Source organism: Podarcis tiliguerta (genome assembly GCF_965153285.1).
Source record: "Podarcis tiliguerta genome assembly, chromosome: 13".
NCBI lineage: Eukaryota > Metazoa > Chordata > Lepidosauria > Squamata > Lacertidae > Podarcis > Podarcis tiliguerta.
In genome coordinates this window covers 20,895,516-21,037,059 of record NC_139546.1, presented here as the reverse complement: position 1 = coordinate 21,037,059, position 141,544 = coordinate 20,895,516, and the positions used below count along the sequence as shown (strand labels likewise).

The 141,544-nt window shown below is 44.7% G+C and overlaps 8 protein-coding genes and 2 long non-coding RNA genes across 19 annotated transcripts; 2 read left to right on the top strand and 8 right to left on the bottom strand.

Annotated features, from left to right (window-relative positions):
• Window positions 1-3,328: 3,328 nt before the first annotated feature.
• HOXB1 (homeobox B1) lies at window positions 3,329-7,984 on the bottom strand. Its single transcript, XM_083408767.1, has 2 exons — window positions 7,161-7,984; window positions 3,329-3,821 (listed from the first exon to the last, which is right to left on the bottom strand). The coding sequence occupies exons 1-2, from the start codon at window positions 7,855-7,857 to the stop codon at window positions 3,484-3,486; spliced, it is 1,035 nt and encodes a 344-aa protein (XP_083264893.1). The 5' UTR covers window positions 7,858-7,984; the 3' UTR covers window positions 3,329-3,483.
• Window positions 7,985-26,835: 18,851 nt separating this feature from the next.
• On the top strand, window positions 26,836-30,243 carry LOC310662050. Its single transcript, XR_014504229.1, has 2 exons — window positions 26,836-26,908; window positions 30,021-30,243. It is a non-coding gene; the product is annotated as an uncharacterized lncRNA (long non-coding RNA).
• Window positions 28,828-32,404, bottom strand: HOXB2 (homeobox B2). The gene is made up of 2 exons (XM_083408756.1): window positions 31,775-32,404; window positions 28,828-30,172 (listed from the first exon to the last, which is right to left on the bottom strand). The coding sequence occupies exons 1-2, from the start codon at window positions 32,163-32,165 to the stop codon at window positions 29,493-29,495; spliced, it is 1,071 nt and encodes a 356-aa protein (XP_083264882.1). The 5' UTR covers window positions 32,166-32,404; the 3' UTR covers window positions 28,828-29,492.
• Window positions 32,405-38,867: 6,463 nt separating this feature from the next.
• HOXB3 (homeobox B3) lies at window positions 38,868-124,424 on the bottom strand. 8 transcript variants are annotated; one of them, XM_083408418.1, is made up of 6 exons: window positions 123,871-124,424; window positions 80,868-81,149; window positions 61,582-61,632; window positions 55,706-55,768; window positions 48,761-49,367; window positions 38,868-43,069 (listed from the first exon to the last, which is right to left on the bottom strand). In XM_083408418.1, the coding sequence occupies exons 5-6, from the start codon at window positions 49,239-49,241 to the stop codon at window positions 42,297-42,299; spliced, it is 1,254 nt and encodes a 417-aa protein (XP_083264544.1). In that variant the 5' UTR covers window positions 49,242-49,367; window positions 55,706-55,768; window positions 61,582-61,632; window positions 80,868-81,149; window positions 123,871-124,424; the 3' UTR covers window positions 38,868-42,296. The 8 variants fall into 8 exon arrangements, with proteins under 8 accessions (XP_083264544.1, XP_083264541.1, XP_083264543.1 ...); XM_083408415.1 differs by lacking the exon at window positions 55,706-55,768; XM_083408417.1 differs by lacking the exons at window positions 55,706-55,768; window positions 123,871-124,424 and adding an exon at window positions 105,767-105,880.
• Window positions 83,265-87,458, bottom strand: HOXB4 (homeobox B4). The gene is made up of 2 exons (XM_083408449.1): window positions 86,861-87,458; window positions 83,265-85,026 (listed from the first exon to the last, which is right to left on the bottom strand). Exons 1-2 carry the CDS (start codon window positions 87,279-87,281, stop codon window positions 84,686-84,688), a joined length of 762 nt encoding a protein of 253 aa, XP_083264575.1. The 5' UTR covers window positions 87,282-87,458; the 3' UTR covers window positions 83,265-84,685.
• Window positions 106,097-123,869, top strand: LOC310661895. The gene is made up of 2 exons (XR_014504152.1): window positions 106,097-106,263; window positions 123,302-123,869. It is a non-coding gene; the product is annotated as an uncharacterized lncRNA (long non-coding RNA).
• Window positions 107,102-112,927, bottom strand: HOXB5 (homeobox B5). Its single transcript, XM_083408434.1, has 2 exons — window positions 109,751-112,927; window positions 107,102-108,347 (listed from the first exon to the last, which is right to left on the bottom strand). The coding sequence occupies exons 1-2, from the start codon at window positions 110,397-110,399 to the stop codon at window positions 108,100-108,102; spliced, it is 897 nt and encodes a 298-aa protein (XP_083264560.1). The 5' UTR covers window positions 110,400-112,927; the 3' UTR covers window positions 107,102-108,099.
• Window positions 113,728-117,805, bottom strand: HOXB6 (homeobox B6). 2 transcript variants are annotated; one of them, XM_083408451.1, is made up of 3 exons: window positions 117,721-117,805; window positions 116,242-116,379; window positions 113,728-114,028 (listed from the first exon to the last, which is right to left on the bottom strand). In XM_083408451.1, the coding sequence occupies exons 1-3, from the start codon at window positions 117,788-117,790 to the stop codon at window positions 113,769-113,771; spliced, it is 468 nt and encodes a 155-aa protein (XP_083264577.1). In that variant the 5' UTR covers window positions 117,791-117,805; the 3' UTR covers window positions 113,728-113,768. The 2 variants fall into 2 exon arrangements, with proteins under 2 accessions (XP_083264577.1, XP_083264576.1); XM_083408450.1 differs by lacking the exon at window positions 117,721-117,805 and having other exon boundaries at window positions 116,242-117,275.
• Window positions 124,425-127,180: 2,756 nt separating the features above from the next.
• Window positions 127,181-133,498, bottom strand: HOXB7 (homeobox B7). The gene is made up of 2 exons (XM_083408461.1): window positions 132,974-133,498; window positions 127,181-128,389 (listed from the first exon to the last, which is right to left on the bottom strand). The coding sequence occupies exons 1-2, from the start codon at window positions 133,371-133,373 to the stop codon at window positions 128,136-128,138; spliced, it is 654 nt and encodes a 217-aa protein (XP_083264587.1). The 5' UTR covers window positions 133,374-133,498; the 3' UTR covers window positions 127,181-128,135.
• A 2,013-nt stretch (window positions 133,499-135,511) lies between these two features.
• Window positions 135,512-139,862, bottom strand: HOXB8 (homeobox B8). Of its 2 annotated transcripts, none has more exons than XM_083409125.1 (3): window positions 138,035-139,862; window positions 136,694-137,094; window positions 135,512-135,559 (listed from the first exon to the last, which is right to left on the bottom strand). In XM_083409125.1, exons 1-2 carry the CDS (start codon window positions 138,459-138,461, stop codon window positions 136,787-136,789), a joined length of 735 nt encoding a protein of 244 aa, XP_083265251.1. In that variant the 5' UTR covers window positions 138,462-139,862; the 3' UTR covers window positions 135,512-135,559; window positions 136,694-136,786. The 2 variants fall into 2 exon arrangements, with proteins under 2 accessions (XP_083265251.1, XP_083265252.1); XM_083409126.1 differs by having other exon boundaries at window positions 136,694-137,091; window positions 138,035-139,860.
• Window positions 139,863-141,544: the final 1,682 nt, after the last annotated feature.

Genomic DNA, 141,544 nt, shown 5'->3' with positions numbered 1-141,544 from the left:
ACTGAGAGAAACTGAAACGGAAAGAAAGGTTGCCCATCCCTACTGCCAGGATGACCGTTATTTTGACTTGAAATACTAGCCTGCCTAATCCCAGCTTTGTGCATGCAAGTAAAGCTTTCCCTGAGTCTACAGATGTTCTCCAAGGTCCTTGTATACTACTATCCCATAAGTCATAGCCCAGGGAGAGATAGAGGGAGGGAGGGAGAGAACTAATAAGGCTGCATTCCTTAAGTCACTTACTAGAGGGTAAATCCCATTAAATTCAGTGGGACTTAAAAAGGTAAAGGGACCCCTGACCATTAGGTCCAGTCGTGGCCAACTCTAGGGTTGCGGCGCTCATCTCGCTTTATTGGCCAAGGGAGCCGGAGTACAGCTTCCGGGTCATGTGGCCACCATGACTAAGCCGCTTCTGGCAAGCCAGAGCAGCACACAGAAACGCCGTTTACCTTCCCGCTAGAGTGGTACCTATTTATCTACTTGCACTTTGACATGCTTTCAAACTGCTAGGTTGGCAGGAGCAGGGACCAAACAACGGGAGCTCACCCATCACAGGGATTCGAACCGCCGACCTTCTGATCAGCAAGTCCTAGGCTCTGTGGTTTAACCCACAGCACCACCCGCATCCCTTCAGTGGGACTTATTTCATGGTAAATGTGAAAAGAGTTGGGTTGTTTGTAGGAGGGAAGGAGGGAGGAGAAGATTCAGTTCCTTCCCAAATTCTCAAACTTTTGATGTTTCTTGTAGGATTCCTCATATCTAATGGTCAAATCAGAACCTCTTTGCATTTTGAAGTCAAAGAAAGAGGGCCTGCTGCTCTTGCCAAGCTCCCATTCATAGCAACAGGCAAATGCACAGGAAGTTGTCCACCCCCACCTCCAAATTTAGTCAGATATGCTTAATCCTGGGTGCATTGGCTGAAGGGTAAGTGGCGCTGTGGGTTAAACCACAGAGCCTAGGACTTGCCGATCAGCAGGTCGGCGGTTCGAATCCCCGCGATGTGGTGAGCTCCTGTTGCTCAGTCCCTGCTCCTAGCAGTTCAAAAGCACGTCAAAGTGCAAGTAGATAAATAGGTACTGCTCTGGTGGGAAGGTAAACGGTGTTTCCGTCTGCTGCTCTGGTTCACCAGAAGCGGCTTAGTCATGCTGGCCACATGACCCGGAAGCTGTACCCCTTGGCCAGTAAAGCGAGATGAGCGCCGCAAGCCCAGAGTCAGCCACGACTGGAAGTAATGGTCAGGGGTCCCTTTACCTTTACCTAAGACCTGTCCACCAAAAGAATTTACTTTCCTAATACAGTGGTACCTCAGGTTAAGTACTTAATTCGTTCCGGAGGTCCGTTCTTAACCTGAAACTGTTCTTAACATGAAGCACTACTTTAGCTAATGGCGCCTCCTGCTGCTGCTGCGCCGCCGGAGCCCGATTTCTGTTCTTATCCTGAAGCAAAGTTCTTAACCTGAAGCACTATTTCAGGGTTAGCGGAGTGTGTAACCTGAAGCGTATGTAACCTGAGGTACCACTGTAAGCACATTTAAAGTTCAGGGTGTTTCCTGGTTTCCAAGGGATTTAAGCACACAGCAAATCCCCAGATGTTGAGCACATCCTCTTTTGACACTTATGTACTGCTTTATGCTGCTAAAGGCTGGCTGTATCTAAGCTATTTGGCTCTCCTGTCAGCTGGAAGAGATGATAGCCAAGTTCGATAAATCCTCTAGCCAAGTTCTAAAAATCCTCTATGAAAATTACAAAGTGTAAGTCTATGGATTTTGGGGTTTTGCTCTCCCGCTGCCTAAACCCTATGGCTCACAGAAGGAAGGAAGGCTTCTCTGCCTGATGCAGAATTCTAGGAGGCTCCTAGAATGGCATATTTCTAGTACCAACCTTAGTTGGTTCAATACCCCCTTTCTGCCTGTTTTGTTATAGCCTAAAACACAATAAAAAATAAAATTTAAAAAATCTTAGCGAAAAGATGAGTCATTCATCAGGCTAGTGAATTAATACGATGCTGAGGCACATTCCCACGAACATATTAAACATCATAATCACTATGGTCATTAAAACTTTGGTGCTGACATCAAAGACAAATAAAAACAGAGCTATTAATAAGTAGCTATCTGCTGTCTTGCTTCCCTTTTAGCAAATGCTGCATTCACACGGTCAGAAAGCCTCTTCGCGAAACTACAGTTGGTGCGTGAAAGGAATTCCATGTAGCCAAACTATTTCGGGCTATCAGCAGGCAGAGGCCCTGTTCTCTTCTAGTGCAACATTGGAGATGAATGGGAGAATTGCTTCTCCAAGGCCTCCGGCGTTGTAACTGGGCTGCGAGAGAGCGTGTGTTTTATTCCGTCCTATATAAAATGTCCACACTTTTTTTAATTACAAAAATTGTTCGCGCGTAAAGAACAGTCAGAAACAAGCGAGCAGACGAACGCGCAAATATGACCCTCGTTTTATCCATTGGAAAAGTAAGATCCACACCTTGCGTCCCCAAGTCAAAAACGGAAACACTCAAATCTTGCTGAAAGTGCGGTTCCTAATTTTGGGAAAGGAAGGTGGGGAAACGGCTGTCCCTGAGATATAGTCGTCTTGATGAACTAGGCATTCAAAGAGACAGGCACACTTCGGGCAGCTCCTGGTCTTGGGCGAGGTCCTATCACATAACGGAGAGGGGAAGAGTAAGGGCTACCCTTAGGAATCGCTCATCTCCAGTTCTTGGTATCTCTGCTAGGGGGTGCGGGGAGAAAGGAAAAATACATAGCTGGCGATGGGTTCCTCCGCATTGCCAAGGAAGGAGGAGTGTGAGATTTGCGGTCCTGCTCCGTGGATGTTTCGGGCAGCAAAGGAACACGCGTGTACCTGTCATGAAGGTTTGTCAGAGCAGGCTGGCGCGGGAAAAGCTGCAAACCAGCCTCAGTCAGTAACTCTTGATGGTACGAGCCCATAACCGATTCTGCGTAGATAGCACCGCTCCCGAGGGCGCCAACTTGAATAAAATATGGGGGGCGGGGGCAGGTAAGCCCCGCCCCGCATAATCGATCACATGACGTAGTGCGCGCACACTGTTTGAATGGCAATGCCCATCAACTTGGGGGGAGGCACAAATATTGGCTCCTATGACCCCTCCCCACCAGAAAAAAATCATACCCAAGGAGAGAAAGTATATGCGGGCGTCATTTGGAAGCTGATCTGTAGGTGTGTTTCTGAACACACGGTTCTTTGTTTCTGAACACGCGGTTCTTGTTCGTGTGCACCTACAATCTAGGCGTCCGTGTGCACAGATGCCCGCGTTTAGGCATACACGTGCCTGCGCGGTGGCTTCCTCGAAGGACGTGTGATGCTTGCGCTTGACGATCGAGGTTTAAGGCAGCCTGCGCATTGGCCTGGCGTTTCTGTTCAAGGAGGAGCTATTTCATTAAAGGGGGGGCCTGTGGGTGGGGAGGATATTCCAGTGCGGATGGGGGTGGGAGGACCTCGCGTGTCTCCCCCTTTAAGAGGACACGGAACTGGGCGAAGCGTCGGGCGTGGGGGACCTGCTGGATCTGTCCGAGGCCGGCTCGCTGGCTTCCTTGGCCGAGCCGCTGAGGGAGGCGGGGGCTCCGGCCAGACCCTCCTTCTCCCTCTTCTTCTGCTTCATCCTTCTGTTTTGGAACCAGATCTTCACCTGGGTCTCGTTGAGCTCCAGCGTGGCCGCGATCTCCACCCGCCTGGCTCGGGTCAGGTACTTGCTGAAGTGGAATTCCTTCTCCAGCTCCGTCAGCTGCTTGGTGGTGAAGTTGGTCCGGATGGTGCTGGCGTGGACGGCCAAGCCGTAGTCGGAAACGGTCGCTGTTCAGAGCCACAAGGCCAAAGCAAGGGGGAGAGGAAGCCATGCGTTAGAATTGCAGCCCCCTCGGGTCTAAAATCAGAAGCACATACACGCCCACCCACGGGGGAGCTTTGGATTATTCCCCCGTTTCCACACCACCTGCAGGGTCTGTGGGAACAGGTCTGTGGCTATCAAGCAGTCAGGGATAGGTGCACTCTGCAGATGCTCAAAGGCAGTCTTTTCTTCAGGAACATTCTAGGAGTATGGCCACTGAGGGTCCTTTTTACTCCTGGTGTGAGGGCTCCTACTCTTTCGCCCCAATCTAGGATCGTAGAAGATTGTGTTGTGACAATTGGGGCCCACGATGACACTTTTGCATTATTCGCCATTGCCCTTTAAAACAACTTTACCGCCCCCCCCCACCTTTAACAGTTTCTGTTTATTTACTTCTTATTTTTTGTACACCGCCTTTCATCCACAACCGCTCCCAAGGCGGCTTACAAGAGAAACACATCAAATCAGTTGGCCGCTGTTTGTATATTATTAATGGAATATTCGTTCTCCTATACTGCCCTTCTCCTGCAGGAGCCTATGGCGGCTAACAATACTATTGCTTATTATTATTTGTAGTTTTAAGGCATCTTAGTTTTAATAGTTTTATCTTGATACTCTAATACCATGCCATCCGTTCTGCTGCCAAAATTGCAATTCCAACGCTCGAGAAAGAAGGCAGAAAGAAGTGCAGGCTACTTGCACAAGTACCAAAAGCGCACACTAACCTTTTGCGCAAAACCTGCACACACACCATTCTCATAATGGTTCAAAGGCACCGAATGTTGAGTAGAAAAAAAAACCTGACAACTGGAGTGGAGAGGCTGGAACAGGACAGGAGGACAGAGAAACGCAGAGAGAGATAAAGGGCAGAAAGAACCATCTCATTGTCTAGATAGGTCACTTCCTGGTTCACACAGAGAAGCTATTTTTCAATGTCTCCAGGAAGGTGGGGAACTCTGCACGTAGGCATTAGTGGAGAAAATAATTTAATTTTTTTAAAATTATACACACACACCCCAAGAAAAAACCCTAAAAGGAGAGAAAAACCTCAAATACAGCCAAATGAGGACTGGGTATGTTCAGTGGGTACGGGGATACTGGCTTTGGGAGATAAGGAAGGACATCGAAGGAAAGAGAGAGGAATAGAATGACGGGAACTCTGAACAAGAAACACTTAATGGTGCAACATTTTGTTGCAGGGACCCACTTGCAAGTTTTAGGTTACAAGTGTGTGCGTTGCCTTGGCAAACAGGTAATTCTCCCACTGGATTTATTTCGGATAAACGTATCAACCGAACTACTGCTTCACGTGGTCCGTAAAGTTAAACAGGATCCGGGGCTAAACTCTGGTGAACTCAGCTGTTAACTCTGACCCAGCCTGATAAGAAAACTCTCCCAATAAACATTCCAGCCAATGCTTAATTGCTAGGAAAAGACACGCCGGGAAATTGTGACACCATCTTCTACATCCCGGGTGTGAGAAGACTGTGGTTAGTGACGAGGGGGGCATACTCTGCACCTGCTCAGGGGCACTCTCTACGCTTCTAACTGCACTGCTCCAAGCCAAGCGTCAGAAACAAATGCTCGGGTTGACTCTGAAGCCCTGTACCGGGTATCTTTATCCGACCCTCTATCCATTCTTTGCCTCTATGCCGGTCCTGCTTCCCAGTCCCCCAAACGTACTGGTCTTTTCCTTAATTTAATTTTTGTCCCTACTTCTGCTTGCAAATTCCTCTGATTTCCCCCAGTCAGATCTACTGGGGTGGTTGTAAGAGTTGTTCATTTCTTTTTAAACCAGCTGAATAAACTGAAAAATAAAAAAAATTCCTTCCAGGAGCACCTTAGAGACCAACTAAGTTTGTTATTGGTATGAGCTTTCGTGTGCATGCACACTTCTTCAGATACTTCTTCATATACTTTTCGCGTGCATGCCCACAAAAGCTCTTACCAACAACAAACTTAGTTGGTCTCTAAGGTGCTACTGGAAGGAATTTTTTCTTTTTTGCTTCGACTGCGGCAGACCAACACGGCTTCCTACCTGTAACTTGACAGATAACAAACAGCGAGGAACTTTGGGGGCTATTCAGGCGACATTCTCCTGCGTGAGCGCCATTCGTTTGGAATGGTTGCTGCTCACAGGCATCAAGGACTACTCCTCCAAGAGAAGGCGCCTCCCTACCCTCCAAGGAATCAAAGACTCGGCCACCCCAACCTCAGAGGATGCTGCCCATCAGAAAAACCCAGCGCTGGGCTGAGCCTCCATAGAGCCAGGACTGCTCTAGCTGGTACTATGCCTGACATGCACCCAATGGACACTTCCCAGTTCCTACATTTAGAGGGGATGGGTCTCGCGGGCTTTGCGCGTGCCCGGACTGACTACAGCAGTAGGAAAGTTGTCTTCAGGATGCCATGCCCACCACTAGACTCCTCTACCCTTGTGGATGAATGGTGTGAGGCAGTCCTGATTTTCACTGGCAGAGGCTTGGTGGAGCAGCATTTAGCGGTAACCTTGTTGCTGCTGCTGCTGCAGCGGCCAATTGCAGGTGTGAAGAAGCAGCCACAGGACCACCATTCTCGACTCGGCTCAGACATGCCTTTATAACACGCGCGTGGGGGAGGGGGAAACACTGATTCTCTTCTCGTGGGCATGGACCAAAGAGTGAAAGTGCCGCGGAATGTTAGAAGAGCTCGTTGCGCGCGTGCGCATGCGTGCCTCTACATGCTGGGTGAAACCCCAACCAAATGAACTGGTGTCACGTTTTCTGAGTGCTGTGAAAGAGCCCTGAGAGGCAATGTCCGTCTGAAAAGCGGCATACACATATCACATAATGAATGAAACAAGCCTGCCTGCCCCATAACCAGATGGGGAGGTGATCCCTGGGAAGGAAAGATCCCGTCCTTTTCTCCACTAGATCCCATTCTGCAGCTTGAACCTCCGTCCGCCTCTCAGGGCCTAAAGCTAACGCTGGCCTTCTCTCTCCCCTCTGGCAACTTTGGAAACAGAGGCAGATTGTACCATCCGTTTCCTTTCCACCCACGCCCTCTGTTCTACATACTCACTTAACCCATTATGGTTTTTGCGTTCTGGCCAGAGATGGGAAAGTTGGTGATGGCAGGGCCTAAGAGTATTGTTTTTCTGGACCAGATCCTGCCTCCATGTGACTCCACAAGTCACGTGCTCTTGGGATGCTCTGGAGTAAGGCACGACGGAGACAACAACCACCTTCCAGTGGAGGGGGGAAATATGGAAACCAGCCTCTGCTAGCCTCCCCTCGTCTTGTAAAAGGGAACCGAGGGGGCTTTACCTGTTTTGGGAGGGTTCCTTTTCACTTTCATCCATTCAAAGGTCTGGGTGGTGGCCGTGCCGGTGGTGGCAGCCATGGGGCATGGCTGGCCCGAGCAAGCCCGCGGGTCTTTGTTCTCTTGTAAGGGCGGGGAAAGGTTGCCAAAAGCCCCTTGCAAATAGCCACCCTGCTCAGGTCCATAGAGGTGGGGCTGGAACTGGCCCGGGGTGGCACAGAAACCGTCAGGTAAGCTTCCGAGGCTGGAAGAAGAGGAAGACGAGGAAGAAGGAGCCACGCTGGCAGGGTAGGCCGAGGGCTGGAAGTAGCCTCCATCCGTCTCCTGGGGGCCGAGGAAGAACTGCTGGTTGGCGAAGCTTGGGCTGCAGTTGGGGACTGCGGAATATCCTGTACCCGGTGGCTGGGATGACCCCGCGAAGGAGATGCCAAGGCCAGGAGGGTTGGGAGGAAGAGGAGGAGGGTAGCTGGAGTTCTGCTGCTGGTGGTGCTGCTGCTGCTGGTGGTGGTGGTGGGCGTTGAGCCCAGCAGCGCCCACCCCCGTCGTCCCGAAGCGTCCCTCTTGATGATAGCTGTCACAGGAAGGAGAGGTACCTGAGCAAGATGGGAAGGAAGTTGTCCCTTGGTCGAGATGCTGGTAGTCCTTGGGCGCGTAGGCGCTCGTCCCACGGTTACAAATTGCATAGTCTAAGAAGAAGTTCATTCTAGGTATTGTTCCTTTGCCAATGATGGAAGAGGGTCAGCCTGTTTTACGGGGATCCCTTCTGCCCTACAACCTTTAGATAGTATGTCAAAAGTTAACTAGGAAAAAGAGAGAGGGAGAGAGGGGGAGAGAGCGAAGCCTTCCCATCTACGGATCTCCAGCCCTGGAGCCCCCCATACCCCCACCCCTCCTTCCCAAAGCCTTCAGGGTGGGGGTGGGGGTGGGATGGAAAGGTGGGGGTGGGGTGAAGGGTGGAAGAGGGGGTCTGGACCACGTGGTCGCCATCAAGCCCAATGAACAAATGCCTCCTGAAGTTTGTCAGATATCTACCATCATCCATCAAGTCCTTGACATTTGCATGACAAAGGAACTTCAATCAAACTTTTCCCCATCGATCTGATTAAAAACACGGATACGTCAAAAGGTCCCCCCCTCCTCAAAGACTTCGGAAGAGAAGGGAGGTGGGGGCAAGGAAGTGACAGAAAGGGGTTGGGGATAGGAAGGGGGGAAAGTTAGGACTATTCAAGTTCTGTTCTGTGAGTTAAAAAGACACACACACCTTCCAGCTCATAAGACGGTAAAAATAATTAGAACTTTTCTTCCTAGCTGGGGGAGAGAGAGAGCGCGCTTTACCCCCCATATCAGCTACAATAGGCTCACGTATCCCGTAAAACAGAGGGAGGGGGGAATGGGGAGAGGTAGGGAAGGCTTCTTTATGAAGGAAAATGTTCTTTTTCCTCATTTAAAAAAAATTAATCACCCAAAAGATACTTAAACGTTTATGGAGTTTGCTTAAAGTGCTTTTTGCTTTCCCTTAAAAAACAACAACACAAACTAAATCCAAATAGCTCTGCTTTGCACATCGCCTTTGTGTCTGGAAGCAGTGTGCTAAAGAGCAATTTAATTCAATCAACATTCTAATGAGTTGTGAAATAAAGTTAGAAACACAATTGTGTTTTGTTGGAGGGGGGAAAACGCAAATGAAATTGAAATTCGATCTACCCTATCCATCTACCCGTTATTTATGTTATCTGGCTATCCATCCATTTATTCCCATCCTTAGGCCCTCCCCACCCTTCACCCCTCCGCTTTCTACATTTCATAAAAAGCAGCTATATTACCAGTTGGGCTTGCTGTCACTGGAGTTTGATTTAGCTACTGTTGCGGGGGTGGGATGTTTTTAATCGCTGCTGCGGATCATTCTTAAAATCGAAACATACAAGCGAACGACTCCCAATAAGACCACTTTACTCCAGTCACACTTTTACTAAGACTGGCAAATTCTAGAACAGAAGAACAGGCAATGTTGAAAGGAGGCGGTTTCTCATATGATTTAGAGTGCAAACAGCTAAAATAGGCGTTGGGTTCTTGAATGCTTCTTCAGAGGGGTTGCTTTCGTTTCGTTTGGAGTAGGGGCTCAGAGTCTCTCTCTTCCTCTCCTCTTTTTCCCCTCCCGAGCAAATGTTGCTGAGAGCCACCAAACTTCGCTGCTCTCCTCCAAAGCCAGCCCTGTAGGTGAACTTTTGGCCTGCTCTAAACCTCTGGTGCTCTCCTCGTGGGCTGAACTACCAGTAAATATCCTGACAAGTAACAAATGACCGTGGGCGTCAGCTTGGAGGTTACTCTTGTCTTCCATGTGCTAACAAGTAAATAAATGTTGCTTGCCTGGGCTTCCCATTCTATTAGGCGTGGAGTGGTTTGCAGTCTCTTCCTCCTTTGTCAATTTACACATGGCCTAGGGAAAGAGGCAATCCCATGGAAGGGAAAGTTCGTAATCATCCATTTATGGACTCTCGAAAGTAGCCGAATGGTCCTTTAATGACGCATCAAACAGAACCCCGAAGAAGGGAAGCGGGCGACTGAAAGGAGAAGTGTCCACAAAGGCTTTAGGAATTGATAGCAATATCTCGTGCTGAAAGGGTGGGGTGGGGTGAATTATAGAGTCCCCACCGCACCCCCACATTTATGGAGTTGCTCTCATCAGATCGGAGGAGCCTCATACGCTGTCTTTATGGGGTATATATTTAATGGGTTCCATACTACAGAAAAGGGGAAGGAGGGGTGGGGAAGTACAGAATTGCTGGAGTTATATTCGAGTGATTTTGGGAAGATAGAAAAGAAAGGGTGAGTCAAAGAGGAACAAAGACAACTAAGGGCGGATCTACTATGGAACTAATGAAGCTTAAGCTTCGGGACACCAGAAGCTAATTTAGTCCACATTGCTTCAAATAATTGGGTCCAGTAGACCCAATTTGAGTCGCAATTTGTATATAACATTTCCCTAATTTTCATCCCCCTTCCCATAACTCAAAAGCTATAAGGCACAGGATTTTTTTTATTCACACCAGTGACTTTGACATGTGATGTAACTCAGTACAGCAATTTCATTCAAAATCTGAGATGTAGTAGTTAATTTTTGTAAAAACGTTGTGGTGATCTGTCATGGAACAACTCCACTGAAGAAGGTAACAGTGGTTACCCAGACCTTGCTGCTGGTTGTGAAGGGGCCCCCATAACTGTTCGAGCTTCAAGACCCCAAGGGTGGAGGTCTGTCACTGAAGCCAAGAAATAAAAAGGAAAGAGGGAAAAATAAAAAATAAAAAACGACTTAAAAGAAGGAAGGGAAAGTTATGTTGTTTGCAAATACACACACACAAGTACTTAACACTTACATTAAATTATTAAGGCTATAATCCCAATCCCACTTGGAATAAACCCCATTGAATTCAGTTGTTGTTGATACTTTTTGAGTAGACATGACTAGTTTTGCAACACTTAGCCGGCTGTAACCCTATAATTGCCATCCTGTTCACCTGACTGGAAGCCAGAGCCCATTTTGGCATCTTGAGGACTAGGACTGTTTGACACGTGTTTCCCGCATCCACGTTTTATTTTTTTTAGATGGACGCCTTTACAAAACCTTGAAACCATGATGACCCTTTGAGTCAGTGATATACGCCACGCTCTCATCAAACTTTGGAGGCCTGCGATCCTAACCTGTGAATCCCGGCAGGTGCTGGACTCTCTCCCTAGGTTAGGTCTGCGGGGTCATCAGAATGCGATTACTTGGGTGTTCTTACATGACATTCTACGGGCTGAACTTTCTCCCGAAGAAATTACTATGGTGACCCAGTTTTGTGTGTGTGTGTGTGTGTGTGTGTGTAACTACCGGTAATAGAGTTTTTTTAAAACTTTTTTTTTTAAAAAACCAAAAGCCATTCCTCCCTTGGAAAGTATGGCTAACTTCAGGTCTCAGCTTGTCATTTTCTTAGTTCCGGTGTTCGGCTTGTTAAATGCGGGATTAATTTGCCTGGTTAAGAGACATCAAATTGTGGTCACGGAAAGACTACTAAATAACTCTTCCGGCTTAAAGCCCAAATAAAACCCCGAGGCCATTTATCAAGTCCTATCAGTGCTTCTGAATTTGAGGGTATGGCGGAGAAAGGAAGAGCCAAAAGTGTTATAGGTATCCTGCCTTCGGAAATATTCGCGTATTGGGTTTTTGTTTTGTTTTAGCAACTGTGGGAGAGACAGGTCCAAGATTATGGTGACGCGCACGATGATGATTACTAATACAGTGGTACCTCGGGTTACATACGCTTCAGGTTACAGACTCCGCTAACCCAGAAATAGTACCTCGGGTTAAGAACTTTGCTTCAGGATGAGAACAGAAATCGCGATGTGACAGCAGGAGGCCCCATTAGCTAAAGTGGTGCTTCAGGTTAAGAACAGTTTCAGGTTAAGAATGGACCTCCGGAACGAATTAAGTACTTAACCCGAGGTACCACTGTAATACTAATAATGTTGTTGTTTTTTAAGCTACCAGGAGTATGGGGCTGAAAAATTCTTCCAAATAAAGCAAGGAATAAGAAACTAGAGGGGAAACAAATAGGACACAAATAGGCATCACGTGGTCTAAATAAGCATTAGGGGCATCTATAACAATAATGTCTTTTTTTTAAAAAAAAAAGATTAAAACAACCAAGTTTCCCCCCCTGAAAACCTAACCAAAAAGCGAGTAGGATACACATGGAAAGAGAAACTGGAGAACTGGAATGAAAGCAAACAGGACGCAAATATGCATCGTATGATTTAAATAAGCATTCGGAGCGTGGTTCGCTTAATGAAACATCCAAGGAACTTCTCATATGGCATAGCAGCAGCGCGCTATGAAAACCTCAAATCCTCCTATCTGCATGGCCGCGAGCTTCCCTCAACGAGCCCTTCCTCTCTGCTTTAAAATCACAGCTAGCTAGCTGGCTGGCTTGTTTAAGTTTGCTGTGTCTCCAGCCGCTTACGACTTCCCACCACCGTTTCGTTCCACTTTATTGCTATGGCGAAGGGCTAGCTGTCTGCCTACGGAAAACTCAATAGACCGGCTTGTTGCAAGCCAGTTTAAAAGTGGCTAGATTTAAAACTGCAACAACTAGTTGTTGGGCTTTCCCAGTGTAGATGATACTGCCTGGGGGGAAAGGTGTGTCGAGAAAGGTCTTTCCTTAAGTGCGCTTGGGGGTCCCAACAGGAGGAATGAGCTGCTTGAGGGTCTTCTGCTTCTTTACATTTCCCTTTGGAACTCCACGGCCGCTGGCCATCTGCTCCCGACTGGGAGTGACTTACAGGAGGACGTCTTTCATTCCTATCACACACACACACACACACACACACACACACACACACACACACAGCCCTCCCCGTCCCCATCCTCTGGAGCCTTGCGGCAGATCTGTGCCACAGCAGAGCGAAAGGGAGATGTCTGGTAGCTGCTCCGGGGAAGATATAAAAACAAGAAGGAGCTCTCCTCCAAAGGCATACATACATCTAATGGGAACCACGGTGAAGTTAACATGCCCATTCCGCGCGCGCACCCGTAACTGGCAAGGACATTCTCCAGCAAGAAGAATAAAATGGATAAAATGCCTATTCTATAGAACCAGGTTCTCAATGTAAAAGAGGGAGGGGAATCTAAAATTAAAGCCTTTGAGTTTTCAGATCTCATTTCTGAAATCCAACGGTGGGAGTGGGGGGGGGCATTGTACTCTTCAAACACTAAATCAGAAGTTAACTCATTTTAAGACATTCATGCTATCATAGAATTACAGATTCATAGAATTGTTGAGTTGGAAGGGACCCTGAGGATCATCTAGTCCAACCTCCTGCAATGCAGGAAATATGTCGCTCTACTATATCAATCTGCCACATTTGCGCTTTGCTACTCCTGTCTTAAGAAAAACACTAAAAGAAGAGAGTAAGAACCTCCACAACCTAGAACAGTGGAAATAAATAAATAAATAAATACATACATACATACATACTATATCTTTGAACATTGGCAAAAAGACCTTTGTTAGAAGAATCTGATAACCTCCCCCCCCCCCCCACTTCTAAATTTGTTTCAGTTCTAAAAAGGCAAAGAACTTGGTGGTTTGTTAGGGCCAATAGAACAAGCTGGTTTTTTTCATATCTGTTTTTCCCATCACATATTTACGACACACACACACAGACGCAGCCTTTGTACTTGCAGGGAACTCTGGGCAACTTTTCCTGACCATTAAAGAGAGAGGAGGAGGAGGGAGAGCAAGACATGTATTTTCTCATCCCAAAGACAGCCCATGGCAGAGACAGTGTGAACAATGCATTCCTGTTTCACTACAGCAGCGCTGCTTCTAAAGCGAGATGTGTTGCTGGAGCTGACGTTTGCTTGAGAGCCACACCCTGCAGGTGATGATGAAGTAGTAGTAGTTTTTGCCTTAGGAAGCTCACAACAGATTACATTTGTTTGCCTAAAGGTGTCATTGGTTTTGTTTTTCGGTTTTGTTCTGTTTTAAAATCTGGCAACCTTGCATCCCAGATGGTAGCCAGCCTGTAATTTCTTGGCAGAGTTAGTATTTTGCACATCTACAGAAGCATTTTCTTCTTTGGGTGTGGCCGTAGCTCATCTGTGGAGCTACAGGGTGCTTGCTTTGCATACACAAGGTGCCAGGTTCAACATCTCTAGGTGAGAGTGTGGAAAGCTCCATAAGAATGTAAGAAGAGCCTGCTGAATCAGGCCAATGACCAGTGCTATTTTTCTAGAAAAAGAGGTGTCAGAACTCACAATGAACGCCTCCTTCATTCCCTTATAATGGCAATGACGTCCACCTGAGAGGTAGCAGAAATGAGTTCCAGTGAGTTCTGGCTGGGGGCAAAAGAAAAGCCCCTGCCAAAGATCCATCTAGTGCTAGTCCAACATCCTGTCCTCACAACGGCTAACCATATGCCTATGGGAAGCCTGCAAGCAAGACATGAGCTCAAGAACACACTGTCTACTTGCATTTCCAGCAACTGGCATTCAGAGGCCTATTGCCTCCGACAGTAGAAGGAAAACACAGCCATCATGGCTAGTAGTCAGTGGCAGTCTTGTCCTCCAGTCTGAGAAATGATACAGAGCTGCAGCCAGTCACTGCAGAAATTGTAGAAAATGCTTAATTATCTGTTTTGGTCTAAGGCATGGGTAGGCAAACTAAGGCCCGGGGGCCAGATCCAGCCCAATCGCTTTCTAAATCCAGCCCGTGGACTGTCCGGGATTCAGCATGAATAGAATGTGTGCTTTTATTTAAAATGCATCTCTCGGTTATTTGTGGGGCATAGGAATTCATTCATTCCCCCTCAAAAGTAAATATAGTCTGGCCCCCCACAAGGTCTGAGGGACAGTGGACCGGCCCCCTGCTGAAAAAGTTTGCTGACCCCTGGTCTAAGGCAGCTTTTGGTGTGCCTAAGTGCTTTCTGTGTTCCTTGTGTGAATCCTGGCATTCCACTGAGGGGAGGCTGGCTCTGGCCTTTCCCTTTGCACTTGTCTACGACTGTTAACTTTTGGCTGCTTGGGGCCATGGCGCTATTTGCCTCCTCAAGATGGAAGCAGTGTTTTCAGAGTTGCTTCCTCCACTGAACTCACTGCAGAGAAAAGCACGTGGAAGACCCACACAAAATTAACTATTCACTAAAGCCTTTATTAGGGACAACCAAATAGTCACCAAAAAATGTGGCAAGCTTTTGAGTTCTCCAGAACTCTTCATCGGGCAATATGTTATACAAATTATCAGGTGGTGGTATGGGGAAAACAAAAAGAAAGAATGAGAAATTGGGTGAGTGTGTAGACTCAGTTCTAGGACGGAGATTGTAAACTGTATAAAAATCCCACCCCTACTCCAGGTGCTACTAATACCAGGTTACTCACCTAGAATTCTGGGATAAAGAAGCAATAGCTACTTTCCTTGTGGCTGGTGAGAATAAAGTCTGGCTTATAGGCTAGATCTGTCCCATGCCTTAAATGAAATGCACAGGTCCCTAGGCAGGCAAAGAGGAGAGAAAATATTGTCTGAAGAGTTATGGAGAACCTGAAAGCTTGCCAGATTTCTGTGACTTTTTGGATGGTCCCCCCAAAAGGTATCACAGAACTTTGGGCGTTGAGGGTTTCCTTCCCCTTATGGACCAGCACAGATACTTAGGGGGTTTTTTTGTGCCAGATGAAATGGTAAGTGACATAGCCCTGTCCAGGCAGTATGAAATGCTCACAATTAGGTCTATACTTCCTCATAGGGCTAGTGGTCATTTTCTGACTCAATTAATGTTACCCCTAGTTTTCAAATCCTCTGTGTGCCTGTGGGCAACCAAGCTATCAAGTTCTTTCTCCAATATGCTGGATAGTCCGTAGGGCTGCAGTTTAGTCAGTAGTTAATCAACTTGAGGTCATTACCATATTTCAGTCAGGGAGAGTAAATTGTATTTGGTTAGGCTGAGAGTCAAAGGCACATGTTTAAAGACTCCTGGTTATGTTTTGTAACTGTAATAAAGGATAAGAAAGACACTATTAAGCATGGCCTTTCCATCTAAGAAGGAGTGGGAAATTTTATTCATCACTGCTCTCCTTTAAGTATCCTTGCAGTTCATTTGTGGCAACTTTTTAGTCCCTTGATATGTCCTGGATTCCAGGTTGCATTTGCCTCCCTCAGCACCCTTGTTGTTGTTGTTTAGTTGTTTAGTCGTGTCCGACTCTTCGTGACCCCATGGACCAGAGCACGCCAGGCACTCCTGTCTTCCACAGCCTCCCACAGCTTGGTCAAACTCATGTTATAGCTTCGAGAACACTGTACAACCATCTAGTCCTTTGTCGTCCCCTTCTCCTTGTGCCCTCCATCTTTCCCAATATCAGATTCTTTTCCAGGGAGTCTTCTCTTCTCATGAGGTAGCCAAAGTATTGGAGCCTCAGCTTCAGGATCTGTCCTTCCAGTGAGCACTCAGGGCTGATTTCTTTCAGAATGAAGAGGTTTGATCTTCTTGCAGTCCATGAGTCTCCTCCAGCACCATAATTCAAAAGCATCAATTATTCGGTAATCAACCTTCTTTATGGTGCAGCTCTCACTTCCATACATCACTACTGGGAAAACCATAGCTTTAACTATACGGACTTTTGTCGGCAAGGTGATGTCTCTGCTTGTTAAGATGTTGTCTAGGTTTGTCATTGCTTTTCTCCCAAGAAGCAGGCGTCTTTTAATTTTGTGACTGCTGTCACCATCTGCAGTGATCATGGATCCCAAGAAAGTAAAATCTCTCACTGCCTCCATTTCTTTCCCTTCTATTTGCCAGGAGGTGATGGGCCCAGTGGCCATGATCTTGGTTTTTTTGATGTTGAGCTTCAGACCATATTTTGTGCTCTCCTCTTTCACCCTTATTAAAAGGTTCTTTAATTCCTCCTCACTTTCTGCCATCAAGGTTGTGTCATCTGCATATCTGAGGTTGTTGATATTTCTTCGGCAATCTTAATTCAGCACACTTAGCACTTACTTAAAGACAATGGGATATGGGTGTTGGTCTAGGACTTCAGAATCAATGGGAACCATGCTCTGGCCTCTGCTACCACCCAGGACACCAAGGGCTACTACTGGGAGGCTGCACCCCCTGCCTGCCAGAAAGATCATCATGGCAAAAGGGAAGATCAGCCTGGTCCCATCCATCAATCAGAGAAATAGCAGTTGCAGGGAACTTGCCTGAAAGAACACTCTGCTGCCAATTCTGGCTTCCCAGGACTGCAGCCCTAAAGAGAGGCACACTCTAGCCTCATCCATCTGTCAAGGAAGGAGAAGCAATTCCAATGCTTCCTTCCTTCTTTCCTGCTCATTCCTTTTTCCCTTTGTATCATGCCTATTAAACTGCAAGCCTGCAGAACAGCCTTTACCAAAGGTTTCATGGGCTTTGAAGACACTCGAACTCAGGATGCAAGTGAGAAACGTGCTAAGAGGAAGACACGCTTGGCAAATCCACACCGTGATCAACTTCTGCCCAGAAACCAATGCCCCCACTGTGGAAGGACGTGTGGATCCAGAATTGACCTCCACAGTCATTGTTAAAACCGTGTTAATGGAAGACAGTCTTACTCGGCTACGAGTGATTGCCAAAGAAGAATTTTAATATATGTAGAGTGCTTAGCATGTTTTAGTTGCTTTATGTTCGTTATTATTGCAGTACAGAATGATCAATAATAATATTTGTTATCACTATTGTTTGGGATGCTGTTATTAAGCAAAGTGCCCATCTGTTTGACGGTCTACATCATGGAAGGTGGGGTATTGGATTTTGTTTGTTTGTTGCACTTCTGTTCTACCATTTTCCTCCAAGGAGCTCAAGGTGGCATACTTGGTTCTTCACCTCTTCATTTCATCCCCACAGTAACCCTGTGAGGTAGGTTGGGCTGAGAGGCGGTGACTGGCTCGGTGTCTCCCACTTCATGCAGTGATACAGTCTCCATTGCCACAGGGCCAACATGGACAGAGCAGAGTGTGTCTGCCCCCTTGCTCACTCTTTACAAGCATCAAAGCCTGAAGCAAGGGGAAGGAAATGCCTCCCTGGGGAGTATGAAGAGGCGCATAACCCCCACTGCCTCTTGGTCATGCCTCGCCCTTCCAAAGCATGCTCAGTGCTCAGAAAGGGCTGTAAAGCCAAGGAAATGGCTTCAGAAACTAGGTTTGATATTTATTTAGACATATAATTCTCATGTCCCTTTTCGTGTCTGCTTTGCCACCCCAGAGCACCACTGCACATTTCAGTACAGCTCTTTAGCAAAAAGACACAGGGTAGCTGCGACACAGTTGGTGTCTCCCTTGTTTTATATTTCCTCCAGTCTTCCAAATTAGCAATTTTCTTTTTGGCTAGTGTACGCGAGAAAATCTTGAAGGTTCCAAACAACAAAATAATAATGGGATCCCATCAGGGTACTGCAATTAAAAGAGATGGTGTATTCCATCAAGTATCAGGGTGTTGTTCTTTTTTTTTCTTGCTTCCTAAAAATATTTAATTAGACATTAGCCTTTAATTATATTTACTGCTTCATTTTCACTTGTGTATTTAGAGAGGCGATAGTGTCACTAATTATTCTTATCCCCTAAAGCACAACCGATAAAAGCCTCCCTCTTAATACTCACTTTGACTTGATGAGGCTCCTTTCCTCCCTCCCCAATTTTATTGCAAAGAAAAGCAATCAGAGGGGATTTTAAAATATATATTAGCGGTGTAGAACTCTGGAACGGTCTCCCTAGAAAAGTTGGGGGAGCAAAGAATCTCACCGGGTTCAATACATTTAGGAAGATTATCTTGTAATACCTCAACTAGAGCTTCAGTAGTGGGGCCCTGAGAGCTGGGAGGAATTTCCCCACATATAATCTTGAGCAGCAGCTCCTCCTTCTCCTCCTCCCCCTCCTCCCACCCCTTTGAGCATCAAAGATTGCTACCACTAAAGACAGGGTGGTGCATGGCATGAATTTGCACCCCATGAAGAATTCCCTTGGCAAACCTCAATTCATGGGTAGTCTTCATTGGCACAGTATTTCAAGGGTGGCATACTGATGACTTTTGGGCAGTGCCCCCTACCCTTTCCAGAACCTACTTGTGGTTTGGCACTCTACTGTGTTTGCTGGTTGACCCTTGCAACAGGACATCCTTTACCGGACATCTGATGAAGCTGTCTGTGGTCCATTAAGGGTTCTGCCGTAATAAATTTGTTTATTATAAAACTTATATCCTGCCCTTCCTCCCAGATGAATGTGTTAGGGCTGTCGCCAGCTAAGCCATACTATGAATAAACCCATTAAAATCAATTAAGTCAGTCATGTCAATTGATTCCAATAGGTGTAGTCTGAGTTATATCTAGCCCTTAGGCTGCAGTGCTACCCGCTCCCTGACCCACACACCCCACACACTAGCACCTTGCAATAAGACTCTTGGTTGATTTTGTCCTAACAGACTAATATACCGGTAGCTACCCATCTGGGAAAGCCAGGCCCTCCTCTTGCTGCAACAACACTATCCATGCCATAGGTCCTTAAATATATAGTTGATCCATTGAAACATTCCTGCTTTGTGGTATGCATGAATGAGCTGGCCTCTGAACAGGTATTAAAGCATATGACTTAACAAGGATCCAGACATCCCTGGTGTAACTAACCAATGGGAATTTTGGAAAGCGATATTGCAGGGGGTTACGCCTCATGCATCTGCTCTTATGAGGAAAGGTTGCAGCATTTGAAACTTTTTCGTTTAGAGGAAAGACAACTTAGAGGAGACATGATGGAAGTTTGTAAAATTATGCATGGCATGGAGAAAGTGGATAGAATAGAGGTTTTTTTTCTCACACTCTCCTAGCACTAGAATTTAATGGACATTCAATGAATCTGAATGCTGAAAGATTCAAGACAGATAAGAAGAAAGTACTTCTTCACACGGCTCATAGTTAAACTGTGGGACTTACTCTCACCAGAGGCAGAGGTGGCCACCAAATTGGATAGCTTTTAAAAAAGGATGGACAAATTCACAGAGGATATGGCTATCCATGATTGCTATCCACATGGCTATGTTCTGCCTCCATGATCAGAGGCCGTGGTACTTCTGAATACCAGTTCTGGAAACCACAGGAGGGGAGAGTGCTCTTGTGCTTAGTTTCTGCCTGAGGGTTTCCCAAAGGTATCTGCCACTATGAGAACAGGGTTTTGGGCTAGATGGGCCTCTTCCAGCAGGCTCGTCTTATGTTCTTACATTCTTTGAGTCTACTCATGTCTGGCTTCATCAATTCATATGTTCTAGGAGTCTCTTCCTGTACCACAAATGTACATGCCATCTATTCATTGACTTTCCTGTTTGTGTGTAACTGTTCCCCCCACCCCGGGTTTGTTTTGCCTATGTGGCTGTATCACTCACCTCACAGAGTGTTTGTTGTGGGGGAGGAAGGGAAAGGAGAATGTTAGCTGCTTTGAGACTCCTTAAAGGGAGTGAAAGGCGGGATATCAAATCCAAACTCTTCTTCTCTTCTTCTTCATTGTATGTTTCGAGGTGGAGAACCTTAAACCTCACATTGGAGCTTAATGTGGCCCTCCAAGCCTCTCTACCTGCCCCCCAGGACTCCTTACAGACCACACACCCTCTCTAGACACACATCTTGAGTGGTTTCTTCCCTGGCTGGAATTTGTTGTACAGCAGTACCTCAGGTTAAGTACTCAATTCGTTCTGGAGGTCTGTTCTTAACCTGAAACTGTTCTTAACCTGAAGCACCACTTTAGCTAATGGGGCCTCCTGCTGCCGCCGCGCTGCTGGAGCATGATTTCTGTTCTCATCCTGAAGCAAAGTTCTTAACTCAAAGTACTATTTCTGGGTTAGCAGAGTGTGTAACCTGAAGCGTATGTAACCTGAAGCGTATGTAACCCGAGGTACCACTGTATAGTGCCTATTGCTTCCCTGGATGGAGGGTTCAAAGATTGTGGGAGTGTAGAAATTTACACTCAATGGTCCATCCACTTTGGCCTCTGGCCCCACCCAGCAGCACTATTTTAACCTCAGAAGATTGCCCAGGTGGGAATGCGTCCCTCAGGGTTGAACAGGTTTCCCATTCTGGTGTGTGTGTGTGTGTGTGTAATATCATTAGGGCATTCAAGTGGCACCATGGCTAGCATATCCATAGTCTAGATCAGGACAAGGTAAATATTGCTTTGGTGTCTTTATACTACATTAACTTGCCTTGTTTGTATATTTGCAGTTAATAAGCTCTCATCTCATGGAGAGGGCAACCATCAGATGCTTAATTTATGCTCTGCAGTTGCTGAGAGCATCAGGCCAGGGCTTTCGAAACGCGTTTCCTCTGGCATTTGACATTTTGAAGGAAGTAAAAAATGGGCTAAACAAATGGTGAAATCTTTCAGTCATTCAATAATTTAGATTTTATTGAATGTGTTCCCTTCTCTCCTCTGACACTTTGGTCTTGCTAATTAGGACAAATAAGAAGGGTTTGCTGTGAGCAAGGATAATAACCGGCGAGGCCCCCCATTTATTAAGTCACTTTCTGTGGGTGGAGAATTGATTGGTGGCTGTGAGTGGCATGCTGCCTAGACCTGCAGCGACTTGGAGGAGTCATTATGATCCGCAGAAGGGCCCTAGCTAGAGATTTGTATTGATAAGGTGTCAGTTGTTTTGCATTGGTCCTCCTAGAGAATTAACCCCTCTCACTTTCTCTCTCCACCCAGTGCTGAATTATCACCTCCTCAATATGCTCTGAGTTCACGCATAGTATGAACCAACACCAGGAGATCCAGGAACTCCCAAATAAGGGATTGCAGTCTTAGTGCAGTCTGAATGGCATTCTCAGAATCAAAGTGAACCTGGTCATTTTGAGTGGCAACCTACGCCAGGCAGAAAAGGCTTTCATTGTAGAGATGTTGGTAGAACAAGTCCTCTATTTGCAGCCATCAGTTTTATGGCCTTGCTATGCCAATGATGGTTTTCAGTTAAGTGCAGAAAACTAGGGAAAGGCACCTTTTGCTACCAATTCTTCCTGCACATCTAAGAAGATTAGTGAGTCAATGAGAACCAAAGCTACAAAACATAGTATTTCAGGGGGTGTGCAACTACATTCAGAACAGGTTGTAAACTCCAAACCTGTGTCAGCCAATCCGTCTACCAGCAGTACAGTACTACCTCTGTTTTGTTTTACGTTTCAGCTTGCTCACCACCCAGTCCTTCATAGCTACCAAACAGCAGCTTAGCCTTTTAACTGCCTCCCTAGGAGCAGATGAAAATGAGAAATAAGTTTCAGTTAACCTGGGGAGAGAGGTTGGGAATGCTACACGCCAAGGCTATAATGTATTCTTCCAATGGCAAGAACACATTCTAACAGTTAAAATGCAATGTATCGCTGATTCCATGAAGGCTAGAAACTTTATAGATCTAGAAGCTACTGTAGATATCTAGGAGAGAGAGTGTGTGTGTGTACCTTTAAGACTCTGTCTTGTTAGTCACTGTAACAAATACATGGTTTTCATTATTAACAGCATCCTTCCAGTATCTAGAGCAAACTTGTCCAAATTACTGTTTGGTGCTTTAAAAATCTCTCCACTTTTATGTATATATACTCAGTCCAATGAAACAAACATCACAGTCCCTCAATGTTATGAATAGAATGGGAGGTGGTATGAATGAGAATCCAGGTATCGAGAATGGAGAAGCAGCAGTGGGCATTTGGGTTATTCAGAACACTATGATTGCTAGGTGCCTTTACATATTTATTTTTATGTATTTATTATTTTCTTACATGCGTATCCCACCTTTCTTCCACCATGGAACCCAAGGGGGTTCCCAGGCAATCACCCATCCAGGCGCTGATCATGCTCCGTTCTCCTTAGCTTCAGCAAGATGGCGACCTCCTGAGACTTCACACCATCCTGAGGAACCATATGCCTCAGGTCTTTATTCATTCAACTCCATTTTGCCAGGGCTGAGCAGCCCCAGAATCTTTATTGTTGAATCAAATACAATAAATTCCCTTGCACACCTGAGACTGAAGGAAGACTTTCCAGGTCATGTCAACCAGGAGAACTTAAGCCCTGTCTCACAAGAAATCACCACTGACTCTGCTCTACAATGTAGGCCAGCCTCCCCCAACATGGTACCCTCCATATGTAGTTGCGTGGATGCCAGCTCCCAGCATCTCTGACCATTGGCCATGTTGGCTGGAGCCAGCGGGACCTGTTCTTCAAAGCAGCTGGAGAACACCAAGTTGGCAAAGCCTGATTTAGGCAAACTGCACACAAATGGTGTAAAAAGTCCTGCTCTTTTAAAGAAAAGCACCATTTGGATGCTGTGGTTTTGATCAGAGAAGTGTTTTGGAAAGGGAGTGCTTATTTCTTTCCCTGCTGGCCATTTTCCCATTCAAAACCACCCCCCTGCAGCTGCCAACAGATGGGTGTTTACCCTTGCATCTTAACCATGTTATTTAGCTTAACAATGAATCTGGCATGGACTTAATAGAAATGATCTTCCTTGGCATCCTGCCTACTTTTTTAATTTTTTTGCATTTCTTGCACTGCAATAAATGTGTTTCTCTTTTGAGTACCACTCATCTCTTCCCCAGGAAATTCCCTCCTGGGGTTGGCCACGTCCAAAGCACCAAGGAAAGCTATTCATTATCCACAATTTTATTTAATATTACTGGCTTCTGGAATATGCTCAAGTATGGCATGAGAAATGCCAGACACTGTCCATAAATGAGTCATTTATTCCTGTGTGTCTGTGGCCTTGCAAATGGAAAGAGAAGGCTGTATACCTTTTTTAGCCCCTTAGCCTCCATTTACAGTTTTGCAGAACTCTGGAATTCGTAGCCCACCTATCCTTAGCCCCAGATATACTGTGGGAAATTCACCCAAGCCGGCCACAGTGACAAATATTCTAGCTTTACCACTGGCTAGAACTTAAGCCAATTTGATCATAGGTTCAAGGTTCTAGACTGCTTAATATCGAAAAATAGTGATTCTGACTCTTAAGGATGCCTCTGGATTCTTGTAAATACAAGCTAGCAAATACACCCTTCATATATTCAGAGACATGTCCCATGTGTTCAAAGGACTCAGCCTACTCAATGAAAAGAGCCTCCAAGGTTTAGACTTGCTGAACCATGTCCCCCTTGCATTCAGATTTACTTCTTTTGGTTGCCTTTGCTGAGTCGTTGGGGAGAGGCAATTTGTAGTTAGACAGTGGCCTTGTATCTCAATCAAATTTCCAGTGGATGGATGAATTTTGCTTTATGTTTGAGGCCTAATCTGCCTCCCTTCCCAATCAAATTAGTTGATGAGATGATTCTGCTGGGGTGGGGTGGGGGGAATGGTGATCTCCACTGTGTGCTCCACCTAATCTTAAGACCCAAGAGGGTCTGTAGGAAAGTGGGTGGTCTTCTAGATACTGTATTTGGGGCTTAAGTCATTTAAGTCTTTAAACACCAATGTGAGCATTACAATTACCTGTGGTGTCCATTCTCAGCGGTGCACTCAGGGAAGCACGTTGAGGCAGAGGCCCAGGACTCCACTTGGGAGAATGAGTAAGAAAACCCCCAGATGTGGCAGGGGCGGCTTACCATATACCACATTTTGAAATAAGGAGATACACATTATCATCTAAAGTGAGGGTAGACAATGTCGTGCTCCCCCCCCCCCCCGCATCTGTTTTCGTACTACAACTCCCATAATCCTTGATCATTGGTCATGCTGTCTGTGGTCAATGGGAGTTGTAGCCCCACAACATTTAGAAGGCTACAGGTTTCCCATGCCTAATGTACATGGTTCCGCCCTCCAGATTTCTCTTCAACACACACATTTTTCATGAGGGTTTGGCTTAATCCCTTAATCTGCATCCACAGACGTAACCATCCATATTTAAGAACACAGAATTTAAAAAGCATCTGTTCATATTCATCTCATCCATTGCTACTGTTTTCTCTCTCCACCCCACCCCCACTTCCTGTTTAAATGGTAAGTACCACCCTGGGAGCAGTCAGCTGTTGTTGTTTTCCTTACAAAATGCTATAAATCTCCATTAATGTGTTTGAGTTGGAAACTTAAATGTGTTCTGCACATGCTCAGAGGCATATGTTTCTTTATTGCTTTAACAGTTCTGAGGCTAAACTCTCTTGCACTGGAAGTAAATCTCACATTAAGCCCTTGATATAGTTGCCTTCCTAACCACTACAGATTGGTATAGACAGATAAGAGTCCTTAAAGGTTGCCAGGGATCAGGTTGAGCCAAAGTGATCAGAATGTACCACTGGGAACCGTTTGCGATGCCAGAGCTGAGGCGTGCAGCAGCACTTTTGAAGCACATCTCTCCCACAAAGAATTATTGAAACCATAAGTGGTTAGAGGTGCTGGGAATTGTAGCCCTTTAGGGGGTAAAACTATGGTTCCCATGATTCTTTGAAGGAATGTTATTTAAATGTGCCTTAAATGTAAGGTGGATGCAGACTCAGAGCAAAATTCTATTCCTGCTTACTCAGAAGTCCCAGTGGAGTCACATCTACACCATACATTTAAAGTATGTTTAAAGCACATGATTATTTGAGGGAAGCCATCTGCTTTTAATGTATGATGGGTGTAACCTAAGTTACATGGGGCTTCCCCCCAATTATTTTCTTCCAAAATAAATCACCCTGGACATTTTATTGAAGGGTGGTGTTAAAATGCATTAGATAGATACGTGTGCATACAAGGGGCCATAGCTGATGTGTTGCATGCAGAAGATTCCAGGTTCAATCCCTGTTATCTCCAGATAGGACTGAGGGAGACTCTTGTTTGAAACCTTGGACAGAGCCATAGCTGTGGAGGTGGGGGGGGGGGGGAAATAGCTGGGTCCCCCCACATGAAGCCTCCAGAGGGGTGTCACTGAGGCTCCCAGCCAATGTGTGTGTATACACAAATGCATGTGGAGGGATGCCAAACTGGGTTTTTTGACCAGGGTGAAATAAAGCCTAGTTTTGCCCCTGCCTTGGAGATCAGCTCCCAATCAGAACAGACAATATCAAACTAGATGGACCAATGGTCTGAGCTGCTTCCTATGTTTATCTAAATTCCTAGGCTCCGAATGTGCTGACACCCTATTTTTCCTTCCAACCATATGTCTGTTGCATCTGGCTCTGGTTGAGAGATCTTGAAGTTCTAGTAAATAAATAAGTAAAGTAGATCTGACAGGCCCGAAGTCTGCCCATCCTTAAGTCTAGGAGAAAAGTGAGGATGCAAGCATTGTGAAACCTTATGGAGAAAATCTTGGTGATGCAGCAGTGCAGCGCTGAGGGACTGGCCACTCTAGGACTTTCATGAAGCTGCTGCTTTATGGTAAAAACTTCAGAGGTATCTTAAAGGGCCATTTGTTGTCATTAGGCATAAGCAAAAGCAGAGAGAAAATTCTGCATGTGTGCTACTGAGTAACAACTGAAGGTAACTGAAATTGACATTTTATCATGAGATAGATACTCAGGCACTGTTAACTCCTGTAGTCACTCTCAGCCTATTATTTTATTGGTTTGTTTTCTTACATTAACCTCCAACTTTCCCTCCAGCAGATCTCAGAAGAGCATAGTTTGCACAACACCATTTTGTCCTCACACCAACCCTCTGCAGTAGGTTAGGCTTCTTCTGCCGCCTAAGGCGACTGCTTTACTCTGCCTAATGGCAGGGCCAGCCCTGCTGCAACCTCAACTGTTAAGCGAGAGGGTTTATTGAGGCAGTTTCTTAACCACAGGGGGAGAAACCTTAAAACAAATAAATGCATTCTCATTTATGAGAACATTTGAATATTTGTGCGAGGCTTTTTGCCCTGCTTTGCCAAGAAATTTCTCTTGAATAACATGCTGTCACACTGCATAGAGTGGAATTTTGCCTCAAAAGAAAGTCCCACTTCAGTGGGATTTACTCTCGTGTAGATGTGTAAATAGAAATGCAGCGCAAATTGTAAAGCAGATGCCTGCTTGACTACCTAGATACTTACAGAATAGATTTCAACTGGTTTTGGGGGGGGGGGGCGAATGAGCAGGAATGTGTGTTTGTTTATGTGGTTTTGATTCCGTAGTGTGGTTTCCAAAGTAAAATTCCTTGATCATATGTGTCTGCTGTGGGAGCGCGCTTGAAACAAAAAACAACAACACTGCCTACGTTTTATTTATTTTCTCACCGACGTGCAAGAAGACGCCTTCCTTGCAGCAGTTTCTCCTTCCACAAACGTGGGTCTTCTTCTTCTTATCCTATCCTTCGCCATACATTTTTATGGGGATGGAATTGGGGTGGGTGGCGGGAGGGGTGGGGAAGAGCGCACGAGAAATGAAACAGGGTTTATCTGCAGCGAAGGGGGAAACGTGTATCAGACCATCTTAGAACGTCGTTAATAAAAAAATAGTCCTTGGATGCAGAAGCCCATCATGATAATTGTCTAATCTTGCTGAATGAAATCTTACGAATGGAGGATTCGGAATCTCAAAAGCTCCCTGTCTTGTTCAGAATCACAACCAACATTCCATCCGCCCACTCTTCCAACCCCCCCCTCCCCCGCGTCACAACCTACCCCCGGAATAATAGAACAGTTTCTTCCATCTATAATGGCTGCCTGGTCGTCCTCACCGCACCCTCCCCCTGCCTCGACTTGTGTAGTCTTCGATTCCTGCGCCATTTTGAGCTCCTACTCCCCTCCCCCCTCACTCCGATCTCCTAGAGTCCAACAACGCTCTCCCCCCCCCCCGCCCTTCCTCTCCCGGATCTCAGTGTGTTACTTTGGCCCACAAATGCGACTTGAATGCCTCCCAAAATCCTGCCATGTTAGGGGAAATACCGGTGACTTAGCAGAGACGTAATATGATTTATTTGTGTATGTGTGTGTTAACATTGTGCATGTCACACTCACGGCCGGCGATCCCTCTTCTCTGACCGCTTGCCATTCGCAACCCAGCGAAGCTCGCCGCCTCCGCCGCCAACCCCGCCCCAAGCCACCCACTTTTAAGATGGGGTTTGCTTTAAAAAATAAAATAAAATTAGGGCTAAGAAATAAAGGTCCTTAGTAGTTGAAGAGCCATAGGCTCAACCAATCGTTAATTCCGAATCCAAAAGGCAGACAGAAGGAAAGAGATATTTTTTTAAATGTATCTTTAGGAAGGAAATAGATTTAATCTCGTGCAAAACCTCTGTTTGCTCTCGTGGCTTTTATTTCGTCTATGTACGTGGGGAGCTTGAATTAGTCGATTGAATAGCCTTCTCTGCATAGGAAATTTCCTGTTTTCACGTCTTAATTTTTTTCTCCGTTCCTCTCTGCGTGCCCCTAAGTTTGGAACATCCCTTTCATTGCTAAAAATCTGGAGAACAGACGCCTGATTCTCCTCTCGAGGTGACGTGTAAAAACCAATGCAAAGAGATTCTAAAATCTCTGCGCCCACCTATTGAATTATTTCTTCTCTCTCTTTCTCTCCTTCCCCTTATTCCGAGACATTGCGGATAAGGGGCTTTTTCTGTTCTTTTTTCTTTTTTTACAACGGAGGGGTGACCTAATTTAGCAAAAAAAGGGGGGACCTAGAAACTTTGGGCATTACTGATATTTTGTAATAATAATAATTGCAACAACAATAATAATCTTTTTGCTTGCAAATTGTGCCCCTTACTTTCCATTCCCTTTCTGGTTTATGCTGGGTCAGTTAAGTAGATGCTTTTAAAATAAAAATAGTCCTGCTCAGGGTGGCCCCCCCCCGCACCTCCCAAGAACAAATCATATATTAACACGCATCAACTGAAATATTTCCAAAGTGAGCTGTTTTGTTGGGTATTTTTTTAGCATTATAAATATTCTAAAGGATCTCTGCTGCGCATACTACATATTTTAAAATGTTAATAAAAAGAGAAAAGAACGTGATTTTTTAAAAGTCAGCAACAGCTTTTTAAGCCTTTGAAAATGTTTAAAACAGCTTTTTGAAAATGTTTAAAACAGCTTTTTAAGCCTTTGAAAATATTTATACTCCTCAGCGGCTATCGCCACTAATTCTTGTTATGTAAACGAAGGCTAATAGAAATAAAACCCCAAAGAATTTAAAGGGAGGAAAACGAAATACGGTCTCCTGCTTTTTTTTAAAAAAAAAGGTGAATGTAAAACAGGAATGCAGCGTTTAATACTATAAAGCCATTTATTTAATCTATGAAAATAATGTACAATAAATAATTTGCATTTTACTATTAAAGCATTTGAATAAATAATCTACCTCTAAAACATAAAAAGAAGGGACAAAACCTCCATCGCTCTTGTTCTTTTTAATTTTTTTCCTTCTTCCTATTTTGTTCTTTAAATTAATAAATCTAAACGTCTTGCTTTGTTTCCTGAGAAGTTCACTTTTTTAAGAAAAATGGACAGACATTTTCTTCTTGAGTCGAGGATTTCTAATGCAAGCTTTCTGGGAAAGGGTGAAATATCTAAAGATATTTAAAAGGCCAGACTTCATTTTTCTCCTTTGATAAATATCTCCTTAAGCGTGGCACCCCTTTATTCTTGTCCGAATAAAAATATATATACGAGATAGAAATACCTGAATTCAGTCAGAACATAGATTCCTTTAAAAGAAAGTGGCAGAAATATTTCTTAGGTTCGGGTCCACTAGAGACTCACAAACCTCTTTCGAAATAAATGCTTTTTCAATGGGGGGGGGCTGTGATCAGGCGTGGGGTGGGGGAGCGTACTTTCGGTTTCCATGGCATGGGGAGCTGTTGGCGTGTGCATGCCTGTGTATATTTATAGGGGCATATAACCCAAGGCAGATAAGGAATGTCGGAGGGTGTTTACTGGAAATTCAAATGTGGCAGATCGAGAGTACAAAGTGTGCTTGTAAAAAAGTCCAGATCTTCGACGGAGAAGCTGACAGGGCTGTCTAAGAACCCCTGGAAGCTGGGAGAAAGCCCTTCTGAGGTCTGTGGGCAGGAATCCACAGAGAAAATATTCAGGTCTGGTGGCAACAAAGGAGACTTCTGGCTTTCCAGGAAGGCATTGTCCAGGGAGGAAGAGGAAGAGGAGGAAGAGCGGGCGCCAGCTGTCCCATTTGGCTCTGCGTTGGGGGCGCTCTCCTCGGCGGGTGTCAGGTAGCCAGCGGGGGGCCTCGGCGGCTCTCTGCTGCTGCGGGCAGGGTAAGGACAAGGGATCTCCAGGACGTCTCCAAATGGAGAGCTGCCCTCCTCCTCTTCCTCCTCCTCCACCTCTTCGCTGCCTTGATCCAAGCTGGCGTCCCCCTCGGGGATTTCCTTATGCTGCGTTTGTCGCTTGTGCTTCATCCGTCGGTTTTGGAACCAGACCTTCACTTGTCTTTCCGTCAGGTCCAGCAAAGCCGCGATCTCCACCCGGCGGGGTCTGCAGAGGTACTTGTTGAAATGGAACTCCTTCTCCAGCTCCAGCAGCTGCGTGTTGGTGTAAGCCGTCCTCAGCCGTCGAGAGCCGCTGCCGCTGTTGTCTAACAAACCCTGGACGTCTTGGACGCAGAAAGAAGAAGAAGACAGTTTTAAAAATGAAAACGAGACGAAATAAAGCCATTAAAAATAATAGCTGGATGAAGAAGCGTTCCTCCTAAGTGGGGTCTGCCCACGTGCGCTTTTTTTTTTTAGATTGAGGCAAGGGCGTGCGTGGGAACCCCTTGGAAATTATAGGGAAATTTTACAAAGTTGTATGCATCTCAGTCAAAAGTCTTACACACACCCACACCCCTTACACATAAGTAACAGTGGAAACCAGCGCTGGGAAACTTCCTTAAGGTCCTACAAAGAACAGAGTGCGGGGGCAGGGCAGGGGGAGGGGGGGAGGGATGGTGCATTTTTGGAGGGAGGCTCAATGGGAAGAATTCCCCGCACGCTCACTCTGGGATGGAGAAATCAGTATTCAAGACACGCTTGTGGAAGTCTCCCTAAGACATCTTCAAGCCTCTCCTCCATCGATTGCAAGAGACGACGTCAGTTTCCTGCCTTCCGTCTTCCCCATCTACCCTCTTGCCTAGGAAGGGGACCTTTCATAATGGGATGGCCAAGCCTTCTTAGCGGGGAAAATAGGAAAGGGGAACACAAAAGGGGACGAGAGAGAGCGAAAGAACCGAGGGGATCTGTCTTTATCCACACAGCCCGGAAAACAGGGGATCCAAGGAGCTAAGACCGTGTTCCCCTCCCAACAACCTCGTTGCTTCTCTCCCAATGGAGTCCCAAGGATGTCCATCCCAACCACAAATCCAGGATGTATGCAGGTGGGGCGTGGGAGGGTGAGGACCCTGAAGGAAAGGAATGAGCTCCTTTCCTCCTAAGCTTGGTGGCTAGCTAGGGTGACCCCACCGCGATGCTGTCAGGGCATGGCTTGTAAAGCAGAGGTCCAGGCCCCCCGCTCCGCAGAAGGAGGCTTATCACATTTTGAGTGCCATCCACCCCAACTGTTAGACCATGTAGTCCAGAATTTACAATTTACGTAATTGCACCCTCTTGAGATCCTACGGGACTTAACCGAGTTGGTGGGACAGAAATGTTGAAATGGAAGACTCTCGCATCTGCAGGGTAAATTGACAGGGTGCCCTGCAAATTACCAATCTATGGAATAGGGGTGGTTTAAAAAGGACTATATTCCCCGCTCCTTTCCTCTGATGTCTTCTTTCCAACCATATTTCTTCTAATCTTGACATAAAAAACAGCTTATATAAAATATAACCCCTCTCCCCCCAAAAAGCGAATTATATTCTGTATTGTCCACCGTTTCCCACTGGAAGCCAGAGCATAAACAAGACGCCCAGAGGGCCAGAAATGAATACCAGTTCGGAGAGGCTGTGTGGATTTTTATTTTAACTTGTTCTAGAGATTTGCTAGAAGAGGATAAGAAAGAAATAGAGAGAAAGAGAAAGAGAGAGAGAATGATTCTCCCTGCTATTTCAATCATTTCTTCTGCTTGGAGTTGGTTTAGGATTAAGGGAGGCGAGAAGAGCATTGCCTCTGTTTCCCAGCAGCGAGCACATTTTAGATAGTAGGATTTTTGTCCTGTTCAGTCAACTCCGTCAGTCCCCCCCCCCCGACACCCCAATTTCCCCCCTTCGTCGTCTACAGACCTGCAGGAGAACCCGCGGCAGATCCGGGCAAAGAGGAGGAGGAGGAGGAAGGAGAAGCAGCAGCAGCAGCAGCAGGGACCTGGCTGGCTTTCTTGAAGGATTTCTTCTCCTTCATCCAGGGGAATTCTCCTGCCAGGGAAGGAGGCTGGAGCGCGGGTCTCTGGGCCTGCCCATGTCTTGGTCTCTTTTGGCTCCTTGGCGTAGGCTGGTTGCTGGATGAAGGATCCAAGCCGAGGAGGGCTTGTTCTAAAGGAGGAGGAATTAACGTCGGTGGTTCCTTGATTGATGAAGTTTGAAATGTCTCCAGGACAGCGGGAAGGGACGTCAGACACTCCGCTAGCGATGGCTGGCTGTTTATGAAGCCTATCTCCCTCTCAAATTCAAAATTCATGGCTTTTTCCAGGGGCCCAGTGCAAAAAAAGGGAGGGGGAAAGAGGGGGGGGGACGCGGGTGGATGGGAGGGGAAGGAACGGTTGATCTTAAAGGCCCTTCCAATATTTTATATCGCTTTAGTATTAGTATTATTTGCAGTCTCCTCCCCCTCCCTCCCCCGTTTTTTTAATTTTAAAAAATCTTATATTGCTGATAATACAGGCGTATGGGGACCTTGCTCTATTAAACTGACGAGCAGGGATAAATTGCAGCCAATCCTGGTCATGTGACCTGGCTCGCCCAATAGCAGGGCCAGCCCGGTTGAAAACAGAAAGTATTTTTATTTAATAGCTAATAATAATAACAATAATAACAACAATAAAAATAAAAATAATGAGAATAAAAATAATGGCAGCTTACCTATCCTTGGGAGAATGCCTCTGATTTTCCCCTTTTGCCAACAAATGCTAAAGTGAGTGTTAAGGAAGATATTGCTAAAGGGCTGAGGAGGCAACTGTGGGGTTGATGGTGGTGGTTGTTACAGTTTGCCTTATTGCCTCGTCTCTGTCTGGTTGATTGAATCGTTGATTTTAGTTCAGTCCAGGGGGGAGGAATTAGAAAAGAAGAGACAGACACCAGGGATGAAGTAAAAATCACCCAGGTAGAAGCCGAAAACTTATAATTTACAACCAGCCCAGCACTGAAACCCAAGGAAAGAAAAACGAGTGGATTAGCAAACTCGAATCTGTTTGGATTTGCATATATATATATATATATCACATTATAAACACTGCTGGAGAATATCAGGTTAGTGTGAAAGGATGTTGGAAAGACTTATTTCTAGAAGCTGTCCTCTTCTAAAACCTATGAGATCAGTTGGGATTGAATAGGCGATAGTGGAAACAGTTGTTAATGAGTTTATTAGTCCAAAGTTTTCTTTAAAAGTAGGGGGGGGAACCTAATGTATCTCCCCACCTTGGCTGAGTTATATGCACCCAGAGACCATAAACTCAAGGAGTTAATTTTTTTAAAAAAAAGTTAATAATATATAATGTCCTTTTTTTAAAAAAAGAAAGTTCCACGCAAACTGTGAGAGTAAAAGAGCAGAGAGTGAGGGGGAGAGAAAGAAACGATCAATCTTTCTCCACCAAAGACTTCTGACAGCCCGGGCTTCGCTAACGTCCTAAAGAATTTGGACGTTCATCAGAATTCCTAAGTGAAGATTTATTCATAGATTTGGGCCTGCTTGGTAAAGGTACAAAATCAGAAAGTTTTGAGTCTGGAGGGGGGGAAAGTTGAAAGAGTGAGAAAGAGATAAAAACGAATCAAAAGGGAATTCTGAGAACCTTAGAATGTTTCTTTGAGATTGTTTATTCAAGCTACATTTATCCCCTTCCACAGACTTTCTAGAAAGTAAGGCTAGGAAACTACACTGAGGAGTGAAGAAAAGCTTGGCAACTTTTGTCCGCTCAAACATCTGTGTGGGTGGCATTGTACAAAAACCCTAAATCTGGAGGAAATTGAGGTTAAGGAAATGTGAGAACACCCCCAAAATCTATGCATGCAGATTCATGAAGTGCTCTGAAATTTACTGTAGTACTACTATGAGTCCCAGTTCTATCTGTTTTTGTTACAAACATTTGAGAACTGTGTTATCTGCTGCAATCAAGAAAGGAACATTAAGAAGGTGCTGGAAAATATATGATTAAAAAAAAACATGTTTTGATGTGATTTGATTTGGTGGTCTTGCTGCTAGTAGTGGGAATATGGATGAAGCGCATTTTTTTGTTTCTGCTTTTCTCTCTGCCCATTCCTTGCAAGATTTTGTGTAAAATGTGTGCAGTCAGGCTCATCCTATCACAGTTCTGCTGCTAGTAAAATAGTATGTTCCTATCTGAAGCATGCTCAACCTTTCAGAGTAGTTTTATAACTTTTTTAATCCATAGTTCTCCCTAACACTCAAAGGAAGAGAATAATAGTGTTCTAATACATTTTACCAACATGTGTAAAACTTTGGAAAGATTCTATTCCTACCATAAGATTTTGTTCCATAATCTTAAAAAAGTGGAGAGCGCAGATGGTTTAAAATGGAGTGGACCACTTTTATTAGTTTACAAGGAGATTGGGGTGTGGTGAGAGAATATGGGGGAAACGGAGACAGGTTGTTTGAAATGCAATTACTTTTAAATGCTTGAGTTAAGCATACACAACCCACCACTGGAATTCTACTTTCTGTTCCATTTCCCAGGCCAAGAGCATCAGATTTCCACAGGAAATCCATCTGACTAATCAGATTTCACTTGGCTGCATTTGCACTGCCAATCCTTCAATGCTGTCAATTGCTGACATCAGTTAAATGCCCTGAATGCTTCGGTCCATATGGACTTCACCCACAGCATCACAGCGTCATGGGTTTTGTAGTCTTGCAGCTTTCTAAATGGACTGCAGACTACATGCACAAATGTTTCAGACATAGACATAAAGATGGATTGGTACCATGTGGTTAAAATACCACAAGCACTTGCCCTTTGCACGTGTCAGTTTTGTGAATGAGAACGAACATGGTTTGGATTGAAGGGTTTATTGTGAGGGTTTGTGTTTTAAGGAATGCACAAATATGGCAAGTGTAGTGATGACTTGGCTGCAAAAATTTATATACAGATGAGTACAGCGGATTCACTCAAAGCATTGCTTTTGGAATGGCAATTCTAGTGTGTGTCCCCCCTCACACACATATTATTGACTCTGTTTTAATAGTCAAGTTTTGAGGTGAATCCAGGCGTATTCTTTTTCAGTGGAACTCAGAATCCATCTGAAGAACATATCAGAAAAAAAATGTACAAGAGAGCATGTTTGGGAGGGGGTACTTCAAACTGCAGATGTATTGCTGTGACATGACCTTTCCTATGCATTCCCAAAAGCAGAGGCCTATTAGAACCTGGTGATAAATTAAACCTCAATTAAACTGGAGGTATGGGAACTTCATGTTGCAATCCTATACCACTGACCTGGGTATAAGCCACATTTAACTCATGGGACTTAGTTCTGAGTAGAAATATATAGGACTACACTGCTAAAGAGCTATTTCCAATGTATGTATGTTTTTAAGAGGCTTCCTGATTTGATGCATTCCCTAGTCAAGCATGCCTTGAGAACATGTGTCTCTCCCAAGCAAAAGACTTTTGAGAAACGAAAACAAACCTCATACTTACAGCGTATTAAAGCCAAATCAATATGATTTTAGTGGAATTCCCTTTATTTGGTGGTAGTAGCAGCACTACTACAAAACAAAAATGAGTGCTATTACTTCTTTAAATTTATTTATGGAGATAGTGTGCAAGGAACTGGGCCCTTTGGCTGGCATTACACAAACTTATTTTAAAACTATTTGAGGAAACCTTTTCACACAGGACTGAATAACAAAGATGCCAATATTTTGGCTCAGTTATATCATCCATAAAATCACATTCAGGGGAATGGGAGGAGGCGGCGGCATTACATTCTTGACTATTGTTGTTTGATCAGGTCCCAATCAAAGTTTCCACGCTCTTATGCTTTTAAATTATAGCATCAGATAATATTAAATTACTTATTGCATGGATGAACATAACCCAGCTACAGTCATGGACACAGGGGAAAGAGTGTTTCAGATTTTTTTTCTAACTAAACTGTTATTTATTATTGGTTCAAGGCTAAAATTATCAGTTGAAACTTAATATACGAAACCAAACATAAAACAAAATTAAAATAATCTTTCTTACAAAGCCCTCTGGCATGAAGTTCTTGCCTGCCCATGGATTCAGTCTACCCATTAACTAAATGTAGGGCTACAGACCAACAATGGTTGTATGGAAGGAGAATATTCATTACACATGTGTTGCAATCCACACCCTCCCTTTCTCTAAGGTGGTCCTATTAAAGTAGATAGAACTGCTTGGGGTTTTGTTAGTTGGTATTTGTAAACACAATGAAACTCACCTATGGCATACTACCACAGCAACTTACACCAGATAACCATGAACATAGAACAATATCCAATCATGTAGGAATCATTTCTCGACCCAGAAGCAATTACTCTAATGTAATCCTATAGACATCAGTGAATAGTTTAGACACTGCATCCAGAAATCTCCATGTCTGTGACCTGATTAATATACTTTGTACTCTGGGTCTAGTCTTAAACAGCATCTGTAACATGCACAATAAGGAGCAAACATGACAGCAGCCAGTGGTGAAGTGCTTTCCCCTATAAGGGATCCACGCATCTCCCATCACATATAACTATGCTTACCATGTGAGTTACCCTGTTGAGATGTAAAGCGAATGTTCCAGCAATTGGTGCTAATTCTACACATAAACCGGCCAACTAACATGGCAGGTGCATTTATGTGTGATGGAACACATGGCCAAGGATAGTCCTGTGGGGAAGGGCCATAGCACAGTGGCAGAGCATCTGCCTTGTATGCATAACCTCCCTGGTTCAATCCCCAGCAAATCCAGGTGGGGACATCTGACTGAAACCCTGGAGAGCCACTGCCACTCAATATAGACAATGCTGAGCTGGATGGAACAATGAGTTGACTCAGAATAAGGCAGGTTCCTTTGTACTTATGACCACCGTAGCATCTATTTTGACCGTAGGTAAAGCTGAACTATGCAAACAATTTGGTTCCTTCCCACAATGTCCCTTCCCACAAGGAGCTTACAGAAGTGGCTAGAAGTGCTGAAAAGGAGCCCTGGTGATAATCCAGTCCATATGATTCCAAATTACAGAAATGACCTCTGTATCTTAAAGTTAGGATACATGGAAAACATCTCACCACCGCAATAGCAACATATGGATCAGGGCTATGAGCATGACAGAAGGGACCATGGCTTAGTGGTAGGGGCTTCATATTCCTTCCATAATCCCTGACATTGTGAACTAACAGTATTTCAGATGGCAGAACTGGAAAAAGGCCTCTCACGAGGTTTGGAGAGGTGCTACCAGTCAGGAAGTCCGTACTGGGCTGGATAGTCTGTGAGTCAATGTGCATTATATATATCCTGGACAAACCTGGTACCACTTTGATAAAACAGGATATGAAAAATCCACAATATCCAATTTATGTCAATATCCAATTATTTCCTAGGGCAGGGATAAGGTACCTGTGGCCTTCCAAATGTTGTGGACTGATAGGAATTACCGTAGCATGTGTGATGGTCAGGGCTGATGGGAACAACATTAGGTGGACCACAAGTTCCCCATTATACCAGAGCAGCAAATGTCTATCACAGAAGCACCAAAATGGTCAGTACCATCTATTAGACCAGCAACCTCCTGTGCCTAAAGAATTTATCTGCACTTGGGTTTCTGGTATAAGTGTAACGCTGCATGGATAGGTCAACCCAAATCCTCAGCAACTGAAGGTCATAGGCCTTGAACAAGTCCCCCTAATTTCTGAAACCCACCACATTGTCCGAATTGCATTCCAGTTCCAAGTCTCCACATCACAAACCCAACTCCAGGGGTTCCAGAAATGAGCGTGCTTCCTCACTCCCCAACTGGGCAGAGTAGAGTCAGGAATCGATTCTCCTTCCTCTTATACAAAGGAAGCCTCCCTTAAGCAAATAGCAAAGGCTCATTCAAGGTGGGGAGGCAGAAAGAACGTGAGGGCACCAGGGGAGTGAGTGACTTTCCTTCTGTACAGCACCGAGCACAGTGTTTTGCATGGAATAAAGGAGGAGCGGTGGTGGTGGGAGCTGCCGGAGAAGGAGCAGCATCAGGGCTGGTCGTCGTAGCAGTAGGAGTAGGTAGCAGACCTTCTTCGCAGTCAGAGAATGGCGGAATCTCTTCCCAAGCCCTGTCCCGAGCTCTCTCTTCCACAAAGCTCTCATTTCGACCTGAATCGCTCTTACAGGCACATAAACGTGACGTTCTAATTTGACAGGCCGTTTACATTCGGTTTCCAACATCATAAAAGTTTTATGGAAACGCGCTGCTTGTAAAAATAAGTTTTCTTAAGGGTTGAGAGCATAAAATACAAATTAGCAGAGCCTTTATCTTATCTCTGTCGCTGTGGCACGTTCCCCTCCCCCCTCTCTTTCCACGGCTGCTGCAGCATCTGCCTTCAACTCCTTTCTTGTTTTATTTAGCGATTTAATTTCACGATAGGTCCCCCCCCCCGCACACACACATACACACACCCGCTCTTAATTTCAGCCAGATAGCCCCGTGTGTGCCTTTTGTTATGATTAATCATTTTCCTTTGTTTTCATTTTAGGCCCAATGGCTGTTTAGTCTGGACGGCACGTGATCGGACCTCTTTGTATCCACAAAAGATGAGGGGTAATTTTAATTGGCGTGAGACTATTTAGAACAAGATTTTCAAAGTGGAAGGGAAAACAGGGCGGGGGGGGGGGAGAGAGACAAGGCGGAGATCGGGGGAGCTGGAGAAGAAATGAACCCCCTAGCGATTAACTTTTTAAGTAAACACAATCATCTAAGAGAAAGTGCTCGGATTTTATAAGCTGTAAAAATAAAGCAGCGACAGTCATAACCTAAGGGAGAAGCGGGAGAGAAGGAAATAGATAAATGTCTTTCTCGTTAATGTCTGAAAAAATTAGAAATGAAACGTGTTGTTCTCTTTTCCACCCCCCTCCCCTATCTGACAGCTCCAAAGCTTTTTTTCTTCTTCTTCTTCTGCCTGTTTTCAAACCCGACCAATGGAACAAGAGCCAATTAAGAACAGAAAGTTTATTCAAGAATTGTTCAACAGACAACCCTTAAGGAAATAAATAAAGTTATCTACTGTAAAGAACAAAGAAAGATGTTTCAAAAAAGAGGAGGAGGGCGTGGTGGTGGAGGAGGAAGAGGAGAAAGGAAGGGTTTAGCTAGTTCTTCTAACTGAGGACTATACAATTACAGTCTGGCTCGGATTTCATGCCTCCAGTAGAACTAAACACATTATTTTAAGTACGAAGGTAACTACTGGCTTTTCCCTAAATTACAATAACTAAAAAAAGAAAGAGAAAAGGAAAAAACTGGTTGTACAATGACAAGGAAAAAACACCATATTCCTTTATAACAAGTAAATACTAAAAAAAAAAAAAAGTACATATTTTTCTTATAAATACATAAATGTTGGGGATAAATAATACAAAACCAACAAAAGGGAAAAAAATAGTTTAAAACTGGCTATAACCAATAAATATATAATATATATATATTTATATATATGAATGTTCACCGGAACACGCGCACACACCCCATTGAAAGACGTCTCCAATGGGTGTCCTTCAAAAAGTTGGTATATATACCCATTAAAATGTAAACTCTAAGTGCAAGAAGGATGCCAGGCCAAAGAGGAAGCGCCAGGAAACACGCCCCCTCCCCAAAGGGCCATTTCCTTCCGCTTCCGTTTGGAGGACATAACAGTTTCTGCTCAAATATACCCTGTTTTCACGTTCAAGAAAAGAGACGCAAAGGAACGCAAGACGCCTTAGAGGTGAGGCTCCCCCGACCCATAGCGAACCCCAAAGAAACGGGGGGAGGCCACCACTTCGCAAGGAAGTAAGGGAGGAAGTAAGGAAGGTCTCTCTATTTTTTTTTCTTCATCATGTCGCCCCCTTGTACATTTTGCACAAAAAAACCCTGTTTTCTTTTTCAAGCCCAGTTTTGCTGTATAAATTAGTTTGCAAAAGGGCACCTCGCTTTTCTCTCCCCCCCCTCCCCCAGCCCTTGGCGGAGGTAGTGGGGATTCAAGAAGAGGAGCATAGGTAGCTCTAAAGAATTGGCAAGGGTGGTGTTTTTAGATAATGGGGCTGTAGGGTGGGCGGAGGAAAGGGGTCAAGGGGGAGGAGAGCCAGCTTAGGAGGGAAAATTCAACAGTTTGTATGTGGTGGAGATGAGTAGGGACTGGAAGACTTCAGGAAGGCCGTTTCCCACTTAACGCCTTAGATTTTTTCTTTTCAAAGAAACCCTTTTGCGGTTAGCTGTGGATTGGGGGGCGGAAGCGACTTCTTTTAAGAAGCATTGGTGTATTCACGATCTACTACGACCACAATTTGTTGTGCATGTTGTATGCTTTCTTTTTTTTACCCTTAAATAAAAGGAAAGAAATTAAACTATCTGTTTCGTTTGATTCTTCCATTCCTCCCCGCCCCCGCAAAATAAATAAATAAAAATCAGCCCCATTTTTTTCTACATTCAAAATATTTGTGTCGAAACCCCAGGACCAAAATTAGTTGAAAATGCAAATTGAGAATGGATGTATTGACTTCAGGAATTGTCCATTTATTTGTCAGGTTTTGAAAAATGTATTGTAAGTGGGGGTTAAATTCACTGGTGAGCGCCCCCCCCCCGCAAGTTCATTGCTGAATGTCAACTGGCCTTGCTGTCTGATATCTATGTATCTAAATGTGTACCTGATTGTCTCTACAACACCTACTTAGTAGTCTAAGATTGTAGATAAATGCATTTCTCTCTCCCCCCATGGGTTTTTATTACAATTTGTGGTGCAATCCTACATACACCTACTCAGAATTCCCAGTGAATTCAATGAGATTTACTTCCAGGTCAGCATATACTGTATAAGAGAGCAGCCTAAATGGTGTTTAGGTCTGGGAAGAGTATTCTTATGGACACAACGCCAAAAAGGAGCAGAAAGTCTGTGAGTTCCATTTCCATGATCTGCAGCAGCATTCTGCCCCCATTGTGTCCATCAACTCCCAACGATTTCAATAAGTGTTATTGCCAAAGCAAACGCTTTGAGGACTGACATCTGTAGGATAATCTTGAGCAACCTATTTTAATCAGTTTCATCTGTATTAAAGGAAAGGAGCTACATCAATTTATACCAATAAATTATTCTGCCGGCTTTTTTATGGTCTGCCTAGGGCATATACACAAGGCCACACATTTTTCATTGGGAGTAACTGGCAGTGACAACATTTGGTATCGTCACTCCACCCACCCATGATCCTGAAAGGGGGAGGGGGAGGCGAGTTCTTTGCCACCCGGGGAGTTACACACCAAAGGGTGGTTTCAAGAGGTGGGCTTGGAGTCCTGGTTTTGTGGCATGCAGGACTCAGTCTTGGGGTTGCTCTGCCGGGGGGGGGGGGTGTTGTGGTGTGAAAGTTTGCTACTGTTGCTTGGCTACAAGCCTTATAAACACACACACACACAACCATAAATGCTCTAGCTTGGAAGTCTTGCTGGTCTCAGTGGAACGTCTTTCCAACTGAGGATGCTTAAAATGTAGATTTACTTGGGAGCAGTAAGAGTAATTCTACAGTAAAAGAACTAGGTTGGGTGAACTACACCACTTCAAACTGCATATGGGGAATTGCATTTTAAAATGCTCCCTCATTTAAGATAGATACACTCCCTGTATGTAGAAATCTAGCACGTCAGGAATATGTGCTAGTTCACTGCAGGCAGGGTTTTGTTTTAAACTTTTTTTGGGGGGGGGCAGGAGCATTTAATAAAAATGATCCACACCCGTCCCTGCAGTTTGAAAAGCTACTGTCCAGAACCCTGCCACCTCAGTCTACCCACTGAAGAAAGAAGATTCCTCCCTGAGAAACCTCGCTGAGTTCACAACATTCGATTTAAGTGATGGCCATCAGCTGGACTTAATTGAAACTAGGGTCCTTTAAGGCCCAGTCAAGGGATCTGCTCCCCCCCCCTTTCCCCCCTTTTTAACACGAGGGCTCACATTCGAAAGTTGCCAAGGACTTTGCGCTGTATGTGCAGAGTGCATTTTCTCCCACCCCCAGGAAACACAAGCCACTCCTCCACACACCCCAGTTCTGAGGATGGGATTGGCCGAAAGGTTCCCAAATCAAATGACGTGACCGGCAGGCGAGCTGCTTGCCCCTAGAAAGCCAACGCCCCCCCCCCCCCATCAACACCGACTCCCGCCTGCTCCTCTTGCAGGGTGTGGGGGACAATAGTAGGCTGGGGCAGAAGGATGGAAGAGGCAGGAGGTAACCCTTCCGATTTGCAGGGCGCATCTAAAGGGTTTCAACACAAATACTTTTTGTTTGTTTGTTCCTTTAAGATAGAGCGAGAGCTCACCAACACAACCAACAAACCGATCCACCCCACCCCCGCCACGTCCCAGTTGTCTGTTAACTCCCACCCCCCACCCGATCTGGCCCCTCCTCATCACAGATGGGTCAGTTTGGGCGCCTCTTGGATTCTACCCTGAGTCGAAGCGTGGTGGGTGGAAAGGTCTGTGTAAGTCGGGTGGGACTCGCAAGGTCCATGGTGCTGGTTGGAGCCCATTTGAGGGGGGCCCCCGTTGTACTCCATGCTGGCTGGCTGGTGATGCTGGAGGGGGTTCAGCCCGTAAAGCGACGGGGCGGAGTTGGGCATGGAGTCCACGTAGTTCCCGCCCACGTACACGGGGCTGCCTTGCATATTGGGGGGCCCGTATCCGCCTCCCCCGTTACCCTGTAAGACGTGCGGGTCGTACTCCGGCGGCGCCGTGTTGGCGTACTTCTGTTGGGTGGGGCAGCTTTTGATGGGGTTTTGGTAGGCAGTGGGCATGGCGTAGGCATTCTGGTGGGGTTTGCTGAAGGAGGGCGGAGACGGGGCGTCGTAGTTCGAGGTCATGGGGTGCAGGGCGCCCAGGAAGCCCGCCGAGGACTGCATGGCTTGCGGGGGGCTCCCCGTCGGGGATGGGCCCCCGGACGAAGAGCCCAAACCTTTCGACTTCTGATCCTTCTTGTACTTCATTCTCCGGTTCTGGAACCAGATCTTGATCTGCCTCTCGCTGAGGTTCAACAGGTTTGCCATCTCCACCCGTCGGGGCCGGCACAGGTATCGGTTGAAATGGAATTCCTTCTCCAGCTCGACGAGCTGGGCGCTGGTGTAGGCCGTGCGGGCTCTCTTGGAAGCCGAGCTGCCCGGAGGGCTTTTCTCGCCGCTGCAGCTTTCTGGAGAGGAGGTCGGGAAATGAAATCAGAGATAATTACTTACATGCAGAAAATTGAATGCACAGGCCTCTTAATAAATCCTCCAACAGGCGAGAAGACTTGCAGCCTCCCCTCCTCCTTCCATTTCCCCCACTCCATAATCATGTCATTTATTAAGAGTTCTGTTCTCCAAAGCTGCCCCCTCGCTTTATGAAAATTTGATCATGTCATGCAGAAAAGGAATCCGAGGCTATTTATTTGGGAGTCGATTATTTTGAAGCAGACCCTTTCAAAGGAAATTACGCCTGGCAAGTGGGCAGTGTTTGGAAAGCAAAATTAATCAGGCGCTCCTGTACACAGGCCTGCAGTGTCAGTGTCCTTGTTATTCTGCGTGATTTAAACAAGCCCACAAAAGCACATGCGCCCTTCTACATACGTGTGTAAGGCGCAAATGTCAGTAGATGCTTGCCAATGAGCTTCTCTATCTCTCTTACACACACACACACTGCTCAGTCTGGTGGGGCAGTGCAAGCTTTCTTTCACTGCAATGGAGGTCTGTGAACTGCCCGCTGGGTTGTGCTCCATGTGTTCCTACAACCAAAACTGGAATTTGGAACCTCTTTCCTACGCCAAACATTGGATAAATAACAGAGTGCTTCTGAGCATGAGCAGAGGGCCTTTTCCCATCACTAACTAAAACCAACATCAGAGATGGGGGGGGGGGGGTAAAAACTTTCAGGGGCAGGATTCATCCTTTTCATACAGACCAGAATCCCAATACATCTCCTTTTTAAAAGGCAAACGCATTCCCGGGAGGGGGGAGTTTTGCATCTGAGTCCAGTGCTGTGGATTGCAGCCTAGCTGAAGGAAGTAAAATCAAGTGTAAATCAGTGGAGCACAGGCCTAGTTCAATGTAGTGGTAGAGTCTTGATGTAATGCAATTACATCAAGTTTTGCAACTGCAGACTGCAGTTTGGAGTGCCGTTTATGATTAATTGCCTTCAAGGAAACACTACAGTGGTGCCTCGGGTTAAGAACTTAATTCATTCTGGAGGTCCGTTCTTAACCTGGAACTGTTCTTAACCTGAGGTACCACTTTAGCTGATGGGGCCTCCCACTGCCGCCGTGCTGTTGCCGCACGATTTCTGTTCTCATCCTGAGGCAAGGTTCTTAAACCGAGGTACTATTTCTGGGTTAGCAGGGTCTGTAACCTGAAGCGTCTGTAACCTGAAGCATCTGTAACCCGAGGTACCACTGTACAGGAAAAAAATGTGTTGCAGGTTCTAGCCCATTCTGCCCATTACTATGCTAGTTCTTGGCATGCATGAAGATTATTTAAGCAAGCAGTTGCAAAAAAATGTACAAAAATCACACATTTTCTGAAGTAGGGCAGTCCATTTTACTACCTCAGAAGTACCACCTCATTCTACTGCATGTGTACTTTTCAACTTTTTTGAGAGAGAACTGCATATAAGATAAATATACCCAAAGATGTCTGTTTCTGTTATTTATATGTGTGTGTGCCTGTACCTCTAAGATATATCTACATGTGTGTATTGTGGTTCATTTCTCATTTAGCAACTTATGTATTGACTACATGATGTTTGTGACATTCACAGGACTATAAATGTGGGATGCATTATTACTAGAGCAGTCAAGTACAACATTTCCCTGTTGCCTAGAATGAACTCACAGGGGAATATGGCTCCAGACAGGGAGGACTTCCTGTCATAACTGCTCTGGAGCTTCCTCTCCCTGTGTGTGACCAGGTAGATGGGTGTGACCCTAGCTGACCAGATAAAAGGGCTGGTCACAGAACCATCTCTCCCTTGGACTCTTACTTTCTTACTCTTGGATTCTCACTCTCCTGGCTCTTAGCCAGTGCATGACTCAAACGTCACATAGGATGTAGCCCACAAGAATAAAGACTGAGATGTAGCTCAGACTTCTTTTTACTGTAACCACAAGATAAAGTCTGCCTTCAGATTACTGCTGTGAACTGGATGTGAGTAAAACTTTATTCTTACTTTTAAAGAAGACTGTGTTGTGTTGTTATTATTTTAAGAGGGAAATAAAGGGGACACATACCAGAAACAAACCAGACTTGACAAGCCAGACTGGACTGCTTAATTAAAAGATTCTAACAAATCATCAACTGGCTTCTAATAAGTTGCAAAGGGAATGTGCTCTGCTGTTTACTCACTAGCATGATTGTAGTATCAAAACAATATAGCCTCTCCTACCTTCCTTAACATTCCCACAGTAAAGAATGCTAACCACTTTTTGAACATTGAGAAGAAATGTGGAAATGTAATATTTTAAGGGATATGTTTTATAAGTGGCAGAAAGATTCTTCTATCATTTACAGTGCTACCTTGGGTTACAGACGCTTCAGGTTACAGACTCCGCTGACTCAGAAATAGTACCTCGGGTTAAGAACTTTGCTTCAGCATGAGAACAGAAATCGTGCGGCGGCAGCAGGAGACCCCATTAGCTAAAGTGGTACCTCAGGTTAAGAACACTTTCAGGTTAAGAACGGACCTCCAGAACGAATTAAGTTCTTAACCTGAGGTACCACTGTACAGTAGAAGCTGGGAGAAATTTGTGTGTTCATCATCCAGTGATTGCAACATGGTGTATGAAACAATCTTTGTAGATCAGAAGCTGGGATTTCATATAATCTCATCAAAGGTATTTCCTTAAGAAATGCGTTTTCACATTCAGGAGTAAGGCATGCAGTGATGTGTTATCAACTGGTGTGCATGCATGTGGGAATCAGTGAAACTTCAAATGCACTGTGATTTTAAAGAAAGTGGGCTGGATCCACACAAAGTTAGTTGCACATAAAATGCAGTCCTAACCTTGTCCACTCAGAAGAAAATCCTATTGAATTAAATGGGGCTTACTCCCAGGTAAGTGGGGTTAGTATTGCAGTCTTAGTTCTCATTGAAATCAATGGGAGAAGGTACTCACAATTTACCAAGCTCTTACTGATTTCCATGAGAAATGGGGCATTTACTTAGAACTCCTGTGCGCTTGTCTGTTTCCAGGTAAGTGCATTTCACAGTCAGAAACATCACTTATTTGCTTTGGATTGTTCTGTTTATCATTGGCAACTTGTCTAAGGCAGATCAGCTTCAGAATGCTTGATATCTGCTTGTCTCCTTAAATGCTTTTTCCTTCCGCACAGATGATATAGGCAAATTTCGTCAGCCCCAGAGCCATAGTATAAGATTTACTCATGAATAAAAAGAGGTTGTGAGTTTGCAAACTATGTAACAACCAAAATAATATCGCTTCTATGTAGGCCCAAATTATACTTCAAATTGGCTGCAGCCTTAATTCAGGCAGTATTCCAGTTCTGTGCACTTTGTGCAATGGCAATACTTTGTTTTATACAAATGGTGCACACAAATTGCATGGTATACACTGCACACATTTCACTACTAGAGCATGTTATGCACAGGAACTTTGCATGGACAACTGGTTAAGATAGTCCAAGAAAATAAATCCTTTTCACTCAGGAAGAAGAGTCCTGGTGGACTGTGTAGTCCAGCATTCTCTTCTCACAGTTGTGGGATATCTAAAATAAGGCAGTCAAAACCAACAACTTCTGATTGCTAGAAAGGCACACACACAGGGGAAGTTGGATCTCAGAGTCTACAGGAAATTCTTCCTGTGAGAGCCACTCCCACTGTGTCTAGCCAGGTAAAGGGGCACAACCTTCTCTCTCTCTCTGATCTCTGCTATCTGATCTCTTCCCTTTGATGCTCCATCAGTGACTAGGGAAGTAAGACATGTGCTGAGTCTGAGTCACAGCTCAGACTCCAAGTCTAATCTAAACTATAATATATGTCTGTAGCTACATTTTAAGCCTGCCTCAAGACTGCTACTGTGAAACTGAATGAGTAAATCTATCTTTACTTATAAGAAGACTGTTTTGCATGTTTATTGTTTTAAGAAGAAGAAAGGGGGGAAATAACAGGAAATCCAGTCTGCAGTAAAGCGTACTGAATTACTTAAATTAAAATGCTAAAGCTAACTTCCTTATTTTTTGCTGACAAAGGGATGTACTCTGCCAAACTCACAAAGGATAATATCTAAGAAATAAATCCTCTTCTATTTTCCATACTCATCCCTACAGTGGCCAGTCAGATTCTTGTAGGGAACCCACAAGCAGGACAAATGAATCAATTCCCAAATAAGAGCCTTATCCTAAGTTTGCTTAGAAGTAGGTTCCACTGAAGTCACTCACACTTCTTTCCAAGTTAATATCCTTAGAATTCTGACATATATATCCTAAGGATGGCATCCAGAGTCATGCAGCTGTTTTGTCCTACATAAAACCTGCTGTCCTTAATACGTCTTTCATCAAAATATCAAGAGAGACAGGGAAAAAAGCCATTTTGCCTGAGTATGGTATAACACTAGCCTTTAGCACTGCAACAAATCAGTTACTTTCTGGCTGGTATTAGTGAGCATCCATGCTAAGCCAATGAGATATAAAATGGAGTACATCACACTTCTTGGGCTTTGATGAAAACACATTTTGTCAGGGATAAAAACCAGGCATTGAGCCAATGACAGCCAGACTTTGCAAGGGACCGAGAGTAGGAATGAGATGGCAGAGTCCTGAGGTGATGGAACAGACTGCAACACTTCAGCATGCAAGCCAGGGATCAGCCTTTAGGTCAACAACAACAACAACAACTCATTGCAAGGAAGAAAGGAAGGCTAGAACCTTTCTCCTCCACCTGCTTTTAATTTCTGGGCAGTTTTAAAAAAACAAGTGCAGAAAACTTTCCAAAATGTTCCTCCCACCTGTAGCCCAAAGTGGCATAACTCTATCTCACCACATCTCCCAGCTGCATATGTAGACTACCCTTGAGTTCAGCAACTGGCATCTATGTGAGCCAATTTCATCTGGCATAAAAGCAGAGTGCTTTTGACCACAGCCTGGTTATCACTGTCACTTGGGTCAGAAACTGTGTGTGGTGGTGGCAGTGGAACTAGCCCACACTGGCTTTAATATCCAGATGACCCTCAAAGCCATGACCTTCTTTGAGAGACTGGAGACCTAATGCAACTTTCTGAGCTATGGACGCATGTGAGCAAAGTAAGTCTCCCTTTCTTTGCACTTTTGCCTTCCTTGCACACTCCAGAAGCCCATTTCTCCTACCATCAACACCTTAATCTACTGCTCCTCCTATTGCCTGCCACCCTCACCCCATCCAGTCTAAGACTTCAGGCCACTCCCCACTTCTACATCAACTTCCTCCTTCCGGTTCAGGGTCTTTAGCAGGCCTAGCACCGCTTTTTGGAGCCACCAATGTCTTGGTCCTCCTCTAGGTCTTAACCTACCCCTGGCTCTTCATATGCCAAGCAAGGACCTTTGCATAATCCCTGCCTTGGCAGTGGCTCACAGTAACCCATCTGGAGCCTGCCATTATTATTATTATTGTTATTTTGTGGCTCTTTGTACAGCTGCAATTAGTTGACATGGACTCAGAGCCCCTCTCCTTCCAATGGGCCTTGCCCTTTGGGTTGCATGCATCAACATATCCTTTCAGCACCCCCACCCCCACCTCCCTCCAGATAGGAAGCTTTGGACTCTCGGCTCCTTCCCCGTCCAGCCTGGCCCCACTGTGCCCGTGCACCTGTGTGCGTGTGTGTCTTATGCACATTGGTGGTGGATATTCCAAAAGCAGATACCTGCGCTGGGGGAGCTGTTTTTCTGCTTGGAGTTTTGCCTCGACTCTTTCATCCAGGGGAAAATCTGTTTGGCGAGAGCGGCGTTACTAGAGCCCAGGCTGGCTTTGCTGGGGGCGCTTTTGACCCCCCCAGGCTGGCTGTGGTTATTGCTGCTGCCGCCCCCGTTGCTGCTGCTGCTGCTGCTGTTGCTGTTGGTGGCGGTGATAGGATTGGGGGGTGGCGAGACGGGCGGGGGCGGGTGGTGCTCCTGAGGCAGGCTGGGGCGCATGCAGCTCCCGTTCAGGTCTTTCGTTTTGGCCAGAGGGGAGGCGTTGCCGAGGGACTGGAGGGTGCAGGCCGGCCTCTGGTAGTCGTGGTTCTCCACGTGAGCCGCAGGCTGGAAGGGCTGCGGCGGAGGGCCCTCGTAGCCGAACCCATTGGCTCCCTGGTAGGAGTAGCCCCCGAAGAGCGTGGAGGTGTCGTAGTAGGTTGTTTTCTGCATCGCTGGGGCTCCCCGAGGTTCTCGCGCGCTGCTACCAGGCTCTGGCTGACCCCCTCATGGAAGGACATTGGCACCCCCAAGGTCACGTGGTGAGGAGGCCTTCCCCGGTGTCTTTTGCAAGCTGACCTGAAAGGTTAGAAAGGCACACACAATAATACGGCACGGCCTATGAATCCATCTTGGTCATTGAAAAGCCTCGTGACATGAATAGCTCGGGCTGCTGCGCGCGAGGGGAGCGGACAGCAGATGCTGCTTGGGCGCTCCTGGGCGCGCCTCTCGGCGAGCCCCTTCTCCCCTGGAGCAGCCTCGCCAACTATTCCAGGACAAAACACACAGAGAAGGGGAAAGGGGCTCCTCATGCCCGCTTGGATCGCTAAAACCGACCCCTGAGCAGTATTGTCCTTTTGTTCTTTCCAATTGGGTTGGTATTGTTCAAGAACCATTGCTGAGATAGGGATAGAAATCTTCCAACGGGGGGAGAGAGGATTTCTTATAGGCCATTCAATCTAACTCTCTAAGGTGTTTCACATAGGTGCCTGCCTGCATACATAACATTGTCAATATCCACACACACATTCATACAGGAAGAAGTCGACATAGTTCGCCGCCCGCACCCCCACTCGTAAGAAAGCAATAGAGTCTTGGCTTTCTCCACGCGAATCTCAAGCCCGTCAATTTCCGTGAGCGAAACCTCCAAAAAAGGGGCCCGAGCAGAAATAAAACCCAGCTGGGAAGTAAAAGTCCCATCGGGGCTGACTCCCAGATAAGCAAAGTACAAGTTAGAGATGTGAAGTCACTTGGTAGATCCATACTGGAAAGGTTTCTTCTGTACCGGTGGTATCATTTTTATATCTATCCACACACACAAACACATTGTATGCATGCAATTATCAAGTTCTTCTAAGCTGAATTCGTATTATAAATGAATATTCTCCTGATATGATTCCCACCCCAACAAGGCACCTCAGAAAAATAATATAAAGTGTACAAGTATAGATTGGGTAGTAGGATTTTTTAAAAATCACTGTTACCTTAAAATCGATCAGGATCCATGTTTTTAAACCAACATTTTAATGTTAAGCATAAAACTGAACTCAGCTTCTGACATTCCGCCAAATGGTCCACTTGCAGCATAAGGCTAGGCATGTTTACTCGGAAGTAAGTCCCAGTGTGCTCAAGGGGGCTTACTCCCAGGAAAGTGTAAATATAGGACTGCCGCGTTAGTGCGCTGAATTTAGAGAGATGGGATGGCTGGGAACATTGTCAGATTTAGAGACCTGTGCTGAATTCTTTGATGTTGGCGCTTTTGATACTGTTTTCCATGTTGTTTTTGCAACTCTCGTTACAGTTTGGAAACAGGCTATAGAATCTACCCTGCAAGCCCTTAACAAATCTGGTTCAGTTGCGACTCCCAAGGTGCTAGTCCGGTATATATATATATATATATATATATATATATATATATGAAACAGCTTCCTTCTATGGCTTCTCATCCTTTCTTTAAACAAAATAAAACACAACCCAGTTTTGCCACCAGGCCATTTGGTTCTCTTGATTTTCTTTCCCTTTAACTTTTATGTTTGGTTTGTCCTCCCTTTATTTAGGGGTGGGAGGGGGAAATTCCTCCCTCAAAAAGGAAAAAAAAAGCATGTATTCTTCTAAGGAAACATTAATTTTCTCCATGTTGGAAGGGCGCAAAAAGGCTAGAATTATTTAATGGGTCAAATAATAAATCAGTAGAGAAAGCACACGCACACACGGAAGGATGAAAAAGAGAGAATCCTGTTTCACTGTATTCTGTATTTCATTTCAAATGCCTTTTTTCCCAGTGAGCTACAATCTATTATACTCCCCTACAGAATGGAAAATAATACTGTAACCCAATATTGGTCAGTTCTGACCATAGGAACGCGCACACAACAGGAGCAGCCTTCCCCCCTGACTTCCCTACATCTATGCACTTCAAAACCTAAATATAATTCAGACCTCATACCCAACCACATGCCCCACCTCCTCCTCCACGAACCTCCTCCTCCTCCTCTTCAGTTTATGCCTGTATAAATTCTGCAGTTTGCAGAACAGCAACTCTAAAAGTCTATGTTGTGGTCCTTTCGTATGTTCCACGGTTTAGATACAACCGTTGCCTTCTAGAAGCAGGCTGTTAAAATATTTGCTATGTATTAACTGGAAAGAATGATAGAGCTGCTGTCTTATTTCAGCTGTTCCTTAGCAGACATAAACACTCGAGTACTCTCATGGCAATAGATTGATTAAAAATAAAGAAGAAACGCAATAATCATTAATTCGATATTAAAAGACTGGGTTCGCTGGAACTGACTAAGCGGTTCAGCCATAACGATAATTTTACTAGGCCTCGCTGGTTTGTTTTGGATTTCTTGGGACCTCTGGAAGGCCTATGAGAAGGTGGAGGCCAATGTCTTCTTCTTTTAAAGGAAGAATTAAACAGTGCATTAAAAATTAATTCCCATTCTACTCTTCTCGAAAAGGAATCCAAAGTGGTCTGAGCGTTCAGTAGCAAAGATTTTTTCGCCCCTTTTGTATCTCATCTTTCAACACGTCCCAAATGTCGGTCATTTATCTTAGTCGGAGACGGGTGGAATCGTAAATGATTTACTCCAAGGAATTGTTGCTGTAGTTGTTGGGATGTGCGTGTGTTTTAAAAAGCACCCCGAAATCTCCAACGGAATAATAAATAGGAATAGTGCATTGGAAATTAGACCTCGAAATGGTAACCGCAGAAGTTCCTTCTCTCGCTCTCGGAAGTTTCGTTTTTATTCTAGAAGAGGAACCTAGATTCTAAATAAAAGCCTCTCTTCTCGGGAACTTTTGCAAGAGAGATATTTATTTATTTTTCGCAATTTTTTTTTTTTTAAAAAAGAGTGAATCCAATAATCTAGAAGCTGGTTAAAGGGTTTGTGCCAAGAGCGAAGGGAAGGCCGTGGAGCATGGGAAAATATAGTATTAAAAGCTCCCTTTAACCTCCATGTTGGAAAAAGAATTCTAAAATTCGCAGTCCTACTCTGGTTATGGGAGAAAACCGGAGAGCCTTTCTCCTTAGGGTGTATTTCTCCATAGTAGGGCAAAGGCAATAAATAATAATAATAATAATAATAATAATAATAATAATAATAATAATAAAACTGGGGTTCCGGACAACTCTCCAGTTCACAGCAAATTGTTCACTACATTTAGAGCTTTCCCCCTTGAAAAATTAAAGGGGGGAAAATCTTCCACCACGTCAAAGAGAGAGAAAGAAAGCGTTCTAGATGAAAAGGCGAAGGAGAAAGGGGGAGGAAAATAGAAGGGGGAGAATAGCAAAAAGAGGGGGGAAAGGGGGGTAGAAAGAAGGGGAGGGAAGGAGGGGGGGAGAAGAAGAAGAGAGAGAGGGTGAGAGTGAGAGAGAGAGGAGAGAGAGAGAGACGCTGCGTGGAAGGAAGCTTAAAGCTTGTGAACTCTTCATGAACCGCGATGCGAGTCATACAGCTATAAATCATGGAGACACGGTCTCCGCCATTCACAAACTGATAGCCTATTTCGGTCCACCTTACCTTAGCCTCTGACGAGAGCAGCGCGGCGAGCAGACATAATATATTTTCGCAGCCAGCAAGCAACGCAATCAATAAGCGAGGAGAGCTCCCCCCATTCCTCTCCCGTGCTCGGTTTTTTTTTTTTTTTTAATGTTCAAGGAATATCTAGAGAGAGAAATCCGGTCATAACGCCAAAAGGAGGGGGGACATCTCTATAGGAGCTTACGGTGAGGGATGCTCGGGTCCTCTCTCTCTCTCTCGCCTCTCTCTCTCTCTCTCTCTTTCTCAATCCGTTTGGGGAGGAGTGCGGGGGGGGGGGGAAGGTGAGAAGAGGTAGGAACCACAAGATGCTAGACAGCCTTCCAAAGATGTATAGGGAATCCTTTGATTGTGGCTGCCCTATAGTCTTGGTACGCCCTGTTCACGGTTAACAATGGCCTCTGGCTTAACAGCAGAAGGCAAGAGAGAGGGAGAGAGAGGGGGAGAGAGAGAGAGAGAAAGAGAGAGAGAGAGAGAGAGAGACAGGGTACAGAGGAGGGGGAAACAGAAAGAATAGCTGACATGAAATCCTCGACAAGGAATGCTTAGACTGAGATTTAAATGACATAATAATAACATCTAGTTATTATTTTTGTTAAACCGGGCAATTTAAAACAAGAAAGCGCGGGAGGGGGAGGGGTTTGAGGGGGGATTCAGGAGAGAGAGATGTAGAGATTTCGTTTCTGGGGGCGGGGGGAACGGAGGGGTGGTTTTTTCCCCCCTTCTCCCTCCTGCTTTGGGAGGGCTTGGGCAAACGCCAAGGTTGCTTCCTGACGGCGTCAGGAGTGGAAAGGAAATATGCAAATAGAGAGGTGGCGGACAGAGGCCTAGCAGGATAGCAAAAGCTGTATTGATTCACGTGCTTCGCAATTAGGTGTCAAGTTATGCTAATAAATCTTTGGAACAGAGGCAGATTTTCTTTCTTTCTTTCTTTCTTTCTTTCTTTCTTTCTTTCTTTCTTTCTTTCTTTCTTTCTTTCTTTCTTTCTTTCTTTCTTTCTTTCTCTCCCCCCCCCCCCCGAATTTCCTTCAGCAGAGCAAGCGGGGGATAACTCTCTCAGACCTCCATTATACCCCACCCTGGCCAAAATGGATTGCATAACCCTCCGATATGACTTAATTATTATGACAAGCATATGCGGGGAGGGGGAGGGAGACGCGGCAAAAGAAAGCAGCATTTTAAAAACAACAAAACAAACAACAGCTCTTGAGAACATCTCCCTGAAAAGTTTTACAGACCTTCTGGGCGACATGAAAGGGAAAGTTTTAGAAAGTTTATATACTTAACCTGGTTGAGTGCTATTGGTTCCCTGAATGCTCACGTTGTGTATGCATTATGGGTTACATTCGAGCACGTCAGACTCGGAGCAGACCTGCTGAAATCTTCAATTAGTCCATTGATGTCAATAGGTCTACTCTGAGTATGGCTTAGTCAGATGCCACCCATAATGCAAGCGTTCACACATAGGGAGGAAGAAGAAAGACTGACTGATCTACATTTCCGGCACCTCTCACCGTGTTATGCTGAACATTTGGGATGCAAAGTTTCATTCAGTTTATTGGGATTTACTTGCAAGCGACTGTGATTGGGGCAGGAATGTGATAAGTTCACCTGACACAGGGAAGTTATTTAACATTAGATAGATGATAGATAGATAGATGGATAGATAGATGACGTCTCTTTAAGTCACTCAAGATTTATGACCCCCTTCCCTGCTCATAACACAAGGCGCTTTGCTTGCCAAGACAAAAACGTTTTCGCTCTGCTTTTGCTGCTGACCTGAAAGGGAGCTGTCGCTACAAACTGAGTGTGGGAGGAAGAAGTTGAGGTGTCTGCACATTTTTGGGTGCGTGCGTGCGAGGCAGAGGAAGAAGGGAAAAGGGGAGCTATTGTTATTCTCTCCCCCTCCTTCTTTTTGCACCTCTACCTTGAAGGGGGTAATTGCTGAATCAAGGGGAAACTGGCATTCAGAAAGGGAGTGGACTCTGGAATTAGCTCATTCCTTTCTTGGGATGTTCTGAGTGCTCCCCATCTTTGAGAATGGTTCTGTTTGGGAAAAACTTTTTCACTTAACTTTTCAGACCTAACTTGGTCTCTCATGCCTAAAATTGCAAGTGACTTTATCCACCCGGACAATGTTACCTTATTCCTGTCCACTTTGGCTTTTTTGTATGAGTTATGAAAAGAAATCCTAGATCTGCATGCGATGGTGGGCTATTTTCTGCTTTGGAAGACCATCCTGAGATTGGACGCTCAACTGAACCATGGTATTCAAGAAGAACTTCATTGGCAAAACACGTCCTGTGGAATTCTCCGGGTGGAACTTAGAAGTCTGCTGCTGGACAATAAGTAGTGCCTGCACGGATGGTAAACATAACTTTCAGAAGGGGCAAGCACTTTTATTGGCATAAACACTCCCTTTCTTTTCTTTTAAAAAACGAATTAGTAGCATTGTATTGAGTATGTTTTTTTGAATTTCCAGGTCTACTGTCCTTTTAGTCCTTCCAAGATTTAAGGCTGCAATCCCATGCGTATCTGGGAGTAAAATCCATTGAATTCAGTGTGGGTTACATCCGAGAAGGACTGCTGAAATCTAAACGCTAGGGAGTAAGTCCCATTGAACATACCAGGTCGTCCTTCTGACTTACATGCTGAGGACTACGATGCATGGAATAGAGGCTCAAAACAAGACCAGGGTAGAAAGCAAAACGATTAAGTGCAGAATGTAAAGTATCAAACTTTCTGTTAAAAAAAAGAGAGAGAGAGGCCTTGAATAAATCCTTAAGGTCTTTCTGAAACTGGTATGGCATAGGGGCTGCTGGCGGTGCACTTTAGGCGGGACCCACAATAGGTCAGGGGTGTTTTCTTAAAACTCACCAGTTCCTAGGCTGCTGGTCCTGAAGGTATAATGGAGAAGTACAATTTGAAAAAGGAGGGGACCTGTTTAAAAGAGAGAACAAGAGAAAGAGAGGGAGAGAGACACATACAGAGAGAGGGGAAAGGCGGGGGACGTGTTGGACCGTTTAGTAAAAGTATAGAACGTAAAAACAGACAAGTTTGGGACAGGAGGCGAATAAATCACTTTGGGTAAAAAATAGCCCCCTCCGTTCTATAATACCACTGTCCAAACACTCCTACCGCAGATTCGCCAACAGGACCCAGGTCTTTACCACCGTCGTTCGCTCACTTTAATAGTTGCCAGCTAACGTTTACATGTGTGTGCTGGGAGCCAACCGAAGTTAAAGATGATGCATGGACACAGAAGAGCCATACTTTAGGCGCGAAAGCACGCATTTAGGAGACATTTCGTTCCGAATATTTCCTTGCAGACTGGACTGAGAGAGGGTTGCCCGATTGCGGAGAGGGTGTTGTTAGCAAGAGGCTTTTGATGTTCTCTAAGGTTGTTAGGGTACGGTTTCCCGCGGTTGGGGTGGGTGGGTGGGGAGTTAATGGGTTTATTTTTTCCTGTTGGTGAACTTAATGTCTTTCGATTAAAATAACAGGAATAACCTAACCTGGGAGGAATATCCAGATCCATTTATTTTATTTCTTATATGCTTAGCACGTCGTGGTTTTTAAACTTTGGCAGTATATTCGCGAGGGGCGGGGTCCGAGAGAAGGGAGAAGCAGCCCCAGTTCATTTACCTGCAAGTAAGCCTCGCTTATTTTCAAACGAGTACGTGTGTACACAACACACACACACAGGTCCTTCTGAGTCTTTGAGTCTTTGCAATAGGGCATACACGAACCCAACGCATATAAACAGGGGCTATTGCTCTCAAGTTAAAGCCTGCCGGAGATCCCAACTTTAATCCCACCGAGGTCTAGTAAGATTCAGAAGGGTAGTCAGATGGTGTCTGGCGAACAAAATGGGCCGAAGGAGAAAGCGAATTCGCCAAACAATTAACCGAGGATTTGTGGAAGGCGAACTACTTTGAGATTTATCACTGAAGCTTGGGTAAGGTTTTGGTTTAGGGGGGAAAACGAGAGGGAGGGAGAGGGAGAGATCATTTAAAAATATTTTCGTTTGGGGAAACATTTCTTGGCTTTAATAACCCGGTTTTCCGTTCTGAATGCTAATATTATTAATCTGCAATAAAAACGTCCGCTAACCACACACCAACACTCCCCGAACGGTATCCCTGCATGTCACAGAACCTCTGGAATATAAATCACGCCCGGGAGGCCCCAGCTGCCCCCATCGCAATTCTGCGGCCTTTGGCAATAATTCCAGCTTCATTCCGCCTGCTTCTTGTTGTTCCTAGAGGCGCCCGCCCCTATGAACGGCCACCGAGCTGGCACCGGGCCACTTATACCACTTGCAATCATCGGTGTGCTATTTCTGGCTCTGAGTTTAAATTATTCGTTCTTTGCATCATAAATAAAGTTGTTGCTTTTTTGTTTGTTTTGTTTCATTGTGAAGTGTTTCTATGTGTGAGAAGTCTAGCAGATAATAATAATAATAATAATAATAATAATAATAATAATAATAATAATCTCACGCTTCTAGAACTCAGTGAATAAACCTAGTGGCAGCAAAATGAGGCCAAAGCAAATGAAGGCAGCTTACTAAAACGATTTCTGCTAACCTGCTACTGCTGCCCCAGTTCATTAACTACAGTTTGCACGTTCAGCTGCGAGTCATCCAGTTTTGCCTTAGTATGATGATAAGACAGTGAGTGGCATAAAATGCACGTGTGAAGTGGTCCTGAGCACCTTCAGGGAGATGTCATTCCCATCTTTTTAAATCTCGGCTGCTGGCTTTTGGAGGGCAGGGGTAGTGCGCCAGGGAGGTGGGTCACCAAGACAGCCCCATAAGTGGTGTTAGCCGTTGGATAGGGGGCAGAAGTGCAGCAAGTCTAAAAGACATAAAATCCTACAGGAAAGGGGAAAGTGCCTTCAGGAAGGATAAAACTTCCTCCCCCCACACCAAAATCCGTCTATTTTAATGGGGTAAAGTTTCTGCCCAGTACCCACCAAAAAGATGGAAAAGCAGCAAAAAGACAGAAACTCTCCCATTCTAGTGTTTGGTAGTGTTTTCTGGTCATCTTCATGTATTTTCTTAAACATAAGGTTTTCTATGTGGCCTGATGGCATTACTTAATACTGTTGTTATTTATTGCAGAAATACTGTTTTGTCTGTCCATCTGTCTATCCATCATCCATCCATCCATCCAACCATCCATTACGTTTTTATCTTCCCTTTCTGCTGTGGAAATCAAGGCTACCAGTAGTGGTAGCACATTATGGAATAGGGGCAGGTAACCTCAGACCTTAGGTGGCCCTCTAGATATCTTTACCTGGCCCTTGGGGCTCTCCCCAGGCCACAGCCATCTCTACAGCCCTGCCTGCCACCCTCCTCAAGTATTCTTGCCTGGCTGGAATGTATTATGGAACTCTGATAATGGCTCTTGCTTGCCTTGATGGAGGATGAATAAGGGTGAGTGAATGTGTGTAGAAATCAGACATCAACACAAAGGTAACATTTGCATTCATTGCTCCACCCACATTTGTCTCTGGCCCCTCCCAGTACTGGCATGTGGTCTCTGGTTGCCCAGAAGCCAGCGAAAGATGCGGACTGAAAAAGCTTCCCCAAAGCTGTTGTAGGACGGGAAATCTTTATATGGGTCCTTTTGTATAGAAATTCTCTACAAACCTTGTTTATTTTATTTAACACCAGTGATGCTTCACTGTAGCTATAGTTGTTTTTAATCTATCTATCCATGTAGTCATCTATGGAATGCATATTTGTGCTTATGGCTCTAAAACTTTGTATAAGTTATATAGACATAGAGCTTCCTGATGGAGGGTTGGGTAAAACCTGTTGTTTATGGCCCAACTATTAGGGAAAGCGAGGTAGCTGCCCCAGGCAGTTGATTTTGGGTGTCACAAAAGGGCATCACATTATTAGTCATGTTATATATTGTTATTGGGTTCTTTTTGTTAGTACTTTCACTGTCTGGGAGTTTTCTTCTTCTTCTTCTTTTTTACTTCAGCTGCCAAAATACCCTGACCAATCTTGGGCACCTGACGGAGGGAGGTGACTGCGGGAAGTAGTGCTGTTTGCTGTTACACTTCAGGCGGCAAAATATATTGAGCAAACCCTATTGTTCTGTCATAAGTGAACAGGGAAATGTTCCCGGAAGCCAGCAGTACTTACTACAATATTTATCTGTTTTTGTTTTTTTTGTTTTAGGGATTTGTATCCTAAGATGTCTTCCCTGGTTACATAGGAGCAGGTTGAAGAGAACTTAAGTTCTAAAGAACTTGGTTTGGGTGCAAGCGAAATTTACATCCAAATAAGTGTGCGATTAACATTCTCCCTCCTCCTCCTTAATCCTCTCATAGCCACACGTGCACGCAAACTCTACCCATGCGCCTACTCGGGATAAACCAGCATCTCTCTATCCGATTGTTTCCCTTGATGGATTGTAACTCTTTCTCCCCCACGACCTTTGGTTTAGAAGCCTAATAGCTCACCGGATTAATGGTCAATCAACGGAAGTAGTTTTAAATTGCCTCCAAAGTATAAAACATAAACAACAACACCAGCCAAAAGGGGGAAGGAAAGAGAGACGCCCCCCACAATCCCAGTCTGTTTTGTGCTCCACCCTCTTGGGGGGGCACTTTGTCTTGTGTAAGTGGTCCCTGGGTCTTGTTCTGCAGTTGGACTGGCTGGAGAGGGGAGGCGTGGGCGCACTTTACTAGTACGGGACAGTCCAGCACATATTTAAAAAGGAGGAAGATCAGAGAACCTGAGTAACTCTCCCCAAGCAGAAACGTGCATCTGGATTTCCATGGAAACTACCAGGGAACGTGTTTCGTATCAAATGCGAGGGCTTTCTTGTCTAAGCACAGGGACAACCTGACCACAAGCTGATTCTGAATGCTGTTTACTGCTAAGGCTGCAATCCTATGCGGTTACCTGAAAGTAAGAGCCACTGGACACCGTAGGACCTACTTCACATCATGAAGTGTTCGTGTGAGCGGGACCTTGAGATACTAGGCAGCTGACCTCTTGCATTGTCTTTCTTTCGAATTATGAAATAAAGGACTGAACCATACTTTCACGACGTGACCATTTTCAAATTTCTCTTTCTGTGTTTTCTTAAAATACTTACACCTCGCACCTTACTGTTCCGACCTGATTAACTTCACGCTGGCAAACTTATTAGGTTCTTGCTACCGAGTTTTATTACTTGGATCTATGTGTTCCGGGCGGAAAGGAGAAAAAATCGGGAAGGAGGAAAGGGAAGAATGGATGGCATTCAAGGAAGCTTTACTTAGAGTAGTCCCATTAAAAGTAATGGGCCTAACTTAGTCATATCCCTTAATTTTCATGGACGTACTCTGAGTAAAACTTAGTTGAGTAGCAACCAATCTTTTTTGCAGCTTCCATAGGCGACACCCTGCGGTCCCTCCTTCAGCAAGGGTGAAATTGACGAAGGAAATCACGACATCTCCGTTATTTCACTGAGCAGTTTAGCCTTTCTGGCTCACTTCTCCTCCTCCTCCTTCTCCTCCTCTCCCCCCCCCCCCCCGATTCAAATTTTCAGCGTTGTTATCTCTTCCTGGCCGGAGATAACCGTGGGAGCACGGAGAAGCACTTCCTGGTTTACTAGAAAGCTGCTCCGAGCTGGCCTGGAGGAGGCCCAGTTCCACACCCACGCTCGACCTCTTAATAGCAGCGTCCATTGGGAGAAAATAGCGCTTCCCTGGGAGCCCGTGTAGCGTTTTTGAAAACCTTACTTCCGCATAATTTCTGCAGAACTTCATTCGGGGCAGATAAAACTCGATTAGCTCCTCAGCAACGCTGCCATTTTAGTCGTGCTTACTAGGAAAGGCCAATTGAATTCAGTAGGACTTACTTCCACGTAAACATATTTAAGGCCTTGGCTATTTTCCCTATTTTTCCATTCTGAAGGAAATCAGCCCTGAGTGCTCACTGGAAGGACAGATCGTGAAGCTGAGGCTCCAATACTTTGGCCACCTCATGAGAAGAGAAGACTCCCTGGAAAAGACCCTGATGTTAGGAAAGATGGAGGGCACAAGGAGAAGGGGACGACAGAGGATGAGATGGTTGGATGGTGTTCTTGAAGCTACCAGCATGAGTTTGATCAAACTGCGGGAGGCAGTGGAAGACAGGGGTGCCTGGCGTGCTCTGGTCCATGGGGTCACGAAGAGTCGGACACGACTAAACGACTAAACAACAAAAAAATTTCCTAGCTGGGAAATTAAAGTGGATTGTGAGGTGGATGGGGACTAAAGTGAAGACTCCACCCCTCTTCATTGATTTACAGCGCAATCCTATGCATGTTTACTCCGGAGCAAATTCCCACTGATTTCAATAGTCCAAGGGAAGATTTGGACTAACAGAAGATAGTCTAAGGGAAGATTTGGACTAGGGGAAGATTGCAGCTTCAAGCAAATGATAAATGTAATGAAGACAGTTTGCTTGCTGGTGGAGCGGGTGGCGTCGTCAATAAGTTTCAGATAATCTCTCTTTTGGCATGAAAATACACTATTCAGAGTCATGCATGCAAAAAGGGAGAGGAAACGGGTGAGAAAACAGATTCCTATCCATGCGCATCACTTCTATCCTTCAGCCTTTTGGGCTTCTTTGGAGGTCAGTGGCCTGGAGAGCAGACCCTGATCTCAGCAGTAGAAGGCAGATTTCACCCCGTTAAAGAAAAGCGGGGGAGCCAAGCTATAATTCTCTCAGTTCACAACTTTTAAATTTAGAATCCACTTACTTCTGTCTGGGAAGAAAGATGACGATTGGATACCACAGAGCGAAATTGCGCCTACAAGAAAGGAGAAAGGAAAATATTTTCAGGCAAGGCGAAGGCTTCCCTTCTGAGGTTGCAGCTAGCTAGTCTTATATTGGAAACTTGCCAAATGGCAAAAAAAAAGGCAGGCGCAGGCAAATACCCGAGTTCTAGTCAAACTTTATGGAGCTGGAGTGTCCCCCCTCCCCTTTCCTTCACTTCGAGTTCCGTCATAACATCATAAAGTTCGAGAAGGGGGTGGGAGTTGAAATATATAACCACAACAAGCGGAGTCATCTACCATCACTAACTTTGGGCGGGGGAGCGGGAGGAGCGAAAAGAGGGACACAATCCTCCTTGGCATTTTGGTTCTGCTTCATACACAAGGAGGTACAGAGTGGCTTACTGTAGGGTAGCAGACATTGCTAAGAATCTGCTGTCAGAGACTGCGCAATTTGGGTGTTCTATGAAGCGCTCAGCACACTATTGGAGCTTGTAATTGCCCAGCAGCCGCGGTACTGGAAGGTGCCATGAATGGTAATAAACAGGTTTACATAATTAATAGGCAGGAAAAGACTGAAAGGGTAGGATGGAATGAGAGAGACAGGCAGAGAGAACAGATAAGCACTCTTCTCCTATACAGGGATAACCTATTGGTCTCTAGCCATTTACTCTAAAAGCAGCTCTTTGCGTTGAAGACACCATCTCAAACCAGTTTGAAGGTGACTATTTGCTATTTTTATCCCAAAGTAGTTTTTCCCTGCTTGCACCCCCGCCTCTATTTGGGGATGCTAGCCATCTCCATGGAGCTAAGTTGCAGTACAATTAGTGGGACTTGATTCCACGTAGAGGCGTGTAGGATTGGGAATGCCATTCTGTTGCGTTTTCTTCATCCACCCTTAGATATATTAGGTTTCACATATTAACCAGCCGTTTCCTTGTCCCGTTTCCTGCTTTGCTGAAACCCTCCAAGGCTCTTTGATCTATGGCATTCATCAGCATACCTAAAGGCTAATTGGGACTTAGGCATCCATAACAGACGGGCATAGAGCTGAAGCCTAGAGTTAATTTTTAATTGCAAGATGAAGAATTGTGAAAGCGGCCAATGTTTAACAGGCCCTCAAAAGCAGTATTGTGGGGCATGACTTAGAGCTTTGGTTTTAAGTCATTTCATGGGATGGGGACGTGCTTGCAGATCTACTTGTAAACGCAAGGACTTGACACATTCAAAAATGCGTTTTGGAAATCCGCAGTCATTATATTATAAACTATGGGCCAAATAGCCTTCTCTCTCTCGTTCGCTCTCCAATTCCCAAACAGGTAGGTAGCATGATGAATAGCTGATAGGGAACCAGCATCCTCGCTCTTTCTGAAGACAGACGTTTCCGATCTGGTGGGTTATCGGAGGCAAGTGGTTTGTTATTTGGTGCTGCATTCATTAAAATCTGACCACAGTCTAGATAGATCCTCAGTGCTGGAATGGATCCTTGCTGAAGTCCAAGAGGCTCCTTGTGGTTCTTTGGCACGTCGCTACCTAAACTGTCCTAATTAAGATAATTAAAATAACAACAGCACCCCAACATGATTCCCATAGAAGTTGCCCAGAGAATGTCAACTGAGTTTGTTTTCGAACTGGTGGAAAACAACATCTGAATTAAAGAAGCAGCCACTCCATTAATATCAATTTCCTTCAATGAAAACTTTGGTTCTTCATCAAGTTGATGATTTATGATAAAATCGATTAAATTAGGGTCACTTAAGGGCCTTGTGGTTTCCTCTTGGATTTCATCTGTCAACGCATCAAGCAGTTTTTTTTTAATCAAGTTTAGCTGGAGGCTAGTAAGGAAGATGATTCTGGAGCTGAGGAAATTTAATGCAAAGCAATTTTCAGGGAAGGGAGGCGCTCAGAGAGCAGAGTTCTTGCTCTCTTCCAATATGGCATTACTTTGCCGGAGGAAATATTAGACATTGGGGTGGTGTTTTGTTTGTTTTTAATAAAAAATAGTGTACGTTTATAGCTGGGGTATGGTCCCAGGAACTGAGTTATTAACATCGCCATCCTGAACTCAGAACATATTTGTACTGTCAGCAATAGTGGCTTTATCTATTTCACCCTCCCCCCTTTTATTTTTTTGGTGTGTAAGTTTGACTGTAACCTCTGCTTCCCGAAGACTCAGCAGAATGAAAAAGCCCTGGCTTCCTAACATAAGAAGAATTCTTATGTCAGATGCAATTGTAAGGAACAAGGAAAGAAGAAAGGAAGGACCAGTTTGATGGAAGAGTCCCTTCCCTCCTTTGGTCTAAGAGCATTAAAAACATTTAAAAAAACAAACAAAAAGAAGTAGAGCCATTCAAGTGTAAGAGAAATTTGCCCTTTATTTCTATAGAATGCGGACTGCATTCTTTACCATGAAACTCTGGAAAGAATCAAATAGTCCAAACAGTCCATGTTTACCTGGAAGAAACTGCCTTGAGTTCGGTTGGACTCACTCCTCTGTGCAATAGGATTGCAATCAGGTGGCCCGATTCTATGCATTGTTCCTCTGAGATAAACCCCACAGTGCAATCTTATATATGTCTACTCAGAAGCAAGTCCCACTGAGTTCAATGGAGGTTACTCCCTGTTTAGTGAGTATAGGATTGCAGCCTCATTGTGTTCGGTGGCGTTTGAGTCCAGGTTAAGGGTGCACCCCCAGATTTTGCAAAGGCCAAACAATGCGTGCATTGCTAAATATGATGGCGAGGACAAACAAGCTGGTAAGATGTCTCAGTCTCTGAAAGACTAAGGCGGTCCCCTACAAGGTAAAACCGCAAGCTTTGTTTTACGTTGCTGGTTCTGTGGAGACTTAACACTGCTTGCTTCACACACCGGTAAGATATTTGTTAACTACAACTCACAAACATAAAAGAAACGGGGGGGGGGGGAGAGAAAAGGGAAGGGATACAGATTTGGTCTTCTAGGAAAAGGCTGGTCGTGACAGGAGCCACCTCAAATAAACACAACTTTCTCAACACCATAAATCACATCTCTCTGTTTAACACCAGGCTTCCCCTCCCTTAAAGAAGCGTTTGTAGTTTTCCCTTTCAAACAACCCAGAGGCGTTAAACCTTTAACAAATGTGGCCTGGGAGGGGCGGCAAGCGCGGAGGGGGGACCTATTTGGTCCAAACATCAGGTTTGGAAGAAGCAACCTGCCTCCCCTTTATTTTATTTGCATTGGACTCCCAGTATCCAACCATTATCAGGAGATCATTAATATTATTTGTTTACTATATCCCAGCCTTTTCTGGTCAAGCTACAGGACTAGTTTCTGAGAGTGGTGGTGATGTTTTGGGGAGGGTGGGGGGCTGTGCTTCAAGCTAGAACTCCAGCGGACCAATGGACGCCTTCCCAAGCTTTGTCAGAGCTATTAATTAAATCTCAACGGCCCCCGGAATTTCCTATGCTAGGATCAGACGAAGTTGTATAGTGGTTTGGGATTTGTTTTGATCTGTCTTGTAATTTCTTTTATTATTATTATTATTATCATTATTTTTATTAATCCCTCTTACCTGCAGCGATTCTCAACCAAACGACTTCAGCAGGAAGATCGAAGGCGGCTCACGAGGTTGAGAGGAACTCGAAGGAAGCCAGTTTGGGAGAAGGAGACAGAGAGACAGAGAAGAACTACTTGACTGTAGCTCTGTAGATTTTGCTGCTAAGGTTTGTCTTGAGGCTTTTTGGGGGGGTCGGTTTTTCCACCGCAAGGAAGCTTTGATTTTTTTGATTATTTTTTTGAGGAACGGGGGCGGGGGGCCTCTCTTGGATTCCAACTTGACGGAAGGAAAAATACAATGGTTTCCGAGACACGGAGGGAGAGCAAAAATAATAATGAAATAAAGATATTCTGAAGCAAGACGAAGACACGGAATACTTTTTCATGGGACAACAATGCTCTCTCCCTCTGCCACCCCCCTCCACCTCCGAAAAGGAGGAGGAAAGCCTCTCTCGTTTCTAAGCAAGGCTGTTTCTCTTTATAAAGACTTAAAAATGTTGCAAGAGGGGGGATCCTACTGACTGACAAGAGGTGCCAGATAGAGAGGGACCAAATGGATTCTGGTTTTAAAAGACCAACAGGAATTGGCTGGTTCTCAACGTCAGGATACGAAATTGATTCCATATGTCCTCCCCCCCCCCCTTCTCTTCCTCAGCAGTCTCTCACGCGGGGAATAAAAAAGGATCGAAAAAGAGCAAAGGCTAACTGAGATATCTCTCTTTGTTAAAATAAAATAAAAATAAAATAAAAACCAAGAGGGTTCAAATAAAATGTTGTTACTGTTGGCTGTTTTAAATAGCAAATCGCTCCGGGTTTTATGCTTAAACACGGAAAGGTAAGGAGCTGAGAAAAGGTCATTGCGAATGGAAACGGCCTTGCATGACATTTTAACGTGGTCTTTAGCAAAATCTCCGTCTATCCACCCATGCATCTTTCCCCCTGTTCTTAGATCTTTGCCAAACGTGGCGTGCCTTCCTCCAGCTTTAATCCCATCCATTAATCTATTATATTTTTCGTATCCCCCCCCCGTTCCTTTTCTACAAGTAACCCAACTCAACCCTTGCTGGTGTCTTCACTTTTCACCCTTTCCATCATCCCTTGTTTTATCGTCTATATCCTAGATGTCTTCCTGTCCCGCTATTATGTGTGAATCTCCTTCCCTTTCTACCTGGCACCACGATCTGGCAAAGATTGGCCTGGAATGGCTGGCTTTTGCGCTGAAAGTCGTTTGAGATCGGTAGCCTTTGGGTGGTAGCAGAGCCAGGAACAAAGGAATAAATTCACGTGGAATCTGGAGGCGGCCTCCCCCTCCTCATCCCACGCTATCTACAGTTGCCTGCAGCTGGCGCTGGGTCCTGTCTGGAAACCAAGCGCTCAGGGACACTGGCCTTTTAACAAAGAACGAGCCCTTTTTGGTAAAGCTAGGTCGCTTTAGCCTTCGGTTTTTCCTGTGCTAGGGATTCCCACATCGCGTCCATTTTTGGAACCCATCCGGTGTGAACATGGTCCCTTTTTCATTCATGCCTGGCTGATCTGCCCTTTCAACATGTCTCCCGGAGTTTTCTGACCCCCTGGGAATAGCTAATAGCCGAAGTTTTTATTATTATTATTATTTGAAAAGAAATGCATCCCCACAATATGACATGAAATAACACTCTCCTTTTATAAAGGGCCAGTTCTACGCTTCAGAACGCCTGCACGGGTACGCGCTGGGGTTGTGCGCGCACATGTCTATCCAGTTTATGGTCTTGGAAATGCTTATTCGGAAGGGAGTCCCGTGTTGTTCAATGGATTGGCTTCGTCCTACGGCATGGGTTAGTATTGCAGCGTTTTAGCAAGCGTTTAAATTTGATAATTCCCAGCCAGACACCAACATTTTCTTACTATTTGCCTTTCTTCAACAAGGAAGCAGAGGGAGGTGAACGAAACCCTGATTCCAAGCGCTTGTGGTCCCTCTGAAAAAGTCTAGCAGTGGACGTATTTCCTCTCTTCCCTTCTCCACCCCGCCTCGTTTTGTTTTCAGGAATCCCTGCTGAAAGTGGGCACGTTGCAGGAGCAGCATTTTTTTAAACGTCTGTGACATTTTTATCTCCAGAGTTCTCGAAAATAAGATAAACGCCTGCGTTATTTTAACCAACTGTCCTTTTTTCTTTCAAATAGCAAATTCGTCGAGGAGACCCACATAACATTACCCGAAAGTAAATTCCATTGATTTCAATTTCCAGCAGTCCATTCCCCAAATGATTTCAGTGTGCACCCCAATTCTAATGTCTAGTGGAGGGAAATACAGGGGAAGTTCTCCTGCCAAATCTCATTGAAATGAATGGGAACCTTCATCTCAAGGAGAGGTGCTCAGGAGACCTTCCCAGTGGATTGTACACAGCATATTTTCGGGTTGCAGCCACTGCTCGAACTTGCCACCCCATTCACTGTTTTCTAACACCACAGCACCCCTAAATGCATAATGTAATCCAAAGTACACAAAATCTGTTCTGCTTATAACATGATAAATGTAATGACTCAATTATATATATATTTATCACGAAAGCATTATATGAGGCAAAGTAATCTGCCCTCCCCTCCAGTCCCTGAATCTGACGTTACTTGAAAATGTCTCACTGAAACGATTAGAATTCATTTATTTTCATTTCAGTGGAATTTGCGCAGGAGAACTTCTTGTTGGCTCACGCCCAATGAATTTATGAATGGTACATAGCTGTATACTGTTATATTCTGCCTTACACCGATGTTATTATATTCATTGCGCGGCAGTCTGCTCCACTTAAATGAATGGGGTTCGCTTGCATAGAGGGCTGTGTATATTCCAGATGTCAGATCTACTAGTTGGCCTAACTTTAGTCATGAAATTTATGTAGCCCTACTTGGATGTAAGGTCCTTTATGGATAGTAAATCAACACACACTCGACTCCATTGCGCTGAAAATAAAGTAGCCACTGCGCTCCAAAGTTAATCAATCTAGTGGCCCAATCCTAAACAGATTTACTTAGAAGTAAGTCCAGTGTTACATCCAGAATATACTCATATAGTTAACTAGCGGGGTATAAATGCATTTAAAATCGGGCTGCCCGGGTTGTTTCATTTAGTTTGGATTTGCTTGCTTAGCCGTCAGGGATACTGATTTGCAGAACGGGAACTTTATCGGTATGCTTTCGCGAGCTAGCGTGACTCTTCCCTTTTCTAGCTCGCGTTAGCAACATCCCCTCGTGGATACAAATAGCGTGAGAGTTTCCGGGGAGCTTTCAGCGTCATGAGTGAACTCCACCCTCCTCTCCTTTGTTCCCGCTCGCGCCTTTGGCATTGGAGAACCTGGTCTCTCCGCTATGCTGTAGGGCTTCCTCGTTCTGCTATGTGTGAGTCGGTCTGCTAGGGAGGTAGAATGGGGTTGTTACACAATGAGCCTCAGGGTTGGAAAATAAGGCCTTAAGGGACCCACCGTTCCAATATCCCTTTGACTTGACTTGATTAAAACCTCCAAGAATTAAATTTACGAGAACAGAGCCTTTCGCCTTAAAATTTTATAACCCTTTGTAAAAATGATCACTCGGGATAAACCGATTAGTGGTGCACGGAGACAGAATCTTTGGCAGTTCACAGCAAAGGAACCTTTTGCGTACAGTTTATTGGAGTGCACATTGCATTGGCAATGTATCGGTAATACAACATTCCCTCCACTAGCAGTATAATCCTAGGCATGTCTACTCGCGAGTAAGTCCAATGGGACTTATTCCCAGGTAAGGGTCTACAGGGTTGGTTGAAGCCTTATGCTATTCCAGAGAGGCAAGACATGTTAGTTGGAACAAAGAGTACCATAGCTATTCTAAGATAGCATATGTATCACAGCATTTTCGTGGACTGTACTCCACGGAAACTTTTGATATAACCAATGTGCTAGCTCAGGAGTAGGGAACGTCCAGATGTTGCTGGACTACAGTTCCCATCACCTCTGACCGTTGGCCACGCTGTCTGGGGCTGATGGGAGTTGGAGTCCCAACAACATCTGGAGGGCCACAGGTTCTCCAGCTAAAGCCTTTAAGGTGCCACAGGATTTTTTGAATGTTGTTTCCCCCCTTGAGGCAGTGAACGCTGGAAGTTCTCTCCTTGTTCCCCCCAGGTTGTCTGCCAGTTAGACTAGGCGTCATCGGATAGCAACCCGATTCTTCTAGAGTTCACTAAACCAGGATGAAGTTACCCACAGGAGTCAATGGCTTAAAAAATAAAGCGGAAGTGGAGTAGCCCTAACTAGCGAATATCTGTCTGTCTGTCTGTCTGGCTCTTCCTGAGAGCTCCTCCCTGTGGCCTCCAAGGTTCTCCCCTCTCATCCACACAACAACCCTATGAGGTAGGGAAGCTGAGAGGGAGACCGCTCAGTAGGCTTAAGTGGAGATTTGAACCCGGATCTGAGCTATTCTCATTCCGCTACTCTAACCACTACACCACACCAGCTGTTAGGGTGAAAACTGGTACTGGCGGGCGGGGGGGGGGTTGGTTAGTTGAGATTTCGATTTCAATTGACTGTTGTTGTTTCATTTATAATATATATCCGTAGTGTTGGTCCATGGTTTGGAAGATTGTGGGGGGGAAGGAGTGTTGCTGCAACTTACTTTGAGTTTAGGAGAACAGATGCATGCAGCATATAAAGAAAATGAAGGCTCATTCATCAGTTGATTTTAAAAATAGTGGGAACCGCGCATAAGGCTGAGATCCCAAGTAACGGTTACTGCACAAAAATGTAATCAGTACCAGTGAGAACTGTTTCTAGATAAAACAGACATATAATTTAGGAAACTGAGTTCTGGATTGGCAAAATCCAAGAGTGAGTTCGCCTTCATGGGTCCAACTGGAATTTAAAGGCGATGTGGAGCCAGAAATCATATAAAGCAAACTATACTTTTTCTATTTAAAAAACCAAAGCTTTCCCCTCTGTTAGCACTATTCACTTGGTTGATCAAGAAGGAAGTTCTCCTGTGGACTCCAGACCCATTCAAGAGGTCCCATTAGTTTTAATGGTGGCATTCAAGAGGTCTCCATTCGTTTCAATGGTGCTCGCTGAGCTTCGCGCTGGATTTCGCCGCCACAGATTTCTCTGTGGATAAAGCACTTGTGAGGGGAAATATAAGAAAGGAAACTCCCGTTTCGTGAATAGATTTGAATTCTGACGTGACGATGACAGGAAAAGAAACTTGCAACTAAGTAGCAGAAGCAATTTGGAAGTGTGTGGGGGAGGAATAATCAATATATTAGAGAGGGTTTGAAATATTATTTATCTCATTCCTACGTTTATCATCCCCAGCAATATTGCTAATCTTCTGAGATATTGGAGATCAACCGTGTTAATAAAGAAATATGCACAGAACACAAAACGAAAAGTGCAACGATTTTTTTTTTTTGCACATTCTGATACAGCTTGTAGAAAAGTACTCCGGCAGCAAAGTTATTATATTACCTCGATCGATGAATAGACCGATAATGAACACAAATGGGGAAATGTGTTATGATTTAATGAAGCTGGGTCTTCAGCAAATACAAAGATCTAGGCTAGGGGGAAACTGATGTGGTCTTCTTTGAGGAAGGGAAGCAACGGAGAGTGTGTAAGGTCGATGTGTAGGGGAGCATCGGAAGGAAACGAGGATACAATGGAAAGAAGGAAAGGAACAGAGAGGGAGAAGGATAGAGAAAGAAGTATACAACTGGTTTGAAGAATCACAACGAAAGAATAGAAAGGTAAAAGGAATGTCCGGACCACGACTAGTAGTGTTGCTGCGGCTGCTGTCGTCGTCCTTATATTATCTCACATTGTGTCAGGCGCTGGACGTTTTCAGCACCTCTCGCACATTCACTTATGACAAACACAGCTGTATCGAGTTTCTAGTTGGCACAGTCCAACGAGAAGCTCTCCAACCCCATTGAAACAAACAAGAGCTACGCCAGAGCCCCCATAGGACTCCTTCAGTGGATCGGGACCCTCTTCATTTGAAAGTAAAGTCCACCGAAATTTAGAAGGCATTCCTTAAAAAGCCAAAGAGTTGTATTCAGTGTTCATCCTACTCAGAGTAGAGACACTGCAATTAACAGCCAACGTCCGTCTGCTGATTTCAATAGGTCTGCTCTCAGTAGAACTTAGTTGCATACAACTCTATGTGCTTAGGGGTACCCTACTGCTGAAATCATTCCTATTTCCCTGGCGTGCGGAAGCCTTTTTGACACCACCACCATTTATGTTCCTGCGAGGTCCGGACCCAGAGTTTCCCCCGCAAGGACTTGGGAAGTTTGTGTCCAGGAAGGGTGAGAGGATGGGAGCGATCCTGTTTACCGCGCATTGCTTCCTCATCCCACCTCTCTAATCACAGCCACCAACATTCAAGAGCCCCTTTCAGAAGCAAAGAGGAGAGGAGGGCTTGGAGGCTGGGGGTTCCCCCTGCAGAACCCGTATCACGATGGAATCTGGGCCACGATGATTTAACAGGGGAGAGGGTATTAATAATGCCACGTCCATATGTTTAGGGTACAGTATTATGTGATTTTCTAAAAACAACTCGGATATATTCCCCCCTTTCTTTTCTCCTTCGTGTATTCCTCCCCAACTCACTCCCCCACTAAATCCTTCTAGTTTCCTTCCTTCCTTTTTTCCTTCCACCCATCCTGCCATCCTTCCATCTTTCCATCTTTCCTTCTATATGTGTTTGGATGGATGAAAACCATCCATCCAAACCCATATATACAAAGGAAAGGGAAGTGTCTCTTGATTAAAATCTCAAGGAAGGAAGGAAGGAAGGAAGGAAGGAAGGAAAGAAAGAAAGAAAGAAAGAAAGGGACTCTTGGCTTTCCCCCTGGGCTCTTCGAAGCCCCCTCCTTGTCGCCATTCATATTTAATGAAAATCACCGTGTTGGTCTAATTGCACTACATAAAGGTTTACACTAGCAGACAGGGTAAAATAGCAGCACTCGGGGCGGCGTTAGAAACTCCGCTGGTTAGCAAAGGAGACAACGGGTAGGGGGATCTTCCGCTAAGTATCCTGAGAGGTTTCCATCTTCCCTTGGACTTGCCTGTCAGCTCTGCGCGCTCCCTGCCTATTGCAAGTTGTGCTATTGTTTCTAACTGAGGAATCGCCCAGCCTGACTTTCACCTTCCAGCTCTTTGAAGCGCCTCACTTTCTCGATCCAGCTAGGACTGGGGGACTACCGATTCCTAGCCTGAGCTGGACATTCCCGCCCCCAACTTCTGAGACCTTTTGTATTTCACAAAGGGCAACCCTTGGCGCCCTTCGCCCCGAAGCTCTCCTTGCCTTACACGGCATCTTTAACCTCCAGCGCCTTCCCTTCCTCAACCAGCTGCCAAAGACTACCACGACCGGCTATTTCAAGAGCTGCACCATCCACTAGTGGCGAATTTTGCAGCCCCTGAATTTCTTGAGGACCTGCGGCTCTGCGCCCCCACCTCCCTCCACCCCGCCTCTTACAACCGAGTGTCACATTGCCTCCAAGCACAAAATAACACACACAAACCTCAATAGGTTAAGTGTAGCACAAAAGAATCAGGACGAAAAGAAATACATTGCAGCGGACTTTAGAGTTATCACTGCCATTGACTTTGCTTACATGCTAAATAAGACCGTGGCAACTTCAATGAAATGCCGTTTGATATACAAAATTACCAAGCGTTCCCCCCAGGAAATCTGTCTGCCTACTCATCCAGCCAGCCACCTTCTACTTTCCTGTGAGCTTACTAAGCCAGTTTATAAAGTGCCTCTGCTACCCATAAAGCCCGCTTTATGATGGGAACCCTGTCCTTATTATGGAATCCACAAAACGTGCTATTTGCTACCCACAATAGCACCCATCTCTAACGCGCAAGAAAGCGAAACAAAATTCAGAAGCAAGCCAAAATCCTTCAATAATAATAGCATTCCTGTTTCAGATAAGTACATAAGTAGACTTGCGGTGGGGGTAGAGGGGAGGCCCCCCCAAACCAGAGTTCCTGCTGGGTGTCCTATTGTTCTGTCATCATTGGGTATCTACCACAGGTTTGAGAAGTGACGCCTATTGTTCTACTGTAGCCTCAAATGAGAAACTTAAACAAAACAAAACACACAGAGAGCTCCTTTCACTCAACTCGAACCAATCGTCTCAACTGAGTGCGTTTCTTGGTACACTTCTGACACAGGCAAATTTAACATCTCAGACTGTCTTCCAATGTCCTTCGCTGAAGAGGTGACTATTCATTCATTTGTTTATTTTTAATCAACATGAACAAGACAATACGCCTATCGCCTGGATCTCCCACACGTGAAATATGGCTTTAGGCAATATCCACAGGGAAGTTCTCCGTCGTGTGCTCCGTTAAGGGGGAGCTGCGGAAGAGCACGGGCAAGAAAATCTCCCGGTGGATTGTGCCCTTCATTCTGGAACAAACACCTCACGAGCCAGTCACCTATACAAGAACTCTCCATATTTCCTATTGCTGCTTGGTTTTTGTTTTGTTTTGCTTTTTAAGGTTCTGGAAGAGAATCTTCCGGTCTCAAAAAACAAAAACCTGCTAGCCGCGACTCTGACGTTTTTCTGGTTCCAGGATTGCCCAAAATTTATACAAATCTCTCCTTAATTGGTAATCACAGATGCTTTAATTTAAGACCCCCAGCTATACAGTTTTCACATTAGGTTTTGATCAATTACAGTAAATCGTCTGAAATAATCAACTCTAGGGAGAGAGGGAGAGAGGGAGAGGGAGAGGGAGAGAGAGAGAGAGTTCTGAAAGATCACACATCATTTTCGTTTGAGAAATGATTTATCTCGGACGGTGCCATAAACAACACAACTCTCTCTCCCAAAGACGCACACACATACAATGGGAGAAGGTCTGTTGCTGCTGCTGCGGCTGACATGTTTATTGTAATAAATCAAGGGGGGGGGGGAGAAGGAGAGAGAGAGAGAGAGAGAGAGAGAGAGAGAGAGAGAGAAACGGTTTGAGGAGAGAAAAAGAGAAAAGTGTGTGTGTGTGTGAATATATATATATATATTTATATATATATGGAATGCCTGGATGGGTATAAATATACACACCACCACGGGGTGAAGAGAAATGGGAGAAAATGAAGATGGCTATTTGTCACATTTTACGACAATAACATTAATAACAAACAATAAATTTACATGGACATACAGACTGGGAGGCAAGACGGGATCTCCCGCTACTTACAATAAGTCCAGCCCTCGGCGTGGTTTCTTGCTTCCTGAGAAATGTTTTATTGCAGCCCTCTCTCACTCAGTCTCTCTCTCTCTCTCTCTCTCTCTCTCTCTCTCTCTCTCTCTCAGATACTCTTGCACACACACTCTCTTCCCCTCTTTCTCTCTCTCCCCCCCATAGGCTTATGAGAGAGAGAGTGTGTGTGTATGTGTATGTGTGTCTGTGCATGAGAGAGAGAGAGCGCTTTTTTTTTTAAGGACAGTTGAATTTCACGTCAGACACAAGGAGACCATGTCTGCGATTTTCCTGACGAATACATATCTATTCTGCAACCTCTGCATTAATTATTTAATGAATCACGTGACTTGGGCAGCGTGGGGTAGGGGGTTATCTTTCTCTTTCTCTCTGTTTCCTATGCACAATGAGGGCCGTTGTGACCTTCCGCTGGAACATCAGGACCGTGTGTGCTCATATATATATATATATATATATATATATATATATATACACATATACACACACACACAGAGAGAGAGAGAGCACATATGTCGCATCACACAAGCTCTCATGTTTTACACACACTCAGTCTTGTGCATGCATGTGTACATATTCAGTATATACACACACAAACACACTTAAATGTGTGTGGGGAGCATAACATTATGAAACCACGTGTTACAAACAAATATATATATATCCATATGTTTATGCAGTAGGAGCGATGCATGTACAGATATTATATCGGAGTGGGCAACTTTCTTCCATTCAGATTATTTAGAGAGATTACAGTTATTCTGTAAAATCTTGGGTATCGTCATCTTTCCAGGTGGATCCTTCCTTGCTTCCCTGTTCCCACCCCACCCCCACCCCCACCCCCGTTCTTCTGGCCCACCCATCCCATCTCCTTAGCCTTTTCAGTCTATTAAATTCACTTCCTACACCTTTCTTTATACATATATGGGACTACAGTAAACATGCTCAGGAGCTTGGGGGTTATTGGCTCTGTTTAGTGCAAAGGGCCCGAGGACCACCACCACAATGATAAGAATCATTCTAATAGAAACTGTGAGACAGATTTAGAGTTTAAGATGAGCTGCCGGGATGTTGGTGTTGGTGATGGAAGCGAAGAGCTATAGAGCCTCCTTTAATCTGAAGACGCTGGGTAAGGAACGCTCTGACTTGCACCAGACAATAAGAAAGCAAAGCATACTAGCACGCGCTTGTGCAAACGTATCCAAACCATCATCATTATTTTTTAACATGTGGGAAGTAAAAGGTGTGTGCAGCTATGGCGTTTGCAGAAAAGAGTGCTCGCGCGCACTTACTTTTTCAGGTAATAAAGAAACACCGGCACCCCTCCACTAAACAATAGAACTGATAAGGGCCTGTGAGGCAGCGTCTTAAACAGACGGTAACATCAAATCAAACAATGGCAGTGGTGGGATGGATGGAGGTGGTCGGGCTGGGCTAGGAGCTGAAAGCTTGCCTTTCTCTCAGAGAAAGAGAAGGAGAGAGAGAGAGATGCACATATTGATGGCACTTCGACAGCTGGGATCTCTTTCCTATTCTGAACGCTTTCGACAAGTATAAACCTCACATCAATTATGCGCAGGAGCAAAACATTTTAGATAGGAATAAATGAGAGACCGACAACATGTAATTCCAGGTCTTTCTGACTGTGGGGTTTGTAGAACAAAAGGATTGTGGTGGTTAGGTTTGTTCAGACCCTAGTAACAGATGCAGCGTTAACTGCATGAAACCGGTGATACGGATGCAAAGCTTTTCTTTTTTTAGAAGGAGAAAAAAGAAGCCAGGTGTGTTGTGTGTGTGTGTGTGTAAAAATAATAATCAAATCCAAAAATGCAGAATTCTCAGCACGGCTAATGTTTCCCACCCCCAACTCTTAATCGCAGTATTCTGGGGTGGAAGCGTAACGGCAGAAAACAAACGCGGTTCGATCCCAAACGCCTTTGCTTAGAAGTAAAAGCTGCGATCTTCCAGGACAAATCAGTCGGGACCCTTTTGCCAAGCGAATCAATGGGTTTGTTCGATGGGAACATTGCGAGTCATTCTGACTTTCGTTCGAACATGCTTCCAAGAAAGGGCTCGTTGGTTTTGCTCTAACATAACTCCCCAGCAAATCCCGCTGGTTTTTCAGTTGCATCCCATTCTAAATACTGGGAAGAAATCCCGCTGCCGTCAGTGTGGCCTGCTATCGTAGAAGAAAGGGGTTGGGGAGAAATCTTAAAATGGTTCGAAGGCAGCAAGGCGATACAAGGGAAAGAAGAGGGGTTGACTGCAAGTGTTCACTGCCGTGAAGAGACCTTGCTGAATAATAGTAAAAAAGTTGGGATTTTTTGGCCCACTTAAACAACTGATTTAAAAAAAAAAAAATTACAGAGGAGCGAAAAATGGAGAGAGAGCCAGAATAAGATTTCGATTTTTTTAAACCTCGCGGATTGCTCGGAGACATTAAAAGAGAGGCAAAGAGATATTTATAAAAATATATAGTTCTTAAGAAGAAGAAAAGGGAGCAGAAAAGAAAACATGTCTATAATCCTTGGGTTGCAAAGGAAACAAAAATCCGTCTGCTTCCCCCTCCTTCCCTCCCCCCCTTTTTTTGTTAAAAAGAACAACTTTGATTTAAAAAGATGTTTCTGTCTTCTATAGTTCAAAGGAAAGGAAGCGCCTCTCCTCGCCCTGGTAGGTGCGAGAAACCGAGCGGGGTTTTTCTTTCTCTCTCTCAAGATAAAATGAACGTTTATATAGTGGGAAAGGCAGATTGATTTACGAATTTAAACACGCCGGTTTTATTGGGGATCATAAATCTGCCAGGGTGCTACCGATCAAACTGAGAAAGCTCCCAAACTCCGCTCCCCTGGCCAGCTAAGATCCACGCCTCTTTCTCTGTCATTGAAAGGGACGTTTCCAAAGGGAAAGGTAGCAGGGTTGTAACACAGATCCGGTTTATGGGTGGGTGTTTGCGCCCGCGCGCGCGCAACTTGTGTGTAGACAAAGGAACACACGGAGAGAAGAAAAGGGAGATAAGGAGATAAAGACAGGGTTTATATGTACATGCACTGATAATAGTGGAAATAATACGAAGAAATAACCATGTGTAGAATAAAGAAGGGGGGGGGGAGAGTCTCAGAGCATGTGCAGACTGCCTTGGCCTCGCCACTAAATAAATAAAGCACAATCTCAGCCTATCTTCGACTAGGGAAGGCCTCCTTTTAAAGGAGGATACAGGGCAGTCAGTAGGCGCAGTTGCTTTCAGACCACACAACTGCAGGTGGCGTTTTCACACGTGCACTGCTGTTCGCGTTTGTTGTTAAATACAAATCTATGTTGCGCCAGTACAAAGAAGATGAGCCACGAGAAAGAAGCAGATCCCTACATACATACTGTACATACAAACAAATGCCATGTTCTATATCTCACAGTAGACCTTCTGCCCCTAAGCTCTCCTTATGCAGTTGTCTAACACCAATAGTTCTTCCTTTTAAAATCCACCAAAATAATATATTACAAAATATATAACTAGTCTGGGATGGGGAGCTCAGGAAATAGCTGGCCACCTTACGCTATTAGGATGGAGACTGACACCTTAGCACCTATACTGCTTTGCATATGGAAACCTGGGACCTCTATGGTGAGATCTTGCTACAACAGCCACCACCCAGCACCCTTGGTGGTTGATATTTAGATAACAGTCCAACTGCACAACCAAAAGTAAACATTTTGCAAAGGGTGACAGAGATCTCCTTCTGGTGAGCCTGGACAGAGGGGTCCACAAACCACTTAGGGTAGATTGAGGCCCAGTTTGTGCCACTGGCTTCACTTTAAACAGATCTAAATGCCAGTACTCAGATTTTAAGTGAGCTGGAGATGAAGATGAAATGTCCACATTTGGGGGGAAATATTCAGTCTCTGGACCACTTTGTGGTTCATGTCCTCACTCAACCTTATAGAAGGCTGCAGGTGGGGTGGTATAAATGGGTCTACTGATAGATTTACACCAGGGTAACATGAAGGAAAAGTCCCTCCTGAGCACAAAATTTCATTTCCATGTAAAGTCAGAGTCCTCTCCAAGTCGCTGTAAAGAAAACATCATCATAATGCTGCATTTTTCCTTTTGAAGAAGTCTAGTGGGCCTGAATATTCCACAATGTATGGTGATCTAAGATCTCTAGAAAATCATTACAAGACACGCTTGCTATAAGAATTGAAATTTTATCAGGGGGAGGGGGGGCGGAGAGAGAAGCCTAAAACCTAAAGGAAGACAAAAGAAGGTCAAGGCAGCCATTTTAACAGAATAACAGTGCGAGTTTGTGCATGTCTTTTCAGAAGCAAGCCCCATTGAACTAAATGGGATTTACTCCCAGGTAAGTGGCTTGTAGAATTACAGCCTTAAGGTGCTTTCCTCCAGCCCAACAAATAAACTTGTTTATCAAGGAACCCATCAACGACACCTTTTGTAAAGGGCTCCTTGCTTTTTCTTAGAGCCTTTGAACCCATCTACCAGTGAGCGTTGCTAACTGCTGTTATGACATTAGCTTGCCTTGAATAAAAGGTAGAAAGAATGTGAGGAAGGGGGTGAAGATGAGAAACAAGATGAAAGGAGGGGTGTCGAATTCATGGCCTGGTCACCCCACATTTCCATTGCACGCATGCCACACATTTAAAGCACATTTAAATCACATGACTTCCCCAAAGAATCATGGGAACTGTAGTTTTCCGCTCACAAAGTCGCAGTTCCCAGAACCCTTAACAAACGCATACCTTAATTATTTGTGTGTGCATGCTTTACACAAACTTAGCTCTATGGTGTGCATGCAGGTTCCCTTTTTCAACAAATCTGGGTGTCACCTCAGAGTCACCCAGCAAATCTAGGCACCAGCGACCCAGAAATTAATCTGAACACCACGTATATCAGCATACTGCTCATTGTTCTTCCAGGGAAGAAGAAGGTGAAAAAGCAGGAAAAGGTGGCTAGGCTCCTACTACCACAACAGCCACCACTGATGAAGACTGTAACAAAAATAATAATAGCCACTGTACTTTGCGACACAGGGATTGCACCTATTAAAAACGAAATCCCAATAGACCAAAAGTATGGGGGACTGGACGATGACAATGCAATCCTATGCATGCCTACTCAGAAGCAAGTCAAAGGGGACCAACTCTCAGGTTAGGCGTGTATGGGATTGCAGCCTCAAAGCCAATCCATCCAACCGGCCAAAATTTAGGCCATCTCCCATTCATTTCAAGGAGGATTGCGCAGGAGAACTACCTGCTGGACTGTGCGCCCTAAAGGAAGCTAGGGAATGAGCAACAACAAAAAGCCATAGCCTCCGACATGATAACCGGACTGGAGGAGGAGAAAAAAGCCAGGCGCCCCCCCCCCCCCAAAGGAAAACCGATAGACTAAGGAAGCCAGAGCTTGGTTGGTTCTCTGAGTTGCCCTCGTTTTCACGTTCGCCTCCGGAGTTTGCTTTAGCCCGCCCCTGTTTCCGTGAGAGCAATGCCACCGAGCACAATGTCCAGTCTTGAAAAGGTCAAGGGGTTTTGAGGGGTCATTCTGTAGCTGCAATACCAGGCTAATCGCTTAGAAAACGTGTCCCTTGGATGAACTCCATCCTCACTCCGCAGCTCGCCAGGGTCAGATCTTAACTCCATTTCTTCTAATATAAACCTTCTCTCCCCCCCCCCCACCTTGAAATGCAGATGGATAGATCATGGACGGACGCACAGACAACCTCTTCACTCACACCTCTGCTGGCGAACCTTCAAAAACCCGCGCACGAATACCAAAGGCAATATTTTAAAATCAGAAATTAAGTGGCCACGCCTCCTCTGTATTGTCTGCAGTTATGGAATATGTAACATTGCATTATCCTTACAACATCGCCTGGCATAAAGAGTTCTAGGACAACAGCGTGAGGGTTCCCAGCTACTCCAAACCCACGGAGAAATAAAGGCAGGGCGCCCTTTTAGAACAGGCACCTATTTTATTCTAGTACCCAGTCTCCTGCCCCCCCCCTCACCCACATTGTCATTAGAAAATAAACAAGCATTCTTCACAAAAGCCCAACTGTTAAAAACACATTTAAAAAGCAAACCATTCAAATTCCTTTAAAACATATCTTATTAGCAATCTTCTCCTTTCTTTCTTTCTTTCTTTCTTTCTTTCTTTCTTTCTTTCTTTCCCCGCCTTTATAACTCCAGTTGTTGTTTTTTTAAAAACCACAACAACCACCAGGAAGGGCTTCCTCTTAAGGCTGCAAACTCATCTAAGGCTGCAGCCCTATGGACACTTACTTGGGAGTAAGACCATTCAATTCAGTGGGATTTCCTTCGAGTAAACGTGCTGCATAGAATCGGGCTTCCCAGGGCACGTTTTTAAGAGCAGAAGGCATTTGATGTTGTCCCCGCCCCCTCCATCCTTAAAAGCGAAGCAATATATAATTTCAAAAGAACAAGCCGAGCCTTAAAAAAAACGCGCACACAATGTTTGGGTTGTTTTTTTTTACCTTTTTAGCTTCCCACATCTTTTCTCCAGGCGGTTAAAGGTGGTGTTCATGTCTGAAGTAGAGTCTTCCATTTTAAAAAAAGTAAAAAGTAAAAAAGTTCAACTTTGTGTGTGTGTGTGTGTGTGTGTGTTTGAATATGTATATGTATATGTAGGTGTGTGTATATATATATATATCTATATATATTAATATATAGATATATATTTTCTCTTGAAGATATCTTGAAAGATTCAAGGCTCCTGGGTACTCTTTTTTTCCCAACAGAAGGTCTGCGGAGGTTTGCTGTTGAATAACAATAGGAAAAGGATAAGTATTTGAATAAAAGAAATGATTAATGATTTTTTCGGTATAATTCTCGCATTTTTCTCAGCTTCTGTCTGCTTACAATGCTTGTGAACTTTTAGGGCCTATAGAAATCCCCACCCCAAATCCTATTCACCCTCTCCAGCTTTGATTTGGCTCTATAGAAGCTACATTCTTACCAGCATATGCTTTTAAAAGTTTTGTTTGGGGTATGTGAGAGTGGGAATGCCTTGAAGTAACCCTGAAAAGCGCAAGAGACATGCCCCCCCCCCCAGCACCACTGAAATCAATGGAAACGTAGCCATTGGGAAAGGGATACTGTCTCCAGTTACCTAAAAATCAAACTTATTTCCGCGTAAAAATAAATAAAAATCCTGGCACCGATGAGGGAAATACACGTGCAACAACACCCTTCATTTTTTACTCGCAAGTGTCCCTCAAGTCCTCATTGCCAGGGGGTAGCTTTCGTGCATCATAAGAAACAACAGCAAAATGCCTAAGGGCTTAATTCACATGGTGTCCTCAAGTATCGACCCACTAAGGTCTGCTGTAAGATGAATATGGACCAGAAACCATCCGAAGCTACTAAAAAAATTATTGGCACCAAGTTCTTAGGTGCTGTGTTGCAAGGCCGCTGTTGTCCCAGGACATCCTGCAAGCATCGCAGTACTGTACTCGAAAGTTAGCCCCATTCATTTCAATTTATAGTACTTTCAAGTAAAGAAGCTCAGATCACACCAGTGTTGGCTACCTTGGATTCATTCTGCAGCAGCGCTATCGTAAAAAAAATATCCTGGATTAGGTGAGGAGTGGATTGTGGCCAGTGGTTGCTTGTCCACAGCAAGCCATTTGCTCTACAATCACTCTCATGGCTTTAAGGAATTGTTCCACAATAAAAGGGGTTGCGAATAGGCGTTGGTGTGAGAATCAATAAGGTTGTTTTTGTCTGTTTATTTTTTGCACTGACTCCCATAGAAAGAGTCTGCCATCTTATGTGGAAGAGGAGGTTATGCACACGCATTAAAATTAAGTTCACAGTGAGCATGGCGGATTGGGCCATCGGTATCAACCCCATCGAGATATATGTTCTGATAGTACAATAAAGCAGTAACGTAACACACGATTTGAGTAATGGATAGCAAGTGGCCTAAGGGAAGGTTCCTGGAGTATTTTAACCTTCATGTGGAAATTACTTCCTGCGCACTGCTCAAAGCAAGACCCAGCAGGAGCTTCTCCTGCACACGCTCCACTGAAATGAATAGGACCTCCATTGCAATGGAGCGTTTGCAGGAGAACATCCTGCTGGATTCTGCCCCAAGGTACAAACCGTGTTAAGACCGTATTAGGGACAGGAGTAGGGATTTTAAAAGAGAAAATTACTGTTTTCTTTCCATGGTCTCTAATCCGTCTCCAAACACACACACACACACACACACACACGCAAAATTTGTAACTTAGAACTGGAATGCTATTTCGTCCTAAACAGTATTTTCGATACTTTGTATGAGAAAGAAAATGAAAATTAATACAAGAGCTATGGAGCACAAAAGAAGTCATTTGTCTTCTTGATTATCTATTTGCTTGTCAGAGTTTGAGCTATTGCAGCGGCTGGCTCCTTTGTAATATAAAAATACACAGAAAACCTGCAAACACCGAGAAACATCTGTGCAAAAATTATGGTCATTAAATGTATTAAATACCTTGAAGAAGGTAGCTTTTCTCGGGACGGGGGGAGAAAATAAAAGACAGAGAAGAAACATCTCTTGGAAAACACACTGCTGCTTTATAGTCTCAATATCCAGGTAGAAATTTAACGATCAGACTACTATTTTAGTTTGAACCAGTTTGGAAAGCAAAATGTAACCACATTAATGCATGCTTAGAGGAAATAAATCACCTCATATAAGGCTTAGCTGTAGTTAAGGAGGATATACCCTATGGTCAAACATCTTTTGTTTCCATTAGGGAAGTGCAGGCTTGGAAACTGACAACAATAAAAACCTGGTCGAATAGAAAAGGGGTCTGCAAAAGTATCAGAACAAAGGAATAATGTCGCGACTATTTCAGATACCCTGAAAGACACGGACAACCGTATTCACCATAAATGCTTTATTTCGGGGTTGTTGTTGTTTTGCCACCGTGGCTGCTGCTATATACATGTTCTTATGGGTATCACACAAAACAACAAGAGGTAATTATACAGAACGAAAGGAGGGGAGTGCTATATTCCCCCCCTCCCTCAAGTTCTCTGGAATCACACCATTTCGGAATGTCATATACAGTATAGGAGAGAGAAGGGTGAGAGAAGAGAATGAGGGGGGACAAGAGAGAGAGAGATGGAAAGGGGGGGGGAGAGAGAGAAAGCGAGAGCAGAGAATACCCATATTCCTTTCCTCACGCCTTACTTCTCTAGGGAATTTCCTGAAAATTCATCTTTATCTTCACATTCATTTCAAAAACTGAAGCGAAGGCAGCGAAGGCGCATCCTTATTTACAAAGCAGCCCCCCCACCCCACCCGTTCCATTTTCATGGCTGCTGGAACCCAGATGGCCTTATGCTATAATCAACTTTATAGACTGAAATGCACTGCCCTTCTCCGCTTTCCAGGTCTTCCAGGTTAGATAATTAACCTGAAGTACTTCCCTGCCGCCTTTAAATTACATTGCTTCTTCCTCTTTTTTTTTATTTTGTGTCCTTCCCCGATTCTCACCCCCTCCCCGCCGCCGCTTGATGCCCTTCCTTACTTGGAATATTACAATATTTATCACCCAGTAAAGTCCTTAGAGGGCTGTGAGAATTCTCTCCCCCCCTTTCCAATCCCTCTCCTATCTAGAGCTGTGTTTAGCAGATGCCAACAACACTTTTCCGTCGCCTTGTGGGTAAATGGCTGGATTTAAATTGGGGTTTCTGGCTAGTGGGGTGAGTAGGGTGGAAGAAGCGGGTGTTCGAAAGGAGGGAGAGGGAGAGAGAGAGAGAGAGAGAGAGAGAGAGAGAGAGAGAGAGAGAGAGAGTCAGTCCAGTTCTCCTTAGGTGGAACCGGGCCTCATTTATTAAAGACGACTCTAGCTGTCGCGCTAATGGTTGGCATAAGGTCCTTCGTTTGTACGCGAGAGTAAACATGACAAATGGGCCCGAGTTTGGCTTGATTAAGGATGAAAAAGGGATCCATCTTAGCCAAATCTGAAAACCCCATCTCCTATAGAACAGAGGAGCTACCCCCCCAAACACGGCAACCCTGCTTTCCGGCCAAAGAACTAACCCCCCTCCCCCGCAAAAAAACCCCCAACCCTCTCATCCTTCTTTGTTTCTTCTCCCCTCGTATAAATAGTGGTCCCAGTTCACCCACCCACTAGTCCCCTCCCCCCATACGCCCCCATGTTTCTCCCTCAGGAACAGGAAAACTACCAGGCCTCCCTCCCTTTCACACATCAGTTCTTAAGCACACAGATCTGCACACACACACACGTACGCACGCGCACACACACACTCGCGGGCCGCCACGCTCAAAGGCCAGTTATAGGGTGGTGGTGGTCGGGGTGGCGCTGGGGTTTGGGGTTGGTCCATTGGTTCGGTCCTGGGCACCTCCTCCCGCGCCTTGCGCCGAGAGGCTGGCTGCAGAATTGGAACGGATCTTAGTATTGGGCAACTTGTGGTCTTTTTTCCATTTCATCCTCCTGTTTTGAAACCATATCTTGATCTGGCGCTCGGACAGGCAAAGCGAGTGGGCGATTTCCACCCTCCGCCTCCGGGTGAGGTAGCGGTTGTAGTGGAATTCCTTCTCCAGCTCCAAGACTTGCTGCCTGGTATATGCTGTTCTGGAACGCTTCGGCTCCCCTCCCGCGTAGTTGGGGTTGACTGAATGTAGAAACACAAAAGGAGGAGTGGGGCAGGGGAGAGAGAAAGAGAGCAGGAACAGGGAGGGGAGCAGGGTTGGGGGGGGGGAGAGGAGATGGTGGGGAGCGTTACTCTTCTTCTGCCCCTTTAAAACGAAACAGAAACCACGACCTTCTCTTGGAAAAAAAAGGCTCCTGGAAGACGCCACAACCCTTTACAAAACAAGTCCCCCAAACCACACCCCTCCCCCAGCGACGCTTTAAGAGCCTGGATCTTTACCTCCTACTCGGAAAGGAGACCCGTGGGAAGGAAGTCCCACGGAGCTTAACCGTGTTTGCTCCCATCTAAACGATCATAGGAATGAGTCCCATCAAATTCAGTGGGACTGTAAGTCTCTAATATCTATCCACACAGGAGGGGAGCTCAGCGGGGCTTACCTCTGGGTAAAGAGGCATAGGATTGGACTGCCCGAATGCCAGCCATTCCTGTGGGTGTATCCAGAGTTTACTTTTAGAACTTTGAGGGTTACACAAGGTTGATTCTGATCGCTTGAGCGAGTGTCTCCCTGTCTGACCTTTCCTCTCACCCAGTGTCTCCCAATGCACCCCATTCACTGCCTAAATCTTCGCGACTACCTTCCTGCTTCGTTGCATCTATGTTAAGCCTTACACAGCTCTTTTAAAAAAAGCACAAAGCAACCACTAATCTATTAAAAGCCAGGCTGTTCTCCTGGTCCAGAGGTCGCCTAAGTCCTCCAAGCTTTCAAACAGCTGCGCTTAAACGGCAGTGTAGAGTAATCCCATTGGAATCATTCTGATTACTCCAGAGGATAGATCACAGTGTTAGGTGAGAAAGGACGAGAGTGATAGCGAGACGAGGAGGGGGTTGCATTCAGTTATGAACCCTAACATCACGTAACAGCCCTGCACTCCGTTTTACAGCCTCTAAGTGTTACTAGCCTTTGGGTAACTAAATGTGAAGAGACGGAAGGAAGGCCGAATGCATATATGCGTATCAGAACCCTAATAATGCATTAGTCTTGAGTGCGAAATAGATCTACAACTTGCTCTGCAGTTCAGTTCAGCCTTAATGCTTGGGTTGAACTAAATACAGTCAAATCGCTGTCGCTAAATAGGCATACATTCAAATACACCGACTCAAGCGTCTTGAGGATCGAGCTAGCGAGCTGCCTAAGGCTCCTGCACGTGTACGAAGGAGTTGCCTGTGCACCTCAAAGTTCTATAAAGTTTGCCCCACATGTAAGACAAACAAACCCCTCGATCGTAAGACAAGCAACCTTCTTTTCCCCCTCTGGGAAGTCATTCCCATTGAAACCCACGAGACATCCTTCTCTGAAACGTTGCTCTGAAGGGACCATCTTAAAACAAACACCCCCCCCCCCCGCAACCCCCAGCCTTGGAGAAAGGCAAAGTAGAGAGTTTGCTGAAACTCTCTACTTCAAAACAATTTAAGCCGACAATGAAAATAAAAGACCCCGTACCTCCTTCAAACTTTTCCTGGGGAACGTTCTCCAGTGGAAGGAAAGGAAGAAAAGAATAAAGGACGGGGTGGGGGGGTGGGGAGGAAGGAAGGGAAAGAAGGAAAGAAAGAAACTGGAGGAGGATGTTAACAGGGACTTCAAAGGCAGTTGGCCAAGAAGAGCAATAAAAATTTATGGAGGATGTAATTATAGCGCTCTGCAAACAGGGAGACCATAAATCTCCAAGGGGAATGGTTCTTTTACAACGGGGGCAATAAGCTTTTCTCTCTCTCTCTCTCTCTCTTCTTCTTCTTCCCAACAAGACTTTGAGGTGCAGGTTAGTATAAAGCGAACGGCACTTTAAGGTTCACTTACCCGTGCTAACATGAACCTTCTTCATCCAAGGATAAACTACCGGTTCTTTGCAAGAGGACGGGCTTTGGTTGAGAGAGGTTTGGCTACAGGAAGGCGGTGGGCTTGGCGTGATGGATTCGCAAGTGTGGTTTGATTCGGAGAGATGGTTTTGAAGTCCAGCTGGAGCATGGACACGCTGGCTCCTGGGAGACAGGACCGATGCCGGGTGCCCAGAGCCCTGACATGGAGGATAGGATGGTTGGTTACAGGCGGACCGCGCTGGGTACAACGCCTCGGGTTGAAAAGAGTTCTCCTCTCGCCTCTGGCCGCCGAAATATTCCGGAGAATGACTGGGAAGGTAATCGTGCTGGGAATATTCTTCGCATGGTGGGAATTTGGGGTCCACATAGTTGGAGTTGATCAAGAACGAACTCATGGCCATTAATTTTGGAATTGCAAAAGGGCGCGCGCGCGCCGGCACGCACACTCCCGCTCACTCACACACACGCACACCCCAAAAAATATACTAAAATTTATTCCTATTTCTTTCGGGGCCCCCTCCCCTTCCCCCTTCTCCCTTCCTTCCCCTCCCCTTCTCACTCGTTTTCCTGTTTCGAAGAGCCCTCCTACTTTTGCCGTCAACTGAACAAAGTTAGATGTCCATGTGACCCCAGGAACCAATGGAGAGGTTTGCCTGGGATTCCCGGATAAGGAAATAATCAAGAAGGGGGGAAGGAGGGGGGAGGAGGCTTTTAGCCTTTCCGTTGCCAGCACATAGTCAACTTGGAAGCAGGTTGTTTTAAAGTAAATTGGACTTAACTTTACATATAAATGCACTCAGAAACCTAGGTGGGACTCCGCATTGCGGAACAGTTATCCTTATTTACTTTTTAAATATCAGGATTTACATAATTTCATATCCCGAAGAAATCTATCATCCCATAGCCAAGAAGGCACCACAAAATCCAAGTGCCCCCACCCGGTGCATTGACTGAATTAAAATCACTGTCGACTCTGGCCAGCGTGCATGTGAGAGTGTACACACACGGTTCCCCATGGCAGAGTTTGCCTCGAAGTAAAAAAGCAAAATAACAACACATGCAGTCTGAACAAATAGGAGACGCGGAGGAAAGGAAATATTCTCCTCGGTTTATGATGCATTAATCTTCTAGCTCCTGCCTAAATTTTGGTGATAGAGCCCGGCCGGTGGCAAAGATAGATAGAGCTCGTTTGAGATCGATAGAAACGCCATTAACTAATTCGGGTTACCCATCCCTTTAAAAGACAGGTTCTGGTTTAGACTGGTTCTCCCCCCAACCCGGCCAGGAGGAGAAAATATATTTTTAAAAGCGTGGAGACAGAGGAGCAGGAAGAGTTAGGCTTAGTCTACAATACGATGGATAAAACAAAATCCAGTTGCATAAATAGCTTTTTAAAGTAGTATTGCAGTAAGGGAACATACCCTGCAGATTCCTATCTATCTCCTAAATGTCCGTTTTCATTAAGGCGCAATGTATCCACCCCTTTTGGAAGCCCTCGGGGCAGGGACCTGTCTCTTCTGAGTGCTGAGTGGCGCCTGCGCACAGATGGCACCAAACAGGTAATCTTTAGAGACCTGTTTTCTCTCAGCCCTATTTACAGAAAGGCATGGTTCTAGAACAATTTCTGCAAGCATATTGAGCACAGAAGGGAAGAACTGTTCCGTTCTCTCCCTGTGAATTTCCTGTTTCGCAGAAGATACCCGATAATTTGAATCAACCTGTCTGGATGCTTAAAAGATGGGGGCGGGGCGGGGGGACCCACTGCCATTAAAACAACACACCACCAACACGGAATAGTCCTTGAAGGGAAGGTCTTTTAACGATTTGCTTCGTCCTTTTTTCCTCCCTTTCTTTTCCTCCTTCTTCGTCTTGAGGGATGCGTTCCGTAGCGTTTGTGTCAACTACATATTCCCCTAGATGCGAATTTGTGACGCAGCTTCTTTTACACAAATTCGGATCTACAGGGTACATACAGAAGACAGAGAGAGATATTCTCCTTTGAGTTTGGCTAGAAGTCTTCCGCTTTGGCTTACAGCGAAGAGGAAAAGTGGGCGAAATAAAATAAAATACAAATAATCCGTTTTTCAGGAGGAAGGTATGTCTGGAAATATTTGCCTGCAACACGCGTCGCAAAATCGAGTGGTTGTTAGCCCAACTCTGTCGCGTAATCCACTGTTGCTTCTTCCTCCGCAGAAGGAATACTGTTGCAGAAAGGTAGTCCAGAAAAGTTGGGAGGGAAGGAGGGAAAGAAGGAAAGTCTGTTGGAGGATCTAAGCAGAAACAAAGTCACTCCCAATCCACTTCAGTGAGATTTATCGTTTAATTAGAACTAAAACGACCCTGTTCGCGCGATTTCGTTGTAATAAGGAATAACATTAGGCTTATTCCGATAATTTGGTTGTCTAACACACATTTACCCAGGGGTAAGTCCCACTGAACGCAATGGGGCTTAACTCTGAGTAGGCACGTATATGATTTTATTGGAGGGAGGGAGATCTTTAAAAAAATACAAATATAAACAGGAAAACAGGGTGTGGCTCTCCCCCAACACACATAGGGCAATTCCATCCCTTTTCACCCTAGGGAAGAGGAAAGGGGGAGGATCAAAGGAATTTCATTTCCGAAAAAAGGGGGATATAAAGCAATAAAATATGCAGTTTGTGTAAGTAATGAACCTTTTGCGGCAGGAAGTCGGGAGCAGCGCGGTTCTATGTAGATAGCTGTTAAGGCTGCTGGTCTGGAAAAATGAGACGCGTTGGAATTCGTGTTGCGGTTTTAAAAAAAAATTAAAGAAAGGAAGCGGTCCCAATATTATCTTAGTGTAGGAATAGGGAATCCTTCGGGTTACACATAATTCTTCGTCAGGTAGAACAGTTTGTTCATTATTTACTCAGCAGTTGGCACTGGACTACCTATGAGGTGTCTTCACGCTGGATGAAACTGTATCAGAGCAGAGCAATAGATTATGGCCCTATTAGTGAGGACACTTCGTTTCTCCTATGTATCGAATATACTACCATAGGCAAGAGGTTATTGGTGTTACTGTTTTAAACCGTTTAGCCGGGGAGCGAAGGAGGAAGAAACGCACGTGCTTCGAGACCAGCCTCCCACATGAGTCAAAAAATAGTTTGGAAAAAGTCAAAGCAGCAACTCAGACATTCTTCTTGTTGTCCCCCTTCCTCCCCCAAACAACCAAACCCGTGGCACGAAGGCTGCGTTAATTCATGTCTCTACACCCGCTGCCTACAACAACAGATGCTGGTTAGATAACAGACAAGGCGTTTGTGTTTTAATTCATAATGCCATATTAAGCCTATACCCCAGAGAGTCCATGCCACTGGAATCCAAATCTCCAACTTCCAGGTAATGGACCGTGCGAGCACACCCTCCAGCACCGAAGGCATCAGTTTTCCAACACGGGCATCCCGAACCTGAACGTATTTACATGGAAGTAAGAGCTGCTGATTTCAATAGGGCTTGCTTTCAAGTCAGTAACGAGGTTCCCGGGATTCAACCACCCCCACCTTCCATGCATTTCACCAGGTGCACCGTTTAATTCAACTAATATGTCGCAACTTATTTGTAAAGTGCGCCACCCCGGTCGGGCGAGGGGAACCCATAACTGCCCCGGTTGTTTAAGTGGGGCTAATATATTGTCGGGCGACAACACAGGAAATTCGGGATCGCAGCTTCAGATTTGTCTACTAAGAACAGAGACAAGTCCGACTTGAAAGCACACCATACTCGGAATAATTTGTTTCAGTGGGAATCATTACCAAATTTAGGACTAAGGGCACTTTTCCAGAGTTGCAGGCCAACTCCAGTGCGCGGAGAGAAAGAGAAAGAACTTTCCTTCCACGAAGCCTACCAGACACAAAGGTATACCAGTTATACACCTTTGAGACATCCGCTCTCCTCTTTCTCCTGACCTTGATCGCTTCCATTTTTCATTTCCCCCGCCCTCTCCTGTTTCATCTGTATTCCATCCAGTCTTGTCTCAAGACATGGGTTTTTCGGGAAAACGAATAGCTAGGCCTACTCTTTTATTTATTTATATATATATATAATTTTTTATTTAAAGCGCCACCGCCACTTTTTTAGAATGCCTTGCGCAAATAGACAAAGGGGGGTTTCATCCTAGTATCACCAGCACCCCTAGCGTCTAGCAGAAATGTTCGATTCTTTCCACCCTCTCCAAAAGTCCCCCCCCCCGCGCACCACGCACACACAGAGGCATGGACAACAGCCTGCTGTCCCCAAATCAAAAGATACACCTCCCCCCCCGACCCTCCCAACTATCCGTGTTTTGTTTTGGTCACTCTCGATTGCTCTAATAAAAACGTCTCAACTTTTCGGAAGTTTGCAAAGACAGATTTAGCTCAGGCGTTCTCTGCATTTCAAAGAGGCAAGTTAATGAAGCCCTCAAACGACAGAGTTTCCAAGCAGATGGGACCCACAATACATTGTTTGCATACTACAATAAAGTTCAAACAGATAGGAAAGGACGACTGGGCAATTGCTTGCCACAGAGGGTGCACACCTTTCGGACACTACTCGGGTGTCCCAGTAATGTGTGTGTCCCGTTCCCCCCATGCCCGCACAACATCAAACTCAAAGCACCTGCCAATATATGCAAATATTATTTTACTACTAAGAACTGTTATCTTCTGGCTACCTTGGGTATGATCACCGAGTGAATCCGGTTCCTCGCAATGAGGGGGGGGGGGCTTGTGCAGGAGAACTTCCCTCTCCCCTCTATATTACTTTCAGGACCCCCATCTAGGTAACTGCTGAGCCTGCCTCAGCGTTCAAGGCTGCTTTTTTGCACGTCGACCTAGCAGATCAGCTCCAGTTTACTACGGATAGACTTACTTCCGAGGAAATGCGTTAGGGATCGAGCCTCTCTTTTTTTTGCAATCACAGCACCCTTCTCTGGATTGAGAGCAAAAAAAGCCTGGAGGTCTTCTCCTTCAACTCCTATACCTCCCCTCCCCACACACTTTCCCCAAGGTACAAAAACTGAAGCGTTTACAACCCCCCTCCCCTTGTTCGCGCAGTTAAAAATAATCATCCCGTGCAAGACAGGATACAAAACGCAGCAGCCTTTCCCAAGCGGTCCAGCCACAACCACAATAAAAAGAACCCGAAACACCAACCGGAAAACTGGATCCTTCCGTCGTATCTCTCCTTCCTCCATGTCAAAGATTATTTTTTTTCCACGATAGGAAATCTCTTCCTTTTCCTTTCCTCCCCCTCCCACTGCGATTGCCTTTTAAAGCCTAAGGAATAGCTGGCTACCAGCTTGCAGGGAGCCGTAGGCCTAACTGAGCGTTTTCGGTTCGGATACCCGCAAGTTTTCGTATTAATCTCCATACTTTGTCAGTCTTTGTTAAACAGCTAGGCGTGTCCCCAGCGCCTCCAACATTTTAATATTTGTTAGACGCGCTGACCTGAGTTTCACCCCACTCCGGGGCTCTCCCTCTTGCATTTTCTATAATACGCTTGCATAGTTCTCTCGGTCATATTGAATTTTACCCAGGTCATTACTTTGGAGGGGTGGGGGAAATGCCACGGCAAGGAATTTTAATGCAGGCTTTCCTCTCTGTAGCGCCTGCGACTTTTTTCAGTCTCTTTGTAAGTTGCTCTTTGGCCAGTAGATGCTTATGCAAAAGAGAAATGTGCGAGGACATATGCGCGCGCGTGTGCAGATAGATAGACAGATGAATTTACGAATATGTGCACGTCACTTGAGCCTGTTTATGCGTGCATCTAGATATGCATTAAATAAACACATGCATAAATTATTGTTCAGCTGATGTGCCCCCCCCTTTTTTTGGCTTCGGGACCAAAACTTTTTTCCTTCCAAATTCAAACTTAAACACACTTTCCTCACACATTCATAGGATCTATTCCCTCCCCCCGGAAAAAAAGAAAAGAAACAACGACCACTGAATAAAACACAATACGGAGAAATGATACGGGGATTCAAAGGGGGGAGGGAGGGAAAGAAGTACATGTTCCGAAATCTCTGTGCCTTTTCCCATCACGAGCAAAACTGCGGTTGAATGTCACCTACGCTTATGTCATATATTCCCCCTCCCTTCTCCCAGCTAAAGTAATTCCGGAAGGAAATTTGTTGGGAAGAAACTCTACCTTTGAAGCCACCAGAGGTGTTACCCTAACTCATCAAAGGTCTAGCTTCAAGAATGTAATGGATTGCGAAGGCTTGAGCTTTCCAGGCCCGTAGCTGCCTATTGTCCGATGTATGTATTGTTCACCATCTATTCTACAGGTACACACACACACACACACACACACACACACACACACGGTGTGCTGTAGAGCAGGTTACCTGCTGCACTTGACAGAGGCATGGCATGAGAAGTCTATCGAAAAGTCAATTGGCATTAAATTATTTCTATTAATAACTCATTACGTGGATTGTCTTGGGGGGGGGCGGACTCGTAGAAATAACCTCTCGCTCTCATTTTCGCCGCGAACGGGTTTTAAAGCTCGTCCAATAGCAGCTTATCCCCTTGTTCTCTCGGATTCTTTATCCCTGACGGCTCTTCCTATAGAGGGCTGGGCTATGGTGGCAAATTGACTCTTAAACGGTAAGATACACGGGGATCTGTACTGGGAGCAAAGGAAGCGTGTGTGCTTGTGTGAGCCATGAAAATTCATACCGAGATGATTTTAACCTTCTGAAAACAAACGGAGTTGTTACCCACTCACATTCCCCCCTCCCTTATTATTGCACAAACCTGGAGCGGTGATGACTGCGCTTCAGAGATAACTGTAGTAATTAGAGAAGCCTAGAGATGGATCACCCAAGTTACGCTGAAAATGTAGCCCGTTTATAGTGATCTTTCATAAATACCAAGCAAAAAAAGCCTCAAGAGTTCGTTACAATTAACCCGTGTTGCTTTATGGGAGAGTACGCACGCAAATACACACCTTGAAATGCTAATATTATTATTTTTTGCTTTTGCATTTCAACCAATTTGGGATTAGATATCCGAATGGAGATATATGGAAACCAACCATTTCTATGCGACGCACCTCTCAAGAAATGCATTTTGGATGTAGAAATACCCTCTTGCTTAGGATCGGGTGTGCGTTTAAACACACGAACTACAACCCCCTTAAACCTCTTACTCCAAATTAGGGACAACCCAATTTACAACTCAGTAACTCTGCTTAAACCTCCATCCTCACCACTTGGGTTTGGACTCAGTCCGAAGCTTACGCCCAAGCAACTAGGGTAAGACAGCAACTTGTCACCCCTGGTTCTAAATATTTACACTTAAAACAATAGGGTCTTCTTGACCTTTAACAGGACTTTATATCCCAGATCCTACAACAGGCTTTATTGTAAACGAATTTCACTCTTTTCAGTGGGGCTTGCTTTTGATAGTCAACATGTTTAGGATCTGCGCACAAATAAATTAGCTGGTAGCCAACTACGTGGTTCTGATTCATGGAGGTTCTGAAGCGAATCGCTCCTTTCTACCTACATCGTGCAACAAGGCGGGGGGAACTGTTCCTCATATAGAATTTACTGACGCTAAATTCAATTTAATCCGCTAAATGTTGAACAGGAGAGTTATAAGAAAGGAAGAACAGGAGCTCAGGTGCTTCTGCGGTCTGCGTGTGTGTACTTAGAATGGTTTCATAAATTTCCCTTCCAACTGTACCATTATCCTAACCGCTGAGATCAACCCCTTCATTCGAAATTAAAATGATTTATTTATTTATTTTACTGTCGACTTTAATCCGGCCTGGTTCGTTCTTTGTTGTTGCCGAATATATTCTGCACCAGTAATTCGGATGAGGAATGATCCCCAAACACACACGCATCAATTCAGAGGAGGTGCATGCCCTAACACTTTTGCAACAGAGTTTTAGAAATTAAATCTGTCAGCCAATCGAATATTCGATTCCTCTCAGCCGTTTGACCGAGCAATGTATTAATGAGCAGGAAACGGTTAATTACCACTGCATTGCTAAGCCTCTGTGAAGACACCGTTAAGACTCTTAACTTCAGTTATCTTCTTAATTTAAGAGGATCCTGAAGCAAGTGGACAATCCCTCCTAAATGTGAGATGATTTGCAATCGACTAAACAAAAGGCGCTTTTTATCAGAAGGAAAAGTAAACGTATTAAATGTTATTAATCAAATTCGGGAATATGGAATAGTCTCTCTTCGAATACTCTGACGTTGAAGGACAGTATATGATTATCTAAAGAAAATGAATATAATAAAGTGAAACAAACCCCAGATTCCAAATGCCTTGACAATAAGCAAGCTCAGAACCCATCAGTATTATGGGAGATCCAAGGTTAAGATAGTATCCGACAATTTATTTTAAGACAGTGTTAGTACTGCTTTCCAGTTTTAAGAGGCAAAGTCTCTACAGCAATTAATTCCCTAAAAGACAAAGTCATAGTTATTAACCCATTAATCCCTGATAGTTAATCTGTAAAACTTTACAGAACACCCCAACAGGAAGTTGCATAGGAGAACTTCCGGGATGCTTCACATCCTATATTACTAGAGGATTAAGGCTGAAATTTATCCTTCGCAAGACCGAAATGAATGGGCGCTGAGCAAAACCGAGGTAGTTTTTTTAAAAAAATCAACAGGGTTTGTTTGCATATGGGAAATGGATGCTGGACTCTGCCCTAAATCCCCTACAGCTTGGAGCTTATGGTAAAATCTTTTAGAAGCATTCTTTGACACATCCTATATTGTTTCCAATTCCTTTGTTTATTATTCATTTTAATGACGTGATACGTATTTTTATAGTTATTTGATTTCAGAAAAGCATACATCTTTACCCTGGGAACACCCCTCCAACTTTGGTTCAGTGATTATTTTCCCCATGGGGATGTGTGGAAGATTACAAAGATTATTTTAATTAAAATATTACGTTATAAATGTTCGCTGTGTAGCAAGGATTTATTATGCTTTAATAATAATAATAATAATAATCCACGTTATTGAATTAATATATTATAGCTCTTTAATTTATAGTATACATAGATGATCACAGCAGTTAAAGAGCTTGTACAGAAAAAGAAACTGTTCAAAAGAACAAACGTGTGTGTTCTAAATCTGCGCCGACTAGAAGGTTGCGATCCAGCAGGAAGCTGTTATGCGCAAACGCCATTGTGGTGAGTGAATGAAGGCATTGCCCCGATCCTGCGTGGTTCCATTCACTCTAATGGCCCTTACCCAGGAAGAACTGCCTGCGGCACTGAGTCCAAACTGTTCAGTACAGTATTTAGTTAGAAAGAGAGATCGATCGATCCAAGGCACCCCCAATATCAAGCTCCAAATGCTGCTACCACCTCATCATCCCAGCTAACCTGCCTGCCCCCAGCCTCCCAGCTCCACCTTGTCTCCCTTGCGTAGACAACAGCTCTGTAACATTTTGAGCCGCCTCTCTCTCCAGTTCCTAACTCTTACCTCGCGATCGTATTCTCTCATCTCTAGCCAGTAAACAAGCAAGGTCTCTTCCCCTCCCCCCCCCACGCTACACCATCACCCCTCTCCCTCCCCCTCCCCTCCCCCTCCTTCTCCTCTTTAGCACTGACATCCAGTCTATCAGCCTCAAACACAAGACCCGGTCTCGCACCGCCTAAACTTTTGACCCTCGCCTTTTTGACCCCTCGGAGCTATAATGGCGTTCTATCCAATCTACCAACGACCATATTCACCTCTCCTAGTCTTCAGAACCTGCGCAGACTTTCTTTCTTTCTTTCTTTCTTTCTTTCTTTCTTTCTTTCTTTCTTTCTTTCTTTCCTTTTCCCCTCATTTCACTCAGCGTTTGCAACCCACCTCCAATCCCTATATCCACCCCTCCTCCCAAACCACACTTTAAAAGGGTGCTGCGTGCTGGGGGGGGTGGGGAGGGGACGCGAAGAAAAGGACAGCTGGGCTCGACGCCTTGAGAACCAGTTTTTCTTTTATTTGCCAACTTGAGGGTTACCCGCTGCAATAGTTGAGCCCCCTGTTTTCGCCGTTTTAGTGCTGGGGAGCTGCACGGTTGCAGAAAGTGGCTTGCGGCTCCCCCCGCAGTGGGGAGGGCGGGGTTCGCCGTGCATTTGGGCGAAGCTTCCAGGGGGATAAATGAAGACTTCTTCAAAGAGCTCGCCAGAAAGGCTCAGGAAGTGACCCTGTTATAGCTGCGGTGGATTGGTCTGAAGCGGGCTCTGCTGGTTATACTGAGTTGTTACAAGCTTTTGAGATTTCCGCCCCCCCCCCCAATTCCAATCTCGCCACCCCACCCCCCTCTTTCGCACACCGATATAATACTTCGCAGAGTTTATTTTAAGGGAATTTTGCCTTTTTTTGTGCCTCCAGATGCAAAACAGCAGCAGGACCTTCATTAAACCGTGTTTTAATAAATCACAGAAGATCAGGTAGTGTTAGTTTGCACCCAAGCCAGGAACAACAACAACCCGAAATAAAAACTTGCGGAGCTGGGGCCCCTTAGAGTACAGAGCTGAGCTGGCTTAGGTTGCAATCTTACGCACTCTTAGTTGAGAGGCATTCCCATTGGGTTTCACTGGGGCTTAGGTTCTGGGTGCAACCACGGAACATGCAAGAACCCCCTTCATGAGATGCAATATTCTGAGGTGTATTGAGCCACACTCAGGATAAACACTTAAATTACTCAAGTCCACTGATTTTAGTGGGTCTACTGTGAGTATGGCAACCGTGGGGAAGCACCCAAGAGTTGCGCCCTTTTTGTAACGTAATTGCCTCCCCCGATCTAGCAAAGCAGAATGAACATTTCATTCTCAATTGCACTGTTGTTGTTTTAAAGAAAGCAGCCCAAGAGAGGAAAGACAGAATCATGGAAGGAAGATCTAAATTCCTTTAAGACACTCACCCCTCACACATATATATGGATGAATTTGGGGCTGTGAGACGAAGTGATATACTTGGGAAAGAGCATTAAAACTGTTCAGGAGTTGTTGATTTCTTATGAGACACAAATCAAAACTGTCATCTTCAAAGTTAACGTTTATTTCATGTGTGGATGGAACAGAGGGCTATGACCTTTGGATGAAGAATATGCACGTGCTGATCAATTACCCCGTTAACAGATGTTGGTACTATCATGTCATCTGATCAAACCTTCATCCCCCAGAAACCAAGTCGGCAACGTGCTTCTATAGGTCAAATGATTTATTAGGGAGTAATAAATATATAATCTCATATAAACGATACCTCAGTCTTACTTCTTTCTTTTGTCCGTCCATCTAAGTAAGCAACCAACCAACCAACCAACCAACCAACCAACCAACCAACCAACCAACACATTTATATAGCAACGCCAATACAGTCAAAGCGGTTTACAATGGTAAGGAAAAATAGAGGAGGAGGGAAGAAGAAAACAAGCAACCTCAAGTACTAGTTGGTATCATCTCCGCCACCTCTATTTGCTTGAGAATAGCTCCCATGAATATTTTGAAGCGTGTTTGAAGCAGTCAGGAAAGTGGTGATATTCGTTTCCTCTTCTAACAATACGTGTGGGGATAAAACAGCTATGAAAACTTGCTTCTCAATGTCATCTAGCAGGCTATATCTTCTCCCCTTAACACCCCCCCCCAGCAAAGTATTTTTCACTTCTCACCTTTTCAACAACATCCCAGGCTATCATCGTTGTTCTCCTTTCTACAGACTGGAGGGAGACTAACGCTGAGTGACAGCGGCTTGCCAGGGGCTGCCCAGAAAACAATGTTTGAGATTAGATCCTGTCCAGGCCATGCCACCCATCCTCTCGACTATGTTCTTGTCTGCATATACTTGGCCAAATCAGAATGGGTGCTCGTTCGTTTGTTCTTAATTGCAGTTGTTGCGTGTTTTTTTTGTTTTTTGTTTTTTTGCTTTGTTTTAATTTCAACAAACCGAATGTGGTTCCGAATTGTGGAAATTTGGAAGGGGAGCTTACAGAAGGCGTGGAGGGTTGTGAAAGACCACTAAAACACGAGCCTTAAAACGAGACTCTCCCCCAAGTACTTGAGGAAGAGTCACCCATTGCATTTTGATTTGGGGCGGGCAGGCGGGGGTGGGGTGAGGGAGAAGAAGAGCTGGTTCTCCTATATAGATGCTGCTCTTTACCTCTCTGTCTGCTGACCTGGGAATGATCCCGAGTTCCTATGAATTATTGATGAGCTATAAGGACCGTTCCCCCCCCCTTCTTTCAGTATGCAAACCCCATTACACTGTTAAAATGGCGATTTAATCGTTTAGAATAGCTTTGCTTTGCTTCCTGCTCGCGCTCTCTCCCCCCTCCCCTCAAGACAACTCATTTGTGCCCCCTTTTCATTTAATTTTCTTAATTAAAATCCTTTCACAGATTTTAATCCCTCTCCTTTTCTCTTCTGGTAAAGGAGAGAGAGAGAGAGAGAGAGAGAGAGAGAGAGAAGGACCTTATAGTTAAAACAGCGAAACTGCTTTTTAAAACCAGTTGTTTTAAACAATCGTAAACCCGCCAGCTTCTATTATTTTTAAATCAAGAAGAATAGGGGCGGTATTTTTCTTTGGTGTTTTAATCCAGATTACAGTGCTTTTTAAAGGGGGGGTGGTGGAACAAACTCAAGACAATTCAGCAACCACTTTTGTACCATGAAATGATGCCTAGTTGGGCAAAGAGAGATATAATAATTAACATTATGCGGGTGGGTGGGAGTGTAGTAAGAGCGAGACAGACAGAGACACCTATGGCATCCTACAGCCAAAGTTAAGATCACTATGCAGTGCGGTCTCAAACATGACTCGCACTGTGTTCAGTGGTGCTTACTCACAGGTTGGTATTGATAGGATTACAGTTTAAGTCCCGTTGGTTTTATTGATGGAATGAAGCAGGTGCCTAAATCTCTCCCGTTGAACTAAATGGCATTTTAAAGTGCTCAGGTCGGTGGAATCGAGGTCCTGTTTTATTTTTGCTTCTAGTGCCTGTGGCCGGGTACTTAAAAAAATAATACAAAAAAGCCCCCTCCTATATCCGAATTAAAACAGTTTTTAGCAACATAATATGGGTTTAAACTCCTCATTTCCGCCGTTAGTACCTCTGGAAGATCCATTCTGTTATTTGACTTGGGTACAGGTAGAAGGCAGAAATCGGGAGCAAACATAAATTCTTATGCGATTATCTGCATCCTTTTCTCTGCCTCTTGCTTTTGGAAGAGTGCAGTCCTAGACACACATCCCTGAGAGTCCCATTGAACTCAACGGGAACTACTTCTGAATATGTATGGATAGGGTTGCACTGTAAGAGAAGAGAGACTGTCTCCACCATTGCTATACAGTTTACTAAAGGAAAGGAAAATAACACACACCCGCTATCAAAGCCCTTCTACATACTTTGCTACACATGCCATCAACTTGTAAGATGTGAGTTCAGGGCCCAATTTTGGATAGGAGGTGTATTCCCAGCAGCTGACAGGGGGGAAATAAACCACTTCACTTTGTTCTTAAATATCCATTTGTCTACGGCCCTGATAAACAATAACCTTAGAGTTGGGTATCATCACAGGCATGTGGAAAAGCTTGCAAGTTAAATGTATATATTTAACCAAACATCTGTGCAAAAGCTTGGAATGCCAAAAATTCTGCATGGCATAAGTGCTTGAATCTGCTCTCCTACAACACATTACATGACAATTGCTTCAAAGTAGGGCTGAGGTGCCTGCAAGCCACAAAGCAAATATTTTAGAGACACTTCTCCACTCTATCCAGATGTAAAAGCTTTGTGGCCAGTTTAGTAAATCTATTTCTTTGGCTATCTATATAAATATCTTTGCAGGTTATGCTCATGCATAGTGAGTAGATAGCTATAAGGTCGTGTTTGAGTGTGTGTGTGTGTTGTGTGTGTGTGTGTGAAAGGGGGTATTCATACAATGGTTTATACACACACATGCGCCTGCAATGAATAGGGTGGACTGGTTATCATGAGGCCAACAGAGTTCAAGGGGAGTTTATCCATTGACTTCAAAGAACATTGGATCTGACCTTTTGTGGTCAAGAAGTCAACTATTGTCGCCTGACAAACGTACTACTTAGAGAGGTGTATATTGGCTGGTCTGGAGCAGATTGTCTCCTCCTCCCCAACACCCCCCCCCCTTCACAATTTGTGAGGATAGACTGGAAAGATTAATTGGGAAAGATTCGAACAGGATGCATAAAAGGCCCACTTCTGTTTTGGGAAGGTCTGGGATCTTTGGGGGAGGGGCAGGGAGGAGGTGTATGTGTGTGCAGTTTATTATTTACAACTGCTAATTACAGTAGCAGACTACTACTACTCCTGAAATTCACCATCACTGTTACAATAACTTTACTAGCAGAGGTGTACAAAAAAGAAAGAAAAGAAAAGAAAAGCCACAGTCCTAAACTGTACCTAACCACCGGACACTGTACCTAACCAATATTATTGAAACCAATGTGTCTTAATTTTCACTTCCTCCTCTTTGGAATGGACGGTTTTCGACTCCTACTAATACCCACCCCTGAATCTTGTTCAGTAGGAGCAACTTGTCCACTGCGTGATATCATGAAAAGAGAAAAAAATTGCAGGGAGAAACATCAAAAGAGCAAAATATATAAAAATAAAATTCGGATTTGCAGAATTCGTGAAGAGAAAATACTATTATTATTAATAATAATGCAAACTCCATTGTATAGAATATGATATTATCTACAAGATATGCTGTATATACGACTAGTGTTTCCTATTTACATTTTATATAATGAAATTTCACTACTGCAATTAATAATAATAATAATAATAATAATAATAATAAACCACGATAGGCAATTGGGGGTGAGTAGTATTTTCTGGTGAAACCCTCCTGTGTCTAGGAAGAATTGCCTTCCTGTTTACTCTCCCATGAAGACTTTCTCAAGCCGTTGCAGGGAAAAGCAAACAAACTAAGAACGAGGAACAAGAATAGGAAGAATAAGATAAGAGAGGAATTTCTACTTTTCCTTACTATAAACTCCCACTGGCCATAATAAACACTGGGGTTTGTGGAGAAAGGAAAGCAACACCAGGAGAAGAAAAGTGACTTATAGAAGGGAACCTTTGACTTAACTCTGAGTGCAGATGAACAGAGAATATGCACAGAAAACCTAAAGAATTTTGCCTCCTCTGTTGGGACAGTTCCAGCTTGCGGAAAGGATTTAAGAGGGGCGCGGGGGAGGGAGGTCAGGTTTAGGACTGCGGATCAGTGGCCAGGCTTAACAGATTCTGAGATGTTTCTACTTTCCCTTCTTTAGATGTTTTGGGCAGGACAGAAGCAAGGGAAACACCCACCGGTCACCTTTATGAAGGGGTGGCCTCCCTTGTGCCGTCTTTCTTTCGACGCACGGAATGCCCTTCCCATTAAAATGGAACCGGGTGGAATCAGCCCAACAAACACAAGGGCCAGGATCAAACGAGGTGCTAGGGATGGGACGCTGGACCTGGTTCTTTTGAGACACCGCAGGTATCATCCTGATAGGATGCCCTTCTTGCCTTGGCTGTGTGGGATAGCAGTCCTGCCGCCTAATCCTAGGCATGTTTCCTCGGAAGTATGGCACACTGAGTTGCAAAGAGCATACTCCCCCAACTTACCTAACCCCACTTACTTATTGAATTTGAGTGCAATAGGACTTTACTCAGGCATGGTTAAGACTGCAGTGTCAGCCTGCATAGGATCGCAAGCCTTCCTGCCACATATGCCGCAATACGCAAGTGAGAAATGTATGTAGGTAGGTAGGTGCATAGGCGTGGGAATTAATCGCACAGGCAGATGAATCACAAACATGCAAAGAGAGAAGTGTTGACTGGATAGGAAGAAAGGGAGGTTTATGGAATGGAGAAACTCACGGATGGATGGTGGAAATTTCCTTAGCAATAAGGTCCTCTGTTTTCCGACCCTGGAAACCAGAGATCTCCATTCTTCCCATCCATAGGTATTACTCCTTCACTCCGTGCCCATAGTCTAGATTGTTGCCCAGTGTCCCAGTGCCAATAAATTGGCCGGAATGGAAAGCAATGTCGTTCATATATGTGTATGAGCGCCCATACCAAACGTCGGCGTCCTTCCTGAGACCAGATACAGATTCGATGAGACCGTAGTATTTCATAGAACAGATAAGAGTGCATGACTGGCGCACAGCCTGCGAACTCTAACCTAAACGGGTAGCATTCTTTTCTCTCTCATTCTGTGGAGATGTATCTATCTGTTTTACAGGTGTGCATGCGTGTGTAAATTGGCTTGTGGCAGCCCCTAAAGTTTGAATCATTTATTTCGTGTTCAAGAGCACGATCCAGTCAAGGTTAAAGTTCCATTTAATTCAATGGAATATATTCAAGCAACTGCCTCACTCTTCAGTTGAATTATATGGAAGTAGGATGTGCTTAATGATGGGTGGGTCATAACTCCAAAGGGTTTTTTCAGAAGAAGAAAGGTGTACTGTATTATGTACTGAGAGACATTCGGAGTAAGGTTTTAGAGAATGTGGTCTTTCCCCATTCAAGCCAGCAAGCCACCATCAACAGGCACATTGCACAACTGCAGTCAAGTGTGTTCTCAGATCCTATTCTCAGAGAACGGCACAGAGTCAATAGGGGACAGTCTTCAGAAACAGTAGGAAGGATGGTCTAAATGTGATAGGAAGGGAGAAGCAGCAAAAGTGGTCCCTTTTATCCTGCACCGAAAGACATGTGTCTACCAAATGTTACACAGCCCTAAAGATCCTAGCTTCAAGCAATGGGGGGGGGGGAGGAAGGAAAGGGGGAGAATAACACTTGGAAAATATTCCTCAACCCACAAAGCCACCAGAGCTCATCCAGCAGGGTTACTTGCTTAAAGTCTATTTCAATGAATAGTGCTCTTGCCTAGGCCCCATTCATTTAAATGGAACTTGAGAGAGAGAATTCAGGTTGGAAAATGGTTCCTTCGCACCAGCCCATTTCTGAAAGCGGGTGGAGAAATATGCAAAAAAACCAACACCCCAAAACCCACAATGCCTGCAAATCAGTTAGAAACTGCTCTGCTTATGGAAAAGCAAGGCCTCTTTGAATCTCTGATTTACTAGTAATTTCCATTAAAATGAAGAGGAGCGAGGTAGAATAAAGAAGAAGGGCTGGTAGCGAGGTTACAGCAGAGTCAACATCTCATTTCATCAGTCCGAATGAGTTTGTGCTTTGTTTGTTTTTAAACGCCAACACACAACTTACATTTCAGTTCTGTGCTCGTTTATTCGGAGGTAACCCCACAAAGCACAGTGGGATATACCCCAGATATAAGTGTGCATAGGTTTGCATAGGAGAAGACTGCATATACCATTGAAGTCTATGGAATGCAGCTGTCATTTTGAAGCCCTGGGGCTCCCTCTTATCTAAGATCCTATACAGCCCCTTATTCCTGAACGTAAGAAGCAAGCAAGCTTCACAACTCAAACAAGGTTTGTCCCACTCCCTCCCTGTGTTTTAAAATATTTTGGCTGATCCAACAACAATAGTAAATAGAAGTTTCTAAAGCTCTTTGGCATAAGCGCGTTGAAGTCCAGAGTCAAACAGCTTTAGGTCAAGTGCTGAATGTTTATGCTTAAAGCATCCTCAAGACAAGAGGATTTTTTACATTCCTTGATCAGTATCTGGATTAGGCCCCGCCTGGAAAGCCTCTGCTACCTTTATGATGAACCTTTCCTATTTGGACGGAAGAAACGGGAAGTTTTAAACATTTATGGGGCACGGAGTAGTATCTCTCCCCTCCTCCAAAAAAACTCATTTCCCTTTTCCAAAGGCGTCTTGCTTCGGACAGAGAAGATTCCATAAGTGGGCGAGATGGAACCTGCCCCATTTAACAAACCGCAGTCTCTTCCACCTTTATATCAGCCAAGCAACTAGCCTGGACACATTGACTTGGAAGTAAGCCCCACTTGATTCACGGTGCTTACTTCCGGGGGGGAAATATGCATGGCAGAGAGTTGCACAAGACACGGGGACGCACTACATAGGACACTATCCACGGGAAAGTACATGCTCTTTGATCTTCATTTCCACCAGGCTTGCGCAGGAGAACTTCCCAGGCCATGGTTAGCAGCAACATGTGGAAAATTACAAGTATACCGAGGAAGCGAAGGAAGATAGCTTGTAAAATGGGGGGTGGGGGGTGGGAGGTCAAAGGAAACGTCCCGAACGACAGAAATACTGAAGAATGGGGAGGGGGAGGTAAATTGTGAAGGTCCAATGTTCTGAAGGTAAGTTATTCAGGAATACACACACACACACACACACACGGTTAAAAAGCAATGTTGTCTCTCAAAGTCTACATTTTGCTTTCCCAGCGTGCGCACACACAGGACACACAGACACGCGCAGACAGAACAGCCTCTGTTGAAAGCAAGCCGTCGAAATCAATCCTACTGATTCTGATAGGAATCACTTCTAAGTAAGTGTGCTTAAGACCCAGACATCAATACACGCCCAATACCTGAATACACCCGCAAAGTGCTTTACAAGAGCTACCAAGGACCTCAGCGAAGTTGTCATACATAATCCCCTCTCTCCCTCGAGCAAAATCCTTGGAGCACTCCGCAGTGACATCGCCATTCATCGAGGTGGAACGCTTCATCTTATTTCCTCTTCTTCTGCTAACCATATGCCTATATACATACATACATACATACATACATACATACATACATAACGTGGGCCACTCCAAGGGAGTACTGGGGCCTTAACATTCATTTAGCTAAGACTGTACAGAAGCAAGCTGGAAAGAGAGACGGGAATCCCTCCCCCCGCCCCCCCCGCCCAATCTCTAGCAATCTAGCCTTTTAAAAGTCATTTAACCAGATAGTATTTCAAGAGAAACTTACTTTAAGCTTAGCAGTTTCTAAGTCCTCTGGAGTAAACACTGAACCATCAATGCTTCCTATTCCAGCAATGGAGAAGCCTTTATCTAGCCTGGAAAAGTGATCTCCCATTCCTGCCCCTCTCCAAGCCAAAGCAGGCAGTTAAAATGTCACTTAACATTCTGGAGAATGTGAAATATATTGTACATTGTCAACTCCCCAAAACCATAAAACTAACTTTATGGACCTCACGTGACTTTTGAGAGCCAGTGAGGGGTATCTGGCTGAGGTCTGGGCGATTTTTACGATCTAACTTCTAGATAAAACCCTATCCATTTGACATCTTAATGTCACAGCCACTTTTGGTATACTTACTTACTTTGCTATGGGTAAAATATATGTGTGTGTGTGAGAGAGACTCTGTGTATTCAAGGGAAGGCGAGAAAATGGGTTGTTTTGGAAATGACAACTCACATCCCAGTCCTCTCAAAACCACTTAAGAAGTAACCAAAGAGTTTGGGGTAAGTTCACAAGACCGATTTTAATTCGTACAAGAGAGTCAGCGAGAGAGAGAACGCTGTAAATTATAATTTAAGGAGATCAGCAGCTATTTATTTCCTCTTTTCAACAAACAGAATTTGCTGGTAGCGCTTTGGTTTAAGGGAAGGAAGAATCCCAGGCTAGTAATAAGGAAAGGTCGGCGCAAAGATGTTGTGTAAATTATGCGTAATGAAAACAATTCTAAAGTTAAGGCAACTGTGCATTTCTGTGTTGAGTTGAAGACTCCCTGCGAGAGAGTGTTTGTACTTGTATGTGAAGGAATATAGTAGTAATATTAATAAGAATATAAAGCAGCTAATAGCATATTAGCTCTGCAGCTCAGAGGGCATTTGTTTCATGTTATGACCACTTCACTTCCTCTCCCAAATGTTTGGTTTATGGACTCGATGGCTGCTATTCTCAGCACGGTTACTTGGAAGTAAAGGCCACTGGAATAAATGGGGGGTCTTATTGCCAAGTAAACGTGGTCAGGGTCGGAGCGTATAAGGCAGGAAGCAAAGTTTGAGAACATAACAACTGGCTTGTTTTCTTTCTTTCTTCCTTTTTTCCCTTTGGGTTGTGTGTTTCCTGTTCAGCAACTGCACCGACTGAAACGAGGCGACTTTGTACCCTTCCCTCGTAAGGTTGGGGAAGTGGCCTGGTGGAGAACCTGGCAGATGGGCCATACGGGTTGTGAAGACACTTTCTGTGGTGGTGGTTGCTTTTTTGTTTTTTTTTAAGTTTGTATTTCGCTTAGGAGTAACTTTAGGGCCGAGGTTTTCCATCGCCGTGGTATAAAGAAACACAAAAGATGGTGGGTGTGTTTTTTTCTGGTCAGGAGAAACGTTTATTTGACTTCAAGTTAAGGCTACAAACGGATACGAAAAGCTTCTTGGCAAAGATGGGAACAGGCAGCTAACATGACAAATGCCATTTCGGACACACAGAACACTGACTTCACCCTGCCCACTAAAACTTCCTATTAGTCACTGCAGAAGTATTTCTAGTATTTACAAACATTTTCAACATACTATGGTTGGTCCAATCGTATACCCTTTTTAAGTGAACTTCACTCACATTTATTTTAAAAAAAAAGAAGTTTCAGAACTGGCCTAGGATCAAAACAAGGCCAGGAAATATGAACCAAATCACAGACTTGACAATTTCAAAGACAGAAAGATACATGAGCTTATATATATAGATATATTGTAATTTTTTTTCTTTTTTTAAAAAAAGTTTGTTGTGGTTGATGTTTTTCATTTTTTTCCTCTGACACTGAAGTACAGGATAGCCCGACTGGAGAAGAAGGAAAGGAGGAAAGATCTCCTCGCAAAGCCTAAACTTTTTAAAGGAGCCATCTTTCCTTCTCCGCAGTGGTTTATAAATAAGTTATAACATTTAAAGAGCACGTTAAAAAACAAAAAACAAAAAAACATGCTAGCTTTTTCCAGAAAGCGTCATTTATAGCACAGACACAAACATTTAGAACACCTAAAGCATTAAAGAAGCCTCTGGAAATAACTTTATTTTATTTACTTTAATTTAGAGGGGGGAAATCGTAGCAAAGGACACAGTCCTGGAATAATAGTACCACCGAAGTTGTTTAATAACAATAATTATAATAAATCAACCAACAGCATGCTGAATGGAAAGTGCTTCACTTTACAGTACTCCAAACTTAAAAAAAAAAAGACTGGCTGTTGCTTTTTTTTTTAGTTTTAGTTTTAAACTTTCTCACTTTCTTTCTTTCTTTCTTTACTTCTCCCCCCCCCCCCGCCCCACACTTCTATTTCTTACTATTCCCCCCTTGATATAATTTAAGGCTGGAATGCGCTGCCACCAGACGCTAAACTCATACTTTTGAGTTTGTTATCTTTCTTCCACTTCATTCGCCTGTTTTGGAACCAGATTTTTATCTGTCTTTCGGAGAGACACAAAGCGTGGGCTATTTCTATTCGCCTTCTGCGGGTGAGGTAGCGGTTAAAGTGAAACTCCTTCTCCAGTTCCAGGGTCTGGTAGCGAGTGTACGCCGTCCGCGCTCGTTTACCATCCGGTCCAGTCATATCTGGGTAATAATACATGGACAACATTTTGGGTTCTGTTCGGCTTTGTCTTTATTACAACTATGCCAGAGAGATTATTCGACAAGTTTCCTGCTTAGTTGGAAAAGCTCACCCCAGCTTACTTGCAAAAATCACGCCCCAACCACCTTAGCACCTTCCCTTTATTCCCTTCTCCGTGACTTCATTTTGATTCTATAGCTCCGAACCTGAATTCCACCCATTTTTAAAAATATATATATGTGCCAGTATCACGATGTCCCCACCCCACCCCCTCCTGCGGGGCATCCTTTTCCTTGACCCTATAACAAGTTTAGACATTTCCACAACTCCAGCGTCTGCAGGTTTACTCGGGAGTAAACCCCACTGGCTTCAGTAATGCCTACTTCTAGGGAAGGGGTGGACAGGATGGCAGCCTGACGCTGACGCTCTAAGCCTTAACAGTATTTCCCTGTCTCTTTCTGCTTATACTGTATACCAGTATAATCAAAATGGGGAAACATCCACAGGCGAGCAGAGAGGAAGGCAGGCGAGGGACTACCATTTTGGTCGTACGTTCCCGTGCCTCCCCTTCGCCCTGGAACTGACTTGCCCACCCCCTTGACACTAGCTAGCTACACTTCGCTGGAAGCAACTTCCACACTGAAATCCTTGGGGCTTCCTTTCTCCACCCAAATGCATTTAGCATCGGCGTGTTAAGCGAGTCGATATTCCCTCACCCTTCGAACTCTGCCGCTCAGATCCTCCCTGGCAACGTCCATCCGTTTTTACCGTGGGGGAGGGGAGGGGGAAAGAGTTTGCCATTATCCCACATTGTCACAACAGACACTATAATGTGGGGTGGTGGCGGCGGCAAGAGGAGATGTTTGACAGACCCATCTGTGCCCACAAACAGGACTGTTTTTCTTCTTCCCCACAAACCAGTCTACCCGTTCCTTTCCTCCTACCTCTTCAACTCCTGGTATTTTAAAAGCCCATTATGACTGCTGCTGCCACACTACTCTTATTCTCACGTCTCTGGATATTATAATATGGTTACTTCTAGCACTAGGTCCTGTCACCCAGATACCATGCTACGTCTGCGATATTTTATTTTATTTTTCAAGAGGGAAACGTTTTCAGAAAACCTCTCCTAAATCAGACTTTCCCTCCCTTTTAAATTAAATTAATTAAAAAATAATAACTAAAGGCACTTTCTGATGGGAAGCAGAAAGGGGAGCCATAAAAAGACACACCGAGGCTGTCTTCCCAGGCGATTGTGCTCCATTTCCATCTCCCATCCCCCATTCCCTGTCTGCCCTGCCAATAACATATTTCATATATATTCCTCTATATAAAGAGAGAGAGAGAGAGAGAGAGAGAGAAGTAGATAGATAGAAAGATGCAAATTTTAAAAAGGAGCATGTACCATGGCTAATATGAAGTTTTCGCATCCAGGGGAATATCTGTGGGCTCTGTCCTTCTGTGGCTGGCGTGGACGTGGCGATGGGCTCTGCCTGAGCTCTGACGCCGTTGCTGTTGACTTGGGAGCCGCTCTCTTCAGTTCCCGAGGACGCGCTGGTTTCGTCTATCTCTGTGAAACTGGTGGCGTTGGCCGTGCCGACCGAGGCTGCCTGGTCGGCGGGGGAAGACGCGGCTGCTTTGCCTCCATGGCTCTCGCCGTTGCTGCTGCCGCTGCCGCCGCCGCCTCCTCCGCCGCCGCCGTTGTTGTTGTTGTTGTTGTTGCTGGTGCTGCTGGTGCTGCTGGTGCAAGGGAGGGACTCGGGAGAGGACAAGGAGCAGCTCGACGCCTGTCTGAACCTGCTCTCCGGCGCGGCTTGGGCAGGGAAGGCGCGGGAGCTCTCCCCAACCGTTGCAAAGTGGCTGGAGGAGGAGGTTGAACGGCTGATGCTCAGATCCATCCCATTGTAGTTGTATCCACCATAAGAGCCGGCGTGCATGTTGCCTGGATCTCTATAAGATCCGTTCATGGAACTGCCGGTCCCATAATTTAACAGCTGATAGTCTGGGGCATTAGGATAGCGTCCTGAGAACGAGTTTACAAAGTAAGAACTCATTTGGGTTGTATTTTGGAGGGCTTGATTTGTGGGGCTCGTGGTCGTTATAACCCCTGTGCTTGAGGATTTATGATGTATTAATGAATTATAGCGATGCACTGTACTTCGTTTTTGCTATGTATGCGGCCAAATATGGGGGTGGGGTGGGGGGTGCGTTTGGGAATCACGTGCTTTTGTTGACCAGTCGTAAATTCTCACTGATGACCTCAAGAGGCAATTCATGCTCTATGGTTACAAATAATGACGATCCGAGAATCGTTAGGCCCATGTCAATGCGCGGCTTCCAAAAGGGGGAGGAAAGAAGGGGGGAGGAATCAGAAAGCAGAGGTGGCTCCTTGTTGGCGGACTGCGCCACCTACTGGGCAAAGGAAGAGTTAGCCGGCATGGAGGATAAGCTCACCCAGGTTTTTTAAAAAAATAAATAAAAGAAAGAGTAACGCGCTCTGATTCCGTGCTCACCTTTTACAGAAATAAAATACTTCCATGGCTACACTCCCCCAAAGTGTCCTTTCGGAATCTTTATTTCTCTTTTTAAATCTTGTTATTTCTGAAGGTAACATTTCCCCCTAATACAGCCCCGTTTGCCTCCTTCCACGCTGGTGCGCTTTTGTGTATTAAAACATTGCCATTATTATGACTACTGGTGGTAATTGCTGCTGTGATAATAAATTATAACTCCAATGCCTTTATTGTGTTGGTGTCAGAAAAGGTGCCGCACCAGAGAGTCCACCCTAATTTAAACTCAAACGCCTGCTCCTCTTTTTCCGTTCCGCCTTTCCCTCCCTGCTTTCTTCCCATTATATGCATGTTTACTCAGAAGTAAGCCCCTCTAGGTTCAGTGGAGCTTGCCTCCAGGTAAGTGTGCATAGCACTGCAGTCTAATCCTACCTGAAGGATACGTGCCTCTCAAAACCAGCACCTACCTGTGCTAATAACTGAGCGCTTTTCACTTATTTGCACTGCACTTGGTTCACATAATCAGGAGTACTGCTGTTGCTACTGTTATTGCTATTATTATTACATCTCAGTACCTTTGCTGCCTAGATATTAGAAAGGAAAGACTATCCCCTTTAAAAATTAGGGAGTTCTGTGTATTTATTCATATAACTGGTGATATCCTGAGTGACATATATCGCCCATAATATGAACAGTTACAATAGAATGCTGTCCCCACTTAAAAGGGCAATCCTATTCATACCTACACAGAAAGAAGTCCCATTGTATTCAGTAGGGCTTACTCTCAGGTAAGTGGGTGTCGGATTACAGCCTAAAAATTGGAAACCAACGTTAGGTTTGAAGTGAAAAATGCAAAAATAAATAAATAAATGGGCCAGATTTATAAAAGCCTTTGCTTTCTCTAGCATTTCCGAAATGTTTTTCTCCTCTCTTTGTTTTTTTCTCGAAGAACCGCTCAGGAATTTCGAGAAGTCAGCCTGGAACCCATTGGAAATTATGAGCCCTATTCAAAGTGACATATAATTATAATAATTACGGCCAATGAAAAGAGTAGCAATAAGGATAAGTGTCCTGCAGCTGCGAGACTTCTGCTGGAATTGATTTTTTTAAATGTCTGCCATTAACACCATAATTTGGAGGGGGGGGAGGCTTGAGGTGTTGAGGTACCTGTGAATTTGGGGTGGCCAAAGCTGTAAGGTAATAATCCACGATCCTTTATTTTGGGGGGGGGGAGTTTAAACAAAATAAGGGAACTTGGTTGCAGAATAACAGCAAGTCAGAAAGAGTTGCAGACCGCTTGCTTCTACAGAACGAGAGAGACAATGACAATTAGCGAAAAGCTGCCTTTCAAAGCTTCCCTTAAGTAATCCTGGAGCTCTCTGGAAACTGTTCTTTGTCTAACCATGGCAAGCATGTCGCCATGCAATAAAAGAATATAAAGAAATGTTGGAAGGAGGCACTTGCGGGGCAGAGAGAGGTGTACGGTTCTACATTATATATATATATGCTTGAAAGAGATTAGCGGTATTCCAATCATTCGTTAAGTTTCCTGCTGGTATATCCCTTTCAGCTTCGTGCACACAAAAAAGTGCGAACTGCTTGTGGTTCCACCTTTTTAATATAATTTTTGAGTTCTATGCAGCTCGTAGTTGTGGGGTGTTTGAGCAGGCGGTGGCGGGAGAAGGAGCTGAAAGGAAGTGGGCCAAATATTTGAAGGCGGCTATACAAATGTTAGATATCTTCTAGCAGATGTATGATTGGGGAGGGGGCACAGTTATGCCTGCTCCCTTGATTTATTATATATGCGGTGAGCTTCCCCCCCCCCCTTCATAACTCTTTTGTGCTGTTAACAATAAAATATATCCATATTAAAGTTAAATGTCAACTCCAAGATATTCTTGGTGAAAAGGTCTTTCATTTAAGATTAGGCTGAGGAGTATTGGAAGTGGGAGGTGCGAGGAGCCGAATCTATCTTTCAGCGCTAACTTCTGTAAAGCTTAAAAAATTGCCTGGCTGTTCAGGTTAGGGGAGAGAACTTCTATCAAACAGCGGGGCTTTTTATTGTTCCTTTTCCCCCCTAACAAGCCCACAGCTTCTGTAGGTAGACCAATTCCTCAGGAAAGAAGTATCTCTGTGTGTGTTTGTGTGTGTCTGTATATGTGAGTGTGGAGAGGGGAGGAGGACGCACACCCTAAAAATAGGAACGTGCCAAGTGTTTTTCTCAACATGTTTGTTTGCTGTTTATTAGAGAACTTCCATCTCCATAACTAACACAAACTACAAACACAACACTGTACAAAAAATGTAATAAAATAAAACAAACAAAAACACCCCTCCTATTTTTTTTTTATTTCACCATATTTTTTTAGGTAGCAATTGTTCCTTTTCAATAGATCTTTTCTTTAAAAAAAAAAGCAACAGCAACCCTTAAATGTCAAAGAACCTAGTTTAACTCTTCTTTTCTTTTTTAAAAAAGCAACATATAAGTAAAATCGTGCATGAGACTTTTGTTTTACAAAATGAAGACAATCAACAACCCCAAAAATCTGACACATATATTGCAGCACCTCCATTTAAATACAAGAGTTAGCAAGAATCCTAAGAAGGACACCCTAAAAAAAAAAAAAAATCCGTTTGTGGTGCGGGGGCGGGGAAGAGGAAGGGCCAATAGAAAGAATAGGGAAATAAACTGGACTAGAAGCTTGATTATGACACGACAGATTACTGGATGCGAGAGAGGGTGCATGAGGAAGATGGGCCAACACCTCCATACAGTCTCGGGTATTTTACAACAACAAAAAATGTGTGTCTCCGCTGTGCCTTTTATTTTTGCCCTTTTGGGAGCCCCTCACAACCGTTGGCATTTTCGCTGTCTTCCTTCTTTCTCTCCCTCCTTCCTCTGCAACCTCTCTCTCATTCCGTTGTTTTTTCCTCTTCTTCCTCGGCACTCAGCTGAGTGGAGTTGAGTAGCTTGTTTTCCTTTTTCCACTTCATCCTTCGGTTCTGGAACCAGATCTTGATCTGGCGTTCCGTCAGGCAGAGCGCGTGGGCGATTTCGATCCGGCGGCGCCTGGTCAGGTAACGGTTAAAGTGGAATTCTTTCTCCAGCTCCAGGGTCTGGTAACGGGTGTAGGTCTGTCTCCCTCGCCTGCCACTCGGCCCGAAAGAGGAACCTACGACGGGAGGAAAACAAGGGTTGGTTGAAAAGGACGTTGGACATTTATTCGGAGCTTCAAATATGCATGACAATGGCTACTAGGCTAACCACTGTGTGTGTGTGTGTTGTGTGTGTGAGAGAGAAGGTGTTCTCTTCATTTCCCCTCTGCTTGTGGCCCCCCCCCACTGCATCCCAGTCCTCTAATCTCTCCGATCGAAAGGCCCTCTTTGTAAACATAAACTTCCAAAAGGATAGGAAATTAAAGGAATGAAGGAATGAAGATGCATACAAGAAAACAGAAACTCAGTTTGGGTTGCCTTCACTTGATGCTTTCGAAAGGGCTTCCAAAATAATCCTGCACTCCATTTGGGTTGTAGTTGTGTGGGGACATTGCCCCCATGCATAAACATGCTCTCTGGAGAGGCCCAACCCTGCTCCCAAAAGGCTGAGCTTCAAAACTTGCAGCCTGGCCAATCAACACATGCAATCCTTTCAAAAGAAAATAATGATAATAAACACCTCGAAGAAGAGATCTGTGTAACTCGAAAGCTTGCTGTTCCTGTTCTATGGAGCTTAGCTCCTCCAAGCAGAAAAGGTCCACCCACCCTTCCCCCACCCACCCACCCACCCTTGCGTTTCCCTGCCTTGTGGACTCTAGTGCCCCCACTGAGCGGAGTTCACGGAGGGCTAAGGCTGCGGTCCTATGCATACTGCCTTGGGAGTAAACCCCCGTGGGCTCGGCGAGATTTCACTTTTGGAATAATGCTGTTTGGGAGCGGAACGCGTTACTCTTAGAGCTTGTGGTCCCCCAAAGCCAACTTAAAAGCTTGGAAGGAAAAGCCCACCGAAGAGAAGCCGTAAGACTTTCTGGAAAGTAAATGAGCTCAGGATCGAGGTGCCACTGGGAAGTAATGGCGCATAGAAATCAATGAGACTTAGCTTCCCAGCTAATGTGTTTTTAGGGTCGCAGTGGAAAGGCTTGCAGGATTTTGTCCTGAGAGAGTTGCTAAGGCGTTTGCCTCCCCTTTACGCACTTATTTCCGGACAGAATTCACGGGAGGTTATGAATTCCCTTTCTATCCTTACTTCAGTTTTCTTCTGGGGCAGTTCCTTTCTGTTATGTAAAACTTGCAAGGTACTGGGTCCCTCCTCCTCTTCCTCTCCTCTCCCCTTCTCTTCTGTTTTCCCTCCCCACCCCCACCCCGCGTATTTTATCGGTAACTGGAATAGATTCCAGAGTTTCAGCAATAAGGTAAGTTTATTGATTCCTCCCCCCCCCCCCGCCCAACATCAGCCCACTCCGGAATTTTTGAGATCGACAACGTATAATACGTGTAAACACAGAGAAGGGAGGAGGAAAGGCTGCTGTTTTCCACCTCATTTTCAAGAATGTGTTTTCATGGAAAATCTAGCACCTGGAGGGCCATGGTCGATCACAGAAGAAGGGGTGGGGGTGGGGAAGAGAGAGAGAGAGTATGGGAATGAGTGAGTGAGTGAGTGAGTGAGTGAAAGAGAAACTATCTGCAACTCCTCTCCAGACAGGCATTTCATTATGTGCGAGTTTCATTAAAAATGTAGCTCTCTCCTTTCAAATATTTAAGCCCTTCCGACATTATTCAACTGGCTGGGTTATAGAAATACACTCTCTGGGATATGAATTGGCCAAGGTGTGTGTGAGAGCGGGGGTGGGTGGGTGGAGATATGAGAAGGGGGCTAAAACCAAGTCCATAAAATTCAATTGGGGGGGGGGCTTCAGTGTGATATGGATTGCATCGTGCGTGTGTGTTTGTGTGTGTGTGTGTGTGTGTGTGTTTGTGTGTAAGTACACCAGACACGTCTCTAAATCACTCCTCCTGAGTGACAGCTAACATTGCCTTCCACAAGACAGAGCCGGTCAATCAATAATCTCCGTACCTCCCCAGATAACAGAAAGTTGGCTAAAGAAACGAACTCACTGGAGGGAACCTCGTGCAAAGAATATATATGTATACACAGGCGCGCACACACTCACATACACTCAAACCTTCGTTATGGAAGTTATGATCTAAGTAGGATAAAAGTTTGAGGAAAGTTTCTGCTTCCCGCTGTCTGGAAGCTGAGACGAGAAGGGCAGCGTTTCCTCTTCAGAAAGAGATGAGGTGAAAGGGAACCCTCCCTACCTATCTATCCGCCTGTCTGTGTGTCTGTCTGGCCATCCTTACAGAGAACAGAGAGAAAAGCGGAACTTACTGTTGCAGGAGTTCATTCTCTGCATCCAGGGGTACACCGGCGTGGAGCACTTCTGGTCTTCGCTCTCCCCGAAAGCGTGTTTGTTCTGGGAGCAATCTGACTTCCGGACTTGCTCCTGGCCGAACGGAACAGGGTCCTCTAAACTCGAAAGAGAGCAGGCTGTCTCTTTCTCTCTGTAAAAACCAGATGTCCCGTAATCGCAGGCTGGGCTCCGGTTGTAAGCTCCGTTGGCTTGCTGGTAGTAAGGCGCGCCCGGGTAACCTTTCTCCGGGACCCCCCCACCCCCAGTTCCATAAGTGGCAGGGTAGTGCCTTAAAGGGTCCGCATACCCCGTGGAATATAAGGGGAGCTGTCCCAGAAACGGTTCTTGACCCCCGGCTAAGCTCACCGGAAAAGTAGAGTTGACAAAATAAGAACTCATTGGAAATAATAATAATAATAATAATAATAATAATAATAATAATAATAAAGCAGAGGAACAGCGTCTGTTCTTTCCCTTGGTCTTTATGATTTGTTGCGTTTTATAGTCCAAGCGGTTTAGCTATTAGCAGTATATGGGAGATTGGGTTTTAGCTGAAGGGGGATGGCCGCGTGCCAACCAGGGACATAAGGAAAGAGAACCATCTGATCACGCGCTGACCAATGGCAGAAGTCGAAGACTGCGAAATCGCACCCTAGAGGGGTTAGCTTTGCACAGGGGACCCCCCCTAGAACAAACCAGCGAAAGCATCTCTGCCACCAACACCATCACTTTTGAACAACAGATACGCGCGCCCCCTCCACCCCCACATAACACAGATAGACACCCTCCCTCTTAACCACATACTAATGATGGGGGGGGGGGAGGAAGAGATAAATCGATTAAAAAAATTGGACTTTCCTTTGGCTGTTGTTTTCTTTTTCTTTTAAAGAAGAAAATAAATAAATAAATGCAGGAGGAGGAGGAGGAAGAGGGTGGAAAGACAAGAAGAATAAAACAAATGAGAACTGATTCTATCATTGCTGCTGTCGTGGACACGAGGGAAAAGGAAATAAAAAATGGAATTCGTTTCATCTGGAAAAGTTTGGTAATTTCCAGCGTGTTTTGGTTGGGGGAAGAGGTTATTATCCCCCACCCCCCCACCCTTTGGGTTTTTACAGGAATATGGCGGGGAGGGGGAGGGGAGCTATAAATTCATATAGAAGCATATATAGGAAGAAGAGGGACGCTAGATTAAAAAGTTCGACCGATCTGGGTATACTTTTGGAGAGGGTTATAGGGCTGTTCATTATGGAGCGTCTTAAAAAAATAAGAACTTTAAGCTACCTCCTGGGGACGGATGGAGAAAAATTGTTTCGTGTCTCCCTCCATAAAGGATCCTAATGAACTGAATGGCTTGTGTGTGTGTGAGAGAGAGTCTGTGTGTGTTTACACACTCACACTCGTATTTTGTCACGAGGGTCCTAATCAAACCCTTTACTTTTAAGTTCCTGCGGTACCTTTATATAAAGTCCGGAAGATGAATGGGTGGGAATGGAGCTGAGCTGAGCTAGAATTATATCCCCGCATATCTCTCAAGAACGGTGCCCTCTTGCGTTTTCGTGGTTAAGGCCGGGTCTTTGGACAGTTTAGAGTTAAGGGCAGCGGTTGGTCTGACGGCCAACAACACTCCTTATTGATCACCAGGCATCGGGGAGAAAAATATTTAAGGCAGCTGGGAATGGTCATCTGCTAGATGGTGCCCGTGTTGTCGATAGAGGTGAGCCGGCAGAAAATATTGTCTGTGTCTACTTTGTGCGTTGGAGTTTTGTTTTTTTCTTTTCAATTCGGCACAGGTTTAACTCAGGGATAAATGAGACTCGCTCAGAATTCGGTGCCCTTCTGCTATTGTGTTTTTAAACTAATGAATGAATGGACGAGTAGGCTGGAAGAGTTGCCCAAATGGCTGAAGTTTGGGCATTTCTCTTCATAGCTTCTTCCCACGCTAACCTTTCTGCATGGCGAACCACTAGTTCGTCCTACCTTCAGATGGGTACAGTAATGCCATATAATTTAATCCTAACTCCGCAAGACCACCACTTTGTTTTGTATTATTTTGAATGTGAACAACTGTGTATTTCAAGAAATATTTTTAAATACTTCAACTTCGTGTTTCATAAGGGAACTGTAATTTGCCAGTTTCTCTCATATTCTCGGCCAATTACTGTCATCTCATAACTCCGTCTCCGAGCTGTCCAGCTTCTGGTAACTGACAGGCACTCCCCCCCCCCCCCAAAAAAAAAAAACACCACACACCACACACAACAACCATACGTGCTCCCCCCACCTTGCACATCCATGCAAACGCAAATAAAACAAACCTCTCCAGTTTATCCCAACTTCTGATTATCCGAATGTAGAGGTCAGCGCTGCAATTTGGACAAATGAAAGTTGTAATCCAATCCACCTATCTATCACTCCTCTATTACAGACGCTGTAATCTGCTCGCAGGAATTATCCGCCACACATATACTCAATTGCTCTCAGATCAAATTTACATGGCAACGTGATCCCTTCAGAATGGCCAATGTGAATTTGCTCGGTCGAGGGTTTAGCATTAGTGAAATGGTACCGGATTACGATTTAATTTGTTGGGAGCCTGGGCTTTAATGACAAGGAAGCCCGTGCGGTTTTAACACTCCCTCAGAATGTAAGGAAATAACAGGCAAAGGAAATGGGTGGTGGGTGGTTTTTTTTTGTTTTGTTTTTAAAGCTCTCTCTTACAAACAGATTTCCCCTGTAGGTTCTCCTCCCTCAATTTGTGTACAGAGTGCATCCGAACTGTAAATAGAACCGCTTTATTGGCGTGGAAAAGCAGAGGAGAACGGGAGCAGAGCAGGAAAAGTGGACCTAAGCAACCTCCCCCCTCTCCTCTTATTTGAAAAAAAAGAGCACGACCTTTAAAACTCTTGTTTAGAAACATGCATATATCACATGTTAATAAGAATGGGTGGATTAAGATGTGGAGTTTGGCTCCTTGATGGTTAAATAAGTGAGTAAATATGCTACTTGTATTTAACTTTTCATAATATTACTTTGGAAAGTGTAATGATCCGCTGGGTTTGGAGACGAGTACACGGAATCCCATTTATAATATGATGCAAATCTATTTTTTACGCCTCTTTGTGACTCAGTAGACTTTCCTCTTACATATCCGTGCAATTCGGATCATATCTAATGTTCATTTTGCAAAAACTTTATTTTCTCTTTTTTTATATAAAAGGTCATTAATTGAAACTCGTCTCCTAATAATGATTTACTCATCGTTCAAATGCTTCCCTCCCTTGCAAGGAAGGACTGCTCTTCAATTTAACTGATGAACATTAATTTAAGAGCTTTTAATGATTCATTTGTAAAGAATGAATCACTCTCTAAAAATGACTTTTAAAGGGGAAGGTGGCTTGGAACTTATAGTATAACAGGTCTTAAGCGTGTGGAATCAAAAGGAAGTTTGGGGATTTTATGACCGAGAATATTGTTTACAAGTCAACAACTTCGGTCTTCTGTAGTGAAGTGTCTGGATTCTTGAAAGTATTTGGGGTCACAATAGGTAATGGGATAATGTTTTATTTAACTTTAGCTTGGGTATTTCTAAAAAAAAATAAAAAATAGTTGGGTAATAAATCTTTGTTCTTGCGTGTGAACCATTCTGCCTGTAAGCAGCAACCCTTACAAAGAGAACGTGCTGTTGTTTACTGTTGTTATTATTGTTATTGTTGTTGTTGTTTGGGCTATGGCACTATTAGAGTTTTAATCGTGGGTCTGTAGGAAGATTTCTACACTGGGCCTCCAGTTTTCAATGTTACGCTCGGAAAACCATCCGCCAGCCTTCTATAACCCAAATAAACTCTCCTCTGTAGCCTGTTGTTGCTGTAGAGACCTAACATGCTTTCTCTTAGCTTGGAAAATCCATCTTGACCAAAGTGTGGCATAACTCAAATGGCAGAGAATAAATAAAGATTAAAGGGGCTTATTTACAACGTGTGTAGCTGGTGCTCTGTAGCTGGGAGGGGGGGGTTGCTCCAGGTTCCTGCTCCCCCCCCCCCCATTTCCTCTCCGCTCATTCCTGCCTCTTCTGCATAGTACCAGCCAACTTTACAAAGCAGAAGGGGGGGGGAGTGTGTGTGTGTATGGGGGGGGGGGAGACAGATAAATGAGGGGATTAAAACAACACCCAAATATTTCTCTGGGCAGACACCAGGCCTCGGAATGCCTTGTTGGGAGGCAGAAGTTTAAGCGAAGTTAAAGCAGCCCAGAAATCTGCAACCTAGGCAAAGCGAGAAATTCTTCTTAACCAGAAAAGAAAAGGAGGAGTATCTGGCTGTTCTATTTAACGTGGAGGTTGTAATTCAGCAGCATAGAGAAGTGCGAAGCCAGCAGGACTTTTGGGCAGGAGACTTAAATTGGTACCATAAACTGAAGACTGGCCTTTAAACACTAGCGCAGATACACACAGGACTGAATAGCCTCCTGCTTTTATTCAGGATCATAAAACTATTCACAGGAGAGAGCCTTCCTTTTGTCACATATATAGCCTCACTGCAATTCCATCTAAGTGATGTTTTCCTGCATTGTTGCCATGTATAAGACAATGAACTCTGAAGGCATATATAGCTATATATATAGATATATACTCTCCTGCCTCTCGCTCTTTCCAAGCAGGCAGCCATTTGAAACTTAATTTCCAGTCATTTACGTTTAATTTACCTAACTTCCCCTGCAGTGTATAATAATTTTGTTAATGGGATCACATAGGACTGAAAAGAGGGAGGGGGCACCCGTCATTGTTTTATCAAAAGAGTTTAGCTAATAATTAACAAAAATGGGAAATGAGTCTTTGGGGTGAAGTTTTTAATGTGTTATTTTTAAAAAAACAAACAAGCAAACCCACAACCAACCGCACACAAAACGACCGCCATATTGCTTGATTTCCTTGCCCTCCAAAAGTAAAGGTAGTAAAGGAATAATGAGAAAAAGCATTTTAACAGATTTTTAAACAACAAAGCCAGATAGGAATGTGGAGGTCAGCTGTCTGTATTTGGGGTGGGGGCGTCAGGATTAAAGGAATATGGGCACAATCTTCCAGAAAGTTCTCTGGCGCAGAAGCCCAATTTATGCCAACGACGTTACCGTAGCACATCCTCTGGGGGGATTGCGTTCTGTGTTAGTAGAAGCAAAGGTAGTTCTAGAATACGACCCCCCTGTTTCTGATAGTGTTAAGTGTGAAGAGGATAATTGTTCTTTTTAAACGCACTGTAGCATGCGAATATCCTTCATTTTCAGTTTACAAATATACATATATATATATATATATATATACACTAGCTTCAGTTCACCACTCGATATTTGATCATGCGAGCAGAAGTAAAGACAAACATAAATAACTTCAAGCAGAGAAATAATCAGAAGCAACTTTGATAGGAATGATCACTTATTTCAAGACGCCGAGAAAAGTACCCGATTTTATCAACTTACCAAAACTCAAGAACTAGCTCCTCGTGTTAAAGACGGTTCAGTGGGTTTTCTGCACACAGAGACACACAACCCCCCCCCCATCTCGCAATGTTAATGCTAAAATCCGAAAGCTGTGAAAGTATTTCACACGACTTAAAACACTAAAAGAAGCCTAGTATACTATGATGAGCGAGCTATATACCCGGAGAGATGGATGGGAATTATCTCCAGCTCCGTTTCCAGAATGTGTAAGGCATGTCCAATCCATTACATGACAAAAACATATTAACTGTAGAAAATGAAAATCTTGGTCTACTTAAACTAGTTTTCATGGGAAATTAATCATTGTAAAACATGGAAACAAAAACCGAATCGTTCCTCTGTTGGACGGTAGATGGCAGCAAACAGCATAGAATGAGCAAGCTGAGACGCTGCAAAGCCAACTCCTAAGACAAAATAAAGAGAAATAGCTGCTTTGATTTTTTGGGGGGGGCGGGGGTTAAAGGAAGGGGAGGGAGGGAGATAAACAACTTGGTAGTGTTTAACCGATAGGAATTCATTAATTAGTGGCTTTATATAAATGGGCACGATCCACCGGGAAGCTCCCCTTAACAACCCCCCCCCCCCCTTGAGAGAGATGAGCAGGAGCTCTAAAGGTAGCAAGCAGAGGTTGAGTTACAAAGGGCAGCTCATCTAATAAGACTAAGAAGACCTACTGGGAAAAAATAAAATAAAAAAATTCGAGCCTCAAATATTTAAAATGGATAGGAAGGAGGGGCGCAGGAAAGGAGAAAGGGCGTGCAAAATGACGACTGAGCATAGTTATGTATGAAAAATGCAGAACGAATTTTATCCACAACTTTTCAACTTTCTCTATGATTTTCACCTTAGCTATGATATGCTTCCAACGAAATTATACTCAGAAACAAACAAACAAAAAAAGGTTAACATGCTAGAAAATGTGCACAGTTTAAAAAAATAATAATAATTCACAAGCGTTACCTAACTGCACAATACGAAATTTACCAGGAGACCGACCGGTTGTGCATGCAGCACTCGTATTTCAAATAATAATAACCAGGTTTATTTTTTCCTTTCTTTCTTTTAAGCACAAACATGAACACAGTACTGGTAACCACAGTAAAAAGGGTATGAAATATTTCAAAATATCCTGTCTCTCAGCCCCCATCCCAATTTCCAAAACAGGTGTAATAGCAATTTGTAGTGTATACGAGTCTCTCCTTTTATACAACACATTCTCAATTACCTAAACACAGGATAAACCAGGGTTTAAAACGCCGAAGGAACACACACACAATATATATTACAATACACATGTAAACTATTATTTTTAATACTCACATATACCGATTATTAATTTTTTTTATAGAAAGACCATATAGCAGTCTCCTCTCCTCGTAATCTTTTATTTTATGGGTTTTCGAATTTAACCCCTCTTTATTATAAAATAAAGGCACTGCGTATTAGAATTACTATTTTTCGTTATTAATTTTTATTGTTATTATCTTTGTCTTTCCTCTGCCCCCTCCCCGCTCTCCCACCCACCCACCCGCTTCCATTGTACAGAACAGCTCCTTCGAAGAGAAATCGCCTATGTCGTCTCCCTACACCCTGGAGGGAAGCATCTCGTCGAACTGGCCTCTGTGCAAAACTTCCTAAATTGAGTGGATGTACTCGATGACAAGCAAGTCTGGTTAGATCGTTCTTCGTGGGGAGAGGAATAGATTTAAAGGAGTAGGGAAATAATTAAGGGCGGGTGGGTTGATATTTTTCTATTTTTAAGTCTTGACTATGCAGCTACCTTCAGCTATTCTCCTTAGACCTCCAGTCCAGGTGACATAAATATTTCAAATCTTATTTAGCAGCAACTGCACTCCCTCCCCCTCTTCTTCCTTCCTTCCTTCCTTCCTTCCTTCCTTCCTTCCTTCCTTCCCACTATAACATACAGAAATGTACATTTATTAATATCTATTTCCCTACTGTGAGTTCCTTCTTTCCCTGCGTCCCCATAGCCTTATTTAAGATAGAAAGGGAAAGGCAAAACCGTATGTGCTACCTTTTTCTTTTTTAAAAGGAAAGAATAAAAAAAATAATAATAAGATAAACTCGAATAAAATATAAATGCATTCACTTACCTTTTGGCGCCCGTCGTTCTGTGGATTAAGGGAGGAGGAGGAAGAAGAAGAGGTGGAGAGGAGGAGGGAGGGGGACAGGATTGCGTTTGCTTTTAATGTGTAAGCTGACAAATATTGTCCCAACCTGATAGCCGTCCATTGCGACTTCGGAGAGCTTTTCCTTTGCCGAGTCCTTTCGCACAGAAAATGGAGTAACTTCCCTCTTTGAAAAATGGCACAAGCCTCCATCCGGTACAGATTCTCCCTCTCCCTCTCCATCACTAGGCATAGAACAACAACAACACGAAAAAAAAAATATTTTAAAAAATCACTACGGAAATTTAACACAGAGGATTAGGAAAGGAAGAGGGAGGATCGATAATATTAGCAATCTGAACTCATTCCTAGATGTGTGTGCGTGCGTGCGTGTGTAATGTGTGTGCGTGCGCTTCCCCTTCTCCTCTATTTTTAGCCCTATCGAGCTTATACATGAAAGTAAAAAAAAAAAAAAATGTAAAAAGAGGCGAGAGTCCTACAGAGGACAGTGATCCGACCCAAGGTACAGCGGCCAAAAGAATGGTAGAATAACCACATGGGAAATCATAAAAAGTTCATGTTCACGGTTAGCAGTCCACATGACCAGCTCTGGCCAATCGCAGAACCCAGCCACTCATAAAGTTCTATCACAAAGTTGTAAATTTTCATAAAACAACAAGGAATTTATTGCATTTCTTCATGACTGCTTTAACAGCAGTCTTTTTCTCAGCCGCCATCTTTTCTTTTTTAAAAAAAAAGCCCAAAGAGAAGAATATGCAAAGATTCTGCGCCCCCCCCTCCACATTCCCGGCAGGGGGTCTTGCACGAGCCTTTATATACGAAAGGTTAAAGGAACCTACTTTTGTAAGACTAAAGAATTGCAAGTGCATTTCAGACCTCAGGCAACATCCTTGAGCTTCAGCTTTCTGCAATTGCGCTATTTACCTGTAGTCTTTAATGACGAAGGGGATGGTCCACCTCCGGTTTATTTTTAATGTGTGGGGTTTTTGTGTGTGTGGAGTGGGGGAGGTCGAAATATGTCGCTCTATAGTTCAATCTGGTTGTTGTTTATATTGTTGCTTTCCTCTTAACGCTGTTAATTCCTTGCGGGAATTGCCCAAGAAATTAAAATGTTGACTCTCTTCCCCTCCACACCCCCAATCGAAGTTTAAAATAATTGAAGGTCCCAGGTAGTATCCGAGAGAGAGAGATGTATGGACACGTACATATACCAGGTTATATCTATGTGTGTATGCATGCATATATATATATGTATATGCATATATGTGTATATATATACGTGTAGGGCGTTTCTGTATAGGTGTGTGCGGAAGTATGCATGCTTACGCGCATCTATAGAAAAGGAAGCGAGGAAAAAACAGGCAGGCGTATATGCACAGGCGCACTAGTGCGCTCGGAAACGTCCACTACCGCAGTGGTACATGCCACGAAAACAATAGTACTGGTCCAATGCAGCAAAATCTGGCGAGGTGGGCGGTTCGGCTGTTCTAGAACACGCTTCTGCCGCCGCAAAAGGTGTCTTTTGCAGTAATCTGCATTGCTAGAGAAGCAAATATACATTTCCGCTTTTGTGGGGATACCGACCTTTTTTATTTTAAGGATGGGGGATGCTGCAAATATGACCTGTTTTAAAGGAGACACCCAAACACACACACACACGCACAAACAAACACATACGTTCATGTGATTGTGCATATATCCCTATATAAACCACCCAGCCATGGCGTAAACCTATGCTAATTCTATCTACGCGTGTATTGTGTTTGTCCATATAGTAAATATTGCACGCATATACCTCTATAAACACAAATATTATTTATTTGTGTGTATGTTTAGCTCTCTGTGTGCGTTTGTTCTATGGATAGGTAGCTAGATATAGGCAGAGATAGAGAGAGATGATATAATTATATTTCTGCTTCTTCAAATTCTCAGAACGCCGTTTGAAGCGACATTGGGAAGTATTTTCCTTGGAATATCTTTCTGAAAAAATACGGTTAGCATAGCAGAAACCTTCCTGTTTCTTTGAATATTTGAAAAATATTTTTATTTCTGAGGGGGAAATACACTCTTGTGGAATGATTTTTTAAAATCAAACTAAAACTAAAACACACACACTTGTGCGCGGGTTTGTAAATGGTTTGCAGTTCAATTTTATTGTGTGGGGAAAGGAAGAACGAACGAAGGAAAGAAAACAATTCCAAAAAAATTATGTATTTTTTGTCCATGTTATTTTAAATTCTTTGTTGCAACGGGCAGGTGTCTCTTTATATATTATTAACCTATCTATATATTATTTTATATATTTCTCATTGTTGGCTGTATTGTTAGCCGTCTTGAGTGTCCTAGGTTGAAAGGCGGGGTATATATATATTTTTAAAAGGGTGAATACACCCATGTACAACACATACCTGAGCACTGAAAAATCCCAACTGCATGATTCTGTGAAAGTGTAACGTGTAAAACAGAAGGACGTGTTGAAAGGGCCCGAAATTGGTTAATATGGTTTTTGCCTTGTTTATTTTCCTGCGTTTAATTGCTTCCATTTAATTTTATATTTGTTTTGATGTTGAGCGTTACTTGACGCTAATGATGGAAGCGACGTTTTCCCATAATAAAAAAAGGCCGAATAAGGCGATAAAAACGCAAAACAAAGAAGCACACCCAATGCTACTGAAACGGTGGCTTCCCTTTTTCAAACCAAGGGAGTCTTAGGTTGTTGTTGATGCTGTTATTTCTTCTTTTCCTGCTTATTTGGAGTCTGGAAAGATCAAAGCGGGAAGGATGGTCCGCCGATGTAATGATCAAATAGACGCAACTCGTCTTACATTCTTAGTCACGGTTCTTTTTCCTAGAACAGTGGTTAACGTTGTATGGCCAACACAGAGTTGTACATTATTACGGTAGAATTAAGATATGTGTGTGCATATGTGCGTGCGTGCGTGCGTATATATATATATGCATGCAAACACACACATATCTGAATATATACACACATACCGCGCACCTTGAAGGAAATAAGAAAGACAGCATGAATATAGTTTGCAAGTAGAAAGATCCCCCCCTTTCTTTTACGTTTTTAAGATTCGCCCACCAAGGCCACAGTCCAGCAGGAAGGTCTCCTGCGCAACTGAAACAAGGAAGGGGCTGCGCATGACAAAGGACTTCTACAAGAACCACCGCCCCCCTCCCATGGATTCTGCTCACAGGGAGCAACTGACCCCATCCACCCAGCCCCCCAAAATGAAGAAAAACCCATTAATGGACACGACTTCAGTCTATTCAGTAAGGTTATTTTCTTTTTTAATGATTCTTTTCCCTCTCTCTACGCATAGTAATCACATAATACGAATAAAAAGGCTTGGCCAACTATTAAATTATTTGCTACCTATCATATACATCAGTTTTACTCAGCACAATATTAATTTTCAGATCCTCTAGTAACGGCAATAAGGAAGTGGTCCATTGTCCAACATGTAAAAATATACACCAACCAAAAAATAAAAATAAAAAATAAACAAGCAAAAGGAAAATATAAGGAAAAATAAAAATACAGCACCGGTAACCAGACGTAGAGGCACAAATCTACGAAGAGGAGAGGGGAGAATAGAAAGGGGAAAATCTCTTAGAATTATGTACAACAGTCGTCTTAATGTTAAGCGTTGTGTTCCCTTCATACGTTTTTCTAAGAAAAAGTGCTAACCACGTCCACATTTTCACTTCATATACCATTTTCTTAATAAAAAAAAAAGTTACATTAGGGAAGGGGAAAAAAGACCCTCCCTTTTCTTTAAACAGGAAGATTTACAAATACTTGGGACTATATGAATACCCACACAGGGGAACAAAACATTATCTATATTTGCTTCTAAAGAGACATTTAATAGGTAGATTTATTATTCATTTTTGTTGTACAAAAAACAAAGCAGAGAAATGTTAATATAGGTAGTTTTCCAAGTGTCGAGAAACAGAATAAACCATTCATATTTTTTGTTTTGTTTTCAGTTTTGCTTAGATGTTTTCGTTTCTTGTTTAATGTACAGTCTTTATTGGTTCACTTTTTTTTAATTCCGTTTCTTCCTTTTATTTTTTCTGGACAGTACAGTTCAGTTTTTGCTGAAGCTTCTTCTCACCAACATCTCTCTCTTTCTTTCTCTCACTCACTCGCTCTCTCTCTCTTTTTCTTTCTCTCTTTCCCTCTCACTCTCTCTCTCCCCCGCCTTCTTCCCCCTTCACTCTTCTTCATCTTCTTCAGCATCTGGCTTTTCTGGGACGTTTGATCCGGGGCCTGCGGGTTTGTTTTCCTTTTTCCACTTCATGCGCCTGTTCTGGAACCAGATTTTGATCTGTCTTTCTGTAAGACATAAAGCGTGGGCTATCTCGATGCGTCGCCTTCTGGTCAAGTAACGGTTGTAGTGGAATTCCTTCTCCAGCTCCAGCGTCTGATACCTGGTGTAGGTCTGGCGTCCCCTCTTCCGGTCAGTCCCTGTGAAACAATAAATGAGAATCTCGTCAGTTCCCTTTCCCTCGCTGCTTCTTTTGTGATTCTCTCTTCTTAATTTGTATTATTTCTACCGGATTCACTGCCCACTTGTACTGGTCAAGTCAACTCGAATTAAATTAAGTCTGCCTTGTTACAACAAGAAGCGTTTGTTTGTTTGAAAATAAAGGTTGGATTTAGAGTTTAACTCAGTAAGTAATGTACTGTATCATAATCCACAAAAGACTGTCCGCGTTAAATTTGTTCCTAACTCCAATCACCTTGAAGCTAGCCCCTTTAAATTCAACAGGACAAGGTTAGGCTTGCAACCTTAGTCTGTAGGCTGCGATCCCCTATACAGGCTTACCTGAGAGTAAGTCGCACTGAACTCAATGAGGTTTAACTCTGAGTAGACACGCACAGGATTGCGCACAGGATGTCACCTCAATAATAAGTTATTTTTGCCTGTGCGGATTAGCAGGCGATTCTGCTCGAAATAAAAGGAAGAGTAACGTTACGTACTATGGATATTACCAGAATGCCTCCTCCCAAAGGCTTTATTGTAGCCTTTTAGATTTGCAGTTCCACATTCTTAAGATATATCAGCAGCGAAGACTGAGCTTGTCCCCTGTTTACTCGGAAGTAAGTCTCATTGAGTGTAATGGGACCTCTCCTCGGTAAATGATGCCTAGGACTTCAAGCGTAATGGATTTAGGACGTTTGTTATTGCTTCACATTTTGCCCAAGCAAAACCCGATGTTTTTAAATGTCCAGATATATCTCCCACACACCTCAAACCCACCTCCCATACTTGAGATTTATGCGTGTGGGGAAAGTATTATTATCAAAAGGTGCGTTATTTCCCTTTTCCAAAAGTGTGAGATTAATTCTTAATCATGCAGCAAATATTGGAATGGGTTTAAATTCCTTGGAAACATCTCCACATCTGGCAAGCTTCTGGAAGCCAGCAATGCTAATGCGCGGGTAATGTTACTTCCTTCCTATTTCAACTTGTGTTTTATTTCTCTCCGAGTGTCTAGAGAAATTGGTCTCCCCTCCATTAGGGAATTCGGAAGCTGGACAAAGTATGTGGACATGGGAACTCCTCAAAGGAAGAGGCGTGCATGTCACCGACCACAACTATTTTACACGGGCCTCCAAAGAATCTGGATTCAAACCAGGAATCAATTTTCCTGTCATTTCTTAGAGTCCGCTTGTGGGTACGATCCCGTAACCGAATCGATACTCCTGCTTTTGAGCAGATAGATTTTTCTGTCCAGCCAAAGGAGGCTACATCATTCATCTGAAACTTTCTGGAGGTTTGAGAAGTGTTTGCTGTTTTACAAAAAAAAGGGGGGGAGGGAGGGGGCGGCGGGGCGGCGGCGATAGTCTTCTGTTCAAGAAAAGAGTCGTAGGAAAGTCCGCCTGACTGAAAAGGCGAGGGGGGGATAAGATGTCTGTGGAATGTGGGTTGTAAAATCTGTTGAAGGGAGCACCATAAACTTCTCTTGAATAGGGCAACCAAGACGCATTCTCTTTTCGCCAGCGGAATCGCCCAGATCCAACCCAACAGCAGACAAGAAAGACGGGAGGTTGGGGGTGGGGGTGGAGAAGAGAGGGAGGCGGGCGGGGGAAGAACCTTCTCTAGCTGGATCTAAGGCCGATGTAAGTTCTGGGAACTGCCAAGGAAGCCACCCTTAGCAACGGTACCGCGTCGTCTTCTACAGACGGAAACCAGAGCTTCGGAGTCCTTTTCAGCACCTAACCAACCCACACGACACTCTGCCCCCTCCTCCCTGCCCACCCCCCCAACCCGTCACCACTGTGTTCCAAATGAAGTGGGGAGAAAGGAGAGGGTTATTCTAAACCGTGTCCCCCACCACTCCACTTCAGACCCGCGCGCGCACACACACAAAAATTTGCGCTTTGATATATCATCTGTAAACCACAGTTTATGGATCAGGTAATAAGGGAGGAGAAACCAACCTATTAGGCTAGGTCTTTGAGAACTTAGCTTTGATGTGCCTCTTTCCTTCCCACTCTTCCCCCCCCCCCCCCCCACGTCTGCTTTGCTGCAATCTGCATATAGCCCCGGCCTGGAATGTTTGCTCTCGCCCTCCTAAGAGTACTAAAAAGCTGCGTCGCAGACGATGTGTCTTTAAAGATAACTCCTTTATCACACTATCAGAGGACCTGCCTGGCAAATCGCAGGGGATGTGGACGGGGTGGGCGAGAGGAAGGGTTGGTAGAGTTCCTTCAGTAATTTCCACTACCCAGGGCTCCTAACCTAACTGCCCTACATTTTGCAGCAGATATATTTCTACCTGTTCGTCTTCTACCTATTTGTGTGTGTTGCCATGCAATTAAAGAATAATAAAGGATTTAGCAACTGGCCACTGGCAAAATACTCTTCATTACCCTGCGCTCTCCCTCACATTGCCCTTTTTTTCTATACTATTAGTCGTACCACAACACCTTTGCTCTCAGCGTGTCCGGAGGACAGGGAAGTGTTGCGAAGGTTTTCCAGAAGTCTCTCCCCACATTTCCCAGCTACCTATAAGCGCTTGTGGTCAGCCTTGGAGAAAGAGCAAACACGGAACTGGCTAGCAAGAACGCCAGTGGGCACGGGCATCCTGTTAATATCAACGCTGGTAACAAAATGAAAACATTACAATTTGCTCAGTTGCTAGAAGGCCAGCAGAAGTCTTTCCTACACCTGCAATCCCTTTCATATCAGGTGGGGTGGGTGGGTAGCTCAATAGCCCCATCTTCCGATGTTTTACCCCCTTCTAGCCCCATCCTGCTTTTCCTGGGTGACTTAAGATCCAAGAATCTACAGGCTTAAGTGAGACTTAACACTGCATTTCTCCATTTCTGATTAATTTCCCTTGAAGAAGCCTGAAGAAGCGTTCTGTGCAACTCGAAAACCTTCATTCAGCAAAGTTGATTGTGGCTGGTCCTATTAAAATGTTCATTTCTACTGGTCCCTTTGCAGGATTTGGTGTCAATTAGAGCTGGTTGTGGAGGTAGGCATCACCTAAGCCTTAGCAGACAAGAAAAGCAGGGGGTGCTTATCTGGCCCCTCTGTCGCTCTCCTAATAAGATGGGCATTGGCATCAATCAATAGGCTTATGGGCATCTAATATGAGTAAGCAGGTTTGTGCATCAAACACCATTTTGCGGTGGGTTCACCCCCTCCCCTCTCTGTTTCGTAAGGTGGCTTGGCAAATTTAGAGGGAAAACAAATGTCCCACGTTGGCTTTAAGAATAATGCCAAGAGCAGACAGAGAGAAAGACAGACAGATTGATTATAGGGTTGGTTCTTGTCAATGATTCACACACAATTGGGGTTGGGGGGGAAGCTAGCTGTAACAATCCCGAGGTATTTGTCTTCCTGCTACAGAAACCTTTGGCGCCCCACCAGAGTCACAAATGTAAACCAGCCACTTACATTGCAGCCCAATACACCCCTACCCAGAAGTAAGTCTCCGTGAGTTCAGTAAGACTTACTACCAAGTCAGCTGGGTATATAGGACTGCAGCCTTTTTTCCACGCTTCTGCTCCTAAGTGCCACAAGCAAATTTGAGTAGGGCAGATATACTGTACGCCCCCCGCCCCTCCGCTTTCTCCTTTGATCACTCCATTCCCTTCCGATTTCCTCTTCCAGAAGAAGTCATTTAATTCCCCGGGGGCCCCCGCAGGTTCTGATGAAGAGCGAGGGGAAGAGACGGGCGACATGTTTGCTGGCAACTCCAGTTCCGAAGGAATGTCGACTTAGCAGCGGTGGCTGAGCAAATTAAGCGAAACTCTTAATATCGCGGAACGACGACAACAACCGCACACTCCTCTGTCTTGCCCGGCCCCTACTCGATTCCTGCCTCCCTCCTTGCGTCTTTCTCCTCCTTCTTCTTCCTGGGGTCGTGTCCAACGTCCGTCCTATTCAGGAGAGACCCACTGAAATGAATGGACGTGACGGACACAGACAGGCCCGTTCATTCCAATGGGTCTACTGAAAGTAAGGGCTAACATTGTATACAGCCCCCACCCCCAGAAAAAGCAAACGACACCCACCACAACGCCCTGAGCCGTATTCCATGGAAACTTATTCCCAAGTTTCCTTTCTTTGGAACCGCTGAGGAATAAATAAACATATGCATATATGGCGCGGGGAGGGGGGGAGACTTGAAGGGTGGGTTTCCTTTTCTCTCCCCCCACTTATTATTATTATTATTATCGTACAGCTCTGTAATCCCAACACACTATCTTTCTCCGCGTAGAGGAAGCCCGCAGCAGGAGCAGCCGAGCTAATAAATATTTAAGCTGCTTATTTGTTTGTTTGTGTATGTATGTATGTATGAAAGGGTTGCTTCCTTGAGGGGGGTCTCAGAGAGAAAGAGAGAGGAGAAGAGAGAGATTCATTCCTTTGGAGGCAAACGTCATAAAAGGAGAGCTCAGCACCATCCTCTTCCCTCCCCCCCCCCCGTCCGCACATCCCCAAACACAACTTCCCCTCCCACCAAAATCATTTATAGCATCTCTCCCCCCCCAGGTTTCCTCGCCCCCTCCCCACCCACCTCAGAGGACTCTCACCTGTGCTTCTCATCCAAGGATATATCCGCAAGTTGTTTTCGTGCCGCAAGTCCGCGTCTCTCTGGTCGCTTTTGTTGCAGTTGGACTTGGACGCGTCTCCCGGACACATCATGGAGAGGTTTTGCTCGAAAGGGGAACAGTGCATGTTGAAAGAGGCGGCTTCCAGCCCGTAGCTGCTGGAATACATGCCGGGGGCTTGGGGGTGCATGCCTCCCCCGTTGGGGTACAGACCAGGCATGGAAGCAGCGAAAGAGGCCGTGGAACTCGAGCCATACCCGTTGCGCTGGGCATTGGAAGCGAATGCGCAAGAAGTTTGCTCAGGAAACACTCCGGAGGGGAAAACCGAATTTGCGGCCTGATATTTAGAAAATAAAGCATTCGCATAATACAATGAACTCATAATCTGGCCGGGTGATTTGTAGGCCGGGACGTTTTAGTGTCGGTTTTACGAGGTACCGTGATATATTACGGAATTAGACTCCAGATTTACACCAAAAAGGACCCCCTTTTTCCTCCCTTGGCCATGTGACTCGGGTCCACGTGATTCGGGCAGAGCCAATCCGCGCCTAGCTTCCTCCCTCCCCTCCAACGCTCCCTCCCCCCCCCATTCTTCACCTCCCAAGCCGTGCCCCCCCCCCCACCCTTGTAATATGGAAAAGGAAGAGAGAAAAAACACAGTATGGAGCACTGGTTGGGATTTATAAAATACGATGCATTATTGATGATAGGATACAAAACCTCCCAAGATAGAAGCGGGAAGGAGACGAAATGTGCACACGAGTCAATAAGCCACCGGTTATATCAGTTGCTCAAGTAAGACTAGCAGGAAAAGCGGGCGCAGTGGTTGTGGACGGGGAGGGGGGGCCGTCAGGGTAAGAGAGAACAGAAAAGAAGAATATATGAAGAGACCTGCAAGGTGGGCGGGGGAGGGGGGAAGAGATGGGAAGAGGAAAAGGAGGCAGAAAAATACAGTGGAAAAAGGAGGGAGGGGGTGGGGAGGTCCCATTCTGTCCGTAAAAACGGCTAGCGGGAAGTTCTCCCGGGCAAGCATCAACGCAATGAATGGGAGTCTGCGTGGGTTGCCTTCATTCCAATGAGGCTAGCATAGGAGACCCCTCTTGCCAGATAGTATACCTTCTTCCTTTCTTCTCTAAAGAAGCAGGTAAAAGTAGGAGACTGTCCTTTTTGATCACGAGTAGACTACTTTCCTCCTCCCCTTCCCCAGTCCCTCCCTGCCCCTCTCTCCCCCACACACAAACACACTCTCCCACACATACTTTCACTCTCTCTCATACAGACACACACTCTCTCTGTTTGTCTCTCACGCGCGCGCGCGCACATACACGATAAAAAGGCAGACTAGGTATATAGCCCTCCCTATCCCACGACCTCGGGGCGGGTTTCTCTAGATATACTATACAGTTCCACTGACACACACTCTCTCTCTCTCTCTCTCTCTCTCTCTCACACACACACACACACACACAGACAAAAGGACTCACCATCTGACTGCCGCCAACAAATCGGCCCCCCACCGCAGTGATACTTAATATTTCTCTTTTGACCGCCCCCCCCCCAGCTTGCCTATTTCCCCTTCTAAACGCCGTTCAGTTATGCATGTAATTTATTCCACTGCCACAGGCGTTGGGTCTCGGAGCTGGCTTTGCTTTTTCTGGTGGCGGAGGAAGAGGAGGAGGAGGAGGGGGGAAAGAAGGGGAGGGAGGAGGAAAGATTACAACAGATCTCTATTTAAGCGTGTCAGCTCTTCTGCTGGACTCAATTACAGTGAGAAGGAAAATGTGACCAGCTGGTTACTCTGCTTTCTGCTGGGGAAGCAAGGAAGGCTTCCAAAAGAAAAGGGGGAAGAGGAGGGGGAGGGAGAAATGGAAAGGCACACTTTCCAGTGAAACTTATCAAAGCCTTCTATGACAAATAAGAGTAAAGATGGCCTTGCAGTTAAGAGATTGGCAGAGGTCCTTCTTTTCAAGGTTAAGTTAAGGGGGGGGGGAGAGAATAGGAAGGTTGTATACATCATGCTTACGCTCATCATGGGAGGGGGCCGAGGGCAGCCAAACTGACAACGTGCCACAGACTCCGAGAGACCCAGAGAGGGGAAGGGGGAGAATCGCCACCATAGGAACAAGGGGGCTGGAATCCAGCGGTGACAGAATACAATCACACACACACACAAACACACACTTAGAAGTTTCCTGGCACAGAGAGCCTCCAACAAACCTCCCCATCATCACAGGGCATGAAATACATGCTTGCAGTACTTTTCAAAAGGACAACCAAGTCTCCCCCTTCGCTTTCCCCCTGCTTCGCAAGCCCTTGCTCCGCTTCAGGTGCAATGTTCTCCAGAAGCCACGAGTTCCTTCGGTGTCTCTCCAAAGGCTTCCTTGGGTGACAGTAGGAATGGCTTGGCTGCATTTGGGTCGGTTTTTGGGATTTTTACTGGGGTGTTTTTACTTTCTCTCCAAGACGTCCCAGAGGAACTTTTAAGGCAGGGTGAAGAAAAGAACAATGTCACGGGGGAAATTGTGGCTTGTAAACTTTATTGTAACTCCTTTCTTCCGCCGCTTCCAGCTTCGACAATAGAACAAAGTGAAGAGAGAACAACAAAATATAGCATTAGTTTCCCCGCCCTCCCCATAAAGTAATTCACGGATACAGTATACATTCTCTTTTTTTTTCACAGTAAACCTAAGGGGGAAGAAAGAAACCCAAAAAAACCCAGGGAGAGGGGAAATACTTTTTTTTTTTACAACTTCTTCCACTGTGTGCATGCTAACTAAAAGGAAAAGGGGAGGGGGGACCTCTCTATTTAATTTTTATTTGATTTTTTCTCCTTTTTTTTTTTAAAGATACACTTAAAAAGACAAACGCAGAAACAAAGCCAAAAACGGGACCCCAAAATAGGAAGGGAGGAAATGAACCACAGGGAAAAAAGAGACGACTACAGCATAAATAGGCAGTTTCATGTTGTCGGGTGTGTGTTTTCAGAGCTACCTCCTGAAGAGTTTAACCACAACAAGAGAGGAGGGAGAGAGAGAGGGAGGGAGGGAGGGAGGAGGGAGAAGGAGGGAGGGAGAAGAGATGAGAGATGTTGATTTAAAAGTGCACTATGTATCATTTTCACATAATTTCTATATATATTTATATTTATATATATATAATATGAGTGGGCAGGACGGAGCGAAAGAGAGGGGAAAGTTAAACAAAAAGAAAGGCAGAGAAGAAAGTAAGTCTTCCCAAAGTGCAGTACAGTATATCATTTGTACATCGTTTCCACAGCACTGAGAAGTGTGTGTCTCCTAATGAGGGAGCGAAGGAAGGATGGGGAGGCGGGCAGAGAGAGAGAGAGGGAGAGAGAGAGAGGGAGAGAGAGAGACGGGGGTGAAGGGAAGGAAATCCTTTTCACAGTCATGGTTAACAGAAGCTATTGCATTACACTATTACTAATTCTTAACTGGCAAGAAAACGCAAAAAAAGAGCAACAAGGCTAAAAAGACTCCAAGAATCTGTCTTCTTTTTCTTTTTTCTTTTTTTAAATATAGATATAGTTCATTGTGGGTATCAAAGGACAACCAGGAGAAGAGGACGCTCACAGCTATATTGTTTTACAGCAATAAAAGGGGAGTTTCCCCCCCCTCCTCCCCTAAGCAGTGTTGAGATTCCCCCCACCCCAGCCCACCCCAGCCCACCCCGACCACCTCTCACATTAACTGGCATTAATGGAAGGACGAAAGGTTGGGCCTTTTTCTTTATTTCTTTCTCTTTTTCCTGGGGCTTGCCTGTCCACTCTTCCAGCTCCTACTTCTTGTCCCCCGTCTGTGCTTCTCCGGCCTCCTCCGCGTCCTGCGCCCGTTCCATTTTCTGTTTCTCCAGCTCCTCCTGTTCGCATTTGCTGCTAGGGAACTTATCCTTGTTGTTCTCCTTTTTCCACTTCATCCTCCTGTTCTGAAACCAGATCTTCACCTGCCTCTCGGTTAGTCCCAGAGCGTGCGACACCTCGATCCTCCGCTTGCGGGTCAGGTAAGGATTAAAAAGGAATTCCTTCTCCAGCTCCAGGGTCTGGTAGCGGCTGTACGTCTGCCTGCCTCTCCTCCGTCCGGCGGCTGCTGGGGTGTTGCGAGAGGGAGGTGGGAGGGGGAGAGAGAGACAGAGAGAGAAGGAGAGAGGGAGAGAAAAAAGGGAGGTTGAGAGAAGACACATAAAACTGCTTTGGGGGCAGAGAGAGCAGGAGAGAGGAGGGATGCATACACACACACACTCACACACAAAGGCAGGGAGGAACTGCCCTTCTCTAACGTTGCAAGGGGGAGGGTGATTATCCGGGGAAGGGTGGAGGGAGACATCGAGGACCACAAATGCGCTCTAGCCGCCCCCCCCCCCGCTCTTGCAATACCAGCCTGCTTTCTTGAAAGGAAATATTGCTCCAAATACTCCCCCCTCTCTCCCCCTAACCCGGTCATTTTCTGGCGAACAGCCCCCCACCCGCGCGCCCCTGAGCAGCATCTTAGTTTACTTGCAAGAACCCTCCTTTGCCAGTTCCTTTATACAGTGTGTGTGTGTGTGTGTGTGTGTGTGGAAATGCCACCACCGTCTCCTACACCCCACCAGCTCTCCAGAGGGTTAAAAGATAACAACTAAGGGCCCGGGAGGGAGGGAGGGAGGAAAGGAAGGAGGGAGGAGGTGAAGGAGAGACACAAAAAGGGGGTCTCGGAGGTTGTAAAAGTACCATAAACTTTAGGGAAGGCTTCTCACACACTGAAATAAAGAGGGGGGGGGAGAGAGAAGTCCAGTTCTCCCCATTCAGGAGAAAAAGGCTCCCCTTTCAGGGTAATTAAGCGATAAAGCAATTGAGAGGTGCAAAAGTTTACGCTCATAAAACAGTAAAAAGTAACCGAGGGTTGGGGGCGAGGGGAGGGGAGTTGGAGAGGGAGGAAGATCGTGGAAGAGGTGGGCAAAAAAGGAGGGCTAACTAGTTTTATGGGTTCAGAAAATGCCTCGGCCGTGGCTGGGCGGCGGCGGCGGGCCCTTTCTCGGATGCCTCCTCACCTTGCGGTCTCATCCACGGGAAGAGCTGCGTGGGAGACGGGCTCTGCTCCGAGTTGTCCGCCTCTTCTCCCAGGCCGGCGGAGGCGAGCTTGCAGTCGGGATACTGCACCAGGTCGGACTCCTGGGCGCTGAAGATGCTTTGTCTCTGCAACGGGTCATAGCCGTAGAAGTTGCTGGGGTCCCCGTGGCACGCTACGGCGCAGGGATTCTGTTGGTAAGGGGAGCTGGAGAGAGACGACGCTCCGTGGTAGAACTCCTGGATCTGGGTGGGGTGCTGGAAGGTGCCCCCGGTGCTCGGCCCGTACACCACCGTCGGTCTCCCTCCGAGCTCCTGGGCGAAGCCACAGTCGTAGAAGTTGGGGCGCAAGGAGTCCCCGGTTTTGTACTTGGAGAAGAGGGAGTTGACGAAATAGGAGCTCATTGTCATATAAATAGCTTGTTTTAAATAGGTAAAGAGGCAGGTAAGAAGGTGAGGGTCTATCAAAAAGCCACAGGATATTTAGCCACGGAATCAGATGGAAGCGATGAGATGCTAGCCCACGAGTCTTTGTGGTTTCCAGGGATACATACAGATATACATAGATTAAAAGAAAGGAGGAAGGGGGGAAAAAATCCCGAGGATTGAATCAAAACTCTTTGCCACAGTACATGGTATCGGATTCCCCTTTTTTATTGTTGTTGCTCTTGTTGTTGTTGTTGTTGCTGTTGTTGTTGTGATTGTTATTATTATTATTATTATTCCTTTCTCTCTTTCTCTCTCTCGCTCTGTCTTTCTCTCTCGCTCTTCTCCTTTTTCTTCTTTCCCCCCTCCTTCTTCTTCAGCCCCCCCTAAAAAAAAAAATCGGCACTTAAAAAGAGTTCTCGCTTTACATTTCCAAGGAGAGGTGCCAGTTCATAAACAGTTTTCCGTGATTTACTTCGGAGCAAATGAGTTTGTTCATATTTCCCAGTGTCTTTTCTGGATCATTTGCATCTATTACGGAACCGTCATCCTATTGGTTTCCACGTACTCCACACGGACTCTGAACAGCCTGCGAGCAGAAAGGAGAGTGAGACAGAGGAGGAAAGAGAGAGAGAGAGAGAGAGCGAGGGGGAGAGAGAGAGAGAGAGGGCGCGCGCAAGAGAGAGCGAGAGAGCGAGGGAGCGAGGGGGGTGGGGTGGGGTAAATATAGAGATTAAATATGCTAAACTATCTACGTTAATGAGATATCTCTCGCCTCACGACAAATCATCTACCTAAGCCCACCCAAAAGATTGATATTTGGGGAGGGTTGGAAAATTAAAGAGAGGCTTCGCTCCCATCGTTAATTTCCATTTTTTAAATTTTTTTTTATTTTATTTTAACGAGGCAGTTTTAGCCTTTGGAAAATGTCAGGGTTGCTTTGGAAAACTGTAAAAAGAGGCCGGATTTAATTGCTACCCGTTTTTTTCTAAAAGCCTCCTATAAATGTAATTGGTATTTTAATACCAAGTTATCAAATCGTACGGCGTCCTGTAGCCTCAACATATTTTAAAACAAACGAGGTAGTCAGATTTAACATTTTAATGATCAATTTCCTTATTATTGATAAAGGTTTAACTATCAGCACGAAAAGAAAGAAATGGCCCATTTGTTAAAAAAAAAAAACTCCCCCCAGAAAAAGAGGGGGCCGTAAACTGTTTAACAAACTATAAAGCGCAATAAAATAAAATAAAAAACAAAAACAAAACAACAACTAAATAAATAAATAAAAACGCGCACACCCGGAGATGTTCTTGCTGGTTATATCGCACTACATAAAAAGCTGTTAAAGGGTTTTTACGAGTTCTTTCCCCTACTGCTATAAAAACCCAGGCTTCGATTGGCGCCTAAACTCCATTATCGCAAGATGTTGGGGTGTCAATACTGAATTAAAATGATTATAGTTTTTCATATATAACATTGACTTTTCGGCTCTCTCTACTATTCTCCCCACCCCCCGCCTCTACCCTCCTGTTCTCCCTCCTCCTCCTCCTCCTCCCTCCCTCCCTCCCTTTCCTTACACATAGGAGAAGCTGCGATGTTGCGTCTCTTATCACCTCCAAAACGCCACATTTATGGGCATTCATAATAGCCCATTCTCAGCACCGCCACCCCACCTCCCACCCCCAGAAAACTTAGAACACCAGGTGCTTTTAACACTGGGTGTGCGTTGAGAGGTGTGTGGGGTGAGGTTGAAAAGGGGGTGGAAGGTGGGGGGGGGAGAGTGTATTTCTGTTTTATACTGACGTCTGTTAAAGTTGCTTTCAGCTTTTAACATTGCTAACTCGACAATTTCTCTCGATATAAGCACACAGGGGGTAAATTCTAGGAACCCTTTAACGTAGTCAGCAACTATTATGAAGACGTTTCCTCAGATCATAAGACATCGGAGCTTCCTCTCGGACCCCCACCTCCGAAAAACCTCTGTCCTAACCATCACCGCCTCTCCAAACAGAAGCATCCCCATAAGCTTCCTCCTCTCCCCCCTCCCGGCACCCCACATGAAGTTCATTTCTACAACACATTTAAGCTGAGATACCCCAATTCTCGGGGTATGCGAACCTCTCTTCTTTTGCCCTGGGTCTATCTAAATTCTTCCTCCCGCCCACTATCCACGCCATCATCCCAGCAGCCCTACATTGTTTACACCTCAAAGGCGAAAACAGGCACATCTCAGCCCCCCAGAACACCCCCAATAAAGATTCCCGAAACCTAATAGAATCCCTCTAAACTTTAAAAGGTTTGATGCTGAAAACAATATTTAAAGCTGTACCATTCGAAAGAGGTAACTCCGACTATGGTCCTGTATCTAAATTGAGGAAGGAAGGAAGAAAGAAAGAGAGAAAGAAAGAAAGAAAGGGCATTTAAAGCTTATCAAGGCTTATTTGTTTTAAAGTAAAATCTATTTTGCTTTATTTCGTAAAAGAGGAATTTGATCCAAACCTACAATTCCACGCAATTGGAGCGTTAACTGCTTGAGATGCCTTAAATGCAGCCTTTTCTTTATCTCTCTTTTTTAAAGGGATTTTTTTTTATATTCTCTTTTACTACCCACTAAGCATAACAAATGAGTTTTTAAAGAAAGTTTGATTATAACAACCCATAAATTCACGAAGTAATAGAACAAAATAAGAGCGGGATCTTCCTCCCTTTCCACTATTGTGAACGATTTCATGTTTGAGTTCCTAGGCAAGCCTACTCAGAAGTCAGCACCACTGAGTGCAATGGGGTTTACTCTCAGGTAAGCGCATACGGGACCCCATAGCACAATCCTGTGCATGTTTGCTCAAGAGTAAATCCCACTGTGTCCAGCGGGGATTATTCCCTAGTGAGTGGAGATGGCTGCCCAAAAGTTTCAAACTAAGAAGATTTCGGAAAGAGCGGGGTGATTTCTCCCATCACCATTGCCTGTAGATGAGTGTGTCTGTATAAATTTGCAAACAGTAGGATTTGCTGACATCTTAACAAAAAACTAGCCTCCTTCGTGATAGTGTGGCATCCTCGTGTAT

Coding starts and splice junctions, on each gene's coding strand:
- HOXB1 (XM_083408767.1), bottom strand. CDS start 7,857: ATGAACTTCTTCTTAGACTATGCAATTTGTAACCGTGGGACGAGCGCC. Junction 3,822..7,160: donor AAGGAACCCTCCCAAAACAG/GTAAAGCCCCCT, acceptor GGCTCTGAACAG/CGACCGTTTCCGACTACGGC.
- HOXB5 (XM_083408434.1), bottom strand. CDS start 110,399: ATGAGTTCTTACTTTGTAAACTCGTTCTCAGGACGCTATCCTAATGCC. Junction 108,348..109,750: donor AAAACTTCATATTAGCCATG/GTACATGCTCCT, acceptor ATTATTACCCAG/ATATGACTGGACCGGATGGT.
- HOXB7 (XM_083408461.1), bottom strand. CDS start 133,373: ATGAGTTCATTGTATTATGCGAATGCTTTATTTTCTAAATATCAGGCC. Junction 128,390..132,973: donor TCCTTGGATGAGAAGCACAG/GTGAGAGTCCTC, acceptor ATTGTTTCACAG/GGACTGACCGGAAGAGGGGA.
- HOXB2 (XM_083408756.1), bottom strand. CDS start 32,165: ATGAATTTTGAATTTGAGAGGGAGATAGGCTTCATAAACAGCCAGCCA. Junction 30,173..31,774: donor TGCCGCGGGTTCTCCTGCAG/GTCTGTAGACGA, acceptor TCTGCGTCCAAG/ACGTCCAGGGTTTGTTAGAC.
- HOXB3 (XM_083408418.1), bottom strand. CDS start 49,241: ATGCAGAAAACAACCTACTACGACACCTCCACGCTCTTCGGGGGCTAC. Junction 43,070..48,760: donor AAACAGCTCCCCCAGCGCAG/GTATCTGCTTTT, acceptor CCTCCTCTCCAG/AAAGCTGCAGCGGCGAGAAA.
- HOXB4 (XM_083408449.1), bottom strand. CDS start 87,281: ATGGCCATGAGTTCGTTCTTGATCAACTCCAACTATGTGGACCCCAAA. Junction 85,027..86,860: donor GAAGGTTCATGTTAGCACGG/GTAAGTGAACCT, acceptor TTCTACATTCAG/TCAACCCCAACTACGCGGGA.
- HOXB6 (XM_083408450.1), bottom strand. CDS start 116,662: ATGAGTTCTTATTTTGTCAACTCTACTTTTCCGGTGAGCTTAGCCGGG. Junction 114,029..116,241: donor GAGAATGAACTCCTGCAACA/GTAAGTTCCGCT, acceptor CTCCCGTCGTAG/GTTCCTCTTTCGGGCCGAGT.
- HOXB8 (XM_083409125.1), bottom strand. CDS start 138,461: ATGACAATGAGCTCCTATTTCGTCAACTCCCTCTTCTCCAAGTACAAA. Junction 137,095..138,034: donor CCCGTGGATGAGACCGCAAG/GTGAGGAGGCAT, acceptor GCAACACCCCAG/CAGCCGCCGGACGGAGGAGA.